This window comes from Brassica napus, chromosome C5 (genome assembly GCF_020379485.1).
Source record: "Brassica napus cultivar Da-Ae chromosome C5, Da-Ae, whole genome shotgun sequence".
Classification (NCBI taxonomy): domain Eukaryota; kingdom Viridiplantae; phylum Streptophyta; class Magnoliopsida; order Brassicales; family Brassicaceae; genus Brassica; species Brassica napus.
Genome location: NC_063448.1, coordinates 20,250,392 through 20,394,220, shown reverse-complemented (window position 1 = coordinate 20,394,220; position 143,829 = coordinate 20,250,392). Strand labels below are relative to the sequence as shown.

At 35.4% G+C, this 143,829-nt stretch overlaps 15 protein-coding genes, 1 long non-coding RNA gene and 2 pseudogenes across 29 annotated transcripts; 14 read left to right on the top strand and 4 right to left on the bottom strand.

Annotated features, from left to right (window-relative positions):
- The first annotated feature begins 25,550 nt into the window (after positions 1-25,550).
- On the top strand, positions 25,551-27,051 carry LOC106397604 (protein BPS1, chloroplastic). Its single transcript, XM_013838219.3, has 2 exons — positions 25,551-25,752; positions 25,884-27,051. The coding sequence occupies exon 2, from the start codon at positions 25,889-25,891 to the stop codon at positions 26,969-26,971; it is 1,083 nt and encodes a 360-aa protein (XP_013693673.1). The 5' UTR covers positions 25,551-25,752; positions 25,884-25,888; the 3' UTR covers positions 26,972-27,051.
- A 22,751-nt stretch (positions 27,052-49,802) lies between these two features.
- LOC125587980 (inverted formin-2-like) lies at positions 49,803-51,534 on the top strand. Its single transcript, XM_048759482.1, has 2 exons — positions 49,803-50,589; positions 50,665-51,534. Exons 1-2 carry the CDS (start codon positions 50,246-50,248, stop codon positions 50,813-50,815), a joined length of 495 nt encoding a protein of 164 aa, XP_048615439.1. The 5' UTR covers positions 49,803-50,245; the 3' UTR covers positions 50,816-51,534.
- Positions 51,535-57,989: 6,455 nt separating this feature from the next.
- LOC106399445 (dof zinc finger protein DOF1.5) lies at positions 57,990-59,188 on the top strand. The gene has a single exon (XM_013839928.3). The coding sequence runs from the start codon at positions 58,366-58,368 to the stop codon at positions 58,885-58,887; it is 522 nt and encodes a 173-aa protein (XP_013695382.1). The 5' UTR covers positions 57,990-58,365; the 3' UTR covers positions 58,888-59,188.
- A 1,111-nt stretch (positions 59,189-60,299) lies between these two features.
- On the bottom strand, positions 60,300-62,341 carry LOC106401706 (26S proteasome non-ATPase regulatory subunit 11 homolog). 2 transcript variants are annotated; one of them, XM_013842266.3, is made up of 2 exons: positions 62,155-62,341; positions 60,300-61,772 (listed from the first exon to the last, which is right to left on the bottom strand). In XM_013842266.3, exon 2 carries the CDS (start codon positions 61,738-61,740, stop codon positions 60,481-60,483), a length of 1,260 nt encoding a protein of 419 aa, XP_013697720.1. In that variant the 5' UTR covers positions 61,741-61,772; positions 62,155-62,341; the 3' UTR covers positions 60,300-60,480. The 2 variants fall into 2 exon arrangements, with proteins under 2 accessions (XP_013697720.1, XP_022558028.1); XM_022702307.2 differs by lacking the exon at positions 62,155-62,341 and adding an exon at positions 61,896-62,141.
- A 1,040-nt stretch (positions 62,342-63,381) lies between these two features.
- LOC106400084 (pollen-specific protein-like At4g18596) lies at positions 63,382-64,744 on the bottom strand. Its single transcript, XM_013840493.3, has 2 exons — positions 64,433-64,744; positions 63,382-63,816 (listed from the first exon to the last, which is right to left on the bottom strand). Exons 1-2 carry the CDS (start codon positions 64,599-64,601, stop codon positions 63,470-63,472), a joined length of 516 nt encoding a protein of 171 aa, XP_013695947.1. The 5' UTR covers positions 64,602-64,744; the 3' UTR covers positions 63,382-63,469.
- A 7,816-nt stretch (positions 64,745-72,560) lies between these two features.
- On the top strand, positions 72,561-74,015 carry LOC106399956 (ervatamin-B-like). Its single transcript, XM_013840391.3, has 2 exons — positions 72,561-73,112; positions 73,352-74,015. The coding sequence occupies exons 1-2, from the start codon at positions 72,668-72,670 to the stop codon at positions 73,936-73,938; spliced, it is 1,032 nt and encodes a 343-aa protein (XP_013695845.1). The 5' UTR covers positions 72,561-72,667; the 3' UTR covers positions 73,939-74,015.
- A 10,196-nt stretch (positions 74,016-84,211) lies between these two features.
- LOC106400010 (ervatamin-B) lies at positions 84,212-85,831 on the top strand. The gene is made up of 2 exons (XM_013840431.3): positions 84,212-84,924; positions 85,094-85,831. Exons 1-2 carry the CDS (start codon positions 84,468-84,470, stop codon positions 85,678-85,680), a joined length of 1,044 nt encoding a protein of 347 aa, XP_013695885.1. The 5' UTR covers positions 84,212-84,467; the 3' UTR covers positions 85,681-85,831.
- A 1,146-nt stretch (positions 85,832-86,977) lies between these two features.
- Positions 86,978-94,954, top strand: LOC111205397 (putative nuclease HARBI1). Of its 2 annotated transcripts, XM_048759483.1 has the most exons (5): positions 86,978-89,032; positions 89,410-89,604; positions 89,718-89,831; positions 89,928-90,039; positions 91,332-94,954. In XM_048759483.1, the coding sequence occupies exon 5, from the start codon at positions 92,247-92,249 to the stop codon at positions 93,516-93,518; it is 1,272 nt and encodes a 423-aa protein (XP_048615440.1). In that variant the 5' UTR covers positions 86,978-89,032; positions 89,410-89,604; positions 89,718-89,831; positions 89,928-90,039; positions 91,332-92,246; the 3' UTR covers positions 93,519-94,954. The 2 variants fall into 2 exon arrangements, with proteins under 2 accessions (XP_048615440.1, XP_048615441.1); XM_048759484.1 differs by lacking the exons at positions 89,410-89,604; positions 89,718-89,831; positions 89,928-90,039.
- LOC106398891 lies at positions 88,240-90,029 on the top strand. Its single transcript, XM_022701695.2, has 4 exons — positions 88,240-88,671; positions 88,938-89,032; positions 89,675-89,831; positions 89,928-90,029. Exons 1-4 carry the CDS (start codon positions 88,240-88,242, stop codon positions 90,027-90,029), a joined length of 786 nt encoding a protein of 261 aa, XP_022557416.2.
- On the top strand, positions 90,444-91,115 carry LOC125587144 (glutathione S-transferase T3-like). Its single transcript, XM_048757308.1, has 2 exons — positions 90,444-90,723; positions 90,784-91,115. Exons 1-2 carry the CDS (start codon positions 90,444-90,446, stop codon positions 91,113-91,115), a joined length of 612 nt encoding a protein of 203 aa, XP_048613265.1.
- On the top strand, positions 94,114-94,560 carry LOC111205597 (thiol protease SEN102-like). The gene has a single exon (XM_022701696.2). The coding sequence runs from the start codon at positions 94,114-94,116 to the stop codon at positions 94,558-94,560; it is 447 nt and encodes a 148-aa protein (XP_022557417.2).
- A 4,529-nt stretch (positions 94,955-99,483) lies between the features above and the next one.
- LOC125587983 lies at positions 99,484-103,528 on the top strand (annotated as a pseudogene).
- A 14,336-nt stretch (positions 103,529-117,864) lies between these two features.
- On the top strand, positions 117,865-119,841 carry LOC106397058 (heme oxygenase 1, chloroplastic). Its single transcript, XM_013837598.3, has 3 exons — positions 117,865-118,906; positions 119,173-119,396; positions 119,474-119,841. Exons 1-3 carry the CDS (start codon positions 118,486-118,488, stop codon positions 119,672-119,674), a joined length of 846 nt encoding a protein of 281 aa, XP_013693052.1. The 5' UTR covers positions 117,865-118,485; the 3' UTR covers positions 119,675-119,841.
- A 2,767-nt stretch (positions 119,842-122,608) lies between these two features.
- Positions 122,609-124,336, top strand: LOC106400357 (ervatamin-B-like). The gene is made up of 2 exons (XM_013840729.3): positions 122,609-123,161; positions 123,338-124,336. Exons 1-2 carry the CDS (start codon positions 122,708-122,710, stop codon positions 123,922-123,924), a joined length of 1,041 nt encoding a protein of 346 aa, XP_013696183.3. The 5' UTR covers positions 122,609-122,707; the 3' UTR covers positions 123,925-124,336.
- Positions 124,337-125,470: 1,134 nt separating this feature from the next.
- Positions 125,471-125,569, top strand: LOC125588193 (annotated as a pseudogene).
- Positions 125,570-125,976: 407 nt separating this feature from the next.
- Positions 125,977-126,976, bottom strand: LOC106402165 (50S ribosomal protein L34, chloroplastic). Its single transcript, XM_013842844.3, has 2 exons — positions 126,700-126,976; positions 125,977-126,386 (listed from the first exon to the last, which is right to left on the bottom strand). Exons 1-2 carry the CDS (start codon positions 126,908-126,910, stop codon positions 126,127-126,129), a joined length of 471 nt encoding a protein of 156 aa, XP_013698298.1. The 5' UTR covers positions 126,911-126,976; the 3' UTR covers positions 125,977-126,126.
- A 93-nt stretch (positions 126,977-127,069) lies between these two features.
- Positions 127,070-132,338, bottom strand: LOC106402166 (bet1-like protein At4g14600). Its single transcript, XM_013842846.3, has 4 exons — positions 132,083-132,338; positions 131,846-131,969; positions 131,477-131,533; positions 127,070-127,364 (listed from the first exon to the last, which is right to left on the bottom strand). The coding sequence occupies exons 1-4, from the start codon at positions 132,151-132,153 to the stop codon at positions 127,203-127,205; spliced, it is 414 nt and encodes a 137-aa protein (XP_013698300.1). The 5' UTR covers positions 132,154-132,338; the 3' UTR covers positions 127,070-127,202.
- Positions 132,339-137,270: 4,932 nt separating this feature from the next.
- On the top strand, positions 137,271-140,494 carry LOC106402275. 12 transcript variants are annotated; one of them, XR_007323588.1, is made up of 10 exons: positions 137,278-137,608; positions 137,723-137,785; positions 137,863-137,929; positions 138,427-138,566; positions 138,733-138,809; positions 138,919-139,068; positions 139,250-139,287; positions 139,377-139,777; positions 139,874-139,950; positions 140,053-140,494. It is a non-coding gene; the product is annotated as an uncharacterized LOC106402275 (long non-coding RNA). The 12 variants fall into 12 exon arrangements; XR_007323591.1 differs by lacking the exon at positions 137,863-137,929 and having other exon boundaries at positions 137,287-137,608; positions 139,377-139,583; positions 139,689-139,777; XR_007323592.1 differs by having other exon boundaries at positions 137,271-137,608; positions 137,851-137,929; positions 138,667-138,809; positions 139,250-139,777.
- The last annotated feature ends 3,335 nt before the right edge of the window (positions 140,495-143,829 follow it).

Below are 143,829 nucleotides of genomic sequence, written 5' to 3'. Positions count from 1 at the left end.
GTTTTCAACGTAGATGAGTGTAGGTAGTGAATCATAGTATTCTTTGGTCTAGGGTTTGACAACATATGTTGTAGTATTGTATGTATTCTTAGGGTTAGATTTTGGAAAACTTGAATGTTTTTTTAAAAAATTTATAAATTATTTTTAAGATCAGCTACACTAGAAAACTTACTTGAAAGTCGTCTAGAAGACTTCTAGCATCTAAGACGATGTTTTATAGGGGTGATGTTTCTATTCAGAGTAATCGTTTAATAGGGTTGGACGGCATATGGGAAATTTTTCTATTCAGAGAAAAGCTTTCTTCTTCTTCCATTTGGGGTGATGTTTCTATTCAGAGTAATCGTTTAATCGGGTTGGAAGGTACATGGGTAGTTAATTTTTCAAATGAGAGGGAAAATGTATTGAAGATCAACCAACAACGTCGCCTATATATATAACACAAATCAGTGTTGTTAAGATTAAAAAGAGAAGGAAAAGAAAAGAAATGCCTCCTAAAAGTACTCAAAACATCTTAAAGATGGTGCAAAAGATTTTCGTGGAGATAACCAGCGATAAGACATACCCTTATGTGGAAGACGCGTCCCTCGTAAAGCAGGTCGGGTGCGCCATAGCGAATCGTTTTGGAGTGGAGTCAAAGAAGGTCCGAGTGAATACGCACAATGTTGCTTATCACATCGCACAAGTCAAAATTCAAGACATATCGATTGCCGTCACAAGAAAAGTGCCAAGTTGAACCTCTACGAGGAAAAAGATGGAAACATGCCTCTGCTTTGTGAAGCTCAACTCCCAGAGATAAAAAAGAAGACTGGAGGTGCCAGCTCAGGAGGTGCCAGCTCTACCAGTACCTGATGATTTAACGGTATGAAGATTATAAATAAATAATTGTGTGATATATTAACGTGTGAGTGGTATGAAGTTTATAAACAAACTTTCTACAAGTTTGTATAAATAAATAATTGTGTGGCGTGGTTATATCTATCAAATGTTAAATGGTGTGGTTAATATATCAATATTAAATGATGTCAGTACAAGAAAACATAAATTTTACGAGGGCGGTTTTCCTCGTGAGTTCGTCGTAAAAGAGGCTTTACGAGGAATTAGCGAGGAAACACGTTTTGTCGTTACTCGTTCGTCGTAACACATATTTCTTCGCCAATTCGTCGTAAATTAGCGAGGAAAATATTTCGTCGTAAAAACGAAGAAAACAAATCGTCGTAAAGACCACGTAGACAGTCGACGTAAGAATGTCGCTACCGTTCCTCGTAAATACCACGAAAGCATTTCCTCGTAAACGACACGTACATATCTCGAAAGTATTTCCTCGTAAAATTCACGTAATTACCTTGAAATGTTTTCCTCGTAATTTTCACGTAAATACCTTGAAAGTATTTCCTCGTAAAATACTCGTTTAACATTTCTCGTGATTTCCTCGTAAATGTTTAAGGTAAATAAGTCGTAGATTAGCTACGAATCTACTTCGTTTTATTATTTAACAAATTTAAAAATGTAATTAAAAAATATTTAAAATTATTCAATTTATTAATAAAATTAAAATTTTAAAAATAAATAAATACGCAAATATTTTAAATATAAATAAATTTTGAATTTATAATACATCCATGGAAAAAAAAACTAAGAGTCGTGCATCGCCCGGAGGAATTCATCACTCCTCCTGTCTACATCCTCCTCGGCATGTGTGTCGTCGGATGGTCTCTCGCCTGGAATGGGATTTTATCGTCGCATGTTCCTCAACATGGTCTCCCATTCCGGATTTGTGGCCGCTATAAAGTCCAAGAAGAGATCGAGTCCACCCACACGAGCTGTGAACGCAGATTTTGTCGCGGTCAACTCGTTACGCAGCTCAGTGACTTCATCATCCCGTCGCTGACCATAAGACGATGTCGCTCTCGGAACATCGTTGACGAAACCAATCCCCAACGTCCGTCCCTTTTTTTTTTGGATAACCTTAAAAACAAAAAATAAATATTGTTAGTAAAAATTTAAAGTTAAATTAAATGAATAATAAAAAATTAAAATTTTAGAAAATTTACATCCTCGTAAATCTTATCCACTTCAAGTATAGATATATAAGGTGACGGGTAATCCGTCGGTAGACTGCTGGGTCAGCTGGGTCTGGCGGTTTTCAACCCGAGCAACCACGTCGTTGTAGATTTGCTCGGACTTGCCATCTACAAATACGCCTGCCTTGTTCTTGTGGGTCCTCTCGTAAAGTTCCATAAAAGACGGGAGATGTCCCGTCTCTTTGGCCTAAAAAAAATTTAAGAAAGTTAGAATAAAAATATATATATTAAAAAATTTATTTAATAAAATATTTAATTACCATTTCTAAACGGACACCGGCGTGGGGTTTTTGGCCTGTAGTGTGAAGCATCGGCCCGTTTCCGTGCTCATCGACCGTGTTACGGGAGTTAGAGCAAGACTGGGTTATTCTAATGGAATCAGGAAGACACCAATAACGGATGAGGTCATCCCACACATCCGTTGTGAGCTCAGCGGGTTTGCCATGCTCATACCCCTTCACGATCCAGTCACCCTTCCAGTTGGAGACCGTGTCCAACAAGCGAACTTTCGCCTTCGCGTTAAACTTCTTCCTCACCCTCTCAGTGATCCCCAAGGTCCAATTATATTTTTGTTGTTGGAAAAAATAAATTAACAATTAGTTTCTTAGAAAGTATATATATAAATCTTGAAAAAATTAAAGTATATATAATTAATTAATAGAAAGTTACAGATTAAATTTTGAACCACGTCTTTCTGACGTAGTGAGGCGTCTTACTCCAGTTCGAATGTGCCATGGAGAAGTAACCTTTGATCGTGTCGGTTACGTCTGATGCAAGACATTCGTCAACCCCCCACCTGGAAAATAGAAATTTAAAATATAAATTATTTTTTAATGTTATAAAAGAATTTTAAATGAATTAAAAAAAAATTAATGCAACATACCAAAAAGTTCCGTCCGGTCGGTCGGGGTCGATGACTGGTAAACCTTCTCTGCCTGGCAGACGAAGAATGTCCTCTACAGTATACTGCGAGTAAGGAGCACTCGGAGGCACCATCAAATCGGGATGAATATCGGCGGCCATCGGAGGTGCCATCGGAGGAGGCATCGTCGGATGAGCCATCGGGGAAGGCACATGAGGAGCCGATGGTGCACTAGAAGAAGTAGACCCAGAGACTCTCTGAGTGTACTGAGTCTCGGGGACAGTCTCCTGACCCGAAGAACCGGGAGCTGAAGAAGAGGGTCTAAACGACTACCCGGCTCACCGAACATCTCTCTGTAATGGGCTGTAAGTCTTTCTTTTCAAACTTGAGAAAAAAAATTAATTTTTAAAATTAACATCAACAGTATATTTCCCAACATTATCCACCTAATCAACACTAAATAACATAAAATCCGTAAACCTATCTAAATTCCCTATACTAACCACCTAATATATCCTAAACTAACCAAATTAGAGAGGAATTAGAGAGGCTTATCATTGCTAGGAAGTGGAGAGGAAGTAGAGAGGAAAGAAAGAGTGAGCGCTCGGGGTATATATAAGATTACATATCGTCGCAAATTCCTCGTAAGGTTACAACGAAACAGCGAGCAGTTACAAAGGCCCATGTTTTACTGTACGAGGAAATAGCGAGGAATTACAAAGACCCGTGTTTTTATATACGAGGTATTAACGATGATTTTGCTTACGTGGAATTGACGAGCCGCGCTTTCCTATAAATATACCCACAACTCTCATTCTCAAACCACACACAAACTCCCAAATCACACCCTATCTCAAATTACACTCCTAAGCAAAATCCTATTCAAACTATAAATATTTGAAAAAAAAGGAAAAGAAGAAGATATTAGAATTCATGTGGGCGAGACTTACGTATTATAATTGCTGGAAGTCTTGCCACATGTGAATCTGGTATCTTTCTCCTTTTTCTTTTTTTTCTTCTAGTTTTTACACTACGAGGTATTTACGACGATTTCTTCCTACGTGGTGTTTACGACGATTCCTCTTACGTGGTGTTTACGACGATTTGCGCTTACGTGGAATTAACGAGCCTTGTTTTTATATTTCGTCGTTATTTCCTCGTTGACTTACGTGTCCTTTACGACGATTTTTACTTACGTGGATTTAACGAGTGTTATGTTTAAATCCCTAAAATCCGAAACCCCAAACCCCAAACCCCATATTCCTTATTTTCTACTTCATATATTCCAAACCCCATCTTTATTTCCATTCCAAACCACAATTCCCACATTTGCTTATTCATAAAAAAAACTCTCACATTACCTTATTCATAAAACAAACCCCACATTACCTTATTCATAAAACAAACTCCCACATCTTATTCATAAAACACACTACACAAAATCAAATACATCAATAGGATACATCGACATTCTCGTCATCACTAGAAACATCATCATTTTCATTAAACTCGTCTTCAACAGCTTCGTCTGTGGCATCATCGGTAAGATCTTCGTACTCGTGATTATGCGGATCAATGAGAAGGATGTCATCAATTTCTTGTTCAGGTTCCTCGACTTCATTTATCTGTTCTTCTTGCAATGGTGGTTCTTCTCCACCGATGATTCGTCCTCGAGGTGTAACTTTGATCACTGCTAACCAATTTATACCTGAATCTCTCATCCGAGGGTATGGAAGGAAGCTAACTTGGTCTCCTTGTGAAGCTAAGATGAAAAGCTCGAATTTGTTGTACCTTCGTCCACCGTTGACATCAACTACACCGAATTTGTTAGACAGAACACCTCTGTTGACGACGGGGTCGAACCATTCACATTTGAAGAGGACGCCCGCTGTCTACCATACTCATATGTGTGAAAAGTATAGCCTCGTGTGAAATACATCTGTGATGTGGTGACCTTTACAAGTGGAGATTGAATTACTTCGTGTAACCACTTAGGATAATCTGCATCGTCGTCATAATCAACCTGCAAAAATAAAGAGAATGTTAATGAAATACAGATCATGTATGAAAAAAAATTTTGAGTTAATACCTGATTCCGCAACCACTTAATGAAGTGTTGATCTTTCTTTTTGTCTACGTCAGTTGTGGATATACCAGAAAATGTTTCTTCGACTTGAGAAACAAATAGGCTGTAAAATCACATTTTATAGGAATGAATCTCTCGCAATTATATAATTAATTATACTTATATGTGTTTCGAAGTGTCCATATATGTTACCTTTCAAAATAACGAATCAATGAATCCTCGCAATTGAGTAGAATATAGGTGTGTGCACTATGAGCGTCTTGTTCACTCGACCACCAAACCTCTTTAGAATTTCCACCGAGTCGTCCAATCTGGCTAAAGATGTCTGGAACACCAGCAACTGCATATGTTGGCGCAACACCACCATCATCATATCTTCTTGGAGCTCTTCTCCGGGTACGTACTTTTGACGCAAAGTAGTACGATGTGAAGTGAGAAACTTCTTCCGTCAAACTTCCAGCAATTATAGAACCTTCAACTTTGGCGAGGTTCTTTGTTTTTCCCTTCAAATATTTCATGGCTCGCTCATACTGATACATCTATCCGTAATGTACAGGTCCACGAAGCAATGCCTCATATGGGAAGTGGACAGCTTGATGCTCCATGACGTCAAAAAATCCGGGAGGAAATATCTTCTCCAAGTTGCACAATAAGATGAGAATGTTCTCCTGAAGCTGTTCCACAACTTCTTCTTTAAGAGTGCTTGTGCTCAGATCCCTGAAAAATGCTCCAATGCCTTTTATATTCCAAAAAAAATTAAACACATTGTTAGTCATATATTATTTTGCAAATTAGACAGTTATAAAATTATTGTGATATAATACACTACGTACCTGCAAGTGCTTCATGTACGTTTGTTGGAAGTAGCTCCGCAAATGCAAAGGGCAGTAGTCGTTGCATAAAGACATGACAATCATGACTCTTCATCCCAGAGAACTTTTGACCCTTTTCAACACATCTAAAGAGATTCGAAACATACCCATCGGGGAACTTCACTTCTGATGCCACCCAGTTGAACAACACCGACTTTTTTTCTGAAGATAATCTGAATATCGGAACGGGAACTTGTCCATTGCTTTTAATATGTAACTCGCTTCTTGAGCAAATATCCGGCAAGTCCAACCTCAATTTTATGTTGTCTTTTGTCTTCCCTGGGACATTCAATATTGTATTCATGATGTTCTCAAAGAAATTCTTCTCTATATGCATCACATCGAGGTTGTGGCGCAGAAGAAGATTCTTCCAATATGACAACTCCCAAAATATACTCTTCTTGTGCCAGTTGTGATGAACACCGTAAGAATCAAGCATATTATGAGGGACATGCCAATTACCACCCCAACGAACTGTTTCGTTAGCTCCGTAGTAGTCTATTTGCGCTTCAATTTGTTCTCCAGTAAGATATGGAGGAGGAGTGTCTCTCACAACCCTTTTGTGCCTAAACAAATTCTTGTTTCTTCGGTAAGGATGGCCAATGGAAAGAAATCAACGGTGAAAATCAAACCAACTTGTCTTCCTACCATTCTTCAGTTGAAACGCATCTGTCGTTCCATTACAATATCGACAAGCTAATCTCCCATGTGTAATCCATCCAGACAACATCCCATAGGCAGGAAAATCACTTATGGTCCAAAAAAGCATCGCTCGCATCGTAAAATTCGTCTTCGTTGAACAGTCATACGTCCTCACCGTTGTTGACCACAAATCCTTCAACTCTTTTATCAGTGGTTGTAGGAAAACATCCAGGGACCTTTTTGGATGGTTCGGACCAGGTATTAATATGGTCAAGAATAGCAACTCCCGTTGCATGCACATCTCCGGTGGCAGGTTGTATGGTGTAAGAAAGACTGACCACAATGAATATTGTCTCCCTGACATTCCGAACGGACTAAATCCATCTGTGCATAGTCCAAGATACACATTCCGGCTATTGCTAGCGAAATCCGGATGTACTTTGTTGAAATGTTTCCAGGCTCTTGCATCTGATGGATGAGTCATCTCACCATCCGTCTGAGTATGCTCGGCATGCCATCTCATCTTTCCAGCAGTCTGCTCTGATTGATACAATCTTTTCAATCTGTCTGTAATTGGTAGGTACCACATCCTTTGGTACGGTACCCTATTACGTCCCCGTCCTTGCGGCTTGAATCATGGCTTCTTGCAGAATCGACATTCTTCTAGCTTCTCATCATCTCCCCAATAGATCATGCAGTTGTCGATGCAAACATCTATCATCTCCGAAGGCAACCCAAGACTATAAACCAGTTTCTGAATCTCATAATAAGAATCAGCAGACACATTGTCTTCCGGCAAATACTCTTTAAATAAGTCCGCCCATTCGTTCATGCAAATTTCAGGTAGATTGTGATCAGTTTTAATATTCATCATTCTAGCAGCTAACGACAATTTAGAGAGACCTTCTTTACAACCACTGTAAAGTGGTTGATTCGCCGTGTTTAACATTTCGTAAAACTTTTTTTGCATCTATGTTAAGTTATTCATCTTCATCATGAGCTACGAATGCATCAGCTACCATATCATGAACCCTATCATAATCTACCATCTCCTCCTAATGGTAACTATGTTCATTATGCAAATGATGATCAACCGGTTCTTTTTCCTGAAAATTGCTATTACTACTACTAGCTTCATTCTGATCATAATTAAAACCTTCTCCATGTTGAAACCAGATATAGTAATTTGGCGTGAAACCTCTATTTATTAAATACTTCCAAACATTTTCACGGTTTGCCAGTTTCGAATTGTTGCATTTCCGACAATGACAGAACATCTTACCACTTTCTAGGGCGAGCGGTATTGAATCTGCTTGATGCATAAATGTCTCCAGGCCCGCAAGGTATTCTTTCATCACTCTCCCGTTAGCATCTCTATGCATATACATCCACTTCCGCAACTCGTAAATAGTCTCGGACCCAGCCATTTTTTTTTCTTTCACATTTTTTGTTGTTGGTGTGTTTAAAATGATGTTCAAACATCCATATTTATAGGAAATTTTGAATCTGGTAGTTGTAATTTTCCTATGAATTTACGACGAAAATTAATTAGGTGGCAAAAAAAAACGTGTAACACCTACAAAGTTGGTGAATTCAAAATTTCCTCGCTAAATACACGTAAATTATTTCCTCGTAAATAACACGCGAAGTTTACGTCGTATTTACGAGGAAATACTATTTCCTCGTAAAAGACACGTCAAATTACATCGACTTTACGACAAAACGCTTTTGTCGTTACTTTACGAGGAAATAACGATGACATTAGTTTTCCACGTAAGTTTCTCGTAAAATCGACGTAATTTACGAAGATTATTTTTCCTCGTTAACTTTCCTCGTTAAGCATGTGTTTTCTTGTAGTGTGTGCTTATATCTATCAACTCAGTTTTTTCATTCTTGATGTGTTGCAGTTAGTGTTTTCTATGCGAAATATTTATTTCGATTAAGAATTAAAAAGAAAAACAAATGAGAGAGAAAGACTGATGAGAAAATGTTTCATTTTAAAATTTTAACATACAATGATCAAGTTATGAATGGAGTAGGGATATCTCAGTTTATTTCTGTTACCACATTAGACCATCTTGCATGCCACTTTTATTATGCCCTCCTCCAAAAAACAAAACAAAAGAAGAATCGAAACACTGAGCAAGATAGAGAGATATTGACAAATTAGGTTTCAATCTTCTTATCTCTTATCTCTTATCTCTTAGGCATTAACCATCCCCTCATATATAATGATACAACCTCGAGTTTATAGGAAAGTTTACATAAACAAAGATATGCCCAAATCATATTATATGGGATCTTAACATATCCCAATACCCCCCTCAAGTTGGAGCATACAAATTTCGAATGCCCAACTTGAAAAGAAAAGCTTCAAACTCCTTTCGTCCCAATGCCTTTGTTAATATATCAGCCAATTGCTCCTTCGTAGAAACATGAAATGGTTTAACAATGCCACGAACGATATCATCACGAACAAAATGACAATCAGTCTCCACATGCTTGGTTCTCTCATGAAAAACTGGATTGTTGCTAATGTAGATAGCCGGTTTACTATCACACATGATCGTCATTGGTTCATCATGCCGAATTCCAAAATCAAGTAACAAAGTTTTGAGTCCTCGAAGTTCTGCTGTCACCTCCGCCATTGCTCTGTATTCTGCTTCCGCAGAAGACCGAGAGACTGAATCTTGTTTCTGTGATCTCCATGATATTGGTGACTCTCCAAACTGCACAAAATATCCCGTAAGTGATCTTCGAGATAATGAACATCCTCCCCAGTCTGAGTCACACCATCCTTTAATATGTTGTGGTGAATCAGCACGCAACAAGATTCCTTGCCCCAACGTCCCTTTTAGATATCGAACCACCTTGAGTGCCGCTAACCAATGTTCCTCCCGTGGTGCATTCATAAATTGTGCCAAAACATGTATAGCGTACGTAAGATCAGGCCTTGTCGCAGCGAGATAGATGAGACATCCCACCAGTCTCCTATAGGTCCCCGGATCAGCCAATAATGCTCCATCAGCTTTGGCAAGCTGATGATTTTGATCTATGGGAAACCCAGACTGTTTACAGCCAAGTAGGCCAACTTCATTCACAATGTCCGTCGCATACTTTCTCTGACAAAGATAAAATCCTGCCTTGCTTCGTGCCACCTCTATACCCAAAAAATACTTAACTGCTCCAAGGTCTTTCATCTTAAAACAAGTAGCTAAGTAATCTTTGAACATCTTGATCGCTTGAGGCAACGTTCCAGATATGATCAAATCATCAACATAAACCAATATGCGCAGTCGAACCCCTTTCTTAAAGTATACGAAGAAGGTGTGATCAGATTGTGACTGCGTAAACCCATATGCTAGAAGAGCCTGAGACAATTTAGCAAACCAACAACGAGGAGCTTGCTTTAAGCCATATAATGATTTTTGTAGTCTACACACACGAGTCTCTCCTTTATCTCTGAACTTTGGTGGCAATTTCATATACACTTCCTCATGTAAATCTCCATGAAGAAACGCATTGTGAACATCCATCTGATGAACTTCTTGATTCTCTTTAGCCGCAATATCAAGGAACAATCGCACTGTTGTCGTGCGTGCAACTGGCGCAAATGTTTCTGCGTAATCAATCCCTTCTTCTTGGTGATTTCCTAGCACCACCAGACGCGCTTTGTATCTTTCTATCGTACCATCAGATTTATACTTGATTGTAAAAATCCATTTACACCCAAGTGCCTTCTTTCCTGGAGGCAGGTGCTCTAGTCGCCATGTATTTGCTGCTTCCAAAGATTCAATTTCACAATCAACTGCAACTCCCCATCTCTCATCTTTCATAGCTTCCGCGAAAGATCTTGGCTCCATATTAGCCGACATAGCCACAACAAAGTCCAAGTGTTTCTGTGTAAAACGATCACACGAAACAAAATTACAGAGTGGATATTTCGTACCTGAGGATGGCTGAGGGGCGGGTGTCGTCGTAGAGAGAGAAGAGGGTTGTAAAGTGACAGCCGTTTGAACGACATAGTCCTTGAGTCTAGTAGAAGTTTGTTTCTGTCGATGTCCTCTACCAAGAGGTACAAGAGAGTCTGTCACCGGAGCCTGCGATGTATCAGCACTCGTAGATGTATCTAACACTGGTTCAGTATTAATTTGAATCTGTGTCTCATCCTCATCATCACTGTCCAAGTTTTCTCCTGTAGGTGGAACACCTAAACCTCCGTTGGAGACAGGAGCTACATCACTGATCGCATACGGGAATATGGTTTCTTGAAACGCCACATCTCGTGAAACAAAGACAACATGACGCTCTAGATCATACAATTTCCATCCCTTTTCCCATAAGGATAGCCTAAGAAGACACACCGTCGACTTCGAGTCTCAAACTTATCTCCTTTATGATGCGAATTATGCGCATATGCTAAACATCCCAAGACTTTTAAGTGCTTATATCCTGGAGCATGTCCGAACAACACCTCAAACGGAGTTTTATTCTTCAGCAGTACTGACGGAGTGCGGTTTATCAAATAGGCTGCTGTGAGAACGCATTCACCCCAGTATTCTATCGGAAGACTAGCCTGAAACCTTAAGGCCCTCGCAATATTCAAAATATGTCTATGCTTGCGTTCCACTCGTCCATTCTGTTGTGGAGTATTAACACAAGAAGTCTCATGTATTATACCTTGCTCCTGAAAATACCGTGTAAGACATGTAAACTCAGTTCCATTATCACTTCTAATCCTCTTAACCCTCTGAGAAAACTGTCTTTCTATCATTGTGATAAAATTTCGAATTTGCATAGGCGCCATTTCTTTATCAGCCAGGAGATACAACCATACGGCTCGAGAATGATCATCTACGATTGTCAGAAAATATTTGGATCCACAGAATGCTGTAGTTCGATATGGACCCCATAAATCACAATGAATCAAATCAAAATTATCTTTTGCATTATTCAAACTGTTTGGAAAACACTGCCGAGTTTGCTTAGCTCGAAAAAAGACATCACAATTCTTAATAGAAAGCTCATTATTACTACTACTAGATCTCCGAACCCCAGGTATGCATTCTGTTACTTGGAGAGACGGATGACCCATCCTATTATGCCATAAAACCAAATCCTTGCAAGCTTCAGTATGTAGGGAAGTCACAATCTCCACTCCTTGAAACCGGTACAACCCCTCTCCCTCTCTTTTACCCGCTCCAATCAGCATCCTCGTGACTCGGTCCTGCAAAACCATGAGTTTATCAGTCACTTGTCCCACCAAATAATTGTCTGTCACAAGCTGTCCAAGCGAAATCAAGTTCGTATGAAATCCATCAACATAATAAATATTCTGTAACGAGAGTCGAGATGTCACTCGAACAGTTCCCTGTTTGAGGGTCAGGACATCAGCGCCTGCAGGTAACATAACCGATACTGGCGTAATGTCACGAACGTCCTCGAGCAAGTCCAACCGCCCAGTCATGTGGTGGGTTGCTCCAGTATCAAGTATCCAAAATATATCAGTACTCTTACCACTCAAGGTCGTTGTTGATCTCCCCGCATTGATAAGTTTTTGAACCGCAGTCCACTGGTCGTCTGAGAGTCCAATCAATCCCTGACGGTCATGTTCTGTTATCTCACTCGACGATCCAGCAGTAGCTGTGTATACTTGTGCCGCATTAGCTCTGGAAGGGGCGCCACGACCTCGGCCAGCTAACGAAGATCGGTTTTTATTTCTTTCTCCCCACCATTCAGGAAACCCAATTACTTTAAAACACTCAGAAGCTTCATGTCCCTTCATACCACACACCGAGCACTGTTTGGACCCGTCCCGACTTCTTTGTCCTCCACGATTCGCAGAGAAATCATTGGAGCTCTGTTTCAAGAGCTCTTTTGTGTGAATTGTCCCGGGCCTCCGATTGGAAGAACTCTGAGCTACGAAGCTCATCACCGGATTATCAGCAGTAGTGTTCGAACGCAAAGTCTCATTCTGAGACACTGTCTGATACACACTATCAAGATCGGGAAGAGGAGTAATTGCACATATTTGTGAGCGAATCACTCCATGAACCGAGTCATCTAAACCAGACAGAAAATCATGTACGCGCAAGACCTCTCTCTCCTTCTCATGCGCCGAATTTAGGTCACATTCACACTTATTACATGTACAAATATTAGAATTCATACACTCCGCAATACCATCCCACAACTTTGTCAGACGGCCAAAGTAATCATCCACAGTTGATCTGTTTTGCTTACATGTAGCAAGCGAGTTTCGGAGTTGCTGCAGTCGTGCTCCACTCTTGAGCGAGAATCTCTTCTTGATTATGTCCCAAAGGTCTTTAGCTATCTCACGTGTAGATATGGAAAATCTCAGCTTTGGATCAATGGTTTGTTTGATCCACCCTACCAAGAGGTGGTTATTTGCAGTCCAATCCTCAAGATACGGTGAATCAGACGCTGGTTTCGGTAGACTTCCATCAAGGAAGCCAAACTTCTTTCTGGAACTAAGTGCCATACGCAGGTTCACGGCCCATTCATCGTAGTTGTGACCGTTGAGTAGAGGGTGAGAGATGACTGCACCCGGGTTGTCATTAGCACTTAGGTCGTATGGAGTTATAGTCTTGTACTTCTGTTCTTTGTTCGTTGAGAGCACCATGACTCTGTTTTGTTGATTTAAAACAGAGCACCAAAGGTTTCAGTCGTAGATTATGTCTCTCTTGCGATTGCAAGAAGAGTTTGGTCAAGCTCAGAATCGAAAAAAAAATCTAAAGAAATTTTGTGTTTCTAAGTTCTTGCTCTGGTACCATAACAAATTAGGTTTCAATCTTCTTATCTCTTATCTCTAAGGCATTAACCAGCCCCTCATATATAATGATACAACCTCGAAAAGTTTACATAAACAAAGATATGCCCAAATCATATTATATGGGATCTTAACATATCCCAATAGATATACATTCCCCTAACTAATTACAAATGATGTATCATCATCCGAACGTAAATTAAATACAAATGCCATTACTCATGAACCATGATGATTGAAACCCTTAGCAAATTTCCTCATAAGGCCAATCTGTTCAGCTTCTTCTCATTCTCAGGCCAGTGGAACGATGGAATGTGTTTTGGGACGTACCACCATGCAAAATTTACAATAGCATTAACTTTTTATACGTTAAACATGGGACAAGACAAAAGCAAATTGAAAACATGACAAAAAAAAAGATTACATCAAACACAAAAAGAAGCAGAGGAAGACAAACAGAGTACCTACTTGTTCGGCAATGATATTACCCCTCTGTGTTAGAACATACACACAACTCTAGCCGATTGAGGCCAAAATTGGCATAACCTTGTGTGGTTGAAAGAGCCAAGTTACAAGTCCCACAAATTCGCAAGTCCATCCAGTGTGGCTGATACTCCATGACCAGATACTGTGCCGGCTACATCACACTTACAGATCGTCAGGATCTCACACCACCACGCACTGCACAGGGTCAATTCTTCTTTTTGCTCACAACTTGTATATATTATCAACCGTTACTGGAGCAGAGATGCTTCTGGGGTTATCTGGACGGAAAGGAAGCTAAGAAGATATGCAGCCACAATCTTCTTACAGCTAGAAGAAGAAAATGTACAACTGTGAGGAAGGTAGTTAGTTTCTAGGTTAGGGACGACTATTACTTTCACTTTTGGAGGATTTTCTATTGGTAGAGAGATAAATTTTCGTTAGTAGCATGACTACATTCTGGTAAGGCCAGCTATCTCCACTTCTCCTTTTTTTTTCTCAACATACTGACGACACTGGTGCAGTGGTGCTTAATTTAAAATCTCTCCATCAGAAAATTTGTCTTGGAATCTTGTCTTTTTTAACTTCTGTACTTTTTTCTTTCTTTCTAGCCACTGGCCTGTCCAGATAACATAATAAATCTGGATTTGAGAAACCCTATTGCTGGAGAGTTAGATTCTACCATCCCGTGGGAGTTGGGTCACAACTTCTCGTAGCAATCTCTCGCTTAACTGACGGATTTCTGAAGCACAGCAAAATAATAATCACAGTCTATCTTGGACAACAAGTAATTAACTATCCCGATCATAGCACTGGTAGGATCAGAATAAGTACAAGCTAAGTGATAGTACTAGTGACCAACAACACTCAAAGAATGCTTGAAGAACAAAACATTTGAAGAAATCTTAGCTATGCTCGAGTTATCTGGCTGGTATATCCCAAGTAAAAAAACGGCTTTAATGACAAAAGGACATGTTATTTTTGATCATAATACAATGGTGGTGTTTCACCGACCAAGAAACTTGATCTCCAGAGTCGTATTCAGTTGACTAAGAAAGGCAACAAGTCTATGGTTCAATACCTTTAAAAAATCAGGTCTTTTCTGAAAGGCAACAATACTATGGCCAAACAAGTCCTATTCTCTAACGGTTAGAACTTAAGGTGTTGCATATCCCCTATATTTTAAACCCGGAACATTACAACATGTTTTCGTAGCCACGTGTTATTACGAGAATGATTCTTAGAATTGTTAGAAAAATAAGTTGGTCATATAAACATATATTATGTTTTTTATTAAATTAACTATCAAATTAATTAATAGTGTACAAAATAATATTTGTTCTTTCTTTAAATAAAAGCAACGAAATTACCTAATATGGTTAACATATATATGACAATTAATAAAAAAAGTTTATAACCTCTCTCTTTTTTGATTAATTTTATAATATTAAAATAAATTAAGCAATCACATTAAGCATATAATAAAAACAATTAGATTTTTTCCTTATATGTTATATTTTGAACTTTAAAAACGACTATAAATTACTAAAAATGGTAAGAGTCCCACATTAAAAATTTGTGATCAATGGTTTAACTTTTTTTTGTTCAAGCAAGATACAATGATCATATATCATAGGGGTGTGCGTTCGGATACATGTTCGGGTTTGTATCGGATATTTCAGTATAAAGGTATAGAACCCGTTAGGGTATTTCTACACTTCGAGTCAAGTTCGGGTATTTTATGTTAGGGTTCGGATATTTTGGGTCGGGTTCGGATATTTAAATTTTGAAGGAAATATAAATAAATTATTCATTGTTTAAGTTTTTTGTATTTAAAATATATTTTAACTTAACTATTTTTTTTTATTTTTAAAAGATTAAACTATTAATAGGTTTGAAGATAAAACTTTAAAAATAGAAAGACACTAATTTAGTTGTTTTTTTTTATATTTTAGATGCAACTTTTGTTAATCCAAGAAACAAGAACTTGATATGTATTTTAAGTGAGTAGCAAAGGATTTTGTCCATAACTATATGTATATTATCTAATTTTGAGAAATAAAAATCATTAGTATAAATATTTTGAATAAAATGAGAGAAATACACTAGAAATATAGAGTTAAGTATAGTTATGTTTGGTTATCTTCGAATATTCATTCGGGTTCGGATATTATCCGTTCGGATTCAGATATTACCTGAACTGGTGGAATAAGTAATTTGTTTTGTTGTTCTAGTTAGATGATTTTTAGACCGAGCTGGTGAATATATACTAGACAAACATTTATATTTTGAGTCTGCACTTATATTCTATAACAGCTTGATATATTAGATTTGAACACTAACCTGTTAATATAGTTTGCCGGTGATTTTTTTCAAAATTTTGATTCTTAGATATGTATATGGAGTGAAACTAATTTTTACATATGTCCATTTTTTTAATTGACACTTGTGTAATTCACTGAATTCATAAAAGAATATAAAAAAAGAAACTTAACTCATATCAATGAAACAAAGACGAGAACGAAAGCACAATTCTATAGAGGTAGAAAATGAAATCACTTATGGAGAGTCAATAGTAAACAAATCGAGAGCAGAAAACCTAATCTCATTTCGTCATTATACAATTGATGTTGCCTATTTGGTTTTGGTGATTTGTGTCAGCAGCAAAACTTAATTTCCTTTTGTGCATATGAAGTCTTAAAAATAATTAAAATGAGATGTAATACGTTAACTCTTCAACAACGATGATATATTTAAGAGACCAACATTTGTATTCATCATTTTATAATCGATAAAGATTGTAGTGTTGCAAAATGTTAAAATCATTTCATAAACAAAAATTATTATAAAAACTCACTTCGCGCATGCGCGCGTTATTATCATCTAGTATTACTATATAATTTTAAAACACACTAATAAATAGTGTTTTGCTTCAAGCCCATGGACTTATAAGCAATTGTTTACAATTTGTCTAAAACAATAATGAGTCTTCTTTCAGAAAAAAAAACAATAATGGAATCTTAGAATGAAACATTTCAAATTTATGAAACCAGTTGCTTATTATCTCACATTATAAGAAAAAATAATTTACTTAAATAGTAGGAGTTTTCAACTTATAGGATGATTATTTGTTTTTCATCTCTGGCGGTCACTGAGATTAATTTTAGAGTAAGAGATGAATTGATAAGGGGAGAAAGGTTGAGGTTTACCCACAAAAAAGGATCCAACTCAATACTTTTTTTTCGGAATAATCTGTTACAATAAATTAATTATGGGCTAAATCTATGTTCCACTATTATCTTGGCCCATTTATGATCAAATTCCATCCTTTAATATTGTACAACAAAATATTGTTATGGAATTGCAAGACATTATTCATTATAAATTACTAATAACCAAAACGATAAATCACATGTAAATATTTTTTTTTAAAAGATATATTAAATATAACACTCATCTTAAATATTATATTGCATACATTTAATATAAATATTAGTCCGGCTAATGTCAAACTCAATAAAAATATATAAACATACGACGTATGCAATTCATGACTAGAAAACAAATGAATAAATGTGTTATAATCCAGAAATTATATTAATAGTCAACTGTTAAACAAATATTTTGCCAAAGAGATAGAAGTAATATTGATTCTAAAGAACAAACAAACATCCGCGCGAACGCGCTAGTCCAACTCTGGTTACTATTAAAACAAGAACACTAAGATATCTACTTACAAAAATTCATTCTTTTCCAAATCTTTCAAAAAAAATTTCAGAGCCATTGAAGTTGATTCGTTGGATTAAAAATTGCTTACCACATATGTGCGAGAACCAAAATTCGCAAAATAAACATTGTAAAAGAAACATAACTTTTGGGAACCTGAGTTTCTACTATAATCACAACAAACATACAAAACGAAAAAGACAAAAAAGGTGTAAGATATTTATATTTTTTACATGCTGGACCTTATGAAAGGCTTTCTATATACCTCTTTCGAGGATCAAGCCAAACGTATTTCAGTGTACAAAGAGTTATATACTGCTCATTAGATCGGTTATGTTACCAATTTTGTGTAGATTCATATTTATGATCTTCCAATGTTTCCGATCTTTTTTATCTCAAAAATTCAAGCTTATCCTTTTCGAAAATTTTATTTTTCTCATTCTCTTCCTTATGCATCTCCTAGTATGTAATCTTCACCGATTTGGGATTTCTTACGGTTTAAATCGTCTTAGGTCATTTGGGATTGACTCGTTTTGGATCTGTTGAACTACGATCCTACATTTCTTACAATCTTTCTCTCTAATCGATCATTCGTGTGTAAGGAAGAAAGTAAAGACACAAGAGATGTTTACCTGATGTTTACCACACTCCTCCAAAGTGGCGAAGTTGCTATACTCACCGGGACCGACTGCTGCGGCAATACACTAAACTCCGGTGACTCGGAAACTTGAGCCACCGTTTGGATACAAGATTGTCTCTCTTTACCTCTCTCAGCTCAACTACAATCAACAAGAGACTGAGACTTTATAACTACACGTGATATAAGACACATGTCTTCATCCAGAGAAACTCCAATTGAACCGGAAATAACCCGAGCCTTTAGTCAAACCAACTGTAGACCCGAACACTCTGAATCTTGTAGAGACTCTTGTATCCCTTAGTATTAGTGTATACATCTTGACTATAACCTTGAGGATCATTTTGTGAAACTCTTGTCATTTCACTCCAATTCACGGTTTTTGTTCCGTTAGTTTACGAAATGATTAAAATAATTTTATTACATCAAAAACATATTTGATGTATACATTTAATTTTTTGATTCGCCGTTTAGCTAATTCTACAAAATAAAGGATTTCTTACTTATTATGTAATATTGCAATGGTAAGTTCGTTAAGACGAAAAACATTGCGTTGTAGGTGACATACGAATGAGGACATGATGACAAGAGCTGTGGGTCACGACTCTCATCTTGAGATGAGAGTGGGCGATGACTCTCGAGCGAGGAAAGGAGTGGGCAAAGACTCTACGTGCAAGGAGGAGAGTCGACGGCGACTCTTGCCTGGGGAAAAGAGTGTAAGATGAATTCATTCCCTAGGAGAATTAGTGATGATTTTTAAAGGAGAGGAGTGGGCCATGAATCAATTCTAGAGGAGAAGTGGGCGATGACTTCTTAAGAAGATGAGTGGGCGATGGATCCAATCTAGAGGAGAAGTGGGCGATGACTCCATTCCCAAAGAGAAGCGGGTGACAACTCTTGCTCGGGGAGAAGAGGAGAGAGGAAAGAGAAAGTAGTGGATGAGCACAAAAAGAGAAGGGTCCCTCGTTGGATCCTCTCATCTTCTTTCGTTCTCTGGTTATGGTTTTGTGTGATTTAGCTTAGTTTCCTGGTCGTAAATCGTCAAGTTTATTTGATTCTACGAAAGTTGTCTTTGTAAAAGAATGTTTTATTTTGTTTTAAGAAATATGCAATCAATTTTTTCTTATTTTGCTTGTCATACTTCGAGTGTTGATGAGATTCATGATATGCACCCACTGCTTTTGCGGTTACGAGGCTCTTCATCTCGTTATCCTTAGCGACGTAAGCGCTTTTGTCTTCCTCCAAGGTGATGAAGCAACTGACACGATGGAGAACTCCTTCATACATGATACTGGTGTTGGTTTATATATATCCCCTTTAAAGGGTGAATGTATCCAAAGCATGTTGCTCAATGCCTCCAATGCAGTGGCATCTGGAACATGAATTTTAGACGCTAGACCCTTGATCTTTTCCATGAAGAACCTCAATCCTTCTTTTCACCTTGCAACATCTTCCATAGATATGTTGCTGATGCTTTTTGCTTACGGGGGATAGTTCACAAAAACTATCGATGAACTCTTCCTTGAATCTTGAGAACCATGTTATCATGAGTAATATTGTTAATTTATTGGTCATTGGTTAGTTTCCTTTAGCTAACCATTGGTATAGACTGGTTTACTATAAACCGCTTATGTATAAATAGGAAACAAGGTACACTTTACAGAATGAATAATAAAATTCAGTTTCATATCAAACTTTTCCTCACCTCATCTCTCTCTCGTTTGAGTATTCTTGAGCTTGATATGGTATCAGAGCATATCACGATCTTGGATCATGAGTGCTTCGCGTGTTGATCTCTTTCTCATTCATCTCGTATCGGCGATTCATCTCATTCTTTGGTTTGCTGGTGCTTTGATTCTTCATTTTCTTCTGTTCATTCTGATTTGACCTAGCATCATCTTTGGTGTTACGGATTCTTCACTTTCTTTAATCATTTCTTCTTCTCCGATCTTCGATTTGTTATTTTGGAGCTTCGATTTCTATTTTTCTGAGCTCAAATCGACTTGATTTCCATGGCGAATCATGCGACTCTTCCCCCGTTCTCGTCTTTGGGTGATGCGAATCAGAATCATTGCTTTGCGCAAGATCAGTATGATAATCCTTTCTTCTTGCATATCACCGATCATGTTGGATTGCAACTTGTCTCGGATCGTCTTACTTCCGGAGCTGACTTTCATTCTTGGAAACGTTCAGTAAGGATGGCACTCAATGTGCGTAACAAGCTTGGATTCATTTATGGTATGATTCGTAAACCTTCTGATAATGCTCATGATTTTGGTTCTTGGGCAATATGCAATGACTTGGTGATTACTTGGTTGATGAACTCTGTTTCGAAGCAAATTGGTCAAAGGCTATTGTATATGTCTACGGCATAAGGAATTTGGAATAGTCTCATGTCAAGATTCAAACAAGATGATGCACCTCGTGTCTATGAGATTGAACAACATCTTATTACGATTCAGCAGGGATCTAAGGATGTTGGTGCATACTATACTGAGTCGATCACATTTTGGGAGAATATAAAAACTATGTTGAGATGCTTGTGTGTATGTATGGCAAGTGTGAGTGTAGTGCTACAGTGTTGTTGAACAAGCTTCAACAGAGAAGTCGAGTTACAAAGTTTTTGATGGGTCTCAATGAAGGTTATGAGCAAACTCGTAGGCATATTGTAATGCTCAAACCGATTCCTACTATTGAAGACATCTTTAAAATGGTGGCCCAAGATGAAAGACAGAAGTTGGTTAAACATGTTCTAAAGGTTGAGAATGCAGTTTTTCAGACTACTGGAGCTTCTACACTTCCTGTGTCAGATGGTAACGAGTATGCCACAGCTTACAACACTTATCAACCTCGTTCAAGTATACCTTTGTGTACACACTGTGCGCAGCTTGTTCATGTCATTCAAAAGTGCTTTCGTCTTCATGAATATCCTCTTGGATACAAGCATTACAATTCAGGGCAATCGTTTAACAAGTCTGGTATTGTTGGTCGTGGGCTAATCAATCTCTTCGCCCACAACAACAACAACAAAGACCTATTGCTAATATGATTGCTGCAGCTTCAGGAGAGTCAATGCCTTACTTACCATCTCCGGATTTGACTGCAACAAATCTTCAGATTAATCAATTCACTCCTGATCAGCTACAATCCCTACTTCAACAACACAATACTCATATTCAGTCTTCAGCGCCAACAGCTCAATGTTCCACTGCTACCATTATTGAAGGAGGTCATATGGATAGTCAATCTTCTTCTGGTAATTATTTTCCGCTTTCTTCTAACCTTCGTTTTGAAAATCATATTCTCACCTTTCATCATCAATGTCTTTCCACTTTATCATCATCTATTCCACATGGTTCTTGGATAATTGATACAAGAGCCACAAGTCATGTGTGTTCTGATCTTTCTCGTTTTAAAGAAACTTCACTTGTTTCTGATATAATGGTTTCTTTACTGAATGGAATCAAAGTCCATGTCAGGCATATAAGAACAATTCATTTGTCTGATTCTTTGACTTTAATGAATGTTCTTTATGTTCCAACATTTTATTTCAATTTGGTAAGTGTTAGTAGCTTACTTCGTGATAACAAATGTTCTGCACATTTTTATCATGATACATGTTTTATTCAGGCGTGTTCTCAGGACTTGATGATTGGGAAGGGTGAATTGCATCATAATATGTACATTCTGAATTCACAATCGCTCATACCAACTGTGTCTATACTTCCTTTCTGTGGATCCTTGTCAGTGGATGGTAGTCTCTGGCATCAACGCCTTGGGGATCCATCTCTTGTCAAGTTACGGCTTTTATCTGGTACTCTTTCTTTATTTCCTAAAGATTTGTCTCTTGATTCACATTGTACGGTTTGTCCTATAGTAAACAAAAGCGTCTGTCATTTCCTTTTCAAAAAAATATGTCTGTAAATGCATTTGATCTATTACATCTTGATGTTTGGGGTCCATTTGCAACTGAATCTGTTGATGGTTACCGTAATTTTCTTACCATTGTGGATGATAGTACTAGAGTAACTTGGATTCATATGTTAAGAAAAAAAAGTGAAGTAAAACAAGTGTTTCCTGAGTTTTTCACATACATTTCAACTCAATATAAAGTATCTGTTAAAGAAATAAGAACTGATAATTCTCCAGAACTTGCTTTTCCTGAATTGATTAAATGATTAGGTATCAAACATTACTTCTCTTGTGCATACACGCCATTACAAAACTCTGTTGTTGAGCGTAAACATCAACATTTACTAAATCTTGCTAGGGCTCTGTTATATCAATCTAATATTCCTTTAGCTTACTGGCGTGATTGTGTGTTGACAGCTTCTTTCTTGATAAATAGGACGCCATCACCTCTCTTGAATAATCTTAGTCCTTATGAAGTCATGTTGCGTAAAACTCCTGATTACAATGCTCTTCGTTCCTTTGGTTGCTTGGGCTATGTGTCAACTTTACCAAAGGATAGAAACAAGTTTTCTCCTTGTGCTAGATCATGTGTATTTCTTGGTTATTCGTCTGGGTATAAAGAATACAAAGTCTTAGATTTGGATACACAATCTATTTCTATTTCTCGGCATGTTGTGTTTCATGAAACAGTTTTTCCATATAAATCGGTTTTTCCAGATTTCTTTGGCCATACTATATTGCTATTGTCTACTCCTTATATTCATGATGCCTCGTCTTTGTCTCGTTATTTTATTGGTTTATCTGATCATGCATCATCATCTACTCCACTTGAGACTTAGATTCCTTCGTCTAGAGAAACTGTTGTGTCGAATGCACCTTCGGTTTCTTTAAACCCTGAAAGACCTAAATGCAAGACTAAGGTTCCAGATTACTTATCTGAGTACCATTTTTCTCTCCTTCAATCCTCCAATTCTAAATCTCTTCCTTCACCTCATCATACAACACTTTATCCTCTTTCCTCTGTTCTTTCCTATCAAAAATTTTCTCCTTCCTATTACATGTGTCTTCTTGCCCATTCTCTTGAAACCGAACCCAAAACTTTCAAAGAAGCTATGGCCTCTGATGTATGGAAAGCAACTGTTAATGATGAGCTTCAGGAAATGGAGGCGAATAGGACTTGGGATGTTGTTTCACTGCCAAAGGATAAATTGTGGTGGGTTGTCGATGGATTCATACCATCAAGTATAAGGCTGATTGTACGATTGAACGTCCTAAATCTCGTTTAGTGGCTAAAGGCTACACTCAATAAGAGGGAGTGGATTATACTAAGACTTTTTTTCCCTGTTGCCAAACTTGCTAATGTGAAATTGTTGATAGCATTGGATGCTTCACATGGATGGGAGCTTACTCAGATGGATGTTTCAAATGCCTTTTCACATAGTGAACTTGATGAGGAGATCTATATGAGTCTTCCTCAGGGATATACTCCCCCAGCTGGTTCTTCTCCACCGTCAAATCTTGTTTGCAAACTGTGTAAAGCATTTACGGACTCAAGCAGGCTTCACGGAGTTGGAACCAGACATTTACCAATGTCTTATTCAAGGCTGGCTTTATAGAATCTCAGTCTGATACGACATTGTTCATCAAACCTACAAATACAAGCTTTCTTGCCCTCTTGGTGTATGTAGATGATATTGATATTGCTAGCAATAATGCCGTTGATCTTGCTGACTTGAAGAAAGTATTGGCTTCGGTTTTTAAGATCAAGGATCTCGGTCCTTTATGTTTCTTTTTGGGACTTGAGATAGCTCGATAATCGTCTGGGATATCAGTGTGTCAGAGAAAATATGCACTGGATCTTCTTCAAAATGCAGGGTTGTTAGCATGCAAACCGTCATCTACATCGATGGATCCTTATGTCAAATTGAGCCAGGAAGGAGGCAAAATTTTGCCATCTGCCACACTATATCCGGAACTCATTGGACGTTTATTATATCTGACTATTACTCGTCCAGATATAACCTTTACTGTTCACAGACTGAATAAGTTTCTCCAAGCTCCTACTGGTGTTCATTATGCTGCAGGATTGCGTATACCTCGATACCTTAAAGGGGATCCATGCATTGGTCTGTTTTATTCAGCTAATACAAAGCTATGCTTGAATGCGTTTGCTGATGCTGACTGGTCTTCTTGTCCGGATACTTGTCGCTCTACATCAGGATTTTGTATATACTTGTGTACATCCCTCGTTACATGGAAGTCGCGAAAGCAGCAAGTGGTTAGTAGGAGTAGTACGGAAGAAGAATATAGAAGCATGGCAGATGTTACATGTGATGTTATCTGGCTTCTGAAGCTTCTTAAAGACTTCAGGGTGAAGGAAGTTCAGCCTGCTAAGCTGTTTTGTGACAACAGATCAGCTATATACATCGCAAATAATCTGATCTTCCACGAGAGGACTAAACATATTGAGAATGATTGTCACATTGTTCGTGATTAGTTGAAGCTTGGTACTTTGAAGGCGCTTCATGTTTCTAGTGGCAATCAACTTGCAGATATCCTCACTAAACCGCTCCATCCTGGTCCTTTCCGAGCTCTGCTTATTAGATTGTCCATGGCAAGCCTTACCAATCCTTATGTGGCTCCGGATTGAAGGCTTGAGGGAGCGTATTGGTCATTGGTTAGTTTTCTTTCGCTAACCATTGTTATAGACTAGTTCACTATAAACCGCTTATGTGTAAATATGAAACAATGTACACTTTACAGAATTAATGAGAAAATTCTGTTTCATAACAAACTTTTCTCTCTCGTTTGAGTATTCTTGAGCTTGATACACGTCAAAGTTGGTCCACCAAGGCTCTCGACGAACGAGTGACAATATCTCATATTTATTTTCAGAAGTAAAATATACTCCTCTCAAAATAATGTTGAACACAGTTATATGATTTTAGGATCAGTTTCGTCTTAGAAGGACATGAGTTTGTTTAGATAATGCATGTGCCATGTAACATAGCATAACTCAATGTTTCAAGAGAGTTTATTGGTTGGTTCCATTGACAAATAGCTAGTAGATATCAGTTGACAAAAAAAGTTAAAATATTATATGAAATAAAATTTCTCTTAGATCAAATTTTATATATAATATGTTGAGAGAATTACTAAAGTACACCCCGAAATTAACCATTGTTTTCGTGAAGGAAAAGAACTTTCCAGCCGTTGGATTGAGTCTTATTTATTTTCGCGCATAGTAGTCAACTAACTGAGTCAGAAAATCGATCTGTATTAAACGAGTCACTACGCGTGTACATCACGCTATATTATTCTTCGTCACTGCCGCGTAGCTGAAACTAACCACACTGCTTTACAACTTGCAAAGGCAAAACCAACGTGAGAGTAACTTTGCTTCCCGTGTTGCGTTGATCTGTAGAACACGGCAAGAATTGTTTGATTCCTCTCTTATAAGAACGCGTGTTTCAACACTTGCGTTTCCTGGAACACACATCTCATGTCTCCTCCTATTTATACACTTTCTCTCCTAGAGGGTTTACTAATTAAACTGTAATTTATTCTTTCTTTCTTCCCTCTCATTTTCTTCTGATTTCGAAGTTCTTTGAGGCCAACATTGAAGTAAGCGCTAACATTTCCCAAGAATCTCTCTCTCCAGGTGAGTAATAGTTTAGACTCACAACAATGATGTCTGGATAAAAGCATTTTAGTTCCCAATAAAAACAATAATGTTTGGATTTTCTTTCTTATTTTTGATATGTAACTTTTTTTTCTTTATGTGTGTAACAGTTAATATGAGCCACCGTATAAAAGATCATCCACCAAGAGTGTTCTTCCGCTGTGGAAACCCATTCAAGAATCTATTTCCCAAGACCAACAATGCACGCATATCCCCAAATCTTCTCTCACTGTTGAACAGTTTCGAGACAAACTTGATGTTATCAATTAGAGAACTTATACCAAAGGGTGATGGGAATGCTATTCTCACAGTTTCTTGGATGAAGGAAGCAATGGCATCTCTGTGTGAGACACACAAGAGTATCAGGACACTCGTGACCGATCTAGAGCTTCATGTCTCGGACTTGGAAGAAAACTTTATTTATATCTACTCTAGCATTAGCTCGAACCTGCTTGAACTCTGCAACTCCTTCACCTCAGAGCTCGACCGTCTCAACCACGGAAGCCTATTACTCAAGTTTACTTTGAGCAAGCTGGAGACTAGCAGTTGTTCTGAGGAAATTTATTTGTTGCATCTTGAGAGCTGGAGGCAGCACATGGCTTCCAAGAACCCGAGGTTCGAAAACTGGGGCGCGATTTTGAGCAGTCTTGTTGAATCGTTGAAACAACATCATCATAGTCTCCCCAAGAAGAAACTATCTGGAAAAGGAAAAGTCCTCCTACGAGCTCTATACGGTGTACAGGTCAAGACTCTGTACATAACCAGCGTGTTTGCTGCAGTGTTTTCTCGTTCTTCGAATAATCTCTTGTATCTAACCATTCCAAATATGGAGGAGGTTCCATGGACGCAAGCTTTCATGGAACTGCAGAACATGGTTAACCCGGAGATCAAAAACGCATTCTTATCAGACAGGTTCACGGTTATTAAAGATCTAGAGGCAGTTGAATTAGGTGTGAAGAAGCTTCACACAGCAGTCCAAGAAGGGTCGGATACTAATGTATTGGTGGAGGTATTGAAGAAATCAGTGATTAAACTCTCGGAGAGGTTTGATCTTGTCTCCAAGGAAACAGGTTGCTTGCTGAAGACAGTGATCTCTGCTCGAGACGCATTGGTGGAGAGGCTGTGGACCAAATATGAAGAGGAGTTAGGAGTTAAATTGCCCATGATGATAAGTGTTAAGAGACTTGTTTGTGAATAGTGTGAGTGTTTTGTTTCATGTTCAGTAACAATAACAATGTAATTAAATAAAATGAAAAATAATAGCAAAATCTATAATCAGAGCAAGTGTGTACAAAAGATCATGTTGCAGATACTCTCTTCTCACAAATTTGGATTGGCAAATAGGGTGAACGAATTGATTAACTTGAGAATAGAGTTATGCCTCACCGAGTAAACAATAATTTGTCTCTAACTTATTTCCACTAGTTTTATGTAACTACAAACTAATTCTTAGAATTTGAAAATTAAGAACCGAGCTCGGTAATATTAAGATTGTCCGAATCATACATTTAAAATGTTACTTTAGTGTCCGAGTAAACAAATTTGTTTTTCATAAACATTGATATATTGTAAAAGTTCATATAATCACAATTCTTTGATTATTTAAAAGTCTATATGATGTTGTGTTAGACAATTTTTGTCTCCTCTCCAAGTCCATGACCAACCATGCATGTCGATAGCAATGGTGAACCTTCTTCTCTAGAGGTTGAAGCAGAGTGTGGTTTGTTTGATCGGAAAACGGTAATAAATAAGATGTGGGTTTAAACAAAGACGTTTTATTAATGGTCGGAGAAAAATATTCAGTCGGTTACAAGGGAAACGAAGAGAGTGCGACAGAAAGAAAGCCGGTGCCTCGATGAGCTACCGGAAAAGTACAACTAACGGCGAGATGAAGCAAAGGTGAAAACCCTAATCTAGCCGCCAAGCGTTAGTCAGTGATTTTGGATCCTTCTCTCGTTATCTCCCCTTTCCCTTATATAGACGTCCTGATGCCTCGTCCTTGACCTAATTTACGCCATCTTGGTGGGCCTCCTCTGCTGGGCCGAGAAGTCCGTAGGCGTCCGAGCAGCCGCTGAGCCGGATGTACTTCAGTCGATGATGATCGACTAAAAGTACTCAAGAGTCAAGCCGAGAGACCTGACTCTTGAGCCGACCGATCGAGCCGTCGCTCTACCTAATCCGGGCCAGGCCTTTCTATTCCTCGGGCCTTGTGGGATGGTCAAATCCATCCTCTACAGTAAGTCTCCCCCCCCAGTCCATTAGCGAGCAAAGTGCTTTCTGGCTCGTGATGCATTCTAAGGTTTGAAGGTTTGAGGGAATAGAAGGCCTGTCGGAAAGTTGGAGCGGTTGGTCGATGAGTCGCATGGCGTCGTTCTCTCGGAAGCGAGCAGTAGAGACTTTATCGCTCCTTTTGATCGTTGTGTCACATGGAGGGTTCTAGAATATTTCCGCTTGAGGCCGATTAGTCGCGGATAATCAAATCCCGATTGACATATCTAGATTAACCGTTGGTTTATTCTGATTTTAAGATGACCGACGTCCGATTTAGACGAGAAGCTGAACCGTCGCGAGGGTCCGCTGGACATCTGGGAGAGTTTCGAGGCCCATTTAGGCCCGTTTAGGCTTAATGACGACACCTCGAATTCCCCCCCCCCTTTTTCTCTTTTAAATGCACCGAGAAGTTGAAACGTCGCGAGGGTCCGCTGGATTTCTGGGGAGAGTTTCGAGGCCCATCTAGGCCCGAATAAACCTAATGATGATGCCTCGAGTTCCCCCCTCTCTTTTCCTTATAAATACGCAGATCCCCTCTCATTTCTTCAAGTTTCCTCCGCGATCAAAGGTACTTTCTCTCTCTTCTTCTTTTATCTCTCTAAGTGTTATAGCCTTCATTCGACGCGTTTTTCGCCGCCTTGTTCTACCATGTCGTCGGCTCAGGGGTCATCGAGGCAGCAAAAGGGGAACTCAGTTGTGGCGGCATCAGCTCCGGCAAGGGGTCCAGACGGAGGTTGTATCGGGGATCTCGAATCGACTCATCACGAGGCGATGATGGACACAGTTGATTTGTCTCGTTCCCAGAGGCTTTTGGTCGCAGATGCTACACGGCTTGCGAGGGAAGGGAGCGAGAACGTCATCGTGGGGGATGCGACGGAGTGTGCGAGAGACGGACAGAGTGGGGCGGTGCCGGTTGACTCGATTACCTTGAGGGTTCGCGCAGTGGAAGACGATCCTTCGGAAGATGAAGATTCCGAAGCCGAGTTGTTTCCGACGACCTTCTATCCCGAAGGGATTTTCGAGGAGCTTCCACGACTACATCCTGACTTATTGCGCCATGCTTTCGTGGCTGCTCAAGATTGGGACGGTGTGGAGGAGACTAAGTCGACCCCGAGGAGCGTGAAGAGGGTTCTTCGGGCCAAGAACGCTACAGGCGTGACCTTCCTCATTCCTACGAAGGAGCAAAGGCCTTGGTCTCCTCCGATCGGGTACCAAACAGTATACGAGTCTTATTTCCAGGATGACACTCGCTGTTGGTTCCCCATCCCGCGACTGATCACCGCGTACGCTAGGCGGCGGGATATCGCGATTAGTCAGTTACTGAACGGCTCGCTGCGACTAGCCGTCACTCTATCAGTTCTAGCAGAGGAGATTGACATGCCGATGAGCGTCAGGTCATTCGAGGAGATGACCTCGATAACCGATATGAAGGACGGAACCTACTCGGTGAAGATGCGACCAAACTGCAATGTGTGCGCCGGTCATCCAAACAAAACGCAGAATTGGCAGCGTTCCTACTTCTTCATCAAGTCCGACGACTCGGCTTTCGAGGAGCCTCCACGAGAGGACTATCGGGTCCTATGGAACCGTTTTTGTGGTAGAATATCTAGTCGCGAGCTACGTCTGATTTTGTTGATCTTAACGGGACTTTCTTTTTGTTGTGCTCGCAGTTGGCCATCCCACGTCTCCAGTCTATCATGAGGATTTCCTGAAGAGCGTTCGAGCCGTCGCTTTGCTTCGGATCTACCGTTGGTCCGAGATTACCGTCGAGAAAATTTGCGAGCTTAAGGACCGGATCGCTCGAAGTGCGTTCTCTCGCTGTTTCTGATTATTTTGTTTTATCGCAAAGTTTATTTGTCGCGTCCTGATCTTTCCGCCTTGTGTTTTCAGGAGAGTGGAGATCTGATCTTCCGACCGTTCTTCCTATTCGCACCAAGCGACTAGACATATTTCCAAAGGACATCCAGAAGCAAGTCTCTGAAGCAAAGAGGATGGGAACTCTTCCCGATTTGAGCGCGATGTTAGCCGCCCAGCTGGGATTGGCCAGCGAGGAAGGACCCTCGACGACGGTTCCTCGCACTGGTGAGGTTTCCCCTTCTGGCGCTAGAAACGCGGGGAAGGGTAAAAAAAGGAAGAGGGGCGGCTCGGGAGTCGAGAGGAGCGCCGAGGAGGCGAGCGACGTTCCTCCTTCTGGCGAAACCCAGAAGAAGAAGAAGAAGAAGAAGAAGAAGAAGAAGAGGACAGAGAAGCCCGCTGACGATCAGTCGGAGAATCCCGAAGAACCGACTGAGAATGAGGAGGGTGATGTTCAAGAAGAAGAACTTCAACCCGAAGAGGAGGCTTCTGAGGCTGAAATCTCGGGAGAACGGGACGATGCGGTGGAAGTTGGTGAAAGGGAGGAATCTGAAATTCCTCTTAACGCCGCCCGTCCAGACGGTTCTGAAGAAGACAGCGGAGAGTCGCCGCTTTTGATTAGGAGACGTAACGACGAGGTTGGCGATGAGGCGCGATCTCCTATTCTGGCGTCTTCTCGCGAGGGAACTCCGGTTCCCATTGGGGAAGGGGTCGCTCAGATCGGCACTTCTTCTCGCGGCTCTGCTATCTTGAGGAGGGTGCCCGGAGTCAACTTTCCAGACAAGGTTTCGTTTCACTACGAGGGACCGGCCCCTCTAGTGTACATTCCCGAGAAGTGTGGAGAGCTCCTTCGCCAATTAAGGGGGAGGGCGAAACCTTTGCCCGCTGTGAAGGACCTCATCTTTGGGGGTGAATACGAGGAAGCCGCAAGGGCCAAGCTGCTGGTAAATGGCTCGGTCCCTTTTTTTTTGTTTCGTTCTTTGACTTTTTCTTACAATTTTCATCTCCTCGTTTGTTTAGGGGGATAGCGCAACGAACGTCGTGATCGATAAGTACGACACTGCCCTGAAGGGAGCTTTAGGCGAACTCGAGCTGGCTAAGAAGGAGTACGCGGAGAAAGAGGAAGCTTCTGCTCGCCAGCTGAATGCGTCGAGGGCTGACGTCGAGAGGCTTAATGGGATGGTTGCTCGCATCATTGCTCGAAGAGACGAGCTCAAAGCCGAGTTGGAGGTATCCCGAGGAGTCGTTCGTGAGCTCGAGCGGAAGAACGCCGAACTTGAGAGTGAGAAGGTTTCGCTCGCTGCGTCTCATGAAAGAGAGATGAGGCGCCTTAGAGACTCCAGGATCCTGGAAGTGACAAGGGAAAGAGGAAGAGTTGAGGCTGAGATGGCCGCAAAAGCTAATCGTCGCTTCGCTAGGATTCGCTCCCGAGAAGAGCGACGAGGTCCCTATGAGGAGGCCCGGTTGCTTCATAGCCAAGCCTTCGGAACCAGGAAATGCCTAGAGGCTTTGAAGAGGGCTGGGACCGACATCTCGCAAGCTACTATCGAGATATTCGCCGAGCAAGAGAAGAAATACGAGGAGGAAGCCGAGAAGCTTAGGGTGGGCGAGATACCCGAGGAAGATCTCACGCTTTCTCCTCTCGTATTGGACTCTCAGTTTGTGGATGCTCGAATCTTGGCGAGTCTCGATCCGTATGGGTCCAACGCCGGCTTGATCGATCCGGAGACTGCAGCGAGTCTTCACGTTCCGCTTACTCATCCGACTGAAGAGCGGTGCGAAGACCCGACGCTTCGTCTTGAAGGTCCTTTGGCCGATCCAGAGATCGTCCCGAGATCAGACGAAGTGCATGCTTCTCCGGCTGCTCGTGAGTCAAGCGTCAGGGCTTCGGAGCTCTCCGTCCTCAACGATCGCGAGAGCGATCGGGAAGCTTAGTTTTTTCTGTTTGTTGTTTCTTTTGAGTCCCCGAGGACTCGTGTTGTTGCTTCTTAGACTTTTGCCTTTCAAGACTTCTACTTTGTTGTTTCTCTTTTGTTATTTCCAATTCTTCGAATCGTAGTAACTGTTTGTCTTTTATCGTACTTGTCTATCAAATGCATGATTTCTCAAGATTCGAAGTGACTGTTTGTTTAGTGTAAACGTTATTCGAGATATCGAATCGTTGTAGTGTTAAGCTCGTCATGACTTTGTCTCGGTCGATTTCTTTGACTCGCGATCGTTCGTCATTTGAGTTTCGTTGTTAATTATGAGTTCTCGACGTTGACGGTTCCAAATCGACCCTAACGTAATTTTCAAGCGTTCGGTAGGTCAAACCTTACTTAGTAAATTACAGGGTGAGTTGGAGTCAATGTCTCGGCCGTGCTGGTTTAAATTGCAACACGGTCGACTCCCGTGAATACGTGCCTGATCAAGACATATCCAAAGTGGGATGCGAGTACCGATACGCTTGTTTGAGAAGCCGGGGAATGCTCCTGTCGGCATCGCTTAAGTGATCGTCTGCTAGACCCTTTTTTCTTTTGGGTTGCCTACGTATCCCTTTGTGGGAATCAAGCCATTCGTAGTTCTTAGATTGCGAGTAAAAGTGGCTTTTGAGGCGCATTTACTCGATTTTTTTTTTTGAGCGAGAGAACATGACCATTGGTCGTTCTTTCGCGCTTTTTTTTTTTTTTTTTAAGCGAGAGGCGAGTAAAAGTGGCCTTAGTGGCGCATTTACTCGGTAAGGCGTTCGTCTTGACTAAAGATGGAAGAGGCGGAGATGTTTGGAGTTCCAAGCTCTCGGTATTGCTTCGCCTGTTGAAGTCTCGAGGCGGTATACTCCTGGTTTGATGATTTCGACTATCTTGTATGGTCCTTCCCAGTTGGCTCCAAGCTTGCCGGCTTTCCATTCCTTAGTGTTTTCGAAGACCTTTCTTAAGACAAGATTGCCCATTTCGAGGGGACGCGATTTGACCTTTTTGTTGTAGTAGCTCTCGATTTGATGCTGGTAATTCTGGATACGGAGTAGTGCTTGGTCGCGCTTTTCCTCGATGTCGTCGAGTGTGTCGAGCAGCACGTCGCGGTTGAGTTCGACGTTTTGTGGCATTCGCGATCGGCGCAAGCTCGTCACATTCACTTCTGCCGGAGCCATTGCCTCGACGCCGTAGGCCATCGAGAAAGGGGTAGCCTTCGTCGCTCCGCGAGGAGTTGTTCTGTGGGACCACAGGACACAGTCTAGTTTATCTGCCCAGCAACCTTTCTTTAAGTCGAGTCGTTTCTTCAGACCGTCGATGATGGTCTTGTTTGTCGACTCGTCTTGGCCGTTACTTTGCGGGTTTCTCGGGGTCGACATGTTGAGTCGAATTCGCCATCTGTCGCAGAATCCCTTGAAATGATGCGAGATGAATTGTGAATCGTTGTCTGTAATGATCTCGTATGGGAGCCCATGTTGGCAGATTATGTTCTTCCAGGCGAAGTTTTGCACCTCCTTGTCGGTGATGCTGGCGTAGCCTTCGGCTTCAACCCATTTGGTGAAGTAATCTGTGAGGACCAGGATGAACTTCTTTTGGCGAGATGCCGGCATCGGACCGATGATGTCCATTCCCCATCGCATGAATGGGTATGGAGCAGTGTAAGGTGGAAGCATGACGCTGGCATTTGTCGCACTTGCGCACGTATGTCTCGCAGTCGGCGTTCATGGTTGGCCAGTAGAATCCGAGATTCTTTACTTTTAGTGCGAGAGCTCGTCCGCCCGAGTGATTGCATGCTGCACCTTCATGTGTTTCAGCCATGACTAGTCTCGTTTCTTCGCCGGAGATACATTTGAGTAGCACCTTCGTCGCGGTCCATCGGTGTAGTTCCCCGTCCATGACAACGTAGTGTGCGATACGTCGCTTTAGTCGTCGCGCGTCCCATTTCTCGGTGGGCAATAAACCTTCAGCGAGGTAATCGATGAGTTCCTTGCGCCAATCTGTTGGCTGATCATCCTGCGAAGGAGGTTCTGCTTCGTCGATGTCCATCGCTTCGCTAATCGCTGCTGCGATCGCAGTCTGTTCCGTCTTCGTATCGATGCTCGGTTTCTCGATTTTATGGATTGAGATTGTCCTCTTGACTTGATCGTGGAGCTTGCTTCCTAGAGCAGCGAGGGCGTCGGCACAGACATTTTCTCCGCGAGGAACCTTCGTGAGTTCGAAGAACTCGAAGTCTTGCGTGAGGTCTTGGACGAGTTTGAGGTAGGCGTCCATCCTTTCGTTGCGGACGTCGTAATCGCCGAGATACTGGCTTACGACAAGCTGAGAGTCGCAGTAAGCGCTGATTCTTTTGGGTTTTACCGCCTTGGCGAGACGGAGCCCCGCGGTGAGGGATTCGTACTCAGCTTCGTTATTTGACGCCGCAAAACCAAAGCTGAATGACTGCCGGATGAGTTCTCCTGTTGGTGATTGCAGTTGCACTCCCGCCCCCGACCCTTTACTCGTGGATGAACCGTCGACGTGTAGGATCCAGTTTAAACTTGGTAGGATGAGGTCTTGCTCCAGCTCTGGTGTTAACTCGATCAAGAAGTCGGCAAGGACCTGTGACTTTGCTGCTGTGCGATTCTTGTACACGATGTCATGTTCACTCAGCTCCATCGCCCATTTAGTCAACCGTCCTGACTGGTTAGTATTCTGCATAACCGTTCAGAGTGGTTGGTTGGACAGTACTTCAATCGTGTGCGACTGAAAGTAGGGTCGCAGTTTCCTGGCCGAGGTGACGACAGCTAAGGCCATCTTTTCGAGTGTTGGGTATCTCGTCTCCCGCTCGGTCATTCTTTTACTTGTGTAAAAGATTGGTTTCTGTTCTCCCCGATCTTCTCGAATGAGCACGCTGCTGACGGCGGAGGATGTGACGGCTATGTAGAGAGACAATGTGTCGCCGGCTTCTGGCTTTGATAGTACTGGGGGGGGGGTGTTGTGAGGTAATGCTTGAGTTGATTGAACGCCTCCTCGCACTTTTTGTCCCAGACGAACCTCTTATTTCCCCTTAGTAACTCGTAGAAGGGAAGACACTTATCGGTTGATCGCGAGATGAACCTGTTGAGAGCTGCTATGCATCCGGTTAGTCGTTGTACTTTGCGGCTGTTCTTTGGGCTTGGAAGGTCGAGGATCGCCGAGATCTTCTTGGGGTTAGCCTCAATTCCTCGTTGAGTGACAATGTAGCCGAGGAATTCTCCCGAAGTGACACCGAAGGTACACTTGGCCGGGTTGAGCTTCATCCCGTAGTCTTTCAAGATCTTGAAGCAGTCGCGTAAGTTTTTTAGGTGATCGTCGGCCTTGAGCGATTTGAATAACATGTCGTCGATGTACACTTCCATGGTGTTACCAAGCTGATCAGCGAACATTCGGTTGACGAGTCGCTGATAAGTCGCGCCGGCATTCTTTAGCCCGAAAGGCATCACCTTGTAGCAGTAGGTCCCTCTGTCGGTGATGAATGCCGTCTTCTCGCGATCGTCGGGATGCATCAAGATCTGGTTGTATCCCGAGAAAGCGTCCATGAAGGTTAGGAGTTCGTTACCAGCAGTTGATTCGACGAGACGATCGATATGAGGGAGTGGGTAACTGTCCTTTGGGCACGCCTTGTTGAGGTCCATGAAGTCGGCGCATATGCGCCATTTGCCGTTTTTCTTTTTGACGACAACCGGGTTAGCCAACCATTCGGGGTATCGGACTTCGGTTATGAAACCCGCGTCGAGGAGCCTGTCGACTTCTTCGTTTACGGCTTTAGATCGTTCTGGACCGAGTTTTCGTCGCTTCTGTCGGATGGGTTTGAACGTCGGGTCGACGTGCAGTTCATTGGAGGTAACTGCGGGGTCGATCCCCTTCATGTCGGAAGTCTTCCAGGCGAACGTCGAGGCGTTGTCTTTAATGAAAAAGATGATCCTTGAACATATGTCGTCGGACAGGTAGACGCCAACTCGGATGATTTTCGTCGGGTCGGATTCATCAATTGCGACTTCGCGAACTTCCTCCTTCTGGGGGTATATCTTGTTGAGTGGTTTACTGACGGAGTTGACAAGGGAAGCTTGTTGCTGCATCTTTACAGTTGCGATCAGTAGTTCTCTCGCGGCTTGTTGATCTCCCCGAATCGTCTGAGTTTTGTCGTCTTTTCCGGGAAATTTGACGCATTGATGATAAGTCGAAGGGACGGCTTTCATGGAATGCATCCATGGTGTTCCGAGTATGGCATTATAGGGTGCTTTGGCGCGGATGACGGAGAACTTGACGGTGCAGGTTATACCACCTGCGTAAACTGGAAGGCGAATTGTCCCGATCATTTGCTCTGAGGCTCCGTTGAAGCTGGTGAGCGTGCGAGAAGAAGGCTTCATATCCCGTAAATCAACTCCCATTTTGTCGAGTGTGTCGCAAAAGATGAGATCGACTGAGCTGCCGGTATCAATAAGGACTTTGGCGACCAGACATTCGCCGATGTCAAGGTCGACGAGGAGAGGATCGTTATGTGGCATGTGGACGCCCTTGGTGTCTAGTGCCGAAAAAGTGATCTGGTGATCATTTTCGACTGGAGAAGGCCACTTCTGAGAGGTGGTTGCCTGACGTTTGTAATCTTTGACGGCTCGAACCGAGTCACCGCAAGGTGGTGATCCGCCCATTATGACATTAATGTGTGGGGCTCGGGTAGCTCGCATTGATTCGAGTTACTTCCTCAAATCGTCAGTTGTGTTCTCGAATATAGGAGTTTCTGCGGGCTGTTTCTTTTTTGATTCGAGACGTCGTCGCAGATCGGACCCTTTCGAACGGTTGAGTTGGATTCGCAGGTGGTCAGCCTTCGAATTGAGCTGGTCGCGAAGGTCGCCAGTTTGTCCGACTCTCCGAGTGTTGCATTTGGAGATGATCGCACGGAGGTCGGCGGTTCCTGTGTTTTCGTTCGTGGCGCTTTTTCGCTTCAATAGAATGCGCAGGTCTTTATCTGTTTTCGAGGGAGCGAGAGACTGCTTATCCTTGCTGTCCAATTTATCGCGCAGATCTGGTTGCACTGTCGGGACGTCGTCATCAGAGGAGTCGCAAGGGCGAGAGAGTTTGACTTCCACTCGTCGCCGGCGACGCGGGTGTTCGTCTTCTGACGAATCGTTGGCGGGGCCGACGTTGTTGACGGGAGTGCGCTCAGGGCTTGCTCTTTCCTCGCTCGAGGCCGTGTTCTTTTGAGACTTCTGTGCCTTCTTCTCCTTGTTCTTACTCCAGCGTTTAGTGTTTTTCGGTGTCGTAGGAGAAGTGGGCATTTGGATTGTCCCATTAGTGATCCCGTCGAAAAACTGCCCGATGAGGACCTTGCATTCCTTCGTGTCATGGGAATCCCTTTTGTGGTAGAGGCACCATTTTTTCGGCTCCTCGGAGTTTGAACTCGCTGGTTCGGATGAGGTTGATTGCTTCGGAGCGGAGTCTCGATCCTAGGGGTTCCAGCCTTTCTCTCGCGTGATGGCTGCTGATTTTGGAGATTCCTCATCATCGACCGAGCTAACGTAGCCTCGCTTCTGAGTGGTATTTCCACCGGAGGAGTGCTGGCGGGGCTCGGGGCGGGTGTCGTTTGTTCGGGAGGATCGCTGTCTCGCTGCTGCTTCTTTTGCGAACTTTGCTCTGGTCTCTTCTTCCATGCGGATAAAGTTGTGCGAGCGAGCGATGGCGTCGGAGACAGATTTTGTCGGATATCGGTAGAGATCCTGGCGGAATGTGGAGTTGACGTGCAAGGTGTTCATCAAAGATTCGACGGCGATATGGTCGGGAATATCAATCTTCGAGACAATAGCTTTGAATTTCTCCATGAAGTCGCGGAGACTTTGGTCGCTGGCGTGAGTGAGGTTCCACAAATCTGACACGGTCGCTTTCTGGTTGGTGAACATGATATAGTTCTTAAGGAAAGCCGTCGAGAGGTCGTGGAAACAGTCGACGGAGTTCTCTCTGAGGCCGGTGAACCAAGTAAGGGCCGGTCCTTCTAGGGTTTCGACGAAGAGTTGGCAAAAGCCGGCGTCTTTGTCTTTGTCGGTCAAGTTTGCGCGTCGCATCGCTATGTTGAAAGACGTGACGTGAGTAGAAGGGTCAGAGAGACCTTTGAAGGTTGGAAGACGGAGTTTCTCCATCTTCTGTAGCCGCACGCTGGTAACCTTTTGCGTGAAGGGTGCACGAAGAGATTCCGCGAGTACATGCTCGAATTGGGGCGCGGACGTCGTCACCTGGTGGATCTTCGAATTGATATCGAGGACCGACTGTTTCAACGCGGCTAGTTCGCTTGCGGTGTGCGCGTTGGTGTCGTTACCGGCGCTTTGGTTATCATTATCCCGCGTAGGTGCTAAGTCGGTGGTTCGTTCTGTGGCGAACAGGTGTCGACAATACTGCACCGTTGAAGCTTCGGCATTTGCAGCGAGAGGAGCAAGGATCTTTGCTATCGCCGTGATTTGGTCAACTGCCGCCTTCTGCGCCGCTTCTTGTAGGGCGAGGCGTGCCAAGATAGTTTCCATAGACGCAGGATGGGGAAGTGGAGTTACTGGTGTAGGCGTACGTGTCACCTCTGGAGCCGGCGTCACCTCGAGAGCTTCGCGCTCCTCGCCTGACGAAGAACTGTCGTTGCTAACGACCATAGTTCTGACGTTACTTTGCTAGTTGCCCCACGGTGGGCGCCAACTGTTTGATCGGAAAACGGTAATAAATAAGATGTGGGTTTAAACAAAGACGTCTTATTAATGGTCGGAAAAAAACGTTCAGTCGGTTACAAGGGAAACGAAGAGAGTGCGACAGAAAGGAAGCCAGTGGCTCGATGAGCTACCGGAAAAGTAAAACTAACGGCGAGATGAAGCAAAGGTGAAAACCCTAATCTAGCCGCCAAGCGTTAGTCAGTGATTTCGGATCCTTCTCTCGTTGTCTCCCCTTTCCCTTATATAGACGTATTGATGCCTCGTCCTTGACCTAATTTACGCCATCTTGGTGGGCCTCCTCTGCTGGGCCGAGAAGCCCGTAGGCGTCCGAGCAGCCGCTGAGCCGGATGTACTTCAGTCGATGATGATCGACTAAAAGTACTCAAGAGTCAAGCCGAGAGACCTGACTCTTGAGCCGACCGATCGAGCCGTCGCTTTACCTAATCCGGGCCAGGCCTTTCTATTCCTCGGGCCTTGTGGGATGGTCAAATCCATCCTCTACATGGTTGTGTGGCCGTAAACCTTTTATACCTCCAGAATCCTGTTGAGCCTTTACCACGGCCATGTCCACCTGTGCAATGGATTGTTTCTAAGACAGCCTAAAAAGCATCTGACAACACAAGAATGCAGTCCCTACAACTACAAGACTCTCAGGTTCTCTTTTAAGAAGCATTTTTTTTTATCAACTAAGAAGCATATTTCATTGTCTATAATCAACAAAGAAGAGCCTAAGACTGTGACATCTGTGCTCCTAAGCCAGAAATTAGGGTACACAGAAGTATTCTACTCTTTTCGTCACACTTACGACTGTGTGGGTCAGTTCCATATTCCAGCAATTGTTTTCGATATATATTTCATATTACGAAATATTAACAAGCATATGTTCTCATAGGTCCATGTGAAGAATGATGTCAGTGAGCACAAACAAAATGCCAACGAAAAAGAGACTGGAGCTGTAGACTTGCAACAAATCAGAACACAAGTGAGTGCAGTGGATTCTTTTTGTTTATTGTTCTAATCACAAGAATATGAACTCAAAAGATCAATAAGAATCACTCTTATTAGCTTATAAGAAAATTCCTCAAAACTTAAGCTCTCACACAAGATCTCTCAAGCTCATAAGTTATGTCACAAGTTGACATCTCCTACATAGATCTATTTATTTCCTAAACACATTAAACAAAGCTTATCTAGATAACTCCTAGATAGTATGTGTTTCCTATTTCAATTAGAATTAGGTTAGCTTGGGAATCAAGCTAACTTCAAGATTATCTTCAACAAGTGAGCACAAACAAAATGCCAATGAAAAAGAGACTGGAGCTGTAGACTTGCAACAAATCAGAACACAAGTGAGTGCAGTGGATTCTTTTTGTTAAAAAGTTATGTTCCACTTCTTGATACATTTTAACAATCTTTGTGTACATACTTGATTTCGTATATATTGTAACCATCAATTTAATCTGAGACACGCGGTTACCACACCGACGTTATCTGCAGCTGCTGCAACAACTGACGCTATGATAAACACTAAGATCAGCACGATTTTGAAGAAAGCAAACCCAATTCGCCAGGTTTTTATCCTCTATACATACAACATATGTCCAATCTTTGGTTCAGAATCTTATTTATTTTGTTCTAATTCCAACACGTGATTTATCTAACATTCACTCACTTTCTCTCTTTCTATTTTCCTTTTCTGGATGTAGCTAGCAACGATGGAGATGAAAGTGATACATGGAGTGATACGTAAATACCCTTTTCAATAAAGATTCCAATTCACCTTTGTTATTTACTTTCTGCAAGCATTTTTATTGTACCATAACTAATGTGTGGTTTCTGTAGTTGATACGTAAATTTGTGTCGTATAGCATATACATTATACGTTTTGATTGTATCTTGAAATAAAAAAAAATGGTTCAAGAAAGAAATATACATAAAGTATACGGAGCAGTAAACATATCAATCACAAATCACAATGACTAGGCTTGAAAACGTATGCTTTTTTCAACAAGTTTAGGTGCTATGAAGAGCCTTGGGGCCTGTTCGTTTCCCATCCGGATGATCCATTTGGATGGAGATGAGAGTTTTGTTCATTTAGGCACTAAAAGTGCAACTCATCTAGATGAATCATCCAGATGACTTTCAAAAATTTAGGCTTAATTTTGAAAATCAGCTGGCTGATCCAAATTGAACCATCTGGATGGAGATGGATCTGTCAAAATGATATAATTTCTATTATACCCCTAATATAATTCACAAATTACCAACCAAAACATAATATCATTTTTATCACACACAAAAAATGACAAAACCACAAAACACATTTCCATTTAGATGATTCATCTAGATGATCCATTTGGATGGACAAACAAACAGTCCCAAAAAGAATGGATCATCTGAATAGATCATATAAATAGATCATCTGGATGGAGATGACAGATGGTGAAACGAACATCCCCTTAAATGTTTCGTTGAATTGTGGATAAGTTCCATATCACAAGAATCGTTTTTGATATTATTCCCAATAACGAATAAGAGGCATGTGTTCTCAGAGGTGCACTCAAAGAATTTTTGTGAGGGAGGATAAACAAAATGCCAATGAAAAGAAGACTAAAGGTGGAGACTTATAGCATCAAATCCGAACATCAGTCAGTGTAATCGATTCTCTTACTGGAAAAAGTATGCTCGATGCTTGATGTGTTATATCATCTTTAACGACATTCTTGATATCTTTCGATCCATATTATGAACATGAATTCAACTAGATACACGTGGTGTCACAACGATGACCCTACTAGGCTACTACCATAAACACGAAGATCATCTTGGTTTTCAAGAATCGAAAACTCTGTAAGTTATGTCCTTTAATCCTCTTAGGCTGTTCGTTTGTACATCTAAAGATGCATTTCCACATGGTCCATCTAGATGCTTTATTCAGATGCTCCGTCTTGGCGTTGTTTGTTTCTATATTTCGTCTAAGCATCGAGATGAATCATCTCAATACAACTATGTTCGTTTGTTTTATATTTTTAATTTTTATCTGCATCCAGGTGGATTTGTTAATAAAATGACTAAAACATATTTGTTTTTACATTTTTAGCGGAAAATAGCGTTTTTACGGTTTTGGTGGCAAAGTGTGTTTTTGTAGTTTTGATGAAAAAGAACTCTTTATGGTTTTGACAAAAAATGGGTTTTTACAATTTTGGCAGAAAAGTGTGTTTTCACGGTTTTGGCGGAAAATGCATTTGTGTGTTTTAACGGGAAATACTTTTTGCGGTTTTGGTGGAAAAATGTGTTTTCGACGAAAAAGTGTGTTTTGCGTTTTCGCTGGAAATTATTTTTTTGCGGTTTTGGCGAAAAAATACGTTTTTGCGGTTTTGACGGAAAATACGTTTTTGCAGTTTTGACGGAAAATACGTTTTTGCAGTTTTGACGGAAAATACGTTTTTCGCGGTTAAAGCGGGAAAATGCGTTTTTACGGTTTTGGCGGGAAAATATGTTTTGTTTGTGGTTAAAGCAGGAAAGTGTGTTTCTTGGTTTTGACGAAAAATTTATATGCAAAAAATTAAGATTTTTGGTTTGAAAAACAATATTTGATTTTAAAAGATTATTTTTGTCATTTATCATTTTGGACTAGAGTAGATGCATCTGCTTCATTGATTTGCATCTTCACACTCACCCAGCTGCACATTGATTTGCATCTTTTGGTAGACGCTACAGACTTAATTGGATTGAGCTTTGGTATGGAAACCACCTTCATTTATGTGAAAATTTGAGATGAGTTTTTAAAAATTCAGCTGGATAATCCATCTGGATGTAACATTTTAATGTACAAACGAATATTGATTTGCATCTTCACCCAAATAGATCACTTGGGTAAGCAAACCAACGAACAACACCTTCCTTTGGTACTTTAGCCCAAAGTAAATCTGATATTTTATGAAGGCTGTTCCACTTTTGTGTCCAAATTACTCTATGCACGACAGCCATAGCTTGCGGAGAGACAACCTATTTAGGTTTAATCTTGTGTTGCAAACAATTTTTATTGTATCGAATCTTATACATGTGAGTATTGTGTAGTAGATTTTGTCGTACGTTATATATATATGTTCAAGAAATGAAATATAAAAATACAATCTGTTATGCTCAATTCTTCTTGAAGGTTGACGTTAATCACACGTAGTGGACATTAATTATTATTTTTTTGAAATGCATTTTTATAAATTATGTTTTTATTCTGTCTTTATACTATACCAAAGAACCTCAGGTTTGTGTCAGCTGTGCTATTGATTCCGTAAGCAATCGCAATCAAAAAGGCCGAAGGAGAAAATAGTGTAGTGTATATATATTTCTAAGAGATTTTTTTTTTGAACAAACATATTTCTAAGAGATTAATAAATTGGTTTTGCTGAGAAAACTTCAAAAGAAAAATCAAAAAGTGAGTTGGCAAGTAGAGAGGCTTCAAAGAAGACAACGTCTTCGAAAGCATTAGGCCATGAAGTCACTTATAATCTATAGACGGAAGTGATCAAGACACTGAGACATTGAGAGTCTTCTCATCGCAGTGGGCCAGAAACAGAGAAGCTGTTGAAGCCCAATGCCCAAGCCCATTCGCATCTCTCCTTCCTGCTCTACAAGACTACAACGGTGTTCAACGTTCAACGCTCATGTAAAGCTGGTGCATCGAGTACGAGAATTCCAGCTCACTCCCCTGCCGCTCGGATCAAAAGATTACATAATAGAGATTATCTCCTTGTGTGTACAGTACTATTTTCTTTCTAGTTAAACATGTTATCTACATTATCTTAAATGTCTGTCTCGCATTTAGTTAACATCGAGTATTAAATCTTATAAATTTGATTGTGGCTTATAGACATGTGACGGGAAAATGAACTTTTTCGGAAACAATATTATGCATTCATCTGGTGTTGCTTCTTGGACTATACAAGTATGGGTGACAGAATTATAATCTCAACTAGATGATAGAAATATATATACAACATGATGGTGTCTACACACCTTTCTGCTTGATGATTGATTAAGAAATCAGTATCTTACATTAGGTTTTAGGTGCAAAGTCCTATGACAAAGCAACACATTATAAGGTCTTTAAAAGAATATTATCATTTTTGTCAACAGAACATATAAAAGGAATAATTTAACGAAATACCCTATTTTGAATCATATGTCTGTTCTTTTCTAACTAATCTCATCTAAAATGATTTTTTTCTACAGAGAAACTCTCACCATTATAATTGAAAATATTTATCACCAGAAAAATGAATTGCATTAGGAACTAATTATCACGGACATTTGAGTTTTTTAACAACTATTTTATTTATATAAAATGTAACATTACACATAAAATAATAAATATACAACCAAATACAATTTTAAGATAAAAGATAATATTACAATACTTAGAATTAAAATCCGAAGAAGCTTTCTTCTGAACCTTCTTAATGCAATTTTCATGTCTGAATATCGACCATGCGATGAAACTCCAAACTTGTTACGGATATTTGATATTTTGAATTAGTTCACTTTTTGTTAAGGAACCCTGTTAAGTAAATACAAAAAAAACACTATTCTCGAAAAAAATTATAAGAAAGATAATCAAGCTTATTTTGTATAGATCATATTCATATATTATTTATTAATGTAATTGTTTTTGATTATTTTATCTTGTGCAATTTTGAATGTGCAATCGGTATTGTACGAATTTATGTCATCAACATAAATAACAGAGGAATGATTGAAAAATTCTGTTTTCAGTGTGGCTATTATCAAATGTAGTTGTATGTTTAAGTGTTAATTATATAACACGATATATGATAGATGAAGAATTGCAAATAAAAGTTTACATTGAGAGATTCATTGTAAATAATCTAAGACTTTTGAGTAGAAAAATCTAAATCACCAATAAAAAACATAAGCAACCTCAAAAAACATAGATAATAAAGAGAAAATTCAGGTTTTAAAAGACAAAAACAAACACATTGCATTACAATTTCCAGTTTAATAATTTAAATGAATCGGATTTTTTTATAAATTACACTTAATACAGGTTATTCAGTCAAAAATTTAATTCATACAAATAATTCGATTAACATATATGTATGACCTAAACTTAAAATACAAGTATAATCGTAAGGAAATTAATATCTAAATTAATATTAAATTGAACAGAATTTGTCGTAAATATCACATAATGTAAGGTTTTAGTTAATGCTCATGTTTCAATAGGAAAATATCACTAATAATTTGAAATAATAAATTAAATTACTGCATGTAAACTATAAAATTATTGTGTTTGAAAATATTATATTAAACTATTAATTATACGATAAACGTTAAAATTATATACCAGTAATCACGTAAATCAAATATTTATATGTATAAAAATGAAAATAATCACCCGCATGCGGATCAAGATCTAATTCATTTTTAAATACAGCTCGATTCAATATATATGAGCATATATCCGATAAGTTGAGATACAAATGGATAATTTGTCATTTTATTCCGTAAAAGCTCAATAAAGTACAAGTCATATCTATAATAGTCATTAAAGAGAGAAAGTAATAGTTTCCGTTATTTATTCGTCTAATTAATTTTAAATCACTTTATTAAAGATATGATTAAAGTACAAAACCCATACAAAAGATTTGCTTTTTTTAAAAAAGAGAGCCTTTGTTATAAAGTGAATTTTCGGATCCTAAAAGAAGCACATACTGAAAAGATTAAGATTTGAAAGGAAAAATATAAAAAAAGGGGCAACCAACAAAAGTTAGTCACCAAATCCATTGAAACCCCAAAGAAAGAAGAAAAAAAAAGGCCTAAGAAAAGATAATCCACCTTTACAACTTACAACTAATTATATGTGTCCATATACACGCATATATAGTTTTTATCAATGCGGACTAAACTTCCTTTGTTTATATATATATTTTGAAAGCTCCTTTGTTTTTATATTGCATATTGTATCAGAAATATAGCATGCAACGCAATAGGTATTATTATTTCTTTGAGAGAATGTATTATTACGTACTTCATATTCGTCGAACACGTAATCACAATTCTAGAATGAAGAACCGTAAAAAAGTTATAGTTATATATAGATATGTGTATAATTTAAGTTTTATATTACAAACCTATAATTAACATATTAAACTAATGTAGCTTAATTGCTTTAAATTCGATTTGGCTATAATATATAAACTTAAATCCAATCACCTTGAGAGGATTATGAATCCAACTGTTAGTAATCAGAATACGTTTGTTATATTATTATCTTTTTTTTGTTAAAGGGTTGTATATTATAGATATATGCATAAAAGCGAAATGGATGAAATTATTCATATATACACGTATATTTACACACATTTATATTCCCTTTTTGAATAAGTCTATTAAAATTTTCTTTAATTCATATTCACCGGAAAAGTCGATCTCTTTTAAAAGTACTTGTAGTGTAACCGGAAAAGTCGATCTCTTTTAAAAGTACTCGTAGTGTAAAGGTTCCAGTGAGAAAACATATAGTATAAAAGTTGGAATCTGAGAACACAAGAGAAACATGAACATCGATTAGTGCCATCCTTTTCTTTTTCGTCTTCTCTTCTTTTTCCCTTACTCTCATCTTTAACACTTTCTTTTTCGTTTTATAACGTACGTGAATATGTTCATTAAAATGAAATACTTCTAAAATATGCTTTGCTCAACTTTATTTTCTTTTCATTAATGGTAAACAAGTACTTTTTTCCAAGGCAATATCTCCTCGACCATTCTATTAATCGATCAAATAAAATTGTTGACACTATTCACTACCGATAAGAAGGGATATTAATGGTCCATTTTGGGTTGCTAAAATTGAACCGAACTAAACAAACATCTAAATACAAATTATATATTCCGTTTGGTTTAAACTCATTAAGATCAGAATCAGATGTTTGATACCAACATACATGAACCCTTGTGGCTTACATAATCTTAATACACCTCGGGAATGAATCATTTTAATGTTAACATAATTTGGAAATTCTGCTTTCAAAAACAAAACAAAAAAATTTGGAAATTATTTAGTTGTTCTGCAATTTCATTATTTAAGAGAAAAACAGATCATTTACATCAATTTATACGACAAAACCATTGCATCGATTGAAATAATCTACGTTGCACATCCTTAGAACGTAATTGAGTTTTTTTTTACTTTTCATAACGTTAATAACAACAATTCTTTTATTCTTCGTCGGATGAAATTTAAATCTCTCAACAAAGAATAAATAAAACGAATGAAGAAAATGGAAGGATGACCAGGAACACCTGGAAATAGAGGGCCACAAGATGATGTGTGCCTTTGAATTGAAAGCTGATTCCATATTACTATCTAGGCTATTTTCATCACTTCTCCTTTTCTACGCAACACACTCTACTCTCTTTCTCTTAGGCGACTTTTCCCAACTCCAAATCCTTCTCACTTAAATAAGATTCAATGAAATATTAATGTAAGGTTCGCATCGCATGTAACCATAATACTTCAAATTAGATCATATTAACACTTCTAAAACCCGTCTCTAAAATGGGATGATAAAGAAATATAAAAATACAAGATATAGGTTAATAGTCGTACTAGCGATTGATATATATATATATATATATATATATATATATATATATATATATAACTAGGGTCGGCCATTAGTTAATTTGATATTCACTAAATGTTCGATTTGAAATTTGTTTTAAGATTCAAAAATTTGGTTATCTGTTATGTGTTACTTATTAGTATGCGGTGGTATAGTTGTTTTCCGATTATTCTTGCTTTGGTATTGTATCAAATTAACTAATTGTCCAACTCATAATTATAGATGTACAAATATAGATTTGTGATAAAGTTTGATGACAATACTGTTTTTTCTTTTTAATTCTTATTCATAGTGGAGTGTGCATGTGTTAGAAAGAGACCTATAACAATTTTTATGTTTTTGCGTATGGATTTTAAATATATATTATTTTGTATAATGCATACTTGCTCTACAACAACTGCTTGTAAACTAAAAAAGCTGTTTTCTGTATTTTTAAAAGAGAAAATATTTAGTCTATAATATAACATGGACATATGTATTGACTATATATAGAAGTTGGGTATTATTTTAAAATGACATATGTATAGAGGTTTTTCAACCATTACTTCACTGGCACAAAACATTTATAACTGTAAATATCTTCTTTTAAAAGCAAAACTAATAAAAACGTGTACAACAAATGTATTTTGATATATATTATATGCATCAAGTTATAAAGGTTGGAAACATTGCAAAACTGTTTGGAGCAAAGTTTTTAACTTCACGATCTTCATCTTGACGTCAGTTCAGTGTCGGCCTTGGCCACAAGCAGAAGAAGCATGGGCTTCCAGCCGACACGATAATAAGTATTTTCGCGGCCACATATTTATAAAAAGTGACTTCAGCCTAGTGGTTCTAAGAGAAATTACCAGTGCTAGAGGTGCTGGGTTCGATTACCCCTGACTGCATTCATTTATTTTGGCTCCAAATATAAAATGGGACACGTGTCACTCCCATTACGCACGACTTGATGACATGGCTTCACGGGAGAGAGGCGAACATTTCTTTATATATATAGATATAACATTAATAACTTTAACAAATATATGGTGGCCTAGTGATAATTCAAAGTGGGGCTGCACTACAAGAAAACGTAGCAGTAACAACGGCGGTTTACGACGAAATTATTTCCTCGTAACTTTACATGGGCTTTACAACGCAATTACGACGAGACATTATTTCGTCGTAAACTCCATGGTAATTTACGACGAAAGGATTTCGTCGTAAAGTCAATGTAAGTTTACGACGAAAGTACGTGGAATGCGAAATAGTTGTAAACGTTACATCGACATTACAACGAATCATGTTACCGTTATATAAAGGTGAAAACGTGCATTCAATGTGCTTTAACTTACCTAAATTCGTTGTAAAGTCGTTGTAAATGTTCCATGTAAAATCCATGTAAAACTTTTCTTGTAAAATCATTGTTATATTTCTCTATATATATATGTCATTTCCCACAACTCTCTTCTTCACAACACACAACTCTCTTCCTCTCGAACCTGATGGCGTTTAGACTATGTTCCTCATTCAGCCACCAATTACTATTTCGAAGATGACGATAAGGAACATGAGTCATTCGTCTGTCTGCCAATTCAGTGGAGCGACAAGGAGAAGTGGACGGAAGTGCAGTTGGTTTATACTTGAAAGGAACCTCCAACCATCGTCAAAGGTTCCTCTCAAGTACAAACCAGCTGCACTTCCGTCCACTTTCTCCTTGTCATTCCACTGAATTGGCAGACAGACGAACGACACAGGTTCCTTATCGTCATCTCAGAAATAGTAACTGGTGGCTTAACAACGCAATTACGACGAAACCAACGAAACCAAATTTCGTCGTAAACGTCATGTAATATTACGACGCAAGTACGTCGAAAAGTAAACTTTACATCGACAATACAACGAATCATGTTACCGTTATATTTAGGTGAAAACGTGTATTCAATGTGCTTTAACTTACCTAATTTCGTCGTAAATTCGTTGTAAATAATATGTTAAAACCATGTAAAATCCATGTAAACTGGTTAGCTGCTATCAAAATTACACCTCGTGGACGCATTGTCGCTGGAGAAGAACCGCCCTTGCAAGAAGAAGACGCTATCAATGAAGTTGAGGTACCAGAACAACCAACTGATGAAATCCTTTTGATCGACCCGCAAAACTTTCAATATGAAGATATTCTCGAAGATGCGACAGATGAAGCACGTGAAGACGAGTTCGAGAGAAGCGATGATGATGATTGTAATGATAGTGATGAGAACGAAAACGATTTAGAGTGATGTAATATTGATGAGAACGAAAACGATTTAGAGTGATGTAATATATGTCTCTGATGTTGTATTTCTCTATTGTAACGTATGTTTAAAGAAATATTGTTTTTTTACCATCCTAATGTATGTGTAACAAATGTTGTTTTATATAATATGTATTTGTGTTAATTTTAAAAAAATTATTTGGAGTTTTAGGGTTTTAGAGTTTAAGTTGGAGAAAGAGCACAAAGTAGTAGAGAAGAAGAGATATGATGTTAGATGATATGTGACTTTGGGGTTTAGGGATTTCATTCTCGGTGTTTAGGGTTAAGCGTTGTAAAATCGTCGTAAACCGATTTTTCGACGTAATTTCGTCGTAAATGGAAAAACGCGGGCCTGGTAACTTCGTCGTAAACGTGGGCCTTGTAAATTCGTCGTAAACCAATGTTTCGACGTAATTTCGTCGTAAATCGAAAAACACGGGCCTGGTAACTTCGTCGTAAATGGAAAAACACGGGCCTGGTAACTTCGTCGTAATGTTACGAGGAAGTTACGAGGAAACCGTTTTTATATATATGGGAGAAGTCGAAGATACGAGCACTGCTCGTATCTTCCTCCCTAACTCCTCTCCCCCTCTAAGGTAACTTTCTCTCTCTATCTTTTTTTTTTTTTTATAGTTTAGGTTGTTAGTTTAGGTGATTAGTTTAGGGAATTAGTTTAGGTGATTAGTTAACGGAATTAGTTTAGATGATTAGTTTAGAAAATTATTTTAAACAATTCGTTTAGGATATATATTAATTTAATTTTTTTAAATTTTCTAGATGGCTCCTAGACCGAGACCAGCAGCTCCTGCACCTACGTATGCGGATTTGTTTGGCGATGGATCTTCCTCTAGCGGTCCATCGTCTTCTTCCGGGACAGTTCCAGACTCTCACACATCTCGGAGAGTTCCTTCGACCCCTCCTCCTCTTCCATCTCAGATGCCTCCCCCACGAGCTCCACCTGTCGCCCCGGATCAGCCTGCCCCACCGGCTGCAGTTCATCCCGATTTGCGGGTGCCAGCTCATGCACCATTCGCAAGATACACCGTCGAGGATTTGCTTGCCCAGCCCGGACGAGAGGGTTTACACGTTCTGGACCCCGATAGACCCCCGGGTACTTATTGGTAAGTACATAAAATTATTAATTTTAAATTTAAAATCTTTGATCAATTTTTTTAACAAATTTGTTATATTTGCAGGTTTGGGGCTAACAACCGTGTTAGCCGGAGCGTTTCAGAGACGATGAAGGGATATTATGACGGCCCTTATCCCAACTGGACCATGACTCCCGATCACGTCAAGACGACGTGGTTTAAATGTTTTGCGGTAATTATATTTACATATTATTAATATTTATATTGTTAATTAAATAATTATTATTATTTTTTTTCTAATCTTTTAAAATGTTTGTTTTTTCAGCAAAGGTGGAACTGGTCCGTAGGAATCACCGAGAGGGTGAAGAGCGAATTTATTGCAAAGGCGAAAACTCGTCTTTGCAACACCGTCTCTGATTGGAAGGACAAGTAGGAGATTTACGGCTATGAGGGGAAGCCGAGCGGGGTCACAAAGGAAGCATGGGATGGCCTCATCACCTATTGGAACGAACCCAGCTCCATCCGCAAAGCCAACTCCTGCTCCGCTTCCCGAAGAACGAGGGATAAAGATGGCCATTTGCCCATGGTTCATAGATCCGGCCAAAAACCCCATGCCGGAATTCGTCTCGAAGCTGTAAGTTTTATTTAAATTTATAATTTTCATTATTTTAAACTTGTATTTATTAATTCTATTTAATTTATTTATTATTGTTTTTTATTAGTTGGAGAAGACGGGAGTTTTGCCATCTCTCTCGGACTTATTCAAGATGACTCACGCCTCACCAGATGGGGTTTTTGTGGATCCTGCATCCGAGAAACTCTTCAACGCTGTGGCGTCTCGGGTTGAAGAGCAAGAGACGCAACTTACCCAACAGTCTGCAGATGGATTACCCGTCAAGTTGTCAACCGTAGAGGTCGACCGGATCTTCGAGGAGGTAAAATTTAATAATTTTAATTTTTTTTCTTTATTTTATTATTAACTCTAAATACGGTTTTATATATATACATATAGGTGGCTCCTAGAAAGAAGGGAAGGACGGTTGGAATAGGTTCCGTTAACGAAGTTGCAAGGGCGACTTCGTCATACTATTCGAGACGGGACCAGGACAACGACCGGATGCAGGCTCGCATGGATACCCAGCAGCAGCGTTTGGACTCTCTCGAGGGTTTGCTGGATGTGATGGCGGTGGGAAATCCAACTTTGCAGAGAGCTTTGGCGGAGAGACGAGCAGCTCTCGGGATGAGCCAGCCGGATCCCGAAGCAGGAACGTCTACAGACCCGAACCCCTCAGCCAACTACTTCGATGACCATGATGTTGGCCTTTAGTTTCCTTTTTTAATTTTTTTTGTTTTGTATAAAAAATTTAAATTCTATTTAATTAATGAATTTATAGTTTTAAAAAAAAATTATTTGGTTTCATATTTAATTTTATTTCAAATATTTTAAATTTTAAAATTATTGTTTTATAAAATTTATATAATTATTATAATTAATTAATATTTTAAATATGGAGATGTAAATTCGTTGTAAAATTCCACGTTAAGTCCTTGTAACGTTTACGAGGAATTTACATGAAGTCGTTGTAAAGTCCTCGTAAAATTTACATCGACTTTACGTGGAAGCCTTACGTGGCTTTTACAACGAACTATTACGAGGTATTTACATCGTCGTTTACGAGGGCATTACGACGAATAGTTTCCTTCCGCTTTACGAGGAATTGACTTCCTCGTAAACGTAACTAGGACTTTACGACGAAACCTCCGTTACGACGAGCGTTTAACAACGAAACGCGTATCGATGTTAATTCGTCGTAAAGCCCCTATTACGACGAATTTACAACGAATACCGCCCTCGTAAAAAATATATTTTCTTGTAGTGCTGGTTTTTTCTTTGCTGTAGATTCAAATCTTTTTTGGTATATGAATTTTTTTCCTTTATCAAACTATTTAAAGATTGATTTCTAGCATTAGAGATTATGGATCGCGAGTCTAGAACTTCCATAGTTCTTAAAATGCAAGTTATTATGTTTTGTATTTTCTTGATTTGTTACTCATTATTTCTGAATTTCAAAGAAATTATCTTATATAATCATAAAAATTTGCATTTTTTTTTTTTTTTGTGCAAAACGATTTCATTAAACTTAAAAGTGCATAAAAATTGTTGCCCCTCTCTTTCTAATTTTTATTGTTGTCCCTTAACTATATTTTTTATATAATCACAATAATGAAAATATTATTAAAACTTAAGTTTAGAGAACATAAACATCAGTATATTATTTATAAAAAATTATTACTTTTTCTAAAAGTCATTCATTAATTTATAATATTCAAATATTTCAGTCTATTTGTGTTCTATTATCATCGTTGACAATCCGTTTAATCACTCACGAGACATATAATTTTTATGAGTTGCAATTTTGGTATAAAAAAATTACACAATAAGCAATTCTGTGTTTGGGTAAAAATCATTCATTATTTTGAAAATTCTAATAAACCTTTTTGTATTTTTCTTTGACAAAATTCCTTTAAGGTAATGAAATTCCATACAATAAATATTCTTCATAGGACTAAAATAAATTCAAAAGTATTTTCATTTATAAAATTTTATAGAATTTTATACAATTCCAGAAAACATATCTTACTTCTAATAATGTTATATTTATTCAGATTTCAAGAAATTCTTAAAATAAATTATAAAAATATGAAAATAAATAAGATGAAATAGAGAAGAAGTAGGCATACATCGAAGATGTGAAACAGTCATCAACAACAAATGAGGACATAGCTATTTTAGAATAAAAACAGTTGAGAAGAATTAAAACCTAATACATAAACTGCCGTCAAAATAATAATGAATTATTAATTAGATTTTCTTTTATATCATTTATACATCATACTGCCTCTGTTCCTAAAAGATCCATGTTTTAATTTTTTTTTTTTTTTTAAAAGATGTATATTCTCAGTTTTCAATGCATATTTGGTCTGAGTTTGTCTGTTTTGTCCTCACTTATTATTATTTTTGTTTATAATCACTATAACTAAAAAAAAAAAAAAAAAAAAGGAATCGAACCTCCTGCATGAAAGGAAAAAATCAAATCTTTAAACCACTACACTAAACAGATCTTATTAAATTTTGGCGCCCCTAAAATACTTATCTTTTCAGGTGCCTAAAGCCCTTGTTTTATAGGCTTTAGCCCAGGACCGGCCATGCATATAACATCAACTTGAATTTTAATTTCATATTGAAGAATTGGCATCAAACAACTGTGGTCGAATCCTACTCAATTTTCTGTCGACTCATGTTTCCAAAGATTGAATCATCTTAAAATGTTAGTCAACTACTATAAAAATAAGAATAAATAGATGATTGATTCTTTCTGCTAATTTTAAATAACTCTAATATATATGGAGAATAATAAGGTTTTAGTTAGCAAACAAAGGGACAATTAGGTTTTGAATGTTGACATTACATATTTTATTTTTTTGGTGACACAGTCTCAATTCAGAAATACATATTAAAAAATAATGCCCTTGCACGCACACAAACATCTTTTAAAAACTTTTCTGGATAAAATCAAAACAATATTGAATGAGTTAGTTATCAATAAAAACCATTTTTATCCAAGAAAATGAAACCAGTTCTAATTATTCTAACTGATTGCACTTGTCACAGAGCATCTCAAACTCCGCTTCATAATTTACTGCAAAATGAAGTAATGAAAAAACAAAAAGTGATTACTCCCTTTTATCTTTTGTTCATATTCTATTTTTCATTCCATTTTTAGAGTATATTATGGAGCGGAGATAGAGATGCCCTTATATTTCTATACCGCTTTGTTTGGCGCTAGTGTTCCAAGCTTTATAAAAAAACTTATTTAATGTCACTATTCTAGAAATTTTGATAAAAAAGTCATGAAAAGTTAAACGGGAAAATGACTTATTCCCCTATGAACTAGTTTTTCCCGACTTTTCACACATGAACTTTTAAGTCATGCCAAAAATCACATGAACAATGGAAAAATAACTTATTCCCCTATGAACTAGTTATTCCCGGCTATTTCACACACAAACTCTTAACCAATGCCAAAAACCACATGAACAACTCTATTTTTTGAATTACATGCACAAACTATCGATTTTGAAGTAATTCTCTGATAGAGAGCGGAAGTTGTGAAGTTCAAAGATCAAAGGTTTGATCTCGAAACTGGTTTCTTGTAGTCGAAGGTAATTCGAAAACAAGATGGATAGGGCGCGAATACTCTTCGCAGTTCCTTTTGCAAAGCTCTTTTAAAATCTAAAACTTATAACTTCTTATTAATCAATCCTGTGTTACAAAGCTTGATCACGATTTTATTTATAATAACTATAAAAGCCAAAACCTAAAGGAATCGGGAAACCCGTAATTATTAAGAAAACATACTAAAAGGAAATAAAACCGTCAATAGATAATAAGGAAAGAATCCTAATTTGTTGTGGAGGTGGAATCGTCGAGAATCCTAGTTGACGGAGGCGTAGGAACGACTGGTGTAGTAGGGATTGGTAGCATTGGTTCTTTCGATGGAAGAAGTAGTATCTTATGTGTGTCCCATGTGAACTGATAGGTATTATCGGTACCATAATGAATGATATTCCGATCGTATTCCCATGGAATATCACAATAGATCCGATCTTTGTAATAAGGACCGATCGAAAAAGAGACTAGGGCACGCTGGGTGATCCACACCGTGGTATCTTCATGAAGCCATCCTAGAGAATAGGGTGCCGGGTGTGTTTCCCGTGCGATACCTAGTTTGTCGACTGCATATTCAGAAATGACGTTTTTGCTACTTCCAAAATCAATCACAAAGCTGCAAACACGATCCTTTATGGTGCAAGTTGAGCGAAAGATGTTCGTACGAAGCCACTTTTCATCATGTTTATGTGGTGTGAGGCATGTCTAACGGAGCACAAGTACGTGTCCAGTATCACCGGTGGTGGGATGGATGATATCATCGTCTTGGTCGCCTTCTTCTTGGGAGTCATACACTTCTCGTTCGTCGAGTGTCTCGTCAAGAAGGAGTCCACGGCGGTTAGCATGCGGGCAAGCCGTCTGTCGGTGGCCTTGTTCACCGCAGGAATAACAACGGAGGGCGTTGGGTCGCGTTGACCAACGTACTGTCTGCTCGTCCTGGACGACTGGTTTGGTTGCAGAAGATGCGGCTTCAACGTTTTCTTTTGATGATGATGTATTGCTCGCTGGTTGCTCTTGTGTCCGTGATCAGGTTTCTGATTGAGACCAAGAAGACGAACGTGATTGTTGTTCAAACGACGCTGCACGCCTAAGAGCTTCCCCAATTGTCGAAGGATCAAATTGTGCCATGGCTGTCTGTAGTTGCGACCGGAGACCACCAATGAAGCGAGACACCAGTTGAACTTGACTATCATTAATTTTGTTACGCGTTAGTAACAAAGAGAATTCTTCAGCGTACTCATCGACACTGCGATTGCCATGTCAAAGGTTTTGTAAACGCGTATACATGGTTCTCTCGTAGTTGTGTGGTAGGAAGGTCTGTCGTAGATGTTTCGTAAGCTTCTCCCACGACTGGATAGGTGCTTTCCCGGTGCGAGAGCGCGTTGATTTCAGTTGCTTCCACCATGTAGCGGCATGACTACGGAACCGCGTTGCGACGAGTGGTACACGCCGAGCTGAAGGTACTTGTTTAAATTCAAGTATTTCTTCGACTGATATCAACCAGTCAATGAGATCATCACCCCGTAGGCTGCCGTGAAACTCCGGTATATCCACGCGGAAACTTTTTTCCCAGTGGTTGCCATAGTTATCCCGTTGTCGCAGATCCTCAAGGAAGACTTTTTTATGTTGATCATCTTCATCGTCCTCGATGGGGTATTGATGCTGGTTTCTCTGGCGCCGGTCTTGTGGTGGTGGAGGGAGAAATTGCTGGTGCAGATGGAGTTGGTGTTGAGGTGGAGCTCGTTGATGGTGTCCTGGTCGTGGTGGTGGAAGCTGTTGTTGTTGCTGGGGGTGTTGAGGCGGAGGAAGGTGTTTCTGAACCGGCGGCAATGGAGCTTAAACCCCGTGCTGGCCTTGATATTCCATGCACGGTGTTAGAGCTACCGTTAAAGCGTCTAGACGAGCTGCTAACATCTCGCCTAGTTGCTGGATGGAAGTTTGAGTCGCTGTCTGCGCCTCCATGAATAGTGTACGTAACTCAGTAAGTTCTGATGTGGATCCCTCCGGGAGCTGTTCCCGATTGTCCCCACCTGCGCCTCTTATTTTCTTTGTCATCGAAAACCTGAAGTTCTTCCCGGAACATTCTGATTCTAATACCAACTGATAGAGAGCGTAAGCTGTGAAGTTCAAAGATCAAAGGTTTGATCTCGAAATTGGTTTCTTGTAGTCGAAGGTAATTCGAAAACAAGATGGATAGGGCGCGAATACTCTTCGCAGTGCCTTTTGCAAAGCTCTTTTAAAATCTAAAAATTATAACTTCTTATTAATCAATCGTGTCTTACAAAGTTTGATCACGATCTCTATTTATAATAACTATAAAAGCTAAAACCTAAAGGAATCGGGAAACCCGTAATTATTAGGAAAACATACTAAAAGGAAATAAAACCGTCAATAGATAATAAGGAAAGAATCCTAATTAGTTGTGGAGGTGGAATCGTCGAGAATCCTAGGTGTTGTTGCATCATTCCCTAAAACCATAACGGTGTTATTTAAACGTTAACTTGGTTTATGATAGGTGGAGAGACGGTTTAAAGAAAGAAGAGCAGCAAATACTAACTTACCAATCTCCATGTATTGCCACAGGGAACTATAAAATTGGCGTAGTCTAGGACGCTTGATTGGTTCCGTAAGTGGATGTTACTCTCAGGTTCCGGTCCTGCAGGGATTTATATATTCTCCTCAATCCGAAAATTAATGTCATATGATCTCTTTATATGCTTTATGTAATATAACTCGAAAATATCTACCCAACCAGTTACTATGTCATATAACTCGAAAATGCTGAATATAATTTTTTATCCTTAATTGATGATGAAGAGTAAAACGATTTCTGAAGAATAAGAGCAGTTGACAAAAAGAAGAAGAACAAAACGACATAGTATTTTATTTTTATCAACCTAAATGAAACCGACTATCTACCTGTCATAAACCAAGTTAACGTTTAAACAACACCATTTACGGTTTTAGGAGAATTAGTTTAAAATCGATAGTTTGTGTATGTAATTCAAAAAATAGAATTGTTCATGTGGTTTTTGGCATGACTTAAAAGTTGTGTGTGAAATAGCCGGAAACAACTAGTTCGTAGGGGAATAAATTATTTTTCCGTTGTTCATGTAGGTTTTGGCATGACTTAAAAGTTCGTGTATGAAAAAAGCGGGAACAACTAGTTCACAGGGGAATTGAACCATTTTCTCAAAGTTAAACAGCATTATTCCAGAAACCTTTTTGATAAAATATACGGAGACTGTACTGAATAGTGTATACACATTTTTGAAGAAAAAAGGAAAAAGAATACGCACAATTTGTAAGCTGATATGGATCGATGTATGACATATCTTTGAATGCAGTAAGCAATAAATGTGCCTAACATATTCTTTCATATATGTATTCTCCCTACTAACAAGACTATTGCTTTTCTCTTCTTTCCCACGAAAACGATATAATAATAACGTTTTCATAAATCTTTTTAGAAAGTGAAAGAAAAAAAATCTTCTTCCTATAAGCGTCTCTTCTCTCTTTCATTACTGCAAGAAACTTATTCACAACTCTCCTTCTCTATCTCTCTTCTCGTTTTAATGGCCTCCCAAAATTCCCAAGGGATTAAACTCTTCGGCAAAACCATAACATTCAACGCTAATAATCTCACAAATACGATTAAAAAAGAAGAGCAGCAACAACAGCCAGAGATACAAACAAAATCAGCCGTTGGATCACCATCATCAGATCTAACGGCCGAGAAGCGTCCAGACAAGATCATAGCATGTCCGAGATGCAAGAGCATGGAGACAAAGTTCTGTTACTTCAATAACTACAACGTTAATCAACCAAGACACTTCTGCAAAGGTTGTCAGCGTTACTGGACCGCCGGTGGAGCTCTCAGGAATGTTCCCGTCGGCGCCGGTCGTCGGAAAGCCAAGCCTCCGGGTCGTGTCGGTGGGTTCGAAGAGTTGCTTGGTGCTGCGACTGCAACCGTTGATCAGGTCGAGCTTGACGCTTTGCTAGTGGAAGAGTGGCGAGCAGCGGCTTCTCACGGTGGTTTCCGGCATGATTTTCCGGCGAAGAGACTACGTTGCTATACCGATGGTCAATCTTGTTAATTTTCTTTTCGTATCATTGGTTCTTGTTTCAGGTTTGGGTTTGGGTTTGGGTTTGGGTTTTGGATATAACCCGGTAGAAAGAACGTGGTTATGTTTGCTTTTGATTTGCTTACTGGATACGTACAGGCTAGCAACAAAAATTAACTAGTTAATTAATTAATTAGGATGTTTAAGTACTTGCTTCTCTACTTAACAGCTGTCGCTTTTCTTTTTTAATTTTTCTTGTTGAAAACTTTAGTTGTAAATTCAAGCTCGTGGGATTTTTCTGCTATAAAAGAAAGACGGTGTTGTTGACCATTAATTAACCCTTTAAACTGCTTATTTCAAGATCTGAATAGTATAATTAATTAACGTCGATCAGATTTGCTTTAAGGATAGTATTATTGCTCATCAATCTCTTTTTGTCAACTTTTACTCATCTCATTAACCAATAAAAAGTATAGTTTTCTGATCTATGTACATTTCAGTTAGTTTAAGTGTACATAAAGTTAATCGAAGATTTTGGACATTAGTCTAGTAGTATAATTTTAAACCAAGAAACCTCATTCAATTGGGCATTTAACTTTTCACTTATTCAACAACAAACAAACAATCACTGACCTACAAAAATAGCAGTATATAGTTTGTTTTTTTAACTGTGAATGAAGATATAATGAACTAAAGTGGGACATTCTAAATGTTGTATTTCCATCAAGACCACTGATGACTAGAAAAAAAAAAAGAGAAAAATGCAAAAATAGCAAAAAGTAGTACATAACTTTTTGAATAGTGAAAAACATTAACTTTAAAATACCACTAGTCTTATATCTTACAGAAAACTCTAATCCGCAAAATATATACCAAGATCAAACATTAAGATGGTAATAATATGTCATACATTTTAGTGCTGGAATCGAATGAATGGCAAAGAGGATCATTTTGGTACAAGCCTAGACTAGTAAGTTGGAAAGAAAAAATAGAGTTTTATATTAGATATGTTCTGAGCCAAGGCTCCATAGACATAACTAGGCATGTTCAATCCGGATTTTGATCCGGTTTTTGTTTTGGTTATCAAAATTAATTACCATATTATAACCATATCTAATTTTGTTTGGTTTGGTTTATATACTAATTCTAAACCACTTTTTTCGGTTTGGTTTAGTTTAAATTGATTCGGTTTTACCAGATTGAACACAGCATAACCAAAACTAGTCAACAAAAGGTAAGGCAATTCACAGATATTCAAAGCACATTAAAGAATGAGACAGAAGAGACAACAAAACGAAGACTTGTGTGCAAGTCATGTCCTGCTTTGGTAAAAGAACTGGTGGGATCCTGTGAATTTACTTCTTGGTTGGTCAGAAACATATAAATGCAGAGCAGTAAATAAACCATTCAAAGTTGAAAGAGAAGGAAACTGCAACATCCATACGTAAAGCAAATCCTAAAAATTTTAAGCAGTAAAGACAAATACATGCATCTGTAATGGGAACGATCCAAACAGTTTCACTTTCTCCATTGAGAAGCATCAGTTTCTTTCGAGTCCAAACGATTAACTAAGAAACCGAAAAAGGGAGTAAAGAAATAGATAGAACGACGAACTCAATCACTCATTCAAGCCATGATTTTGGCAGACCGGACATAAAGGCTGTCAACGACCTTCTCCATGTTTGCAATGGTGTCAAGAGTAGCCGAGTAGATCGCATCCGCCTTTGGATCTTCGAATATGATGAGACACCCAGCTCCTTGATCCAAAGTACCCGCAAATTTCTTGTCAAGAATCATCTGAGACAGCTTCTTCTCCACATGGTCAACAGGCAACCCAATCAACTCCGCAATGTGAGCTATCTCAACTCGTGAGAAGGGCTCGATCAAACGGCAGAGGTTCTGCTCCAAAAGCGTATCATAAAGAGAAGAGAGATGCCTGTGGACAATCGGGTCATCCTCCAGCTGCGCCTTGTAGTCACGTAGCGCGTTCTCAAACAGCTTCAACGACCTCTTCGAGTGAGCATCAGCCACCGCCTTCATGGCATCAAGATCAGGGCCAACGTACTGGAGTCCCGCCTTTGAGGAGATGATTCCCGCAACGTCATCAGCTTGGCTGACCATGATCTTGCACAACAACATGTACTTCAAACTGAAAACAGCTCTCGAATCTCCAAGAGCGTTGAAAGACTCAAAGGCTTCAAAGAAGTAGCTGTATCCGGTTTTGTAATCCTTCTCCTCAGCGTGAAGAATCCCACTCTGCAGATCAATAGTACCTTGCTGCGCCGGCGGAACATAGATAGCGTTAGCAGCAGTCCTAGCTGCGGTGAGCGCAGCTTTCGCCTTGGGTAAGTTCCTCAACGAGAAGTGAAGTTTGCTCTCAAGCAAGTCAATGTCAACGAGAAGAAGCTTATCATCCAACCTCCTAACCTCTTTCACCAGAGTACTCAGCAACGCCAAAGCCTCAACATACTCCTTGTTCTCCATCAAAAGAGCAGCGAGCCTCGCCTCCACACGCTGCCTGAGGAAAGTACGCTTCTCGGCGCGGGTCCACTGCACCATCTCCTTGCAGAGAGTGATCTGGAGATCAGTCGTTCCGGGTATCTTGGCCACGGCGTCGATGATTCCTCTGACGATTTTGGCCGTCTTGGCCTTGGGGATTAGGGAAAAGAAAGGTCTCAGCTTGGTCAAGAGCGTGCGGAGATCCTCGCCTCGCTTCTCTTCGGTGAGACGGTCGCAGAGGTTAGTAATGGCTTGCTCCTTGACACGGAGAGCCTCTGGAGATGAAGAAGGGTCTTCCAAGACCTGGTAGAGTATCTGGATAGCCTCTGAGCTGTTGGCTTCTAGAGCTAGAGAGATAGTCTCGGTGGTAGCGGGATACGAAACCATTGTGTTTGTTTATGCAAAGAACTCAAAACCCCCTGCAACATATAAAAAAACCATAGATTTGTCCTCATGTCGACAACACTAAATAAACCTAACAAGTTAACGATACAATAACAAGATTGTCTGATAAAATCAACGAGAAAAGTAGAAAGAGATACATCAAAAGACGAGCTTAGTGAGCAGCAGGGAGAGGAGAACACGAAGGATACCCTAACTTTACGTAATCACTGAGGACATATACTATTCAGATCAATGTCGTGGCGTTATCTACTTCCTACAAAGATCTATTTTTTCATTCTCCTCGGTAATCAGATATAAACCCTAGAATCTACCGAACCAGATTTGATTTCAAAGGAGAACGATCGAATGCTAAAACCCACAAGTAAACTAGATCTGATAATCGGGCAAGAAACTCACTTTTGTGAATCGTCGTCTATGGAATTCAATTCGACGATTGGTGGAGTAAGACAAGTGTCCAAGATTATTCTGTCTTGGTTGGGAAGACAAAGGTATTGGTTTAGGGTACAATTGTCATTTTATTTAAACCTGGGGATTGAGCGTTTTAAAAGTATTTAGCGTTTAAAGAGAGGAAACGCATGTTGTGTAAACTCCCGACGTCGAAACGAAGGTAATGAGATTCAAGCCCACTAGCCAAGACTGAAGGCCCAATATAAAAACTTTTATATTTGATATTGCCTGCTTTAGGCTTTGTCTTTGTGCATGGCTCTATAGACAATCTGCTATGATTTTGGGTCGAACTAGTTTCATTTTGCCATGTATCTTTTTTTTTTCTTATTAACCTCGGATATCCCGGATTTTTTGAAGGGTCCAGACTAATCTCTAAATGGAAGTGCAGTCCACAAATGAACCATTTCTTCGGATATTCAAATGGGCCGTAACCAATTGATTCATATCGGCCATTTATCTTTCTGTTAAAAATATATAAATCCGTTCATCGGGGAAGTTTTCATGATCCTTCTTTTCTGAGAAGATATCACCACCAGCTTCTTTCTATAAAAAGATGTTTCTCGGATTGATTGTTTAAACTTGCTGAAAGTTTTGTCGTCATGAACGGTCTACGGGATAAAATATGCACTCGAGAAAGGGTTTCTTATAGGTGAGGGTTGACTAGTTTCTACATAGCACTCTTGTTGTGACTAAATTTCAGATGTCCAATTTTGTCGCGAAAGCTCCATCTATTGGCACATTCAAATTTTGTTTCAAATTTGCTGCTATTTCTTATGAAGACTTTATTGTTCTTAATTTTGTCTACTATTGCAGTTCATATTTCGTATCGAAAAAGATAGATGATTTTTTCTTGCGTTTGTATTCGAAAAGTTTAATTTTTTAATGAAAGTAAGTTGTGTTTAAAAAAAAAAGTGCGCAATGCTTTACTTTTGTGCCTTTAGCTTTTATTCCGTATGATTCGATTCTTTCACGTTAAGCGACATGAAAATGAAGTTTTGTTTTTTTTTTTCTCAAAATCATGCTTGTGTTCAAGTCATTCTAAAATAAGAACTCCCGAAAACTAAAAATTTAAAAGGTAATCAAATCATTTTTGAAAAGGTTGTTGGAACACAAACACAAGATATGAAAAGAAGAAAACAGCGTTAGTTAAGTATCTTTTACCGACAACAAGTGAAATCAAATATAAATGTTGTTATATACGAAATGTAAAGAGTTACAACAAAAATTAAAATTGTTCAGAGATCGATGTATATCGGTATTAAGCTTAGAAGATGACGTCAGGGACGATTCCAAGCTCCTTGAAAACTTGAGGACAATCGGCGAGAGGAGTCTTCCTCATGAACCCAAGTGGGTTAATGGTTCGAATCTCATTAGAGACAATGCCATCGTTAGCCGTGAGACTGATCCTTGCTGCGTTTCTTAGGAACTCTTCGTTGTTCACTTCGCCACACTCTGCGTCCGGTGATTGGACGAGGATGATCTCGCACAGTTCCTCTTCGTGGTCTCCCATAACTTCCATCTGGTATTTTCCGTCTTTGTCAGTCACAGCTTCTTTGGTCAGTGTCACTGTCTGGTTCACACGACTCTTGCACTCAAGCTTTACCTTTGCCCCTGTGAATACACAACGAAGTAAGGTTTTGTATAATCTTTTTTTTTTGGTTAAAGGTTTTGTATAATCTTATTGAACTAAAATAAGACATGTGAATAGCCAGCATGTCATGTCTAGAAGTTTGAGAACGCTTATTTAAAACAATATGTTGGTATTTTCTTGCAACGACTAACGAGTACTAAATGATTTTTTTATAAGTAATCTGTAAACCTAAAGGAATTAAATGGAAAATAAAAATAAATGTAGAATGATTTAAGAGATGAAAAATACAGACACAAAATTTAAAATTGCAAACCCTTGACTAAACAGTGAGTAGATGCATATCATATACGCATGTTGGTATATATTTCAATCACGCAAAATCACAATAATACTTGTTTTAATTAAAGATTAAAAATGTGAAACCACGAGTATATTTGTTCGAAGAATATTAAAAAAAATTAGAAGAAAAAAAATTAGATTTTCTTTTTCTAAGCAAAACTCTAATGTATCTTTCTTCATAATTCAAACCACTAAAAACCAAAAAAAAGGGATCTACTATATAAAAAAGTAAATGTTCCTAGTGATTGTACTATATCGATCCATAAATGAATTTGATAAGAGAACGTCCTTAATTACCTTCGAGGAATTTACTGAGGCGGGTAACGAATTGGACGCGGCATGTGTCGCAGTAGACGGAGCCCGTGATGTTGAAACGGTCAAAGTCGTCGGCATCAGCGGCCACCAAGTGAAGGAGAGTGGTGAAACATAGGGCAGAGGCAAGGAACACGATGAAGAATTTGGCCATTATGATGCCTTTTATCTTGTAAGTCTTTGTCTTCTCCTCTCTTAGATTTTGGGAGCTTTATTTATAAACTAAAGTATTTAGGGTGAATTTTTTGTAAGTTTTCGTTGAGAGGAGACGGTATGATAGATCTACTCAAAGATCTCCTGTTATAGAGAATAAATAGACAAAACAACACAAACATGTCATCTTATATCTATTTTTAGAAAGTGGTTATGGTTCTTGAGTTTTGTACGGATGTTGTATTCTTGGAACCCGATTTTTTCTCATTGCCATCTATTTTTTTTCTCAGTGGATTCAGTTAGACCATTTTCTGTTGTGGAAAAGAGGACTTGTATTCAAATGTCAAACTGATACTCTTATGTTTATGTATGTTCATTAAAAGAATTTGGTGGGATTCTAGACCCAAATGGAAATGTAGCTAAGTATTAAATGGCTATTTGAACCACGCATGTAAGTTCTTGTACAACGATTTTGAAAAAAAGAATAAAACAAAATGAATAGAATCTTTCTATAAAGCTCGAAATGAATCTGTAATTTTGAAATGGGAAACAAAAATCTATAGAGCCCTTTATCTATAACATCTATAAAGAGTGGTATCAACACCAAGCTAATACAAGAAAATAATGTACATAATTGGATTGTACTTCCTTCCTTTGATTGGCCAAAAAGAAAGAATTAAGAATGTGAACGTGCTTGATCTGCATCAATCTCTCAGACTGTAAAGTTTAAAAAAAGAAAGAAAGACATGAATGGTTTAACTCTTGCGGCAGGCAGCAACTAGACACACAACATTAACCGGTTAAACATCCAAAGACTTACAGAGTTTTTTTTTTTGAATTGAAAAGACTTACAGAGTTTACAAGCTGCCCGTGATGAACGTCGATGACTCTTGCTGTTATATGCTATCTGCAACAACTCCAGCTCCTGCTTTATAAAGTCTTTCACTTTTCACCTGAGGACAAGACCCAAATTTCTTTTAGTTCATATCAGAAACGATAAAACAGCTCCAACGTGTATATGATGAACGTTTACTTGAGCATTGTTACGAGCTAAGAGCATCTCCAACCCCACTGCAAAAAAACTGCAAAATAGAGTGGAAAATATGGGGTTGGAGATGCTCTAAGGCATGCCAAAAGGTGGAGTGGAAGCTGACATCAACTTTCTTCCACCATAAAGTCTGCAGACCGCGTGTACCTCCTCAAAATATTTAAACTGTTAATTTAGAGCAGTATTATTAACTAAGAATTTCTAAAAGTTTCTCACAACTATAATGTTAATATTTTCATATAAATTAATTATGCAACTGATAAAAATCTATAAAATAAAATTACATCACAATTTAGTTTATGATCTTAGGTTATTAAGCGCATGAAAAGTGTTTGATTAAATACATGAAAAACATATACGAGGAAGTTGTCTTAAACAAAGAATAACACGTCGATGGGGACAAACCGAACGGTTATGAAAGTGAATTTAATCGCTAGCACAGTTGAAGAGACAGAAAAATGAGAGGCTGTTGATCGCTGATATTTTTTGGCTTCAAATTTTGTTATCGCCGTTTGTCGGAGCGACTGAAAAAGTAATTTGGTGTTGTCTTACCGGCGATGCATTTCCGATGGTAAAAGGTGTAGTTTTTGATCGCTGCCGCTGCCGCCAGCGTTCGAGAAAAGAACATGGCTATGGTAGTTAGTTCCACCATAGTAGATTAACTATAAATAAAAAACTTTGCTTAACTATTTATTTTATATATAATTTTCTATTTCTACATGCTTCTATGTTCGTGGGGCTGTGATCCGTGTGAATCCTCTAGTGTGTAATGCTTCTTACTATACATTGAATTCTCGTGTGATTATATATAATTATGCTTAGTTTCAGAAATCCAACCAAACATTAATTTTCTTTGTTCTGAATTATTTCACAAATTTGTTGTAGAACACTGATCTGAGTGGATTCAACCCGAATACTATTTTTATTGTGCATTTGTAGTAAATCTTTAGAGTTCAAATCTGATCTATCACCGGTGTGGCTTCATGTGTTCTTCGACTTAATTTTCTCTCTTGTGTGTTTATTTTAGTGTGTTGTGATGATCCACTATGGTTGAGGATTTTTACACATTTAGTAGCAATGTATCAACAATGTTTCAAATGATCTAATATAATTTCTAGATGAAAAGACATCTATTTAGAATACAAAAGGTTTAATCTATTCCTAGATACAATGGACCAGGTAAAATGACCAAATGTACAAAAGTTATTAATGTAGTTCTCTATGATTTCCTAGAGGTTTGGAATGAGCACACAATATAGCATCTCCAATAGTTCTTCTAGAAAAATATGGTTTCCATCAAATATTTGTTCCCTAAAACACAAAAGGTTTGTTTTTCGCCTGTCAAATGTTGATGGAAGAATTGTCGAGAAAATGCCTACTAGAGATGAAATCTAAAAATATCCACCAAAATCATAAAACTTCTGCAAATAAATAGAATTTTTAATTATCATCAGTCAGTCGTAGTCCTTAATTATTTAATCAAAAACATTTATATTTATCTGGGACTTCTTTAAAACTCATATAAATCACATGGCATGTGCGTCTTGTAAAATTACCGAGATCCGAATCAAATCTGATCCAAAAATGTTACCAAATCCAAAACCAACAAAATATCTGAATGGATCCTACTCCTATATCCAAAGAATCAAAAACTGAATGAACAACCCAAATATTGTAAATACAATTATATTTACAAACATAAATTATTTTTAGATTTAAAATAACTCAAATTCACAAATTTACAATTATAGAACCGAAGTTATCAATTATTTTTAGAAAAACAAATAGAAATACCAAAAAAGAACTGAAATTTTACTTAACTATACTTGTCAAATTTTACCAAACTTTATACAAACTAACCAAAACTTTTGTTTTTGGAGATTTTGGGTATCCAAACCCGACCCAAACTTAAATGAACCGAACCAAATTTAAATCAAAATTCTGAAGTACCCGAATAGATCCTAGATCTACAATATTGAAATATCTAAAATATCAAATAATCGATCTAATAGCGGATATTCAAATGCCTAGATTTAGTGCCGTTTTTCATATTTTCTCATAATGCTGCAACAGTGCTACGAGTACAAACAATTAGTGTTTTAGTTAGTCAATATTAATATCCTTGTATATCACGATTTACTTTGTGAAAAAACATATATTTACTAAGCTAGATCCATGGCGGCTAGTGGTTCACTGGGTCCTCCACATCTTCGGAATACCACACTTCAAATCTGATATTCATGCTAATGATAATGTAGTGTAGTCTCAACGAGTGCGTATGTTGCGGCGCGCATGAAAGACGTCCCAACTTGTAGATGGGAAAAGGTTCGCCGCCAATTACAGATTCAACGTTTATTAATTAGAGTTTCCATTATTAATAGAGAAGTAAGTAGACTCGTGCTAGTAACCTAGTTTCAACGTAGCTCTAGCAGATAATATTCATATTTATGGGATCAACTCATAAATACATTTAATTTTCAAATTATCTTAACTTTGACGTTTGCGGGAAACCAACATATTTTGTAAGATTCGAGTTTTTTTACCAAATTAATCATCCAAGATGAAGTTACTGAACAAAGAGTATAGTATATGCTAGTGATTATTTTGGAAATTGAAACGATTCATGTTTACGGGGACAATTCAGAGTTGGGTGAAGGCAAATGACAAATATTTCATATACTTCATGATATATAATTCAGTTAAAAGATAAGAATTAAAAATCAACTTCATTTTAAAATATTACTAAATATATAAATTTAAAATAATCAATATAATAATTAAAATTTTAAATACAATTGATTAATCACTTTGTAATAAAGTTAAATGCATCTTAAATATTAAAAAAAATTATATTTTAAATTCGACTCTTGCACATAGTTGCTCGGACACAATCGTCTTTTGTCGTTCACATGAATTTGTTTACAAAGTCCAAGTGTAGTCTGTTATGTTGATAACAAAAAAAATATTTTTAAATATCTTATATTTTACAACATAAGATTTATTTCAGGTGAATTATTATTCTCATTTTTTAAGAACTAGTTATTATTCTCTTTTTACCGATATTTTTTTGGCTTTGTCGTTTCAAATACGTAAAGATGTTCGACTCTTGCAAGTCAAGATCAGAGGCATGGATAATTTAAAATAAAACTAGTGGAATAAATATGAATTAACACCATTAGGAGCCCATGCATCATTGCTCATCCATTTCGATAATGGTTAATTTTGTCGCTTTAAAAAATTGTTGCTTTGTGACTCATTGCAAATACTATAAGCTTTTTTTTTCTAGAACGAGGTACATAAATTGACAATTTTTTATCCGTATAACATAAAGTATTATTCTGCGGCTAAATTTGTATTGTATCTAAAATCTAACAATAATATAAAGAGAAACAATAAACCGGATAAAGCAAAGGAAACAGAGATGAAGTTAACTGCCAGAATACCATGATACAGACATCAGCTATTCCGTCCAAAATCATTTGCGCGAGCTCTTTTTCTTTCTAACTCACAAGTTGACAGTTTTGTTTAATAATTTGTTTTTTTCTTCCAACACAAAGTCCATTAATTTGGGCCCTTGCTTTATGTATAACTGTTTTGAAAAAAAAAACAATTTATTTGTGTAAATTAATAACTTAGTGGGAGATACGTCCACATGGTGACATGAACAAAACTAATGATTTAAGATTGTGGAAACTTATTTTGGGGATTGATGTTAGAGTTCGAATATTTTTACCGTGGTTCACCTATACATGGTTAATCAATGTATCTCGAACAGCAATAATACTCGGTTTTTTAAATTTTATCGGTTTTCTACATATTTCATTAATCGGTTTTAGATATCATAGTTTAGATTCCGCAGATACTAAAAAATGCAATGTTACAAATCTTAATGTTAGATCATTGAGAATTATCATTTTGTTCAACTCAATTTTTTAGTATTTAGGATTTATTACGCCATTGAGTTAAAAGTTATGGCAAAGAAAAGGTCAATACTATTGTTGAATACAATGTTGATTGCTTTTCTCAACATCCAATTAGAATCTGGACATAATATCACACCAGAATTTCCATTTGATCTTTGTTCATACTTGTATCATCTGTCCAAACACTTGACGAAAACAAAAAAAAACTTCCGCGATAGAATCGCATGTAGGACGTAAAGATTTCTCATCAGTTCAGTTAGAAAATGGGATTATGGGAAACATCGATCATTTCTAAAGAATTTCCGCGATAGAATCGCAAGGAGGATGTAAAGGAATTATTAGATTTTCCATAACTTTTAATTATTACACAAAAGAATTTCCGTTTGATCTTTGTTCATTCTTGTATCAGCTGTCCAAACATTTGACAAAAGAATATTACACAAAAGTATTATTAGATCGCAAGTAGGATATGAAGGTTTCTCAGTTCAGTTAGAAAATGGAAACATCGATCATCTCTATAGTGGAGCATTTAATTATTACACAAAATTATTATTAGATTTTTTCCTTATGTTGTTGCAAGAAAAACTCGAGAGTCGTTGAACTTTATCCGTCTTAAGCTATATTTGTATCGTATTGCCTTACGTTTTATTATCATTTCGTTATGCGATTTAAGTTTGGAATTTACAAGTACTAATATATAGTAGTGATCCACCCTTTTTGGTTGCAAGATTATTTATCCATCTAAATGATTTTACTTCCAAAGAAAAACATTAGAGATGTAAAAGTAACGTGAAAAAAATTTGCATCTTATCTCATCAAGTAATGTCTGCACTTTCTTTCTTTTGAAGAAATCATTCATATACGTATAGAAAGGTTGTGTTCTATATATACATATAGGCGTCAAGGGTCATGGAGTATGGACCAAGGATTTCCATTAATGGGGTAGCTTTTTCGTTCAAGGAGGTTTTGATCTTTAAATTAAAGGCAAACAAAATTTGACCTATGAATTAGGCCTTTGTTGGTTTGTTTAAGAGATAAGATAAATAAATTAGAATTTTGTTATAACTTATGAAATTAATTAAATAAATTATTAGGATTTGTTTAAAATTATAGTCTTATAAACACATATATTGAGGAAAATTATGTCAAATCGTCAAGAAAATAATTATTTCTGTAATCGGTTCAGTATTGCATATTTAGATATCAACTAAACTATAGTTGTGAATAGCATAACATAGGTTATTGACTCATTAAAGAATTTTTTTATATAATATATGACCAACTATTAAATAGAACCGTTGGTCAACCGTAATAGATGTGATAATGATTCCAATTTTTTTTTTGAAAAATTACCACAAATACCACATACCATTTTTCATGTTTACACTAATCATTTTTACCCTCAATTTTAATGAAAGATAAAAAACATTTATACCGCTAGGGTTAACTAATCTAAAATTAGGGTTTAGAGTTGAGGGATAGGATAGGATTTTTGGAATATGAAATTTAGAATTCTAATAATATATAAATAAATGCTTAAAAATATAAAACAATTTTTTAAAAATAGTTTCAAACGTAATTTTTGATTTTCAAAAAGAAAATTTGAAAGAAAATAAAAACAAATTTCGAAATTTTTTTTATAAAAAGTTCAAATTTGAAAAAGGATAATTCAAAAACATAAAAAAATTATTTTTCTTATTTCTATTTTTTTATTTTATTTTTTATTTATTTAAATAATGATTTATTATATATATATATATAAAACAAAGGTATAAGAGTCTTTTGTCACTTAATGAAGAAGATATTTTTGAAAATACTCATTTAGTGGTGGTAAAAATGAAAAATGATACCATGAAAATGGTAAACATAAAATTTCTCTTTTTTTGATAATGATTCCAAATACCTTACATAAAATCGTAGCACCTTAATAAACATGAATAATTTTAAATAATTAATGTATTAACCATAAATATAGGAGTGGCATATTATCGTAATTATATGAAAGAAAAGAAATAGTAATATTAGGAGAAATTCTGATTTAATAATATTGATTACGATCGCAAATTAAATTTTGTTTCACTTGGCATCAAGTATTTTGATTTTCAAAATTTAAGTATTTGTGATGGATTGTAAGCAATCTATTATTTAGTTTGATCAAGAACTGAAAAAAAAAATTAGTTCACATTAAATTTTAAAATTGAAGTTGCATGTTTTTAAGTTTAACTATTCATTCATAAAAAACTCCAATACGTAGTTTTCCACTATTTTGGAGATAATTTATCAGTTCTTCTTCTTTATTTTTGTTTTTTTAGAGGCCCCCCATGCAAGCGAAGCTAGTGACATGGCTGGCAGGCTTAAGCGATAAACCACTATACTATTTACCTTTATTCGTCGCCTTAAACCACATGGCTGGCAGGCTTAAGCGATAAACCACTTCATCGCCTTAGTTATCGTCACATATTTACCACTATTTTCATTGAACTGAGGTAAATCCAAATGAGACCCCAAATAAAAAGGAATTATCTTTGTTTTCAGTCAGAACTTAATACTTTTTGACTTTCAGAACTCAGTTGTTCCCAAAAGCTAATAATGTTGTCACGACAGTTTTGAGTTCGAAGTAATCTATATTTTAAAACTCACCATGACCGAGAACTTCAAAATACATTTGATTGGACCATGATTGCATTCAAACGCAAATGTATCTACCTAAACCCTAAGGTTATTAGTAAATATAGCTAGCTCTTATCTCAATATTTAAAATGATATGGTAATATATATATAAAAAAAATATATATATATATATATATATATATTAGTTGTAATATATGTGCATATAGAAATGGGAAAGTTGTTCCTCCAAAGATCACGGCGCAAGTTAATGCAAACAACACCATAACCATTATAGAGTCAACTTGCAATTTGCTCTCATTTTTCAGTTAGACCATAACCAACTTCGAATCTTTTCTTTATAAATACCATTTCTCCCCATCCTTACTTCTTCACTACAACACAACAGAAACACTTCACATACAAGAAAAAAACTACAATTTCATTCTTTCATCTATTTTAATTTTTATCATATTCATCAACAACAAAATGACATCGATAGTATTCCTTGTGTTTCTAACGATTATTTCCATGGGAAGCGTCTCCCAAGCCACATCTCGTGTCACCTTCAACAAGCCCTTAATTGCTGACCACCATCAACAATGGATGACACGATTCTCCCGAGTTTATACCAATGAGCTTGAGGAAAAGATGAGGTTCGACGTGTTCAGGAAAAACCTGAAATTCATTGAGGAATTTAATAAGAAGGGAGATAAATCCTACAGGCTTGGTGTCAACGAGTTTTCGGATTGGACCGAAGAAGAGTTCATTGCCACACACACCGGTCTCAAGGGCATCAACAAAATTTCACCATCTGAATTTTACGATGAAATGATACCTTCTTGGAATTGGAACGTCAGTGATGTTGCCCGTGAGACCAAAGATTGGAGATCCGAAGGAGCTGTAACACCTGTTAGATACCAAGGCCAATGCGGTAAGCTTTCCAAAATTATATAAATTCAAAACAGTGGTCTCTACATATGTATGATATTCAAGATTTGAAGTTCAATACGCTCAATAAATTTTAGTAAACCCCTGGATTAGTATTGAATTCCATGATTTAATAATGCCATTGTAAAAACTTAGACCCCAAGTTAGAGTTACCTAAATAGGTTTACGTTATTACGGAGAAAAAAAACTATACTCAATATATTTGGATGTATATTTGGACAGGAGGTTGTTGGGCGTTCTCAGCAGTCGCAGCGGTGGAAGGTGTGACAAAAATTGCCCGAGGCAACCTCGTATCTTTGTCTGAACAACAGCTTCTAGATTGCGACAGAGAGAATAATAACGGTTGTAGTGGCGGGATAATGTCAGATGCTTTCAGCTACATAATCAAAAACCGTGGCATTGCTTCTGAGCAAGCGTACCCTTTCCAAATGACCGAGGGGATGTGCCGTTACAATGGGAGACCCGCCGCATCAATCAGAGGGTTCCAGACCGTTCCAAGTAACAACGAGCGTGCCTTGCTCGAGGCAGTTTCGAGACAGCCTGTCTCGGTTTCCATTGACGCAGATGGACCCGGTTTCATGCATTACTCAGGTGGAGTGTACGATGAGCCGTACTGCGGGACCAGGGTGAATCATGCAGTGACGTTCGTTGGGTACGGGACGAGCCCTGAAGGGATAAAGTATTGGCTGGCTAAAAATTCGTGGGGTGAGACTTGGGGAGAGAATGGTTACATCAGGATTCGTAGAGATGTAGAGTGGCCTCAGGGCATGTGTGGTGTGGCTCAGTATGCTTTTTATCCGGTTGCGTAACTAAGTGGCAGATGACTTATTATTAAAGTGTGATAACTATACGACAACATTATAATAACAAAAAAAATGTAACATTATCATACGTCTGGCTTATCAATTGTTTAGGTGTGGTCTAAATCTGCATCGCAATGACCTATATGTTTAGCGACAACCAAAATGCATCACCTACATGGTATCCCCTATATATTATTTGTGAAACATTACAACTTCTTTTTGTAGTCACATGTCATCACTAGAATGATTCTTAGAATAATTAGAGAAATATGTTGGTTCATCTAATTATATAATAAGCTTTTTATTAAACTAACCATAAATTGATTATTAATGTCATTTATTATTTTTTTAAATAAAGATTACGAATTGCCTAATGTGGCTAAAGTATATATGAAAATTAATAATTTTGAATAATAAAGATCTGATAAAAAAATAATGTATCTTCTATCAAATTTATTTAATTTTAAACTATTAAAATAATTTAAAAAAATCACAATAACTATATTATAAAAATTTAGATTTTTCTGTATATGTTATATTTTGAATTTTAAAAAACGACTATAAATTACTAAAACTGTTAAAAGTCTCACATTCAAATTTTGCGATCCATTGTTTAAAATTTTTGTTATGACAAAATACAAATGATTACAAAATCATATAAATAAAAGTCTAATTTAATTAATCATTAACATTTAAAATATATATGTAAATATATCATTCTAAATTAAACTATAAATCATATTGAATAAATAAATATTTTAATTTCAAAATTTACTTTGAATAATTTTTTTTGATAAAAGTTTTGAACTAACATTGATAATTGTTTTTAAATTATAAATTACTAAAATTATTAATCTAACAATGACATTTTTTTATCAGTAATTTAAAGTTTTTCATATTAAAGATGCACATGATCAAAAAAAACATATGAGTAGAAAGCATCATTTAATAGACATTAATATTAAAAATATACTATGTATGTTAATATCATTTAAATTTAATTACATATCCTATCAAAAATTTTAATTTTTTGGATTAATAAAATTGATTTATACGTTTGCACCAATTTAATTATATATGTAATAGTTACTGACTTTTAATTATTCAATATAGATTTATTATTTCATAATATGTAAGAACATATAATACATAAAATAATTTTTATATATAATGTTTATTCCGCGCAAGGCGCGGATCTTAATCTAGTGTACTTATAAAATCTATATATAATAGCAAACCATTTTTTTTATCAATGACATCATCATTTTTTTATAGAAAAATAAAAATTTAATCTATCTGTCAGATTTGTTTGTTATTTTTGATCTAAGGGATAAAAAGTTTTCTTCCTTTGAGTCGCTTTCGTCATCAAAAAATTGTTGTGTTATCCATCTTCCTCAATCGTCTCCTCTTCAGAAACAACACAACCCTTCGTATATGGCATCTTTCCTGAATAGTTTCATTCCCAATCAACACAACCCTTTAATCACACCTCTCTGAACAATATATGTATATTTATGTTCCCTGTTCTTATACATACGATGCACGAATCATGATAATAACACATCAGCCGTTTCTTGTAAGAGACATTTCAGAGACGTCCCTAGAAGATGTTCCCTGTAGTGAGGGGGCAATAAAAAGTTTATGGGTAGACCGAGTTTACAATATGACGCCAGAGGACCTAGAATTTTTATTCGATCTATACCAAAAATTTGCAAGATGATATCAGCTAAGGTCTAAGGAAGCAAGGAATATAATGTGAATCAACAGGAATTCGATTGGAAGGTTGGGGGGATCTGGAGACTGAAGATCACAGAGGTATGGGGATAAAGGTATGTCGTTTTCATGATCTAAAAATCGACCATTTCATAAATTACGCGGACGAGAATACGTTGATCGGAGTTAGACGTGGCGAGTTAGGGGTGATCGGCAATATTTGGCGGTGGTCCAAGTTTAGTCCGCCTGAGCCGTGTAAATACAAAACGCGGCGAGTAACAAGTGACAGTTCGGATCATTTCCGTTAAATGAAGAAGACGACCACGTGCTTTTAAGCACTTATTTGACATTTTTTTTCTCACAGGCCCAATTATAAATTATTCCAAAGGCCCACTTAATCAAATAAACTATCCCCTATATATTATTTTGAAAAGCATTACACTTCTTTTTGTAGTCACATGTCATCACTAGAATGATTCTTAGAATCATTAGAGAAATATGTTGGTCCATCTAATTATATAATAAGCTTTTTATTAAAATAACAATAAATTCATCATTAATGTACTTTATTATTTCCTTAAATAAAATTTACGGAATTGCCTAATGTGGCTAAAGTATATATGAGAATTAATGATTTTGAATAATAAAGAATTGATAAAAAATAGTGTAGTTTCTATCATATTTGTTTAATTTTAAACTATTAAATAAATTAAACAACCACAATAACCATATAATAAAAATTTAGATTTTTATGTATATGTTATATTTTGAATTTTTACAAACGGCTATAAATTACTAAAACTGTTAAAAGTCTTACATTCAAATTTTATAATCCATGGTTTAAAATTTTTGTTATGACAAAATACAAATGATTACAAAAATTATATAAGTAAAAAGTCTAATTTAATTAATTATTAAGATTAATATATATATCATTTTAAATTAAACTATAAACCATATAAAATACAATATTTTAGTTTCAAATTTTACTTTGAACAATTTTTTTGATAAAAGTTTTGAACGATCATTGACAACTTATTTTTTTTTTTAAAATTATAAATTACTAAAACTATTAATCCCACAATGAAAATTTTGTTATCAGTAATTAAAATCTTTTCTTTAAAAGATACAAATGATCAAAAAACTATATGAGTAGAAATCATCATTTAATAGACATTAATATTAAAAATATACTAAAATATATTATCTATGCCAGTATCATTTAAATTTAATAACATATCCTATCAAATATAAAAAAAATATTTTTTGGATTAATAAAATTGATTTATATGTTTGCACCAATTTAATTATATATTTAATAGTTACTGACTTTTAATTATTTAATATATATTTATTATTTCATAATATGTAAAAATATTTAATACATAAAATAATTTATATATATAATGTTGATCCCGCGCAAGGCGCAGATCTTAACCTAATAATTATTTTTCTTCATGCATTTACGCATCATGCATGTAAGATGTTTATAACAAAAATTTATAAGTAAATTTTGTTGAATATTTTGTATTTTTAATTTTTGTAGATAAAAATATACTCAAAATACATTAAAACATTCATAAAATTGCTCCATGGGTGTAAGATCTTTATAAAAAATTCTCATATTTAGAGGTGTTCAATCTGGTAAAATCGAACCAACTAAAAATGAACCGAAATAGAAAATGGTTTTGGTTTGGTAATACAGAATATACCAAATGTATGTTATTTTTAATAGAATGTGGTATATGGATATGATTTGGTATATAAACCGATTAAACAAAGTATAGTAGTATAACTATATGTAAAGTATATAATATAAGTGATAATATATACATAACTTATCTCATTTATAGGATCTTCATATTTAAAATGTTGACTTTAGCAATTTAAAAATTTAATTTTGAGTTAAAAGTTATATTTTCAATTTTATCAAATCAAATAAAACACAACTTTTAAATATGCATGCTAATTTTCTTATTTAATAATATTATACTTTTTTAAAGTTTAAAAAAATTATTATTATTAACTTAATATGTTTGATAATTATTTTAAATAATAAATAAAATAAATATTCTATTTAAAAACTTATATATCTTTATTTTTTTAATAAAAACGATATCTAATTATATAAAGTAAATTTTACAAAATGGTATAAAAATAAATATATTTATGGTTTTTGATATAAACCCGAATAAACTGAGAACCGATGGTATATATGCCGAACCAACTAAAGTAGATTTGGTTTTAATATGATAGCTATTTTTTTATAAACCAAAATACCAAAAAATCGAACCAAAACCGAATCAAAATCCAGGTTGAACACCCCTAGAAAGCAAAAACTAACACTTCTCATGGTTTGAAAAAGATAGTAAAAAGTCAATAGTCTTAGAGAGAAACCATCATCCTTATCATAAATTTTACAGATATTCTTTTGTTTATTCAATAAGCAAAACAAAAGTTAAAATCTTTATGAATCTTAGAATTGAAAAAGGAATAGGAAAGAAACAATTATTATTGAGGCTTGCATTTTATTTTGCTATATGTTTTCTGGTTATAACCTTTATTTATATGGAAAGTTGTCTCTTTTTAGTTTTAACACTTATGTTTTTTCAACTCTATTTCTCATAAATTTTATTTCATACATCTTTTCATTTGTAGATTTTATTTACATAATCTCAAATCATAATTTGGAAGAACTATTTTATACTATTAAAATAATGTAAAATTGAATACCAATTTAGATCCACCGAAAAAACTCATTTGTTCACATATATACTATTTAATAAACAGTTTTGGAAATGTGCTCCAACATATTTTGTGAACCAAATCAATACGGAATTCTATTTATCTTGTTTCACATTTGAATTAGTATCTAAAATTTAATATTTTATTAAAAAATATTTACGTTGTAAAATAATTTTTATTTGGTAGTGAAATATATGTTTTATATTTGGTTCTCAAGATTATCATGTGTTTTATTTTTTAGAGATAACCATCATTTGCTTCCCTAAACCTATATTTTATCATTAGCTAATACTTTTGAAGGATTGCATCACTTTGGCATTATTTTTATATCTTTTATTTATAATAAATTTCTAGTAATTTTTTTATCCTCAATCCTTTTTAACTATATCAGTTATATTTTTTGAAAAAAATCATTTAAATATCATCCTTTTGTGTTAAGCATTTAGTATATAATCATTTTAAAATAATATTGAAAATTTAATATTAATTAGTAAACCTAATAGTTCTTAAGGATTGCATCACTTTGGCATTTTTGTTTTTAATATCTTTTATTTATAATACAATTCTAATAATTTTATTTTTCATCTTCACCTTTTCATTTTAAATATATCAGTTATATATATTAAAACATTTTATTGTCATTTTGGTTTTAAATATTTAATATTAAATAATTTTAAAATAATATTAAAAATTTAATAGTGATTATAAAACCTAATACTTTTGAAGGGTTGCATCACTTTGGTATTAGTGTTTTCAGTAAATTTATTTAGTGTTTTCATATTTAATGTTTTTATTTTAGCTATATCAGTTATATATATATTTTTTAAAATAGTTATATGTAATTATTTTAAATTAATATTGAAAACTTAATATTAACTTTCTCCGCGATTTCGCGGGGGTCCACATCCTAGTAATGTATAACGTAGATTATATTATATTTTCCTGGGTAAAGGTAAATGCTTGACTAACGGAACAAAACAATGACAGCGTTTGTAACAATGAAGTTAAAGAAGAAATAAATCATTAACGAGACCCAAAAATAAAAAATAAACCAGGACGTTGTTACTTGTAAGACGGAAAAAGTAAACTCATCTGTTGCTAAAATGGTACCATCAAAATTTATCCTATGGGTCATCTACACAACTAATAAGTTAGTGATTACAAATGTAAGAAACTTTTTGGGGTTCGGCCTTTATTTTTTCCAAAGGCTGTTTAGAGACAATACAATTTTAAAGAGACAGAGGAACACGAGTAATGGAGAAGGTTCTCTGTATATGTGTAAAAAATGTATCCATTGTCCTAAATACAAACGATTATGGAATATTTACATTGTGGATCTTTAGCTACTAATAGATTGTTTGAGTCCTGAAGCCTGAACATATAGAGGATACAAATTAATATGATACGATATAAATTTAATAGATTTTTTGTATTTATATATTCAAAAATGAAATATCAATGCGTTAACATGCTAAGAACTCAAAAAGATTATATCATTTAATTTCTCTATTATTTTTGATTCTGAAGTTCGTACAAATATATATATATATATATATATATATGCAAGATAAATAAACTACTTTCCTAAATAAGAGATTTCTACGAGATGGCAAACTAAATACATGATATTTCATAGTAAACACTAATAACTAGGTGACTGGCCCGCACTCTGTGCGGACATAAAAATATTCAAAATGTGGAATAAATATTATACAGTTGTTGAAGTTGCAGATTTTATATTATCACTAAGTAGAATTGTATTGTATATATGTTGTAACTGTGTATTTTAGGTGACGAATATATTTATGTTTATATTTTTCGTTTTAAATAGTGACATATTTAAAGAAAATATAAAAGTCGAAATATAATCTATAAGTAATATAAATTAAGAAGTACAATTCTCAATAAAGAAAACAAACCTGCAAAAAATTATTAAATTTTGTAAGCAGTTGTACGAAATAAAATAATTTCATAGATTTATAAATTTCTAAATTTTATTGAATAGAAAATAATATTAAATTTACATACTATCATCGAAATAGTGTGAAAACTGGATTGTAGTCAACTAAAATGGAGAGTTTTCAGTTTATATACCAGAGTACTATCAATGATCTCTCTTATGGTTCTCTTCTCATTAATAACAAAAAACTTGGCACGAACAAATGTAGCAGTACCAATAGACCATTGGGTACTATCGTCGTTTGTAAGAGCAAGTGAATCATTAGGAAGACTGCAAAATCAAGATAAATCAAGCTTATAAAAACATTGTATCATGTTGCCAAGGTAATGTATATAAATTCAAAATTAGCTAACAAAAGAGTAGGAGTACCTTGTTTTGAACTGGTCAACCAAATCCATGTTGGGTTGAGTAAAATTTGGATTGAATTTCACCCGCTAGATATGGAGTAAGCACCTACAATATATAGATTTTATTAACATGTTGTACATATAATTATTTTAGAAAGATAGATGTATTATATACATTTCCACTCTTTAATAGAAGAGAACTAACACAAATAATCATTGTGGGCATGTTACTCATACTATAATCGTATACTTGTTTAGCATAACGACCCTACATAGTACACATCATCTTCTCATTACTGTATAATACAAACTTAAGTTAATAAATCTAATATAGATATTTAGGTAGCAAATAAGAAAAAAGTAAGTACTTAAACTTACTTTTGGTCACGTAACTCAATCAAGAGCCTCATGTTATCTTTTCCTTTTATCATTTTTTTTCAAGAGAACCGAAGTTAACTATTTGACCAATAACATCTACATTCCAAAATAAAAATAATTAAATTAACACAAATAATACAAAACAAAAAGAATATCTAAACATTAAAAATTCAATTAAGTAGGTATAATATTAAAGTTATTTAATAAACAGATTAATAGCCTTAAAATCATATATAAATTATTAGTGCATGAACAATTCCCAGTTGAAAATTACTTACCAACCAAACAGTTGTTATCAGCTTTTCCACCAGTAATTTCAGTGTAATCAGCCAAATACTTCTCGGAAACTTCACTTGAAAAATCATTTGGTTTTGCAACAAAAGTCGCGTGGAAGAACCCAATTTTTTACGGATGAGATTTTGTCCGATAATCACCAATAGCATCGTACACTTTGAATAACTGGACAACCTTCAAATTTTTTGATGAGCTGTTCACAAACTAAAGAATGAATTTTTGTCCCTGATCGAATATATGAAAGTTATGAGTTAGACAAATAAATTATAATAGTTGACGGAAAGCAGAATAAGTAGTTATGAAACACTATAAAAAAAAATATTGTTCATTGTAAAGTAAATATAATATATGACGATTCTGAGTTTTGAAAAATGTAGTAATCAAAACAAATACCATTTCGATGGTGTTGCCGGATTCTTTGTTTTAATTTCTCCACAAGTGAAGAATCCGTACTTCAATACGCCATGTATCTTTAGACGGATTCTTAAAAATTGTTAGGAAAAGAGAATAGTTGTATTGTAAGACGTTAGACGTTTGGGGTCTCAGTTATATATATAGTTAGGGTTGTTCAATATGGTAAAACCGAACCATACCGAACCGAACCGAACCGAAATAGACAATATGGTTTGGTTTTGGTATATACCATATAAACCGAATGGATATAATTTTATAAAAACCGTAGGATTTGGATATGGTTTGGTATATAACCGATTAAACCGAATAAACCGAATAAAACCGACTAAAAGTAGAAACATGTAAATATGTATCTATTTTATAACAATACATGAAAATCTATTTGTTATATAAGTTGAATTTGTGTTAATAACTATTACCATAATGTTATAGTAATAAAGAACCTTATATAATTTGTAAAACACTTGAAATATAATTAAATAACAATAAATCGCAATTCAGACATCTTATTTTCTAAGTTTTTTTTTTATCTTTTTGCTTTATTTTAGTATTCACTAAATTAATATGAAGATGATAAATTTGATGGAAAATAATTAATGGAAAATTTTCACAACTTTTTTCTTATCTATAAACAAACAGAGTTTCGTGTTCAATCGAAAAAGCAAGACTTTCATGAACACTAAATATGGAAGAGTAAAAAAACTTTTCTTTCATGTTTCTGTTTTGTTTCATATTTTTATTTTCAAAATTTCAGGCTCTGATTTTAATTATAGATTTGATGATTTTATTTGATGGTAGAAGCATTTTTACGTTTTTGTTCATTTATTTGACCATGTAATATATTTTTAATAAATGACTGTGTTGACAATATGACTCTAAAATTCATTTTATATGATCTCAAACTAAATAATTTTGTTTTTTTGGTATAAAACCGAATAGACCGAAAACCGACGGTATATAAACCGAACCGAACCGAAGTAAATATGGATTTAGAATGGTAGTTATATTTTACTAACCGAAATACCGAAAACCGAAAAAATCCGAACCTAAACCGAACCGATATCCGGATTGAACACCCCCATATATAGTCTACCTTCCACGTTAGACATTTATTAGGGGATATTTTACATAGTAAATGACGTTTTCGAAATAATTTTTATCAAGTAAGAAATTAAAATTATATTGTCATAAGGTGAAATGCAATAAACACAATGCCAACTTGTGCAAGTAATCCATATTCAAAAAAGGTAAATTATTAAAAGCGAGCTAACAAATTAGAATGCATTAACTATTATCAACTTGCGCAAGTAATAGGGGAATTCAAAAAATGGTAAAGTTATAAATAAACGGGCAAAAAATTATAAAGGTTACTTAGGTAAGTTATTAAAAACAATAAGGTAAATTACATTTAAACAATGCAATAAATATTAGCAACTTGCGCAAGTAATAGAAAATTAAGGTAAGTTATTATAAACATTACAATTAATTAAAACATCAATATAAATTACATTTTAAAGATCCATGTCTACAATATAATTAATTTTATAAATTTATTTATAATTTAATAAATGATTTATAAAGCATACATGTAATTTATTAGACATTAATAGTTATTATGATACTTTATATACAAATATAAGGCTTTCTATACGAATATAAAATCATTATATCAATTCAAATAAACATTTTTGTTTCTTATTTTATGTAATTTATAAATATATAAAAAATTGATCACATTATTACTCTTTCATAGTCTCAACAATTAGTTACCATAAATAATTATTTCTAAAATTATGTAGGTTATTTTAGAAAGTGGTAATTGAATTATCCTTTCCTTTTATATATAATTATAATAAATAAAATTAAAAATCATCGGCCAATCAAATTATAACAATTTGAAGAGTTCATTTATGATCGACACGTAATAAAAAATCACTTATGTGACTTCTCAATCAATATATAGTAGGTTTATATTTTTATAAATAATTTATAACATTTTATAAATTATTTTAAAATTTTGAAAAATTTATTCTTTAAACAACGATAAATAATTTAAAAATAATATTAATAAACATGTTTGGATTTTGTAATATTTAAAATAGTTATTATATAATTATATTCGAATACAGTTCATCAAGTAGAGTATAAAACTATTATAATTATCTTATATAAATTTTCGTTCATTATATTTTATAGTTTATAAATATTAAAAGTAATAAATAAAACATTATTAATCTTTCTATAATTTCGAGAATTAGTTTCCATAAATTGTTATTTGTAATATTCTTTAGATTATATGGCAAGTGATGCTAAATGATTTTAGACTTACCTTAAATTTTTAGATATAAATTAAATAAATAAAAATTAAGAACAATCGACCAATCAAATTATAACAATTTCTTGAAACTTCACCTATGAGCGACACATCACTAAAATTCACTAAAGTGACTTCCCAATTGATTCACAGGGGGATGTTAATCATATCAATCAACGCGATTGATATCTCAACACGTAAACATTAATAATGTTAATCATGCTAAAAAGGAGTGGAAATTAATTAATTCCGTCAAAGATATAAAAAGAAACAAGGTAATTTATAACATCACCACATCATAACAATATAGTCATTTTGAATACATATACCGTTCTCTCAATTTTAACATCTTCACCACACCACATCAAAAATGGTCTTGCGAATGTCATATGTTTTGGTGGTTCTAACCATTCTTTCCATGGATCATAGAATCTCTCAAGCCACATCCCGTGTTGCGTTTCAGAAGCCATCCATTGCTCATCACTTCCAACAATGGATGATCAAGTTCTCTCGAGTTTATAGCAATGAACCCCAGAAACAGATGAGGCTGGAAGTGTTCAAGAAAAACTTTGAGTTCATTGAGAATTTCAATAGTAAGGCGAATCAAAGCTACAAACTTGGTGTCAACGAGTTCACCGATCGGACTAAGGAGGAGTTCCCAGCCACCCACACCGGTCTAACTAGGCGCATTAATGTAACTTCATCATCCCAAGCGGTTGATAACACTATGTCATCTTGGAATTGGAACGTCAGTAATATCGTCGGCCAGAGCAAAGACTGGAGAATGGAAGGTGCTGTAACACCGGTCAAACAGCAAGGACAATGTTGTAAGTTTTCTGGAACTGTATATTATAAACAGTCTCTACAGATTAGAAAACAATGTAGTAATTAAACTCCACATACGAAACTTTTTTTTTTCACATACTAAACTTAATACCCAAGTCAGGGTGATCATTCTAGGTTTTAACAATGAAAGTAATCAATATATACATGCAGCTAGTTGCTGGGCGTTCTCGGCGATTGCAGCGGTGGAAGGTCTGACAAAGATTGCCGGAGGAAACCTCATATCACTGTCCGAACAACAACTTATAGATTGTGACGGAGAGCCTAACGAAGGTTGCAGGGGAGGAACAATGGAAGAAGCTTTCACCTACATAGCAAAAAACGGAGGCATTTCTTCAGAAGACGCATACCCTTACCAAGAGAGAGATGGGACTTGCCAGTCCCAGGCCGAACCCGCCATGCAGATCAGAGGTTTCCAATACGTTCCACGCAACAACGAGCGTGCATTGCTCGAGGCTGTATCGATGCAGCCCGTCTCGGTAAGCATTGCCGGGTTGGCTGAAAGTTTCAGCCATTACTCAAGCGGAGTGTACAGTGATCCGGCCTGTGGGATCGCCACGACTCATGCAGTGACGTTGGTTGGGTACGGGACGAGCCCGGAAGGGATTAAGTATTGGCTGGCTAAGAACTCTTGGGGTGAGACTTGGGGAGAAAATGGTTACATTAGACTCCGTAGAGATGTGGAGTGGCCTCAAGGCATGTGTGGTATAGCTCAGTATGGTTGTTATCCGGTTGCTTGACTAGCTTATCCGGTGATATGATAAACTGAAATGATCAAACATTATGTAGTTTGGTCTATTTTATGATTTCTTTAAAAAACTATATCGCAACTTACGCTTGACCATAAGCATTATTATAATGTTCATTTTGTTGCTCCATATAATAAATGCAACATTTAGTTTTCACTCCATCCCTTCGAAATGTATTTTGAAAATTTTCTACACATACTAAGAAAGTTTATTAAAATTTCCTACTACACCTTAATACACAATATAATTTTATATTTCTATTAATAGATTAAATAAGTAAGATTGAACCTGACGTTTTGTTTAAAACCCTTGCGTTGAAAATCCAAGAGAATAATATGAAAAACAAAGACAATCCTCAAAAAATATTTATTTTCCCCAAGTCAGGGTGATATAAGGTGGGCGTTTGGGTACCCGTTCGGGTTCGGATCGGGTATTTCAGATTTTCGGGTATTTCAGTATAGAGATATAGAATCCGTTCGGGTATTTCTGTATTTCGGGTCGTGTTCGGGTATTTTTAGTTCGGGTTAAGTTATTTTGGATCGGGTTCGGATATTTAGATTTTGAAAAAAAAAATTAAAATTTTTCATTTCTCAAAAATCTTGTATTTAAAAATATAACTTTCACTTAACTAATTTTTTTTATTTTTAATAGATTGAAACTTTCACTTAACTAATTTTTTATTTTTAATAGATTGAATGATTAATAGATATGGAGGTAACATTTTTAAACTAAAAAGACATTAATTTGGTTATTGTTTTTAAATTTTGGATGTAACTTTTTGTTAATTCTTGAAATAAAAAGTTTGACATGCATTTTAATTGAGTTACAAATCATTTTCTCCGTAATTCTATGTATATTATATGAACTTGAAGTATGTGTAGTATCAATATAAATATTTTATATAAAATGAGAGATGTAAACTAGAAATATATGGTTAAGTATACATATGTTCGGTTATCTTCGGATATCCATTCGGGTTCGGATATTACCCGTTCGGGTTCGGATATCCAATCTCTCCTAATTCAATACCCGTTCGGATATTTTGCTATTTCGGTTCGGATTTCGGTTCGGATTTTTCGGATCGCGTTCGGGCGCGGCTTCGGATATCGGGTAAAGTGCCCACCCCTAACCACACTCACCTACGAGGCCGAATAAATAAACTAATAGTATACATTTATTTTATAAGTTTAATTGACTTTTATATTAAGTTTTAAAAAACTATATTGAATAGTTTTGGTTTAAAGCTTTATAAAGTAAAAATTATACTGTTAGTTAAATATAACTATATTTTAATATTCATTTATTCACCCTAACCGCAAACGCTAGTGGAAACCAGATATGATGAAGTTTAGAGCGGTTCGAGACGATTTATAGCGTTTTGTGTGATTGTTGTAGAACACCAAAATTCCTACAAACCGCAAAAGTTACGTTTGTGGATGGAAGCAGAAAACTAGTCATACCCTTAACAAAGTGAAATGAGCTGTCTTTATAGTTATATTTTAAGTTTTTATAATTTAAATTAAGATAATTTAATTGTTAATATATTTAAATTAGACCAAGTTATCTACAATTAAAATTTTCTTATAAGATTTATTTGTTTGCTGGGAAATAGATACTAGATTGTTCTAGGATTAGTTTTCACTTATATACATATATATGTATAATTTTTGGAATTAAACTTTCAGATCTTAACAGAATAAATTAAAATATCAGCAACCAATCAAATTAAAACAATTTATGAAACTTCACATATAAATGACATATAGGCAAAAATAATTTAAGTAATATTTTTAGTAGGATAGATACTAATATATTAAGGGATTTATTGTTACACATCTTTCTATTTATTTTTATTTTTTATCTTTCTATATATTGTGATTTCTTATCCTTCTATATATGGGGTCAAAAAAAATCCTTCTATATATTGTTATTTTTTTTATCTATTTATATTAAGAATGAAATCATGATGATATACAGTTCCTCTATTTACAAAGAGTGTTATTTTATCACATTTCACACTATTAAAAAATTGCAAAAAACACTAATCTCCATTTTTAATGTATAATTAATAAAATAAAATTGATGTAAAGTAGAATTTTGTTGGTTATTTAAAAGGACAAAAATATGTAAATCCATATTTGAAATGTAAAATGAAATTTAAAAAAACAAAAAAAAAGAATATAATGTCATAGAGTGACATTTTTTATGAAACATAATGAGTATAATAGCAATACGAGGAAAGTAGACTTGCTAAAAAACAAATTAAGGAAAATTGTTCTCCAAAGATTTCGAAGCAAGCAGTGCAAACTACCATCACCACCTAGAGTCAACTTCCATTGCTTTCCAAATAACAACACTTATCCGTCACTCTATAAATACTCTTTCTTCCTGTTATCACTTCCTCACCACAGCAGAACAAGCCATATACATACATATACATAATTTTTTTTTTTGTAAAAATACATATACATAATTCAAGACAAGGAAAACACATTCATACGTTTTTGTGTAAACTTGGAATTTTTATTTATCGGATCCATAATAGTCAAAATGGTCTTGCGAGTGTCGTATGTTTTGGTGGTTCTAACCATTCTTTCCATGGATCATAGGATCTCTCAAGCCACATCCCGTGTTGCCTTTCAGAAGCTATCCATTGCTGATTACTTCGAACAATGGATGATCCAGTTCTCTCGAGTTTACATCAATTCACTCGAGAAACAGATGAGGCTGGAAGTGTTCAAGAAAAACTTGGAATACATTGAGAACTTCAATACTAAGGAGAATAAAAGCTACAAACTTGGTGTCGACGAGTTCACGGATCGAACTGACGAGGAGTTCCTAGCCACCCACACCGGTCTCAGTGGCATTAATGTAATTTCATCATCCGAAGTGGTTGATGAATCGATGTCATCTTCGAACTGGAACGTCAGTAATATCATTGGATTCTATGCCAAGAGCAAAGACTGGAGATTGGAAGGAGCTGTAACACCTGTCAAAAACCAAGGAAGTTAGACCACCCGCATCGGGGGTTTATGAGAGAGTCATGGGCTCGGTATCATAGGCCTTTTCGATTAAAAGAAATGAATAAATGGGTTTCAACCCGTGAACCGGGTCTTCCAAGTGAGTCCGTATGATACGGGGTCATGCCACGCGGCGCAGAGGGAGTGGCTACGCGATCTCGCGTGTTGAGTGAGAAAAAAGGGTTTCGCGTGAAAGATCCCATTTTCCCTTCTCTCTTCGAAATCTAGGGTTTCTCCGTCTCTGAGGCGATTTCGTGTCCGAGTCCAGAGCCGGAGATTTTCTCGATCAATTCGTCGTCGGAGTCACTCGTAAACGCTCTCAGGTGAGTCTCAATCACTCCGAGGACGAGATAGCTTCGATTTGATCTCGAGAGGTTTCTAGGTTAAGGAAGTCGATTTGGGGGTTTCGTCTTAGGGTTGAAAATCGAGAAGGGGGTTTCGATTTCTTGGTTAAAATCGACATACGGTTTCCTTTTAGGGTTCGTTTATCGTGGATTTCATTTCGATTTGGAGGTTTCGTGTAAGGGTTCGAAATCTAAAAGGGGGTTTTAATTTCTTCGTTTAAATCAACATACGGATTTCTTTTACTGTTCGTTCATCGTGGATTTGAATTGGATTTGGGGGTTTTTAGTTAGTCTTTCAAATTTTTTTTTTTGTTTCTCGGTTGCTTCTGTTCTAATTATTTGTTTTCCTGATACAGATGGATCCCGAAGCAGAGATAAGAGACACAAAGAGAAGAAAGGAGCACATCGATATGCTTTCATACGTGTGTGATTCATAACACGGGATTCCGACGAGGTGTCCCTGTGGTGGGAGTATAATTCACGAGGTTTGTGGGAAGGAGGAATACGACACTCTCCCCGGCAAGCGTTTCTTCACCTGCATAAACTACGAGGTAAAAAACGGGTTCTTGTCTTTTAAATTATGTCTTCTGTTTTTGTCTGTTAATTAACAATCTGATATAGTTTATGTGTTGTTACCACGGCTGATGGTTTTCATTATCGTCAGCCTTGGGTCATTGGTGTGCAGGAGCATAACGAACGGCTCACAAGTCGTGTGGAGGAGGTGGAGGCGATGATCAAGTGGGTGCCGGAGGTGAATAATAAGATTAAGAGTCTGGAGGTAATCTGACTTCCCACTTTTGAATTTTGTTTTGTAATTTTTTTCTTATATTTTATACAGTGACTAACACCATCTCATTGTCATTTCCTTGTACAGGCAGAGGTAAAAGCCCTCACTGTGGAGGTTGATAGGCTCACTGGGAAGGTTTATAACCTGACCGTGCAGGTGGATCACTTGGAGAAATGCTGCTTCGACTGAAAACACAAAGGTAACCACACTATAACTAGAGTTGTTGCGTAATGAATTTGAACTTGAACTAGAGTAGGTTAGAGTAGTAGTAGAATTAAAACTTGAACTGAACCAGAACTGAAGTAGTTGTGTAGTTAAGTTAAGTGTAATCAATTTTTGAATGGTCTGTGTGAACTTGAATTTAAACTTGAACTGAACCAGAACTGAATTTAAACTTGAAATAATTAATTTGAAAACCTGATTTGATGTTTATTGAATGGTCTGTGTGAAGTAGTTGTGTAGTTAAGTTAAGTGTAATCAATTTTTGGTGGTTAGAAGGTGTTTACTTCCTTGTACTTTCAAACCCAAAAGTAGTTTAAAAACCTAGCTAATCGACATCTTAAAACACAAACGAAAACTTAAAAACTTCAATACTCAACCAAAATGGATCTTTTTCCCCTAAACTCTCCCGGCTTTGTTAACCTGCTTACTTCCCAGACCACTCAGCCAATAGAAATAGGATCTTCTGAGGTTCCCAAACCTCCGGAAAGGAGGAAGTGGACAATCAAAGAAGATTTGGTGTTGATCAGTGCTTGGTTGAACACCAGCAAGGATCCAATAACCAGTAATGAGCAGAAGCTAGGAGCATTTTGGAAGAGAATAGAGGAGTACGTGAATGCTAGCCCTCTGCTCGTTGGCTCCATTCCTAGGGAGTGGAGTCAATGTAAGCAGAGGTGGTGAAGGGTTAATGAGCAGGTGTGTAAGTTCGTGGGATGTCATGAAGCTGCTCTGAAGGAGCAGGCGAGTGGACAGAATGAGAATGATGTCATGAAGGTGGCTCATGACATCTTCTTAAATGACTACAAAGCCAAGTTCAGTCTTGAACATTGTTGGAGGGAGCTTCGGTTTGATCAAAAATGGAGATCACACAGTCTGACATCAAATGGTGCAAAGGAGAAAAGGAAGAAAACTGCGGATGAGGTGGGTCGCGAGGAAGATGTTAGACCTCCCGGAGTCAAGGCTAGCAAAGCAGCAAAACGCAAGAAGCATGGCAATGAAGCAGCGTTTGATCAGATCGAAACCATTCTAGCAGCCAAGAATATGTTATCTAAATAGAAAATACTTGATAGGTTGCTAGGAAAAAACGCTGATACACTTACAGATCAAGAGCTTGCTCTAAAAAACAAACTCATATCTGAATTGCTTTAAGTTGGTGAGTGGTTATTTATTTTTTGAAATTTATAGTAGGTTGCTAGGAAATGCAGTGTATGATGTTTGTGTTTAAATCTTTTCCTTGATGTATATTGATATTGTAACTGTTGTGCTTTGTAGGTCACCAGTTCAAGGAGGAGGATGCGTGGATGGTTGCAGGTCTCTGTTTCTTTATGTATCAAATCAAGTCACGGGTGGTAATGTAGTAGTAGGTGGTTGTAGTGGTAGGTTATGTAAGATGGAATCACGGGAGAGTGTAGTGTTTTCCAACTTTCTACACTCGTTTTATCTATGTATCAAATCAAGGGTATGTCCCCACGGCTTTGCTTTTGTACTCACAGGTGTATGTACCCACATGCTACTTGCTTCAATGTTTTTCTATATAAATGACTATGTGTTTCATTCTGTTTATCTCATTCATGCATTTTATCAAAACTATCTTATCAACTATGTGATACATCAGTTTGATTCTTCTTACCATCAGCCATACTTTTATCAAAACTATCTCACCATCTCGGAATCTAACCAACCAACACCACTACGAGAATCACCAACCAACACCACGAGAATCACAACAACAATCAAACAAGAATCACCAATCAACACAAGGAATCAACTCTACTACTCCTCAACCCCACAGATCATCTCTACCATTCAACAGAGGTAAGTTGAAAACCAAAAATTCTAAGTAATGAACATATCCTTAAATAATGAAATTCTAAATTCTATATTATCATATTTAAAACCAAAAAAAGGTTTATAATTTACTAAAGTTAAAACCCAAAAAAAAAAGATTCAAGAGAAATAAACAGATTTATAATTTTAATGAAAAACTTTACTAAGGTTAAAACCAAAATAATATAAAAAAAAAACTAAGGTTAAAACCCAAAAAAAAATGAACAGAAATAGAGAAATAAACTTTAAAAGAGGAAAAACATACCATATATAAGAAATAAAAATTTGTTTTAAAAGTTTATTAAAAATTCCTCCCTATTGCCTTTTGTAGGAAAAATATTACAATAAATATCATCAACAATGTCTTCCTCATCAAGTGATGAAGCGGATGAAGTTTTTGATGAATTGGTCGATGAAGTAGTTGATAATTTCATCGATACAGTAATTGATGGTCAAACCAACAAATCAAAGAGGCAAGCTTATATTGAAAGAGATCGAGAACAAGGACACATTCGACTATGCAACGACTATTTCAGTAATAATCCAACTTACACACAAGATATGTTTAGGCGGCGGTTTCGAATGAACAAGCCATTGTTCCTTCGCATTGTCGACCGTCTAAGTACTGAAGTTCCGTACTTTCAGCAAAGAAGAGATGCTACCGGAAGGAACGGGCTATCTCCACTTCAAAAGTGTACGGCAGCGATACGTATGCTCGCATATGGTCAGTCAGGAGATACATATGACGAATATCTCCGGATGGCTGACAGTACATCACGTTTATGTTTGGCAAAATTCACTGATGCAATAATACAATTGTTTGGGGATGAGTATCTACGAACACCTACAGCCGAGGATCTTCAGCGATTACTCGATATTGGAGAGGTACGGGGATTTCCGGGGATGATAGGCAGCATCGACTGTATGCACTGGGAGTGGAAAAACTGCCCAACAGCTTGGAAAGGTCAGTTCACACGTGGTTCGGGAAAGCCAACAATTGTCTTAGAAGCCGTGGCATCACAAGATCTTTGGATTTGGCACGCTTTTTTCGGCTTACCAGGTACCCTAAACGATATCAATGTTCTTGATCGGTCTCCAGTTTTTGATGACATCTTACATGGTCGAGCCCCTAAAGTGAAGTTCAAGGTCAACAACCACACTTATCGTATGGCCTACTATTTTACCGACAGCATTTATCCTCCATGGGCAACATTTATCCAATCCATCCCACTTCCTCAAGGTCGTAAAGCACATAAATTTGCAGAAATGCAAGAATCCGCCAGAAAAGATGTCGAACGGGCTTTTGGAGTATTGCAATCGAGGTTTGCAATTGTTAGGAACCCAGCTCTACAATGGGACAAGGAAAGGATAGGAAAAGTAATGATAGCTTGTGTCATATTGCACAATATGATAGTAGAGGACGAACGAGACGGATACGCTCCAATTGATACATTTGAGTTTGAGACAGGACAGTCTAGCAGAAGTTCGCAGGCGAGAAGCAGAGATAGTGTTAATGTCACCCCTGATATGTTAGCCATGCGGAGAGAAGTTCGAGATAGCGACAAGCATCATCGTTTGAAAGCTGATTTAGTGGAAAATATTTGGCAAATGTTTGGTGATGAAGATGAATAAATAAGTTATGTATGTTAGAAAAAATTCTCAATTTATGTAATGTACTTTTAATGTATTGAATAAAATGTTTTCATAATTTTAATAATATGTTTTAATATTTTATTCATCTTTTTTGAATATTTTAAATTTTTTTTTTTTAAATTAATATTATTATTTTATTCCTATGAACTCCTTCTTCGGGTTCACTAATGCAGAAAACAGCATATCCGAGTTCATAACTGTTCATGGACCCACGAAAAAATATTAAAAAATATTGGTGAACCCTAAAGGGGGTTCACCAATGCTCATGCTCTTATTGTTGTAAGCTCGCTTGACTTATATATATTATAAACAGTCTCTAGTCTCTCTACAGATTAGAAAAAACAATGTAGTAATTAAACTCCACATAAAAGCTTAATACCCAAGTCAGGGTGATCATTCTAGGTTTCTAACAATGAAGTAATCATTATATGCGCATGCAGGTGGTTGTTGGGCGTTCTCGGCGATTGCAGCGGTGGAAGGTCTGACAAAGATTTCCCGAGGAAAGCTCGTATCACTGTCCGAACAGCAACTTCTAGATTGTGACAAAGCTAACCATGGTTGCAAGGGAGGATTAATGGACAAAGCTTTCAACTACATAGCACAAAAAGGAATTACTGGAGATGACGATTACCCTTTCCTAGAGGAAGATGGGATTTGCCAGTTCGAGGATGAACCCGTCATTAAGATCAGAGGTTACCAATGCGTTCCACGCAACAACGAGCTTGCTTTGCGCGAGGCAGTATCGAGACAGCCCGTCTCCGTTGGAGTGGCTTGGCATTTGGACAGTATCATCCATTACTCAAGCGGAGTGTACGATGAGCCTTACTGTGGTATCAACATGAACCATGCGGTGACTATTGTAGGGTACGGGACGAGCCCTGAAGGGAAAGATTATTGGCTGGCTAAGAACTCTTGGGGTGCGAGTTGGGGAGAGAATGGTTACGTTAGACTCCGTAGAGATGTGGAGTGGCGTGAAGGCATGTGTGGTCTGGCTCAGTATGCTTGTTATCCGGTTGTTTGACTAGCTTGTTCGATGATATGATAAACTGAAATGATCAAACATTATGTAGTTTGGTCTATTTTATGATTTATTTAAATGTGGTCTTAAACTATATCGCAAATTACGGTTGACCATAAGCTTTATAATGCTCATATTATTGCTCAATATAATAAAAGCAACAATTAGTTGTCACTCCATCCCTTCGAAATGTATTTTGAAAATTTTCTATACATACTTTTTTTTTTTGTCAACATCCATTATATATGAGTTATTCTTGGGTTCACCTCTAGGTTAACCAACCAATATAATTTCTTTATTTCAAATTTGATATTTTTTAAAAAAGAAATAAAATATTGGCAAGTTATATTATGTTTTTAAAATAAAAAAGTAAAAAAATAGTAGTTACAGAAAAAAGAATTTAAAAAAATATTTTTAACGTCGTCAGCAAAACACTAAACCCTAAATCCTAATCCATAATCCCAAAACCCTAAACGCTAAACCCTAAACCCTTGGGTAGACCCTAAACCCTTGGGTAAACTCTAAACCCTTGGATAAACCATAAACCCTTGGATAAATCCTAAACTCTAAATAAAAACACTAAACCCTAAAACTCTAAACCCTAAACCCTTGAGTGTTTTAGTGTTTAGTGATTTTGATTTAAAGTTTAAGATTTATCCTAGAGTTTAGGGTTTACCCAAGGGTTTCAGATTTAAGATTTAGGGATTAGGATTCAGGGTTTAATGTTTTGCTGATGACGTTAAATTTTTTTTTTTTTTGTAATTACTACTATTTTTTATTTATTTATTTTTACATTTCAATTTTAAAAAGATAATATAATTTGACAATATTTTGTTTCTTTTTTTAAAAGATATCGAATTTGAAATAATGAAATTCTAGTGGTTGTTGAACTTAGAAGTTCACCATAGGAGATGAACCCAAGAATAAGTCATTATATATTAAAAGAGAAACATGGACATTTAATATGTTCTCATTATATTCGCCACGTAGCAGCTTCACAGCGATTAGAGAATAAATACGCTGATGTGTCACATGCAAAGAGCTTTTCACCCAAATTCTGCATAAATGTATTCACACTATAAACTATTTTATGTTTTTTCAATTTGCATGATTCTAGGGGTTATACAAATGTTTTACGTAAAAAGACAATTTGCAAAAAATTCTCTAATTTATAGGCCTATTCTATTGTTACTTAATTTTAGTTTAAAAATTTTATGTTTCATGTGTTATTTTGAACAAAAATATATTTTTAATGTTAATTAACGGTATCTTTATATATTAATCAACCATTTTTATATATTTTTTATATACACATTCATGTAGGTGTGGACACGAATCTGATATTTGGAGTTTTGGAGGTATTGTGTTCCGATCTGTTTCGTCCGAATAATCAATTATCAGATCCGATTCGGTTCGTAGCCATATGGATACTCGGTGTCCCGGATATCCAGAAAAAATTAGATTTTTAACCGGCATCCGTTTTGATCCGTATAAATAAATTAAAATCTAAATAATATTAAATAATAAAAATTTATTACAAAAAAAAATATTTACATTTTAGAATACTAATAACTTATTTAATAAATTTAGTAAATAAAAGTATTGTAAGACATATAAAATTTAATATTTATATAACTTATATATTTAATTCATTAAATATATGTATATATATGCATTGGATCGGATATCCGTTTCAGAAAATATTAATATTTGTGATTTGCTTCATTTTTACGGATATTGCATATTCTTCGCTTCGTAGAGCTACATATATCCGTATTTTTCTATTCGAATCAAAAAGGATAACAAATCGAATCAAGATTTACGGATATTTTTCTCAGCCCTACATACATGTGCACATTGACTTGAACACCTATATAAATAAATATTCACTACAAGTGAAGATTCTAATTCTCTTGGAAGTTGGAATATTTTTTTTTAATGTTTCCTTTCACCATCGACCAAATTGTAATGAAATGATTTATCTTAGTAATTTTTTTTTCTTTTTTTCAATTATTATCTAAATTTGATTTGATTTTTCATGCATTTAGAAATTATAATATGAAACCATTGGTTCGACATCAGGACTGTCTAAAATTCATATAACATGAAACCAAACATATAATAATATTTTTTGGTTATCATCGAAAAAATCAAAAATCTCAAGTATTTTAACAGAATAAACAAAATAAATATTGATTTAGAATGGTTGTTATATTTTAGTAGATTAAACACCAAAAACTTAATCTAAAACCGGACCGATATCCAGATTAAACAGACCTAATGTCTTCTTATTTTAAAAAATAACAAAATTAATAATTTTATTCCGTGCAAGACGCGGGTTATTACCTAGTCTTATATATTAAAACATAAATCACAACTTTGATTCATGTTTTTGATTCATGTTTGATTTTTTAAAAGATGGAACTAATGGACGTATTCCCAGATTCGGGAAAGACAAAAATCAATCCATTCCAATGGCTGGCTTTTCTGTATTTGCACTTTAGGTCCCTCACATTTCTGATAATTTTCAAATCGACCAAAGGCTTTGTAAACTGAGAAACATCCTACCAAATCAACCCCGAATCTTTTAATTATGTTATCTAGACCCATCGAAAATTCCAATTTTGTAACCTTGGTACCTGAATTTTCTGTTGTTTTCACATTTGCCCCAAGACTTCTAAGTTCACAGGAATAACCACACAATTTTGCCTCAATCTTCTCAAGTGTGCACTTTAATCCTTTTATATGCAATTATGCATGCAAATGCAATATATACACTAATATACAATCTAAATGATTAAAATGAGATAATTAAATGTTAAATTAATCAAAATAATATGTTATATAATATATTCGTCAATTAGTAATTTTTAATTACATTAAATATTTTTGACGTGTTTATTTATAAACTTAAAAAAAAATTAGTATGTTTATTTATATTAAAAAATCTCTCTTTTCAAAATAAAATATTTTATGTTAAATAATCACTCCTGTTTTAATAAAATAGATTTTTTAAATATACACATATGGGCTTGAATTATTGGAAAAGATTCATTACGATGTACCAAAATTTTCACAAAAAATGGCTCAATTTAGTAATATTAATTAGGTTTTCTAAATACAATTTTTAAAAATCTATTCTTTTTTTTTTACATTCTTCTTATTTTTGAATGTTTTATGTATTGGTTTTATTATTTATTGGTTTGTCTAAATACTGTATTTGTTTTAAAAAATCTCAATAAAAATTTGAACTTTATTTTCAACTTAAAAAATATTTTACAATATAATTTAATAAAACCCACAAGTATACTTAAACCTCTAATACGTTGCTGTTTAATTTACCAAATAAACTAAATAAAAGCACAATAAAAGAAAAATACAATCTCATAGTTTATAAATGATGACTAATCTTATTGAAAAAGATACACCAATGTCAAATCTGAAAAGATATGGATCTAATTAATAATGTGTATAAACAATTAAATTTATCGAATTTTTAAAGGTTAAAAACATATGATATGAAAAACAAACACCCCGCGCGGACGCGGGTCAAAAGCTAATTGAAAATTAAAAACAATAATCTGAAAAACAAAACAATCCTCAAGAAATATTTATTCGGAAGAAGATAGATATATTTTAGGTTTTAACCCCCTCCCAAAAAAAATCATTACATGTGGTGCTAAAATAACTTAAACTACATAAATAATATTTATTTATGGGTATGTTAATATCCTTGCTAAACTATATGGCATTACCATAAAGTTGATATATCTGTTTGTCTGAAAATAAATAAAACAACATCTTTACCCAACTAATGTTGAAATAAACTATTTAATTTATTACACATTTCACATAGGAGATAAGAATGATGACAATTTTGATACTTAATATGGGATGATATCTACTTTTTAAACTATATTTCCGATGATAAATCTACTAACATAAGAGTAGAGAATGGAAAATGTTAATAAGATCAGAAAAAGTTACTTTCTGATCAAAAATAGTAATGGAAACTAAAATCTAAATTTAGTCATTAAATAAAAATATACTAGGTGATTTTCCTGTGTACATGCACATATATAAATATTAAACTTTAAAAATCATAATAATTGATCAACATTTTTGGCACTTTTGTTTATAAGTTATAAGTGTTTTATAACTTTTATTAAAGGTGTCAAAATGGATAATCCAACTCAAACCATCCTATATCCATATGAACCCATTCTCATATGAACCATGAATAAACCCAATCTATTTAGGTAATGGTTTGGATCAATCCATAACTCATTTAAATTAATAGGTTGATAGTTTCAATGAGTTGACTCACTATTATTTATTATCAATATTAAAAATCAATCAAAATAAGTTAATAATTATGTAAATTTTAAATAAAAGTATTACTAACACTGTCTAAAATTTGATTATGCAAATTTAAATGTAAAAAAAAAAAGCTAACAAAATTATTGAACATAAAAAATAAAACAGAATATTTTCATTAGACTATTGCTTTAAAGTCTTTGTAGAACATTCCAACACTTTACAAACAGATGAAAACGAAACCATACGAAAGGGATCAAGCACAGCAACTCTGTCACGGTACTTATCCGCAGATGATCTCCATATATCAGGAACAGCCTTTCCATTCATTGATTTAATTTCTCTATTATTTTGTTGATTCAGAAGTTCGTATAAATATATATATATAATATACTTTCCTAAATAAGAGAGATTCCTGTGAGATGGCAAAATAACATGATAAACACAAATAATGTTAATCATATCAACGGCATTATAAAAAAAGGAAAGGTGGACTTGCTAAAAAACGGGTGGAAAGTAATTCAGTCAAAGATATATGGTGTGGACTATTTTTTGAACACCATATAAAGAAGTTAACCAAACTATAACATCACCACATATAACAACTCTCATCATTTTAACTTCTTCACCACACCACATCAAAAATGGTCTTGGGAGTGTCATATGTTTTGGTGGTTCTAACCGTTCTTTCAATGAATGTTAGGATCTCTCAAGCCACATCCCGTGTTGATTTTCAGGAACTATCCATTGCTGATTACTTCCAACAATGGATGATCCAGTTCTCTCGAGTTTATAGCAATGAACACGAGAAACAGATGAGACTGGAAGTGTTCAAGAAAAACTTGGAATACATTGAGGACTTCAACGCTAAGGCGAATCAAAGCTACAAACTTGGTGTCAACGAGTTCACGGATCGGACTAAGGAGGAGTTCCTAGCCACCCACACCGGTCTCATTAGGAGGAGTTCCTAGCTTATTCCTACTATGCCTTAATACAAAATTATATATTTCTACAAATACATTAAATAAGGTTAAGAGTGAAGTTTTGTTAACTCTGCATTGAAAATCCAAGACAATAATCTGAAAAACAAAGACAATCTTCAAGAAATATGTATTCCGAAAAAGATATATATTTTAAGTTTTAACCACCCCCCCCCCCCCCCCCCACCCAACAAATTATTACATGTGGTGCTAAAATAAACTTAAACTAAGAAATGATAGGTATTTAACGTAATTATACAAAACTTATACAAATAATATTTATTTATGGGTATGTTAGCAATATCCTTGCTAAACTATATGCCATTACCATAAAGTTGATATATCTGTTTGTCTGAAAATAAATATAATAAAATCTTTACCCAACTATATTGAAATAAACTATTTTATTTACTACAAATTTCACATAGGAAATAAGAATGATGACAATTTTGATAATTAATATGGGATGATATCTACTTTCTCAAACAACTATATATCCGATGATAATATACTGACATAAAAGTAGAGAATGGAAAATGTTAATAAGATCAGAAAAACGTTAATTCTTATCAAGAATAGCAATGTAAACTAAAATCTAAATTTAGTCATTAAATAGAAATATACTAAGTGACTCTCACGTGCACATGCACATATATACATATAACTTCAAAAATCATAATAATTGGTCAACATTTTCCTTACTTTTTTTATAAGTTATAAGTGGTTTATACCTTTTATGCATGAAAAATAAATAAATATTTATATAGACATGTGATTTTGTTTATAAGAAATCTGACTGGTTCGATTATTTTTGGGTATTAGATTGCATATCCTCTTTTAAATTGAACTGTGATTTTTTTTATTCTAAGTAGGTTAAATCATATTAGTTGATTTTTGTTTGCTTTATTATCTTGTATAATAGTATATTTTTAAACATTATGTGAAATTAATTATATGTTAATTTAGAAAAAAGGTTATTATCATTTCAGAGTTGCATAAATGAACATAACCAGTAATTTTTTGAAAGCTTATGAACATATATCAATATTTCTATTGATAAATAATACAAACTATTAATATTTCATTTTAAATTGTTCTTTAGTTTTGAGACAAAATAAAGACTTTTCTAACTAATATTATATTTTCTTAATTAGATCTCTTATTTTATTGTATGAATTTGGATTGTTTATGTATATTGAGTTGCATATATTTCTCTGAAATAAACCACCTATATTTTTGTAATTAGCCTAAATGTAAATTATTTCAATATATTTAGTGTGGTTTTTATTTTTAAATTTTAACTTTATTTTTTTTAAATGTATAATAGTATGTTTATATTATTTCAAAAGAAAATATAAAAGCTAAAATGGTGATCGATATAAACTTGCATAATGAAACATGAGTATTAATATTATAAAAGCTTAGAGGATATAAATATGGGAAATTTGGAAAAAAATGAACAAGTAATCTGAGCTATTGTCCCCTTGGTACAAAATCAAATTTTGTCACGTTTGGACTTTTACTATCTTTTTGTAACTAAAAATTCATATCAATATATTTCTAATGTAAAAAAATAAGAAATATATAAAACATGAAATAGTTAAGCATGTGCATATATGAAAAATATTTTTTAATTTTCAGAAACTATCCATATTGCTGATCACTTCCAACAATGGATGATCCAATTCTCTCGAGTTTATAGCAATGAACCCGAGGAACAGACGAGGCTGGAAGTGTTCAAGAAAAACTTGGCATTCATTCAGAACCTCAATGCTAAGGCGAATCAAAGCTACAAACTTGGTGTCAACAGGTTCACGGATCGGACTAACGAGGAGTTCCTAGCCACCAGGGGCGGACCCACAGAGGGAGTGGGTGTGGCACGTGCCACATGCTACCTTATATATACTAGTTATGAAACTAAAATGTACAAAAAATAAAAGGGATAAATTTTTATAATAAAATTACTAAAAACATATATAACTTTATGGTATTATTGACAATGAATATTTAAAATTGCTATAGTAGTATGTTGTGATTAAGTTCCAAACAATTAGCTCCAAAGTTTCGCTCATTGTAAAAATGTTATTTTTGTTTGAATTAATTTAACATTCTTTCAAAAAAAGTAAAAAATATTTATTTTATATTTTATTCATTGTGAGAAAGTTTTTTTTTGTTTTTTGTTTGAATAAATTTAATATTTTTTTCAAAAAAAAAGAGTAAAGATTAATGATTATTTTTTTGTAAAAACTATAGTTTAATTTAATTTATTAAGTTATATTTACTACAATATACATTTATATGTTGTGTCCCACATTAAGTTATTTTCTAGATCCTCCTGCTAGCCACCCACTCTACTCTCATAAGAGGCATTAATATAATTCCACCATCTGAAGTGGTTGATGAAACGATGTCATTTTGGAAATGGAACGTAGTAATAACGTCGGCGAGAGAAAAGACTGGAGAAAGGAGGGAGCTGTAATACCTGTCAAAATGCAAGGAGAATGCTGTAAGCTAGCTGAAATTATATACTCTCTTTGTCTTATATTAAGTATCATTTTAGTTTTTTTTTTTCTTATTTCACAAAAAGTGTCATTTTACGATACCAATACAATTTATACTTATTTTTAGCTCAAAATTAATTGTAAAATATATTGATCTTATAAATAAATTTATTTATCTAAAATACTATTGGTTAAATATGTGATATTAATAACAACATAAATGCATTTTAATCAGTTTCTTAGGTGAAAAGTATCTAAGTGACACTTTTGTGAAGCAGGTCGAAATAGTCTCTGCATATTAGAAATAATGTAGTAATTAAACTCCACATAAAAGCTTAATACCCAAGTCAGGGTGATCATTCTAGGCTTCTAACAATGAAGTAATCAATATATGCGCATGCAGCTAGTTGTTGGGCGTTCTCGACGATTGCAGCGGTGGAAGGTCTGACAAAGATTACCCAAGGAAAGCTCATATCACTGTCCGAACAACAACTTATAGATTGTGACGGAGAGCCTTAACGAAGGTTGCAGGGGAGGAACAATGGAAGAAGCTTTCAATTACATAGCACAAAACGGAGGCATTTCTTTAGAAGACGCATAACCTTACCAAGAGGAAGATGGGACTGGCCAGTCCAAGGCCGAAGCCGCCATGCAGATCAAAGGTTTCCAATACGTTCAACGCAACAACAAGCGTGCATTGCTTGAGGCTGTATCGATCCAGCCCGTCTCGGTGTGCATTGCCAGGTTGGCTGACAGTTTCATCCATTACTCAAGCGGAGTGTACAATGCGTCTGACTGTGGTATCACTGTGACACATGCGGTGACTATTGTTGGGTACGGGAGAGCCATGAAGGGATCAAGTATTGACTGGCTAAGAACTCTTGGGGCGAGACTTGGGGAGAGGTATACATATTAGACTCCGTAGAGATGTAGAGTGGCCTGAAGGCATGTGTGGTCTAGCTCAGTATGGTCGTTATCCGGTTGCTTGACTAGCTTATCCGGTGATATGATAAACTGAAATGATCAAACATTATGTAGTATGGTCTATTTTACCACTACAAGAAAACAGCGGTATTCTGACGGATATTCCAACGGAAAATGAAATCCTCGGAATTTCCCGAGGAATTTCCTCGGAATATACCGACGGAATTCCGAGGAAACATCAATCCGTCGGAATATTCCGAGGAAATTCCGAGGAAAAATGTGTTCCTCGGAAAAAACCGATGAATTCCGAGGAAATATTATAGGGATTTTACAAAATTCCGAGGAAATTCCGACGAACTAGTGATCGATCGATGCGTTTTTGGACATATACCCATCGATCGATCACATTGTTACGCTTTGGTCCATATTAGTGATCGATCGATGCGTTTTTGTACATAAATCCATCGATCGATCCGTTTATAAAAAAACATTCGAGATTTTGAAACCCCAAACACTAGTTCCTCCGAATTTCCTCGGAATATTCCGAGGAAATTCCGAGGAACACTTGATATCCTCGATCGATCGATGGGATAATCTAATCGATCGATCACATTGTTACGCTTTGGTCCATCTTAGTGATCGATCGATGCGTTTTTGGACATATATCCATCGATCGATCCGTTTAAAAAGAAAATTGACGTTTTGAAACCCCAAACACTAGTTCTTCGGAATTTCCTCGGAATATTTCGACGGAATTCCGAGGAAGAAAAGGGTTTCCTCGGAATTCCCTCGGAATATTCCGAGGAAATAGGGTTTTTAAACCGAAAACAACGTTTTGCGGTTTGAATAACACCTATATAACCCTTATTAAGTGTCTTACGTTCATTATGAAGTCAAAAATTTGTTCCTTACCCTATAATTAACACTTTTCCGATTGTATGAATGAAATCCCACAGCATAAGAGAAACACTTATACACTTTAATGAACGGTAAAAGGAATACTTTCAATTCGTTTTGAAATTTGTTATTTCATGGTTTATACTCATCTATACAAAGAATCCTCAATGGTATGCATTACAATTGTATAAGAAATGAAATACGGCAAAAACAATTGATGTTTTGAAACCCCAAACACTAGTTCCTCGGTATTTTTATTCCGAGGAAATTCCAAGGAACAATATAAATTAATAGAAATACATTCACAGGATATTTTTTTCCTCGAATTAATGAAAATATTCCGAGGAAATTCTGACGGATATTTAAGTGGCCGTCGGAATTTCCTCGGAATATTTTCATTTAACCAGGCAAACAAGCCGCCAAATATTTCGTAAAAATTGAAATTGAAATTACTGAGGGAATTCCGACGGAAAATATCCGTCGGACCCAAGGTTTTATAAACTCGAAATGCATCTTCTTCCCCATTTCTCTATTCTTCCTCTCCGGCGATCTCTCTCTCCTTCCGGCGTTCTCCACCTTCTCTCGCGACGATCTCTCCGGCGAATCCTTTCCATTCCCTTACAAATCATGTAAGGACCCTATCCCACTCTCTTAGGTCCTATTTGTTAGATTTTTAAGTAGATTTGATGATTTTAGAAGTTTTTTGATAGATTTTTGTTAGGGTGATTGGGTAGGATTGTGATTTGTTGTGTAATAGGTTTAGAATTGTGATTTGGTTGTGTTGAATTGATTTAGAATTTTTTTTTATAAATTATTTAGTATTTTTGTATTTACAAAACGTTTTTTCTATATAAATTCGATTTTACAAAAACGTTTTTTGTATATAAATTCGATTTTTGGATTTATAAAAGATGATTTCATATTTATAAAAATATTTATATTTATTAAAACTAATTTTGTATTTTATAAAACATTTTTTTGATTTATAAACACTATTTTTTTATTTTTGTATTTATAAAAACTATTTTTAAATATACAAAACGTTCTTTGTATATAAATTCGATTTTTGGATTTATAAAAGATGATTTCATATTTTAAAATTAATTTTGTATTTATAAAACATTTTTTTGATTTATAAACACTATTTTATTATTTTTGGTATTTATAAAAACTATTTTGTATTTATTAAAAGATGATTTCATATTTATAAAAATATTTATATTTATTAAAACTAATTTTTGTATTTATAAAACATTTTTTTTATTTATAAAAACTATTTTATTATTTTTTGTATTTTAAATATGTTTTCTATTTCAATTTTAAACACTATTTATAAACACTATTTTATTAGTTTTTGTATTTATAAAAACTATTTTGTATTTATAAAAAGATGATTTCTTATTTATAAAAATATTTATATTTATTAAAACTAATTTTGTATTTATAAAACATTTTTTTTATTTATAAAAACTATTTTATTATATTTTGTATTTTAAATATGTTTTCTATTTTAATTTTAATTTTATATTTTCGAATTTCAATTTAAAAAAATAAATTTATAATTTTTTTTTAATTTTGGAAATATTCCGAGGAAGTTTATCCCTCGAAATATTCCGAGGAATTTCCGACGAACTTGTGGTCCTCGGAATTTCTTCGGAAATTCATTTCCTCGGAATTCCGTCGGAAATTTCCGAGGGATTTCCGAGGAAAGATGAATTTCCGAAGAGTTATTTCCGAGGACTTTTTTTCGTCGGTATGTCGTCGGAATAGCGTTATTACGACGACATACCGACGATTTTTTCCCTCAGTATGCCGCTGTTTTCTTGTAGCGTATGTTTTCCTTAAAAAACTTTATCGCAAACTTAAGCTTGACCATAAGCATAATTTTTTTTTAACGTCTGAATCGGTTAATAATCGGAAATGGTGGAAGCACCCAACAAAGAACAAACCTTGACAGTTAAGGTAATGAAAATAAAGAAGAAAACAGCGACAACATTCTAAATAAGAATCAAACGTCGCTTCTGATTGTTTCTCTAGCGATTCGATCATGAAGCCGGGAAGGACACCCCAAAGCCAAATATGATTGAAAACGTCCATCTCGAAGCACACTCTTTGCAATGTCTCTAGCGATTCCATTGGTCGAAATCTTTTCCTCATCAAAGTCCAGACTTTCAAACTCTTCCTTGAGATTTCTGATTTTTTCCAACAAAATTCTGTATCTAGGCCACTGTTGAGGCTTCTTCAGAGCTTCTACTACCTCATGATAATCCACAGCAACTGTCACTCTCGATACTCCTAGATCCCGCAAGCTAGAAAGAGCCCATATCACGCTTCGGAGCTCTGCCGCAAAGCGATTAGGTGTGTGAGTTATCGCATCACCTGCAACATACAATAATCAAATCAATTCATATCAGTTCATATGTGTTCATCATTCATCATACTAAACATTCAAACAATATCTAGACTTATGTTTTGTTTGAATTTCAAACTGAACCTATAGTAAACAGACCTCTTTTTTAACGCTGAGCTTTATAGTAAACAGACCTTATACAAACAAAACTGCAGTAGGCGTTTTTTGTATGTGCTTACAGGATCGCTTGAAAACTTACTTCAAGTGGACATCAAACCAATTCATATCAATTATGTTGTCCTTGGTACGTAACATATAATACAGTTCTCCATGTTTCGTTCCTATATATTCAATAGAGCATATACGGAAATATCCTAACCAAATATTTAGATACAATCAGCTTTGGTAGAATATTCTAACCAAATATTTATTGATTTGATCAAATCTACACGACCTAATCTTTCAAAAGTAAACTGGTTCTTTTCAAGTTTTTCCCCCTTAAATTCCAATTTTGTCATCTACCAACTTTCCATCAATATTCTTTAGTTTTGATATAAACTGTTATCTATGGATAATAAATTAGTTAATTTTAAGATTTTTCCCCTTATATGTCGAGTTCGTTATGTAACAACTTCCCATCAATATTATTTAGATTTGATATCTTAACTATCTTAAAACTGACAAAAGAATATTTCTAGTGATCCTCTACGAAAATATTATACCTAATTGTTAGTATCTAAACACTACATATAATCTTCCAACCCCTAATACATTCTTCACGACACGATTCAAAAGTTAAAGTCTAATGGAAATGGTTACTACTTCAGTGAAAGATGTCACCCCCTACAAAACTGGATGGAAGGTTTAAGTCAAAGTTATGCATTTATTGTAAAAGCCGGAAAACCGGACCGATGTAAACGATATAATAAAAGCGAAGTTAAGGAAATAGACGAATAAAGAAAAACGAATACGAGGACGATAAGAAACCGTATTCGCAAATAGACATGGAGGCGAGATATGATCTCTTTCCTTAATTCAAAATATTCGCTCCGCTAGTGAGACGGGACTGTACGAATATAGAGTCCCAGGATACAACCATGGCAGACGAATCACGCCTCACTCGTGATCGCCCTATCGAACTATAAACTCTACAAAACACTCTCGCAATATAGACTTACGCAGAGGGATTTTTTGCTGTTGGATTTCGAGCAGGAAAAAAAAATTAAGAAATGAAGGAAGAGGAGAGACGATACTTAAAGAGCCGGAGAAGAGAAGACCCACTTCCCGCAACAGCTGCTGCACGTGGGCGAGAATCTCGCGGAGATCGAGGGAAGTTGAGTTCCGAAACTTCTTCCTCAAGACTCTCTCTTATCTCGTTTTAAATTTTCGAGAGGATAACATGCATGACGTTTTTTAATTTTTAGACAAACTACTTGTCGTTTTAAATAAAATTGTATGCTGTTTTTTCCCGAAATAACTGGCAAAACGTTGAGCTTAACTTGGTCCAAAACGAATAGTTCTTATCGGGCCAAAGGCCCTCCACCCAAGCCCAAGCCCAAGCCCAAGCCCAAGCCCACGCCCACGCCGAGCCGAGCCGAGCCGGCCGGACGGCGGCGGCGGCGCACGCGTGGGGAGCTCTCTCTTCCTCTGAGCTGTTTAACCTCTCATGTCATGAAGACATATATATACTCCTCAAAATCAACTCTCCCAACCAATGTGGGATGTTGTTAACTTCATTTCATTAAAGTCAACAAGGCTTTTTATAAGAACCCATAGGCTCATTTCGTTTTCACATTTTTTCATATATTATTTGAGCCATAAGGCTTAATAATTAGGCCCAACAATCCCCCACATGAATAGAAATAACTCTTCTAAAACATATGCAGACTAAATGCAGACTCGATAGACTCTAAAGAAAAACTATACTTATTCTTAATCCTGATTAGACTAGACAGACTTATCGAGAGTGTTTGCGAAAAATTCACTGTGTTTGAGTTGGTGGCATTTTTAAGCCTTGAACCACTCATAGTTAATATCTGTCGGGTTTACTTTACCAGAAGGTGAACATGATGTCTTGAACCAACTGGTGTTTTATGTAAACCGAGACAACAGGCATAACGCAGCTTCATTTTCTCGTAGAACTTAGTTCTCTATTGTGTTCATTGTGGCCCTGAACTATTCCTGGTTTTCATGAGTGAACTTAGAGAATATAGCCTTGCATTCATTCTCCTAGAAACGGCCCCATTTCACACTCATTAGGTGATTGACCATGAAAAGTATTGAGTAATACCCCGCTTAGAAGCTATGGAATCATTAAAAGCTTATGCTTATCCTTCACACATTTGTTAGCACTTTTATCATCTTAGGAGCTGGGAATAGACTACTTTGTCTCAAGTGCTTTGGTTAGATTCTGTTTGATTTTGTTTTCCCTTTGAACCTACGTCTTGGGATCTCCAGTCATGATAGGTAGGGTTGCCATCAAGCATCCTCATTCGTTATAGGCTTTAAACCCATTCCTTTTGATGATTTAGCAACAACATCTCGTGGCAAACCTTTAGTAAATGGATCCGCTAGGTTGTCAGCCGATTTGATGTAGTCTATTGTGACTACACCAGTTGAGATAAGTTGTCTAATGGTTTTATGTCGTCTTCTGATGTGACGAGATTTTCCATTGTAGAGATTATTCTGAGCCCGAGATATTGCTGATTGACTATCACAATGTATACGTATAGCTGGCACAGGTTTCTCCCACATAGGAATATCTTCCAAAAAATTTCTAAGCCATTCAGCTTCTTCTGCTGCTTTGTCTAAGGCTATGAACTCAGATTCCATGGTAGATCTGGCTAACACTGTTTGTTTGGTAGATTTCCATGATATTGCTGCTCCTCCTAGTGTAAAGACATATCCACTTGTGGATTTTGAGTTTTTAGAATCTGATATCCAGTTAGCATCACTGTATCCTTCTAAAACTGCTGGTTCTTTACCATAGTGAAGCCCAAAATATTTGGTGTAACGCAAGTAATTGAGTACCCTCGTTATAGCTTTCCAGTGTGTATGACCTGGATTACTTGTATATCGACTAAGTACGTTTACTGCATGCGCCAGATCCGGTCTAGTACAATTGGTCAAGTACATGAGACTTCCGATCACACGTGCATACTCGTTTTGTGAAACCGCTTCACCTGAATTCTTTGTCAAGTGCATTTGGGGATCTAACGGAGTTTTCGCCGTACTATTAGAGTAATTTTTAAATCTCTCTAATATTGTTTGAGCATAATGAGATTGGGTTAAGATAATTCCGTTTGAATTTCTTGTGACTTTAACCCCGAGAATTACATCTACTAATCCCAAGTCTTTCATCTCAAATGTCCCTTTGAGCATGTTCTTTGTTTGATTGATAATGTCTTTATTGCTTCCAATAATGAGCATATCATCTACATATAGACATAGCAAAACATACGCATTTTTGGTAGTTTTGTAGTATATGCATTTGTCACATTCATTTATTTTGAAACCATTTGACATCATTGTATTGTCAAATTTTTCGTGCCATTGTTTAGGAGCTTGTTTAAGCCCATAAAGTGACTTTACAAGTCGACATACTTTGTCTTCCTGTCCGGGAATGACAAAACCTTCAGGTTGTTTCATGTAAATTTCCTCTTCTAAATCCCCATTTAGAAAAGCAGTTTTTACATCCATTTGATGGATTTCTAAGTCTCTTAAGGCTGCGATTGCTATCATCAGTCTTATTGATGTTATTCTCGTCACTGGAGAATATGTATCAAAATAGTCAAGGCCTTCTTTTTGTCGGAATCCTTGAACTACAAGCCTAGACTTGTATTTTCCACCAGGTTTTCGTGTCATTATCCATTTATTCCCTAATGCTTTGCAGCCAGGTGGTAAATCCGTTATGTAATAAGTATAATTTTGCATGATCGAATCAAATTCACTCCTGACAGCTTCGTTCCAGAATGGAGCTTCTGGTGAAGCCATGGCTTCTGCCAAAGTTTTTGGAACATTTTCTACTAAAAATGCCATTAGGAAATCTTCTCCAAAAGATTTTTCTTTTCGAGCTCTTTTGCTCCTTCGAGGTTCATCTTTTTCTTCATTTTCTGAAATATCATTTATAGAAATCTCGACGTTTGTCTCAGTTTCTGAGTTTTTGTCATTGTCTCTTTCTTCTCGAGTTCGTTTTGAACCTTGTTTTTCCTTATATGGAAAAATATTTTCGAAGAAAGATGCATTTCTTGATTCCATGACTGTATTTTCATGAATGTCTGATATTTCAGATTTATGTACCAGAAATCGATAAGCATTACTGTTATGTGCATATCCGATGAAGATGCAATCCACTGTTTTAGGTCCAATAGATGACCTTCTTTGGTGGTGGTACATCAACTTTTGCTAGGCACCCCCACACTTTGAGGTATTTATACGAAGGTAAATTACCTTTCCATAATTCATATGGAGTTTTGCCAGTTACCTTGTGTGGAATTTTGTTGAGGATATAATTAGTGGTAAGCAACGCTTCCCCCCACATGTTCTGGGGTAACCCAGATTCCTGCAACATTGCATTCATCATCTCTTTTAGAGTTCGATTTTTGCGTTCAGCAACTCCATTAGATTCTGGTGAGTAAGGAGCTGTAGTTTGATGGATTATTCCATGTTCTTTACAGAATGCATTGAATGGACCATCATACTCGCCTCCTCTGTCGCTTCTAACTACTTTAATAGTTGTTTTAAGCTGATTTTCGACCTCGAGTTTAAATTCTTTAAATTTTTCTAAGGTTTCGTCTTTGCTATGTAATAAAAATACATAACAATATTTTGTGCAGTCATCTATGAAGGTCACAAAGTACTTTTTCCCACCTCTAGTTTGTAAGTATTTTAAATCACATAAATCTGTGTGAATTAAATCTAGAGGTTTATTAGTTCTTTCAACACGAGGTGATGGCGTTTTCGTGAGCTTAGCCTGTACGCATACTTCACATTTTTGTTTACTTGTTTTGCATTTAGGAATTAGATTTAAATTCATTAATCTTTGTATAGATTTGTAGTTTACATGGCCTAATCTTTCATGCCATATATTAAAAGACTCAACCAAATAAGCAACTGGCTCTTTCTTATTCATTGAAACTTTTGAAGCTACAACTTTCGGAGGGACTGTCATTACATTCAACTTGACAAGTCCACCCTTAACATACCCTCTTCCCAAATACATCCCATTTTTCCTAATCACGAGCTTGTCCGCCTCAAAATTTGTGGCGAATCCATTCTTGCTGAGCAAGGTTCCCGAGACCAGGTTCTTCCTCATGTCAGGCACATGCTTCACATTCGTCAGAGTGACCTCATGTCCAGATGTCATCTTCAAAATCACATTGCCGCGTCCTTCAATCTTGGAGACTGCAGTGTTTCCCATCTTGAGCTTCTCCTCAGTCATGCTTTTCTGATAGGTGCTGAACATCGCCCTATCGGTGCAAATGTGGGTGGTTGCACCAGTGTCATACCACCATTCCTTGGGGTTGTTGCTTTCAACCATGTTGGCTTCAGTCACCACAGCAACGAGATCCTCCTCTGTGAGATTTGCCTGAGCCTTCTCATCCTTGATCTTTTTGCGACACTCAACAGTCTTGTGCCCCACTTTGTGGCAGTAGTGACATTTCCCCCTGAACTTCTCCACATTCGCATTCGCATTGATTTCAATGCCTTTGTTCTTGAAGTTTTTTCCAGAAGCCTTCAGGGCTGCAGCAGTTTTGGAAGGCTTGGCAGGAGAATGGGCGTGTGCCTTTCCTTTGCCTTTGTGCTCAGCCATGTTGACACTGTGCTCCTTAGCAGTGACCTTGTCAGCAATTCGGTTTCTGGATTCCATCTGAAGCCTCATGATGAGCTCCTCGAGCCCCATCTTCTTCTTCTTGTGCTTCAAGTAGTTCTTGAAATCCGCATAGCTTGGAGGAAGCTTTTCAATGAAGCTGAGAGTTGTGAATGTCTCGCAGATGGACATTCCTTCAGCAGCGATTTCATGGCAAATGAGCTGAAGCGCTTCCACCTGATCCATGATGGGTTTTGAATCCACCATTTTGAAGTCGTGGAACTTTGAGACCACATACTTCTGGCAGCCAGCGTCCTCACCTCTGTACTTCTTGTCCAGTGATCTCCATAGCTCTTTCGCCGTGGGGATCTCACAGTAGACACGGTACAATGGGTCAATGAGACGACCCAAAATGTAACCTTTGCAGATGAAGTCGGAATGCACCCATATGTCAACAGTTGCAAGACTGTGAACATCATCTATTCCGTACGGAATCAGGGGCTTGTCCTCCTGGATGAACTTGTCCAGTTTAATCGTTGTCAGAAAGAACATCATCTTCTTCTGCCACGTTTTGAAGCCTTTGCCATCAAACTTGTCTGGCATCAGTCCTTGAGTGAACAAGCTAGGTACAGCCGGAGGAGTTTGAACTGCCACCGGAGCACTTGCAGATGCTGATACTGAACCCGTCTGATAAAGACCAGCACCAAATAGGCTACGGCGAGTGGTTTCATCAGCAGCATTTCCCGCAGGGAGGATAGTGCTTGTTGTTGCTGCAGCGGTAGATGCTGTGATGTTTGTCGTAGCGGTTGTCACGCCAGTTGCATCAGTTGCTGCAGCGTTGAGTGGAGTCTGAATGACATCTGTGGTGTCAATGGGGGTGTTGTTATCGTTTGTCATTTTTCTGTAGAGAAAACATGAAAAAACGGATTAGTACTCCATTCAACAAATAACATATTATTTTAAAGAAAATAATAGTCTAAAATCGATGTTCATTTTTGGTATTTGAACCAAATCATATCGATATAAGTCTGGAAAAAACGTTTTGCAAACTCGCTTAAAAGCGTTCGCGGAAACCATTTTCATAGACTTAGAATGTTTCACAAACTCGCTTAAGAAAACGGTTACTGAAACGATTCATGTATATAACGTTTGAAGAATGTATCAACGTTTTGCGAAAATGCTAGAAAGCAATCCGCAAAGCGTAATGAAATAAACCAGAAACGTTTCGCGGAAGTGTTCTAAGGCAAATCGCAAACACATTTAGGCAGAAACGTTTCGCGGATAAGCGTATAGCAAATCGCAAACATCGTTGTGAGATAAGAACAAAACGTTTCGCGGAAATGCTAGAAAGCAAATCGCAAACACGGTTCCAAAACCCGTTTCTATTAATCGTTTATCAACCCGATTAAAGCTTTAAACATAAAGCTATTTTGAGTTAAGATTGTAAAAGCCGGAAAACCGGACCGATGTAAACGATATAATAAAAGCGAAGTTAAGGAAATAGACGAATATAGAAAAACGAATACGAGGACGATAAGAAACCGTATTCGCAAATAGACATGGATGCGAGATATGATCTCTTTACTTAACTCAAAATATTTGCTCCGTTAGTGAGACGGGACTGTACGAATATAGAGTCCCAGGATACAACCATGGCAGACGAATCACGCTTCACTCGTGATCGCCCTATCGAACTATAAACTCTACGAAACACTCTCGCAATATAGACTTACGCAGAGGGATTTTTTGCTGTTGGATTTCGAGCAGGAAAAAAAAATTAAGAAATGAAGGAAGAGGAGAGACGATATTTAAAGAGCCGGAGAAGACCCACTTCCCGCAACAGCTGCTGCACGTGGGCGAGAATCTCGCGGAGATCGAGGGAAGTTGAGTTCCGAAACTTCTTCCTCAAGACTCTCTCTTATCTCGTTTTAAATTTTCGAGAGGATTAACATGCATGACGTTTTTTAATTTTTAGACAAACTACTTGTCGTTTTAAATAAAATTGTATGCTGTTTTTTCCCGAAATAACTGGCAAAACGTTGAGCTTAACTTGGTCCAAAAAGAATAGTTCTTATCGGGCCAAAGGCCCGACACCCAAGCCAAAGGCCCTCCACCCAAGCCCAAGCCCAAGCCCAAGCCGGCCGGACGGCGGCGGCGGCGCGCACGTGGGGAGCTCTCTCTTCCTCTGAGCTGTTTAACCTCTCATGTCATGAAGACATATATATACTCCTCAAAATCAACTTTCCCAACCAATGTGGGATGTTGTTAACTTCATTTCATTAAAGCCAACAAGGCTTTTTATAAGAACCCATAGGCCCATTTCGTTTTCACATTTTTCCATATATTATTTGAGCCATTAGACTTAATAATTAGGCCCAACATTTATGGTCTCAAAATTCATCTTTTGCTGGAGACTCTCTTGAATTCATACTCGCAGAGAAGACTGGAAGGGTAACTAATGTTTTGAATCATGTTGTTTTACTAAAAGTTTGAGGGTAAACATCTAATTATGTGGCTATATGTGATTTTGTAGGGTGTTAAAGATAACCTGTACCTGCAACAGAACCTCTTTGCTCAGGTTAAGAAACATTTGCTTCCGATAGTGTTTTTAAGTATCCACTGTTGTTGTTTTCATTTTCTTTTAAAATAATTAGATTTGTATTAGCTGTCAAGAACAACAGCATATTTTTTGTACGTACCATATTTTTTTACCTGCTTTCACTTTCACGTAGAGAGCTTTTTTATTGTTCCTTTTAATCCAGAGTCATAAAAAGAAGATAAAGAACATATAGACTGTTAGTTATGAACTTATGATTAGTATCAGAAAAGGAGCACACATGTAACATCTTCAAAAACTGTAAATAATTTTGGGGTTTGGCATTTTCATATATAAATTACTTCTAATCAGTGAGATCAATTTTCACTTCTGGGTATAACATGACTCATTTCTCAAATCACCATGTGATCTACAAGGTTTGTATATCTTATATCAACGAACAGATGAACGAAACATATTTTTGTAAGATCTACAAACGTTTATGAGCAATCAGCGTATAAGAAGTAAGGTTAAACATTTAACCTTTCCGCCCATTGACATAGCCACCCTTATGCATGTCTTAAGAAACAAAAGTTAGATCAAAGATTAATTGATTTAAATAATCTTATTTTTGGGAACCACAGTTTCGATCGGCACCACTGGAGAATTGAGAGAGAGATAGAAACGATGAACTTGACTTGTGTTTTACTTTTTTCACCGACAGAGACAAAAGTAATGTAACAGTTTACCAAAACAAAAGGTAGTTGACCTTACACAGGTTTTTTTTGTTTCTTCCCGGAAATTTTTTTTGGTAACTTTTTTTTTAACTAATTTTTTTTTGTTATACTTATGGACTTAATTTGTTTGTTGGACAAATTATAATGTGCTTAATTAATGGGCCTAATCCATAAACGAAAATGTTATTTATTTTCCAAATTTATATTTTCTGGGCCAAATGTGTTTAATATTTTTATAAACAAAAAGTAACATAATAAATCCTTAAGTATTTGTGATATATTTAATAAAATATACATATTAATTTTTTAAACTATTAATCATAATGTTTAAGATTAGATTTCTAGAGCACAATTAAGCATGTAGTTTTCAATAATACTTGATAATTAACATGTAATTAAACTTTAAATTAATAATTTGTTTTTTTATAAATTATAAAATATTTAAATTATTTGTAAAACACGTATTTTGTTTAATGTTATTTAAAAAAATATAAAATTAAAACAAAATCACCTTCTTAATTGGATGAATACAATATCAGAATTAATGGCTAAATCAAACCACGAAATTAAGATATATAAAATATTATACATTATAAACTATCACTATTTACAAAATATATTATAATACAAAATAAATTCTATACATATAACAAAAATATTCTATATATAGGTCAAATAAATATATACTTGGCATAAAATATCCGCGCATAGTGGGGATCCGTATCTAGTTTTGATAATTAAAATGGGATGATATACTTTTTCAAACAACTATATTTCCAATGATATATCTATTGACATAAAAAGTAGATAATGGAAACTAAATAACAATGTAAACTAAAATCTAAATTTAGTCAATAAATAGAAATATATTAATTTATTAAAATGATTTTTATTGTTACAACTCCTTCTTTATTGATCCACGTTTTAAAAATGCGATTTTAATATAATTTCTTACTAAAGTGAAATAAATGTTTATCAAATTTAATATTATATTTTTTTAAATATTTGTAACATAATGATATGTTTAATCGTGGTATTTTTTTATGTTTGTAAAATAGACATGAACTTTTGAAACAAAATTAAAAAACACGGGATATTTCTATTCATAAAAAACTAATTTAGAAATGTTATTAATAATTTTGTTTCTATCAATTAAAGCTGTATGATTTTAAAAATATTCAATTTAAAATTATATTAGTCGTATTTTCATAAAACAAACTATTATTTAATATATATTAGAAATTATATTTATGTTTTCCTAATAATTTGGTGCTTTGATTTCATTTATAAGTGGATCTAATATTTAATTAGTGGGCCTAATTCAACTAAAATCTAAATTTCGTAAATAAATCAGCTGAAATTTCAAGGATCAAAGTCGCATTTATCTAATTAACCAAACCAGATAGAGGCTTGAACCATGACGATTTTACTAAATAGTTTTGATGGCTCTACAGAGCTCGGTTGATAACTTGATATCGATTTATGGATATTATAATAAATATTCAATGGCTATATATATAATGTTAGATTTTATCTATCTAAATTGAGAATGAAATTGTGATGATTCATATATATGACGATTTTACTAAATAGCAATTTACCAATGTGGAAAGTAGACTTGGTAAAAACCACATTAAGGAGAGTTTAGGATAGTTGTAGCACATTTTGAAACATATTACACTATTATTTTGAATATTTAGAATAGATATTTGTGTTCCTTAACATCGATATATTCATGATGAGACTATTTTCATTGTATATTAAAGCAAAATCATTATCCTTTACTTGTATCATAAATTTTTCTCTAAAAATTATCTTGAGTTTGATATGTTTGTCTTTATGCTTGGAATGTAATAAGCTTTAAAAATAAATTAATGATCTCCACTCTTTAATTAATGGATTAGTATATTTCATTTACCTTTCATTTCTGTCTTTGATTTATCTTTCAAATTTTAACCAATTGATCAATCTCATTTGACTTATTCTTTTTGTAAACCATCAATAACATATCTCTTATACATAGTTAAGATAATATTTATATAGAAAATTACAACATAAGCTTCGAAATAAGTCTAATATGTATTTTTTTTAGGAAATCTACACTTTGTAGACTTTTTTCTGTCAAAAGCAAACTTTCAAATGATAGAATCGTAAAATAAGTTCTTGTTTTTTTTTTTTTTTAGCATAAGAAATAAATATTAAGTTTACAAATTTTTAAGTTATTTTGCATTTGATTAAATATAGATTTTACTTTTGTATTCGGATTAATTTTTTTATCATGTTTGTCAAAATAATTTTTAAATTCTAACAGTCGCACTGCTTTGATCATATAAACTTATGTTCTTCTTATAATTGTATTATGCTCGAGATGATTCCCTTGATATTTTTTTTTTTTAAAGTAGCTACCATAAGCGAATGTACTTTTTTCTTATTGAGGCACCACATATTCGTACCGGCGGATGGTGAAGTGGAGAACTTCCGGCACCGCTTGTGCCATTCCCAACTTGTCAACACGTGACGTTGTCTAGCCAAACCTTATCTTTACTTTTTTTTTTTTTTTTGTTCAACTCCTTATCTTTACTTCAATCGGGTGTATCTTTGGGCCTTTTAGCTTTAATTTTAAATGCAATCGTTGTTGGGTTTCGTTGGGTTTAAGGCATCACCACATTTGTACTGTCCTCATTGGACTTTTTCTATTAATGGAAAATTGGCCGACAAGAAAGAAAAATAACTTGCTTAGTTCTTGCTGCTGAATTATTAACCTATTTTAAAAATTCAATTGGGTGAGTGATTGTGTATCCCTCTCTCTTACTCTATTTCTTAAACGCAACACATTGCGTGCCTCCTTCTGAAACCAAATACTTTATTCGATCAACTATGGCTTATCTAGCTCCGATCTCTCCATCCCTAAGCATCCTCAAGAACCCACAACTCACCAGCTTCCACTTCGCTTTTTCCCCACCAAAGCCACTTCTCGCTCTCCCTGGGAATCAGAATCTAAGGATGTCCACGAACAAGACGTCGGTGGTGATTGCAGCTACGACGGCGCCGGCAGCATCAGAGAAGCAGAAAAAGAGATATCCAGGAGAATCAAAAGGGTTTGTGGAGGAGATGAGGTTTGTGGCAATGAAACTCCACACGAAAGAGCAAGCCAAGGAAGGAGAGAAAGAGACCAAATCTCCTGAGGAGCGTCCTGTCGCTAAATGGGAACCCACTGTTGATGGTTACTTGAGGTTTTTGGTGGATAGTAAATTGGTCTATGACACTCTTGAAGAACTTCAAGCCACTTCCCCAACTTGTAAGTTTTCTTATGTTACTTTGATGATTGTTTGAAGTGATTAGCTCAACTGGTAAGGATCTGGTCTATTGTGTTAGAGGTTCTTAGTTAGAGTGATAGCTGGGACAAAATTAATATTACATGATATGGTGATCAAGTGAGACGAAATTAATATTACACGAACTAGTTTTGGGTTTGGAGTTTTACTGCTTCGACTCCTGAATTTCCTAGTATTAAAAAAACTTTATATTATGCAAAAGTAAGTCCTTTTCTTTTCTTTCTTGTAGATACTGAATTCAAGAACACAGGATTGGAAAGATCAGAGAAATTGGCCATTGATTTGGAGTGGTTCAAGGAACAAGGTTACGAGATTCCAGAACCAACTGCTCCTGGTAAAACATACTCTCAGTATCTGAAGGATTTAGCAGAAAAGGATCCTCAAGCATTCATTTGTCACTTCTACAACATCTACTTTGCCCACAGTGCCGGTGGCCGTATGATTGGGAGAAAGGTAAAAACCTTTATTTTATGCGCTTGGAAAGATAACGATATGAGAAATTCTTCTGAAGCTTTTACAAATTTTTACAGGTAGCGGAGAGAATACTCGACGGTAGAGAACTTGAGTTCTACAAATGGGACGGCGAGCTTTCCCAGTTGTTGCAGAACGTGAGGGAAAAGCTGAACAAAGTTGCCGAGGAGTGGACGAGAGAAGAAAAGAATCATTGTCTGGAAGAGACTGATAAATCTTTCAAGTATTCTGGTGAGATACTTCGTCTCATATTGTCCTGATATGATTCTCACTCTCTCTTGAAAATCCTACTCAAGTGTATATTCATTTGTTATATATTGTATCTCTTTTTATTGTAATTAAACTCTTTGTTTCTTTGATCAAAAAAAAAAAAATTGTTGTTTCAAACCTATTACTATGTTAAAGAAAACTGAAGTATCTTGTGTTATTTATGGCTCAAATAGGCTTGGGGTACTGAGCATCAACAGCACCTAGTTCGAACTGATCATAGATATGCATCACTGAGATGTATCATAAAAATTGAATACATACTACAAGGCGAAACAAAATTGACAAACGAAAATGAGCAACTTCTAGGATAAGTGTTTCTGAAAGGACCCGACCCAACTTTTCGTACCGCCAGTATGAGTCTAAACCGGCTTCTTCGAACAGATTTAGGCCATTTCCAAATTTTCTAAAATTAGAACTATTTACGTAGTTGAAAACTCGACCTCAAGTTGACTGTCCAAAACGACAAGTTTAACTGTTTTGTCTGAATCATATTGACCTTGTTCAAATCAGCTTGTCCTAGTTCGGCCGATAATATCAACCACTTTGTCTAATTTTTGACAATCGATGTCTAGCCGACCAGCTCAACTGTTTTGTCCGAATCCAACAACAGTTGTCTAAAAATTCCGCATTGTCTGAATAGCTGTCCGAACTCAGTCAAAATTCACGATCCTAATCTGAACGTAAGACCCACTGACCGAGCTTAAATGGCTCAAAAAACAGATCAGATCCTAGCTTTGTTCAGACCATGAGTTCATACAATCTGATCCTAACGGACATCGATCAACTCCTCTTCCAATTGTAGCCAATCCTTTCAACCTTGCCAGTTTTTCTCTAGCATCATCCAACCTAAAAACTCGACTGAATGGTCTAAACAAGACGAATCATCATATTTTCGATCCGTGGAACATGGGCCCTTCAGTATCTCTCTACAACTTGTTGGCATATTATTACCACTTGTTGTTAAGTCCAACCTCTTTTACTCCTTTGAGCATTGTGCATTTGTTCCAGTGTGACTAGATTTATACTACAACTAAAATGTCTATAAGATTTATTTGTTTGTTGGGCAATAGATATTAGATGGTTCTACGATTAGTTTTCACACAACACAACACATCTATACTATTAAAAGGGATAGAATCCTAAAAAATCTACTTACGTAAGGTTGTTGTTGGACATTTTCCTTTTAACCTACAAATTAAATTAAATATATCTAAACTATTAATATGTCGTATTTTCTATTTTTCTTTTATATCCTATTGTTTATTATCCCTTTTTTTTGGACACCATTATTAATAATTATTCAAAATGTCATATAAGAAAATTTTGATGATGGGGAACAAAATTAAACAATACTTTTAGTATACACAAATCAGTAGAAAAACGTTTTAGCCACATATGTTATTATTTAAAAATAATTGCTCAAAATTATAGTGTAACAATGTACTACAATATATAATATGACTATAACCCATCAGGATCATATATATTGAATTTGACCACGTGGTATATCATTTTTAAGAAATTAAATTTATTTATTTGAGACCACGTACGGGTTTTTTTTTTTTTAATTTTGTTAGATGTAAATTTTTTTTTTATAAAGACTACCTCAAATAATAGTGGGTTCTTCGGAATTTTACCGGATTATATCAGATTTTTAATTAACAATTTTTTTTAAATCCGAACCAGAATATATACAGGGTACCAGGTCTACTGTTTGATCACGGCTCCGGGTCGGATAGGAAAACGCTTCTTAAAATTCAAACATCATAATAGAAAACTCTTAAATTATTTTTTCTAATAAAATTTTATAAATTCATGCAAATTTTACCGAAATTGTCAACAAAAAGATATTCGCGCTTTGAAAAAGGGGCAAAAAAGTATTACCTTCTAAATTGAATATAGATAAAAATAGTATATATTGATGGTTAGAACTATGATACAAATATGTAACAATAGAAACTCATTTTCAATTTAAAATCAACAACTCATATCGGTACTACATTTCAATAATGAAAACACACTGTTCTTCAGTATAGAGTATATATCTATACTATTAAATCATACATATAATCTTTAAATCTACTTCAAATAAATAACACACTTTGATTTTTTTTTTGAAAAAAAATAAATTTTTAAGAATCGAAACAAAAGATAAATGTCGTTTTTCAATCAATATTGGATCAATAGCTATAAAAAAACCCGCACTTTTAAGTGCAGGTCAAAATCTAGTATATATATATTGGATATATATATATATATTGGAACAGCACTTTTATATTTTAAATGAATAAATTAAAATTAAAATACGAACAACCAATTAGACAATTCTATGATATTTCATATATGAATGATATCTATATAAAAATAACTTAAGTGACTTTTAAATATTTTTAGTAGGATATACTTATAAATTTAAGGGATTTTTATTGTGACAACTCCTTCTATATATTTTAAGTTTTTATCTATTAATATTGAGAATGAAATCGTGGTGATATATATTTTCTATGTTCTACAAATAATGTTATTTTGATACATAATTTGACACATTAATAATTGCAAAAAAAATACTAGTATATGTTTATTTAATGTATAATTAATAAAATAAAAAAGTTTTTAAGTAGAAATATTTTGGTTATTTAGAAGGACAAAAATATGTAAAATCACGTTTGACATGTAGAATGACATTCTTTTTGAAAAAAAAAATATTATAGAATGATATTTTTGTGAAAAGAAGGAGCAAATATTAGTAGGCTAGTGGCAATTTACCAATGCAAATTAGGGAAAGTTGTTTCGCCAAAGATCTCGAAGCAAGGAATGCAACTACCATTACCACAATAGAGCCAACTTGCATTTGCTTAACAACACTTTTCCGTCACTCTATAAATACCCTTTCTTCCTATTATCACTTCCTCACCACAGCAAAACAAGCCATATACTTACATATTTTATAAGTCAAGACAAGAAAAATAAATTCATACGTTTTTGTGTAAACTGAGAATTCTTACTTATCGTACGTATGCATAATGATCAAAATGGTATTGGTATTGCCGTATGTGTTCGTGGTTCTAACTATTATTTCAGTGGATCTTAGGATCACTCAAGCCACATCTCGTGTCACTTTTCACGAGTCGTCCATTGCTGATTACCACCAACAATGGATGATCCAGTTCTCTCGAGTTTATAGCAGCGAATCCGAGAAACAGACGAGGCTTAAAGTGTTCAAGAAAAACTTGGAGTTCATTGAGAACTTCAATGCTAAGGCGGATCAAAGCTACAAACTTGGTGTCAACGAGTTCACTGATTGGACAGAAGAGGAGTTCCTAGCCACCCACACCGGTCTCAGTGGCATTAACGTAACTTCACCATCCAAAGGGGTTAACGAAACAATGTCTTGGAACGTTAGTAATCTTGTCAGCGATAGCAAAGACTGGAGAATGGAAGGAGCTGTAACACCTGTCAAAGTGCAAGGAGAATGTGGTAAGCTTGATGGAATTATATAATTATAAATAGTCTCTACAGATTGGAAAACAATGTAGTAAATGGCTGGATTAGTACATAACTTAGTACCCAAGTAAGGGTGATCATTCTAGGTTTATAGACTTTACCAATACGATATTCATTTTATAACAATCAAATAACCCATATATGGACAGGTGGTTGTTGGGCGTTCTCAGCGGTTGCAGCGGTAGAAGGTCTGACAAAGATTGCCCGAGGAAATCTCGTATCACTGTCCGAACAGCAACTTTTAGATTGTGCCAGACCGGATAACAATGGCTGTAATGGCGGAACAATGCAAAACGCTTTCAATTATATAGTATCAAACCGAGGCATTTCTTCAGAAGACGCATACCCTTACAAAGTGAAAGACGGGAGTTGCGGGTCTAACGCCAAACCCGCCATGCAGATCACAGGGTTCAAAGACGTTCCACAAAACAATGAGCGTGCGTTGCTCGAGGCAGTATCAAGACAGCCCGTCTCTGTGGGAATTGCTGGGAGGGGGGACAGTTTCATCCATTACTCAAGCGGAGTGTACAATGCGCCTGACTGTGGTACCACCGTGACACATGCGGTGACTATTGTTGGGTACGGGGCGAGCCCTGAAGGGATCAAGTATTGGCTGGCTAAGAACTCTTGGGGTGAGACTTGGGGAGAGAAAGGTTACATTAGACTCCGTAGAGATGTGGAGTGGCCTCAAGGCATGTGTGGTGTAGCTCAGTATGCTTCTTATCCGGTTGCTTGACTAATTCGGTTACATGATTTAATATTGAAATGATCATACATTATGTAGTTTGGTTAATGAATTGTTTGGTTGTGGTCTGAATCTACATCAAACCTTAGCTTGACCTTGATGTTCATTTTATTGTTTCATGTAAATGTATCAATTAATAAGACAGTGTTTTGTGTTACAAAATAGTGTCACCTTTTTATTATAAAAGAGTACAATATATGAAAACATACGACCAATCGTAGCTTGTGGAGTTGGGTATTATATTCTCCAAGTATAGAAATGTATACTAGTTCATTATGTTTTGGTAGTTAACTGTTTCATATAGTATTCAGAACAGTAATATCTTTATTGTAGTAACATGACAAGAAGTAACCGTTTCCCTGTGCCGTAAAGCCTCTAAAAAGGTGACGGGTTCTTGAGCTTATATGATGATATGGTCATCACCATCGTCAGATTAGAAGACGAGTAATAGAAGCGCACCTGAGCTCTCTCCTTTTATTTCATTCACTTAATTTATTTTCTCAACAACATTACGTATAACGGCTTTTATAACGGAAAAAGGTCTTGCAGTAATCTATGCAAGTGTCGGTTTGCTTTTATGTCATCAAAATAAGATATGAAATATAACATAATCACATTGTGAAAAGTATTATTTTCAAGCAAAAAGATGCGGTTATGAGAAACTGTTAATCTCTAAAAATGGGATTCCCAATGAAAAGTTTGTTAGCCTGTCGGAATCCCATCAATCTGTTAGATTTAAATATAACTTGTTGATATTGGAATGTGTGTCAGAAAACTGATTGCCCTTTTTCATCAGTTGGAGATAAGTTTGGACAACTTATAAGGTTTGTCTATCTATATGGTTAATTTGGTTATCCCACCGTTTTCGATATTGTTATCATGACATTTATTGATGAAATTTGGTAGGTCAGCATGTTTGGGTTGAAACCGTTTTCGGTTTGGTTTATTCAGATATGGAAATCTGTTGAACTGAACAGAATAAAATCATAACTCGGTTGGTTTTGATATTTCGGTTTTGACAATTTGTTACTGGACACCCATATATAATTCCTCTATAACTGCATGCCAATAGTTTGGTGTTGAGGGATGACATGATCAAATATGTTACCTATGATCAATAAAAAATTACGAGTCAATATGAGATCTTGTAGATAATTGTTAATACTTATTTATTTTAGGGTTGAAAATTTAGTTTACAAGATAATTTTTCTATATTTTGTGTATATCTTACATTAAGCTACTACTTCAATGCCTATATAAGATGTATTGATCATGTACTTTGTTTTTATGAATATCTAATACAACTATTCCTCGTGACCAATTTATCATTTTGGATCTTAGACCCGAACATATGTCTTTGTGTTCTCATGTCTTCTGTAGTTGCCAGTGAAATACGAAATTTATAAATGTTTACCACTATTTCAGATGTGAGCATGAAAATTTGAAAAGGGTAACAATATAGGAGGACGTGAGGAAGGTAGTGAGAGGGAAGGATTTGTGAGCAGTTTCAAGCATGATCCTTCCGGCAAGTTAAAGGAGGACGTGAGGAACGGTTAAAACTTGCTTATGCGAGAAGATCGTTCTGCCCAAAGCCTGTTACGACAACTGGACGCTCTCTTTTGTTACATCTGATCCCTCTCTTTATTAAATCTAAATTTATCGTTAAATAAAAATTCCTGAGCTTTTTTTAAAACAGTTTTAAGTTGGTACTTGATAGTAACCTCAGGTTGGTGGAAGCAAGCTAAGAAATAGCTCTCACCAACCTCTGACACTACTTTGCTTGGGACAATCACAGTGGATCTTAAAATGAAATAGATAACAAAACAAACTGGCAAAACTTGCAAGACATAACAAAGTGGCAAATCCTATGCATACTTTGTTGTCTCTTGTATCTGGAACTTTTTACTACACAGGACAGGAGGTTAAGGTAAGTATGGAACTGTAATAGGAAGCTAGCTTCTATCATGAATTCATGATTCCATAGTGGTTTTTGGTTTTGAAGTTCAAATTCAATAAAGTACTATTGGTGTGGATATAATGGAGGATCCCAAGAACATTGATTTTAAAACGAATCAATAATACATAAAAGAGCTCATCGAAATCATGCTTGTCATTGTATCATCTGGAGGAAAAAAAACATATCAAACAAGATTACAGAGAGAGAGAATGAGGAGAGAAACAAAACGAGAGCCTTCAAGCACGTTTGCCGCTGCTAGGGTTGGACTTAGGACAGAGATTCCAACGTCCCTTGGCACGTCTGCGCTTGATGGTGGCTCGACCACTAGTGGTTCTCATCCTCAAACGGAAACCATGAGTCCTAGCCAGAGATTTTCTAGACCTGCTTCTCTTTGTTTGACACAGAGCAGCTTTTCCAGCTCTCACCACAAGCCCTCTTCGTTTCTGGCCGGTCAGTCCACCGGTTCCACTGCTGAGATCAAACGCAATGGACAAACCTGAAACACACATGGAAACAAAATATCAATCATTGTAGTACCGAGATAGATTATTTTTTAGTTCCAATCGTCAAGGCTTGAGCATACAAGAATCATATCTCTACCACATTAGCTAGAGCTATTTTTTTTTCTCCATTATTTGATTCATTTATTCATTCAAACTTTCAAAATAAGGATACACAAGTTGTAACCATGGTTTTTTTTTTGCTTGAATAAATTTTAACATTTCATTCAACAAAAAAAAACTAACAACCAGAAAATAATAGGACCAGCTAAAAAAAAGCAGTTCTACAGATGTATTGACGATACTAACCAGAAAATGTAGAAGACAGGGAGAGAGATGAAGAGAGAAACGAGCAGTGGAGAAGGTGGTAAGAAGCGGGAGCGGAAGTGGCAGAAGAGCCCAGAGAAAACGGTGTCCGTCTAGAACCAGAGCGGAGAGAAAGCGAAGCGGAAGCAGCGTGCCATAAACGCGACGAAGCCGAAGCTACAACGGAGGTGGATAAGCCCAGTGAAGCAGCCATTGAATTTTTTTTTTAATTTTCTTATCTCCTTCCTAATTTTTTTTTATAGTGTAAGAGGTATACTTAAGCCCATGAGCCCAATAATCGTCTCATATGTCGTATAAGCCCAACAATTGCTCATTCTCATATCATCACAACTTGCCGAAAATTGTGCAACTGTTAAATGTAAAAGCACTCTATATAACAGAGAACGAGAAGAACCACAAAAAGCCAGTGACTAAAAGATATTTGTACAACCTTCCAACATTAGTCATCAAGCGTATCATAGACAGGCAATGCCATCATGAGTCGCTCATCTTTTGAACATCTTGGACCACATGTAGAGAATAAAGAAGCAGAGGAGCGCGAAAAGAACCACGTTCATGACGTGGTTGTTTCCACTGCGTATGATGCTCAAGTTCAGCTTCCTTATGTTGTTCTTTACCCCTGCTTGCGCTCTCATCAACGTCACTTGCTGTTAAAAATGAGAACACCATTAAACCTCTTTTATGTTTCAGCCAAGAACAACATTTGCCCCACTTGTTTTTTTTTTTTTTGTGTGCATCCTATAGTATCTTTATAACAGCACTTAATGTGTGTTTCTGCAACCAAATCTAGTTATCTTCCATAATCTTCAGAAAAGAATGAACTAAAAGCAATGCATTTTAGTTCAACACCATACTCTCATTCATAAGGAGACTAATGGTCAACAATAAGATGGAACCATTTCCTGATGCATTGACCTAACCTAGCCGAGCGTGGAGATATCTATTCCTACCAACCAGAGTTCCGACTTCAAACCAGACCCTGAGTACTATATGTGTAGAATTGATCTAACCTACTTTGGGAAGTAGCTATAGCACTACAAGAAAACAGCGGTATTCTGACGGACATTCCGACGGAAAATGAAATCTTCGGAATTTCCCGAGGAATTTCCGAGGATATTCCGAGGAAACCCAAAATTTGGTTTCCTCGGAATTTCTTCGGAATATACCGACGGAATTCCGAGGAAATATCAATCCGTCGGAATATTCTTATGAAATACCGAGGAAAAATGTTTTCCTCGGAAAAAACCGATGAATTCCGAGGAAATATTATAGCCGTTGGAGAGCGGTTGGGGGATTTTACAAAATTCCGACGATGATGACTCGGAAACAGACTACAATTGATTTTTTTTTTTTTAAAGAAATACCGAGGAAATTCCGAGGAACACTTGATATACTCGATCGATCGATGTGTTTTTGAACATATATCCATCGATCGATCCGTCTATAAAAAAACGTTCGAGATTTTGTTCATTCGATCTATTGGATATCCACATCGATCGATCGGATAATCTAATCGATCGATCACATTGTTACGCTTTGGTCCATCGTAGTGATCGATCGATGCGTTTTTGGACATATATCCATCGATCGATCCGTTTATAAAAAAACGTTCGAGATTTTTTTCATTCGATCTATTGGATATCCACATCGATCGATGGGATAATCTAATCGATCGATCACATTGTTACGCTTTGGTCCATCTTAGTGATCGATCGATCCATTTTGGGATCGATCGATCACTTTGTTACCCCAAACCCTGTTTACTCGGAAAAGCCTCGGAATATTCCGAGGAAATTCCGAGGAACATTTGATATACTTGATCGATCGATGCATTTTTGAACATATATCCATCGATCGATCCGTTTATAAAAAAAATGATGTTTTGAAACCCCAAACACTAGTTCCTTGGTATTTCCTCGGAATATTCCGACGGAATTCCGGGGAAGAAAAGGGTTTCCTCGGAATTTCCTCGGAATATTCCGAGGAAATTCCGAGGAAATAGGGTTTTTAAACCGAAAACAACGTTTTGCGGTTTGAATAACACATATATAACCCTTATTAAGTGTCTTACGTTCATTATGAAGTCAAAAATTTGTTCCTTACCCTATAATAAACACTTTTCCGATTGTATGAACGAAATCCCACAACATAAGAGAAACACTTATACACTTTAATGAACGGTAAAGGGAATACTTTCAATTCGTTTTGAAATTTGTTATTTCATGGTTTATGCTCATTTATACAAAGAATCCTCAATGGTATGCATTACAATTGTATAAGAAATGAAATACGGCAAAAAAATTGATGTTTTGAAACCCCAAACACTAGTTCCTCGGTATTTCCTCGGAATATTCCGAGGAAATAGGGTTTTTAAACCGAAAACAACGTTTTGCGGTTTGAATAACACCTATATAACCCTTATTAAGTGTCTTACGTTCATTATAAAGTCAAAAATTTGTTCCTTACCCTATAATAAACATTTTTCCGATTGTATGAACGAAATCCCACAACATAAGAGAAACACTTATACACTCTAATGAACGGTAAAGGGAATACTTTCAATTCGTTTTGAAATTTGTTATTTCATGGTTTATGCTCATCTATACAAAGAATCCTCAATGGTATGCATTACAATTGTATAAGAAATGAAATACGGCAAAAAATTGATGTTTTGAAACCCCAAACACTAGTTCCTCGGTATTTCCTCGGAATATTCCGAGGAAATAGGGTTTTTAAACCGAAAACAACGTTTTGCGGTTTGAATAACACCTATATAACCCTTATTAAGTGTCTTACGTTCATTATAAAGTCAAAAATTTGTTCCTTACCCTATAATAAACATTTTTCCGATTGTATGAACGAAATCCCACAACATAAGAGAAACACTTATACACTCTAATGAACGGTAAAGGGAATACTTTCAATTCGTTTTGAAATTTGTTATTTCATGGTTTATGCTCATCTATACAAAGAATCCTCAATGGTATGCATTACAATTGTATAAGAAATGAAATACGGCAAAAAAAAATTGATGTTTTGAAACCCCAAACACTAGTTCCTCGGTATTTCCTCGGAATATTTTCATTTTACCGGGCAAATATTTCGCGAAAATTGAAATTAGAATTCCGACGGAATTCCGACGGATAGTATCCGTCGAACCCTAGGTTTTATAACCACGAGCCGCTTCTTCTTCCTCATTTCTCTCTTCTTCCTCTGCGCAACTCCTCTCTCCTCTCCGGTGATTTCCCCCTGAATTCCGACGATATCTCCGGCGATCTCCCCCTTCTCTTACACAAATCATGTAAGGACCCTATCCCACTCTCTTAGGTTCTATTTGTTAGGTTTTTGTGTAGTTTTGATAGATTTTTGTTAGGGTGATTGGTTAGGATTGTGATTTGGTTGTATAATAGGTTTAGAATTGTGATTTGGTTGAACAATTTGTTTTGTTGAATTGATTTAGAATTTTTTTATAATTTTTTTATTTTTTTGTATTTATAAAATCGATTTTTGTATTTTACAAAATGTTTTTTGTATATAAATTCGATTTTTTGGATTTTACAAAATGTTTTTTGTATATAAATTTGATTTTTTGGATTTTACAAAACATTTTTAATATCTATAAAACTTTTTTTGTGATTAAAAACTATTATTTGGGATTTAAAAAAAAATATATATATATATATATTTATATTATATAAATTTTTTATTTATTAAAACTATTTTTTGTTTATTAGAACTATTTTTATATATTTATTGAACATTTTTAATATCTATAAATCTTTTTAGAATGATTAAAAACTATTATTTGGGATTTTTTTATATAAAAAAAAAATTTACATATTTCTATATTTATTAAATATATTTTTTTTAATTTACAGGTCTCATGATGATCAGACCCGGCCTCGACAGCGTCGTGGTCGTGGTGGTACGGGGTCAAACATGGTAAGGATGACGCATATCTTTGTTGGAGACCCAGATGGCGGCTCAACAGGCGGGCTATGAGGCACAGAGGAGGGCTGAACCAGCAAATGATGGAGATGATGCAGAGGATGTACCCGAACGAGGTGTTCCCGGACGTGCAGACCCGTAGTTTTTTTTTTCCAAAAACTCGAAATGTTTTATTTTTATTTGTGAAACTTTGAATATTAATTAATATGATTTCAATTTTAATTTTAATTTTATATTTTCGAATTTAAATTTCAAAAATTTTATTTTTTTAAAAAAATTAATATTTTTTACATTCTGAGGAAATGAAATACCGAGGAAATTCCGAGGAACACTTGATATACTCGATCGATCGATGCGTTTTTGGACATATATCCATCGATCGATCCGTTTATACCGAGGGACATGTTCCTCGGAATATTCCGAACGTTTTTTTATAAACGGATCGATCGATGGATATATGTCCAAAAACGCATCGATCGACGAAGTTCCGAGGAAATATCCTGACGACGTTCTCCATCGGTATATTCCGAGGAGCTTTCCGACGAACTAGTGGTCCTCGGAATGTCCTCGGAAATTTGTTTCCTCGGAATTCCGTCGGAAAATTCCGAGGGATTTCCGAAGAAAGAAGAAATTCCGAGGAGTTATTTCCGAGGACTTGTTTCGTCGGTATGTCGTCGGAATAACGTTATTCCGACGACATACCGACGATTTTTTTCCTCAGTATGTCGCTGTTTTCTTGTAGTGTAGATTCCAAATGAAACCCATACTAAGTGGTGAGTAAGCAGATATACATTTGAATCAAGAAACATACCAGCTCATCTAAGAAGTTCTTCTGAAACTGTGCCTCTGACCCAATTTCTTTAGCAATCTGCATCCGAAAAAATATAAAGCAATCAACAGAAAAATCATTGAAACATGAAAACTATGAGGGATCAGTTATCTGCAAATAAAAACACACACACACACACACAAGAAACTGTAGAGAGTTTCGACTGATTCCTTCAACCATGTACAAAAGGTATACCCTGACTACTTTGATTTTAAAAGCAACAACAAAATTTCAATCACTCTGACACACACTTTCACATTTGTCCATTTATCAACTAGCCATAACAATAACTAAGATATAACTTGTTTGCAATCTATAAGATCAACTTAATGCTCCATAGAAGGTAATTACATTTTTCAATTGTCTGACTTGGCCATGGAGGCCAGTGATCTCATCATCCAGGTCAGATTGCATCGGATCAATCCTTAGCTGGATTTCCTCTGAACCTACACCCGTTCTAGTGCTAAGCCCATCTCTGCAACCATAAAATCTCTATCAAGATGATCCGAGGAACAAAATCAGAATTGATAATAGAATTATACCTTGATCAGTTACAAAAAAAAAAAAAAAAAAAAAAAAAAATTATACCTTGATCTGTACGGAGCGGCGCCGCCGTAGACAGAACCACCCGCACCGCCTCTGTGAGGATTCGATGCCATCGACGCAATGTCAAAGGATAATTTTTGACAAGAGAAATTCAAACCAACAGTTTCGTTGCGAATTGCGATGACGATGAACCGAGCCCGCGGGTTTTGTTCGATTCAGTGACCGTCAGGATACACGTGGCGTTTTGTTATTGGTTTGATAATCACATACTTTTTGAATTAAGAATACGAAGGCTTCGTTACCAGTTTATGCGCTTTTTGTAATGGGCTAATTCCAAACCTACCTGATCTGAAGTTACTAAGGAATCTGATGGGCTTTGCGGTGGAAGGCATGGACCACATCAAAGATATTTTGCTTTTGTAGTTCAATCATGTTTCTTTCCTAGTTGATTCATTCATATAACATAATCTTTAGCGGTTAAATGACATTGAAAATTTTATCAAAGAAATGGTTTCAAACGAATGAAAAGTTATCTAGGAAATGGTTGGTGTTCTAAAAAAATGGTTTTAAGTCTTGTTCCAATATAACTTTCTCTTATATGTTTCAGATTTCGTCTGACAACGAGTATATTATATGTTCCATGTTGCATTCAGCGGGCCTATACATTGTTCAGAGGTTTGACCTTCCTATTTTACGTGTGTTGTCTTTCTTTGTTTTCTGAATTCAGTGAATTATTGTACCTGTACAATCATTTTTGTATTTATGTTTAAATATATTTTGGTAGAAGATGGTTCACACAGTGTGATGGTGGTTACATGAATTTTGAAAAATATGAGGGTAAATGGATTTGCTAATATTTCAAACCACATGTATATGGTTTTTAAAAATCATTGATGCAAAGGTTGTTGACAGAATGTCTATCGGTTTGTTATATATAACTATATAAGAGCAATCACATCGGTTTGAATATATTTTGGTAGAAGATGGCTCACATTGTGATGGTGGATACATGAATTTTGAAACCACATATATATATATGGTTTTTTAAAATCATTGATGCAAAGGTTGTCGACAGAATGTCTATCGGTTTGTTATATCCCCTTGTTATATCCGAGGATAACTTTTATAAATAAACTTCGACTTTTCATGTGTGATTCATAAGTTTGCCATTATTTATGTGTCAACACCACAATCTACCTCACATCTTTTTTAAATAACCATCTTTTGCCTAGACTAATTACATGTCATGTCATTTTTTTTAATGAAATGTTAAATTTATAGATCATCGCAGAAATAATATATGTACAACTTTAAGGAGTTTAGAATCCCGAAAATTTTAAAACAGAGCTATAAAACTATATTAGTAACTATGAGTTTCAAACCATCTGCTCATTAGCCCACGCAATCTCGGATGAAGAGCATAATTTGTAGATGTGATAAGGTTTCTCACAGTTTTATCGATCAGCTTTGCAACCTGCTCCACTGACTTGGCTCCATTGTTATGATTCCTATCATTCTGTTCCCTCCACACATAATAAATTGTAGCCTGAAAAGCCAGCCTCAATAGAATGTAGGTGAGACGATCATATGTTGTTGTCTGCAAATAACATAGGGTGTATGTTTCATTTTATTTATTTTTATTCTAAACATCTTGCCTAATATCCTAACCGCAGATCTTAACTAAACAATGTGTCTACTATAATTTTAAAGGAATGTATATTGACGCTATTATGGAAATGAAACATGTGATTATACAACATATCATAAATCTTATTTTTTCCTTGGTATAATTTTTCGTAATTTATATTATATAATATAGTATAAACGCACTAACATATACTATGCTGAATAAATTTTTGTATAAATTTATGATTTGTTGTATAATCGCACAAACATATACTATAGTCGCACAAATATATATGATTTGTTGTATAAGCGCACAAATCGTATATGATTTGTTGTATAATCGCCAAACATATACTATAGTATAACCGCACAAACATATAGTATAATTTTTTCAATTTATATTATATAATATACTATGCAAATATTTCCAGACACTCATTGATTAAGCTATATTTCCTTAAAGTTGGTTATGTAAGTTGTGTCAATCATATATATTTGGGGTTATTGCATTTCAAGTTATTTTGGTATGTAACAAAATCAATAAGTGTCACTCGCAAATGGCAAAGTTAATTTGTGTTATTTTGATAATGGGAAGTTGCATGTTTTATTTCCAATTTTGTAAAAAACAATTCGGCCTGATTGATCGTTTAACTATATGAACGTAACCTAATATGTTAAATCTTAAACCAATCATCATATAGGTCCCTAAGCCCCATTGCTGGAAAGGCTCGGCTTCTTATGGTCAAATATCTGATGCCATATTTGATCCAAATTTTTGAATAATTATGGATGTTGACCAATTAAGGATTTATTTTGACTTCATTTTAAATAAACCGAAGGGGGTTTCTTTTATAGGGAATCAACCCAAGAATTTAAAAAAATTGCGGATTTGATGGCGTTTTTGAATATCAAATCCAATAGATCTTGATTTCTATATTTAATTGATTCATTTTGCTAATTTAAGTTTGACCGTAATTTATGCAATAGCAAAAAAATAGGAAACTGATATATGTAATCCTCATAACACATTTTGGTTTCAGTTAGTATAGGAAAATTACTATAAATTTATTTGAATTCTCATGGCTAATTTAAAATCACACACTAAATTTTAGGAATTTACTTGATAAACATTATTAAACAAGTTTAAAAAAAAAAATCGAAACTTATCTTCTATAAACATGCACAATGTCCTTCAATCTTTCATTATATAACATAAAATATTCGTGACTATAACTTTTATCTTTCTAATATTTATAAATTAAAAGTTCTAATTTCTATTTAGTTCATTAATTCCGCGCCTAGTATAAGTATATAAAAGCAACCACATCTGTTTGATACAGTAAAAAAGTCTAAAAGAAAAAATATGTATTATAATTTCATCATTTTTTTTATTTTTTAATAGATAAAATGTTAGTTGAATGACAGTGTGTTACTTAAAGTTTTTAATGGGTTTTAAAATTTTGTTTTAAGAAATTTTTATTTTTTATTTTTTTATTTTTTTATTTTTATCTTTTAATTTTAATTTTTTTTTTTACTTGTGAGGACTCTAATCTATGGATGGAGTCGATTTAATAGCATTTTATACTCAACTTTATGTTTCACTCTTAAATAGAATTCAGAGTAAAAATGTTTCAAATATTTTTTATTTTTCACTCTATAATAAAATAAAATAAAATAGATTTATTCTATAAAAATAGTTTATTTATTTTTTGTTCATTACTCTAGTTTCACTCTAAAACAAAGTACCGTTTGAATAAGATCTAACTCAATTATAAAATTATTTTATTTTAAAAATTAAAATAAAGTGATTCATTAGAGATAGTATGACTAAAGATGTTCTTGACGGAAGTTTGACTAATCTCTTTTTTTTTTGCCTCCTAGTAATAATATTATTAAAGAGACAAAAGCCCAAACACAAAACAAAAGCCGAGAAAAAGGGTTCCAAACATAAACTAAAATCTAAAGGCCCACACACTGGCCCAACTTACAAACAAGCCCAAGAATGGCCCAAACCATAACACGTGACACCACTTTTGTCACGCCGAAAAAGATGTGTTGAAGCCTAACAACGAGACACGACACGCGTCACGAAAGCCCACATCGCCACCGCCAAAGAGAATCACGCCGGAAACTAAACGGTGTTTCACCGGACCTCGTCGGAAACAAGCGCTTACCCAACATACTGCTTCATCACCTTTGCTTCTTTCACCGGAGAGCGTCAATCGAGAAGTCGAGAACTCATCCAGAAACAAAGCCACCACACAGACGACTAGAAATCCCTCACTCACCCTTCATACAGTATCATCGCTTAATTTCATATCATCGGAGAGCATCAATCGATCAATATCTAGATCTCATCTGTCACATCAAGCCATCAACTACGAAATCAACCGAGTCACCACTCGGGTAAACCAGAGGAGCCAAAAACAGAGCCGCCATCGAACGAGAGTACCGTACGACGCGAGATGGAGCCGACGAGAAAGAAGCTAAGGGAGTCACCTTCTCCCGGATACAACAGTCGGCGAAGCCTGCTTAAGCAGCAACGGCTTCCCAGAGGCAAAAGCCCAACATAACGGGATTCAAAAAACCGATAGAGCACCGGAGAAAGCTACGTCTCATCTCATCTCTGTGAAGGATACGGAGCGAGAGGATAGAGAGAAGTCCCGGTCTCCATCGAGCTAGATAACTTCAAACATAAGTTTGACTAATCTCATAAATCATTCCCTATGTTTGCTATTTTCTATAAAATAGAAAATTTATATAACAGTGTGTTCAAAAAAAAATTATATAACAGAAGTATAGTTAGTTGAGCAATTCTCTCAAATAGACTTTTTAATTTTTTTGTCACAAAAATTAAAACGACCAAAATAACATTTTTATTTTGAAATTTTTTTTTTTTTTTAATTTTGTTAAATTTGAAATCCTATCCCCCAAAATCTCACTCCTCAACTCTAAACCCTAAACCTTAAACTCTAAACCCTAAATCCTAAACCTTAAACCTTAAACCCTAAACCCCATCCCTTAACTCTAAACCCTAATGTCTAGATTAATTAACCCTAGGGGTATAAATGTATATTTACTTTTTTTGATAGAACATTTAAGTCTATTTTGGTCATTTTTAGTTTTAAGGTCTATATTTGTGACAAAAACTTTTTTAGGTCTATCCTAGGAAATTTCTTTAGTTTGTTTTAGTGTATTCTTCCATAATATCACTATTTTAAATATAGTGTGAAAATAAAAATTACTACTTATTTTCATAAATATCATATTAATCTCTATTTTAAGAACAAAAATAAAGATGGATACAAGTAGATATATTTATAAATGATGTTAAAAATAAATATACAGATGAGTTAGAGATGTTGATATATTTATAAATGATGCTAAAAATAAATATAGAAGAGTTAGAGATGTTCTTATAATCACCAAAATCATTTACTTTGTTGTAAAACAAAATAGAATATCTAAATGAGAATGGACTTTTTAGATATAAATTAAATTCAGAAAGTAGAAAATTATGTCATATCTAATTATATAAAAGAGAGTTTTGTTCTCTCTTCCTTAGGACACATAGGAATCCACGTCGGAAATTCGAGCTATCTAGCGATGACACGTGTCCAAAAAAGTTAAACTCTTCGTTTCATTTATTCCCAAACGTGAAGGGCTTTGGTCGTTTAATGTGTTTGGGCTGGATAGACTTTAGCATTGGCCCTTCTCTTGATCGAAAGTCCTCCTCTATGTAACTCCGCTGACCTGATCGCAGCTTCTCACCGTAGAAGAAACAGAGCCTGTTCAACTTACCCTCATGATAACTGGAGACGTTACAGAATGAGGCTCAATCGAAGGGTCGGCTTTAACGCAATCATTAACAGTAGCTTGGAAAACCTCTCATGAGTTGTCGTTTGCATTACTTCCTTTCGGTGAATCTTCGACTATAAAACGGTATGTTCTATCATCTCAAAATTATCAGTACAATCTTCTTCAACCACTGGCCGTGCTGCCGGCGTTTGAGACATGATTTCTGTTATGTTTCTTTATTTTGTTAATATATTGCAGCCCGCCACTCATGCCATCGTCCGAGGTTCACCGTCTGGAAACCTTCAAACATCTCTGATGAAGGTATGTTCTGTCCCGTTAAAATCATTAGTTAAATCTTCTCACTAGCTTATAAAAAGCTCAAAAAGTGTTCTTGAAAGATTCGACAATAATCTTGACAACCTGGACATCATTGACCTGCTACAATCCTTGGATCCCTAGCTGAAGGTCTGATTCCTTAAAATTTCTGATTTTGTTTCTTACCCTCTGTCTAATGATCAACACCGTTTTAATACAATCTGATCAACTGATTCTACTTCCAACATCTTTTTTATATGTGTTTTGATGATTTTAGCATTTAGTTGTTTATTTTTTTTTTGTAAACTTGGTCAATAGCATTTTATTCTGTGTTCATAAGCTAAAGCTATGACCTCTTATGTGATTTATTTTTGTTTTGGCGTTTCTACGGTACTCTCTCTATTATTGTCTTTTGTATTTAATCCGTTATAAATCCGAAGTATTGATGATTCTTGATCATATACCAAACCTGAATCTGTTAGCGTAGTATGGTCTCCACAGTGAGATCACATTTACTGATTAAGATAACTGGTGCTGTTGTTATTGTATCGTTGTTTGTGGCGTATCGATCAGTTTGATTGAATTGTTTTTTTTTGTTGATAATATATCAAACTGACATCTGTTTGAATGGTCCTGGTGGTGTGTAGTTGTCTCCAATGGAGTTGGGAGATGAGACGGTTGTGATGTTGAGACTGAGAATAGCTGTAAATGAATTAGGATTCAACCAAATATGAGAGCAGTTCTTAGATTCAAGTCAAGTCTGAAGCTGAAACTTCTGTTAACCCAAGTAAATGCATTGGTATCTCTTAATGAAATCACATAAAGTGCAAGCTGAAGATATGTTACAACTGAATTCACTCACTTTAAAATGCTCACTGCATTTCCAGATCTTAATGACAGATCCGATGATGAATATGTGTCCATGTATGAAGCTGATAGAGGTCTAATTGTAGGTTTTCCATTTTATGAAGGCGACTCAATTCATGGACAAGAGGAAGTATACAAATAGACTCACACCAGAAAGAGCGAAGTATGTCCGTACACACAAACACTTACGAATGTATTCTATTGGGCATAGAGAAAACTTCAATATGTTTCCCGACTTAATTAAGAAAATTTCGCCATGGTTGGATTTACAGGTGAAGCGATCAAGAATTTCAGGTGACCATGGTTGGAAAAAATAGTTAATTATCGTTTTCTCCATGCTCTTTTTTCATGGAAGAAAAGAACTTGGAGAAGGTCAAATTTGTGTCCTCTTCCACAACAATCACTTCTACACCATGATGAACGTTAGTCAGTTTTTTCTGTCCCTTGTTTTTAAATATGATTTCATTATCTAAATTTATACACAACCATCAAAAAAGGTAAAATCTTTTTATGTATTAGTTATATCATTTGTAATGAGAAGTTTTGAATCCTATAACATTTTGAAGTTTTGATCATGTGGCTAAGTGGTGATGCTCACTGCAGGATTTTACTGAATCACTTTGGTGTACCCCGAAAGTGAGGTAATAACTGGACTTTTTCAATGAGTGTTATTATCATTAAGCCTTACGCACAGCTCAGACTCATCGAATATTCTTCTCTGTCTTATAAGTACTACACTTTGCTTTTGCTATTTGGTGTCTCAAGGAAAGAAATCTGCTCTAAGGTATATATTTAAATATATGGTTTCCGTTGCCATTTAAAATAGAATTCATATTCTCAGTTTCTCTCACAAATGAGTCATTTGTGTTTGGTTCAACTTCATTTGCTTAAACCACCGTTGAGTCATGTGAACATGAATATGCATAAAGGAACATGGGTATGTAATCTTTCCCAATATTGTTATTTTATTTGAGTGTCCTCCATCATTTTTCAATGGCAATGACAATATTAACGGGTTGGTGAAACTCTGTGTGTGATATAGCAAGACTTTCAGATTTGCACCAAAAGTCTATATTTCTGAAGTAAACTGACATGAAAGAAAACCGAGTAATGAACCAATATTTGGAAAAGGTATTTCGATAGACAATGATTGGGTTTTGACTATGATTGTTTTGATATCATATTATAAATTGTAAGCTTTTGATATGTTCATTTGCTAATTTGAAGGTTCATCGCAATTGGAACTCTAAAATGTCTGAGAGACCCTATATAGTTCCATCGTCAGGCTTCCCTTTTTCTTCAAGGTATAAGTATTTTCCCTATTATTGTTTTAAGTTCCACTCTCTTTTTATCATATATATAGTAGCACATGGCAAACCTATGTGATAAGAATCTATCATTCTCAGAATTCAAAAAGTTTCCATATGGCGGAAGGGGTGTAACACTTATGAAGTTATTTGAGTACCCGAACTTATAATCATGTGGTCAGTCGTCACCGTTTCAAGTTTCAACAGCGCGGTAAACCTACTTTGTGTCAGCTTACGTTCCATTACATGCCAGTTAAGTTCAAGCGAGTTACTCGTCATTGACTGGGGAAAGCTGTATCTTTCTTTGAGCAAGAGTGAGCTTGCGTTCCATTCGTCTCTCATGTTATTTATGGAGATTCTGAAATGGAGTGAGGAGAGAACAAACATTTGCGTGAGTTATACTCTGTGTACAGCACTGATTCAAGTTCATCTCAAATCAATTTATTAACATTAAAAAGAAGTCTAATGTACATAGTGACCACTATCTGGAGTAGAGATTCCTACACATTGGTTTTAATTGATTGAGATTCAGTTCAGAGCATTCATCTTTTTTTTTTTAACTTGACCATCGCAGTTCTTTGCATCGAAACCATGACTTGAACTCCTCTAACCACCGGCTGTTCTATAATGAACGCTCATATTAACATATTAACAATTCTGTCTCTGGTGGGATCACGGGACAATATTCACTGCCTCACTTCACCAGAAATCTAATGCTCCTCCAATCTGTGAAACAAAACAACCCATCCTTCGTAAGTACTCCTCTTGAGCAGCATGCATAACTAAGAAAATGTTTATTTTTTCTGCAACATAAATTATCTACTTAATTAACTTCATTTGGTATCTAAATGTCTTTTTAAAACAAATATCTCCCAATTTGACATGTAGATACTGTATGTTCTGAACCCAGTGTTGTCCAAGGTTGAACCTCACAAGAAGAGTAAGAAAATTTGAGGAAGTCATAAGAGGAGATAAACTAATACCACCACATTAAGCAACAACTTGCGAACAAACGTTTTTCATTTCTGTTAAAAAAAGATTTTAAAATCAAAATAATATATGAAGTTTAACAAAAACAATAAATAATTTTTAATGGTAGAAGTTATATAAATTATGAATATCTATTGAGAATATCTTGATTATCGTTTTACACTAAGTTTTAATCTAGAATAATATTTTAAACAAAGTTAGATTGTAAGATATTCTTTTGCTTATAATTAACATATATTAAATTATAATAATCTTTATAATAATATGTAGTGTTTCTCATAATTTGCAATAGCATAATTAACCAGACAAAAAAAAAATTATAATAATCTTTATAGAAGTTGTAGTGTATTTAACGAGAGTATTTAACTCATACAGCATTCTTTTATAAAAGTTGTTTTAAATATTTGTATGAATTGCTTTTTAGATAGGAGATATGATTTAATTTTAATTAAAACAAGCTATACTTATTTTGATTATATCAAATATTTTAAGCACAATAAAATACATTACAAAAATTAAATAATAAAATATATATAAAACATAAAATAAATGATAAAACTAACCAATTGAAATATATAATTCGCGCATAGCGCGGACCGACTCTAGCACGTAAATATATAGATATTTATACAATTCATTGATATATAATACTTTCAAAATCTCATATATATTTTACCAAAAATCATTAAACACAAATTCCTTTTAACGATACTATGGTTTTGTAATTTTCAGATTACATTGCCAAAAGTTAACCGTCTTATTAACATATTATTCATAGCTATATGTTCCTAATCGATGTTTCCAATTATGTTTATTTCATCCCATATTCAGATATAAATAAATATATATTAATATATTACTTTTTAAGGATTCACATGTTTGTGAATTCTATTGCTTATAGATAGCAAATTATATTATTATTCGCTTTTATTTCTGAGTAAACAATTAAAATTATATTATTCTATTCGGGAAAACAAAACAAAAAAAAAAGAGAAAAACCCATAATATTGGTTATTATTTGTGATCAGAGTTCCATAATCGTAAATTTCGTGTATCTACCATATACTTATCAAATTGTAACAAAAATCGAACAATATATCAAACTCGCATACGTGCCTTCCTCTAACAAATATAAAATTATGAAACATAAAAACAACCAATGCTTATTCCATAATCTTAAAACAAGTTATACATATACTTTAGCTTTGAAATTATTTTATAATTTATATTCCGTCCGTAGGGCGGGCCGACCCTAGTATTTATATATTTTATTACTAAACTGTTACTTGCTACTTGGTGAAATCTATTTTTAAATTTTAAGAAGTCTACACTAATAGACATGATATCCTCAGATATGATAGATTTTGATGCTAGGAAGATAAAAAAAAAATCAGCCACCAACATTTCACCTCTAATTTGATTTGTGTTTTGTTTGTAGTAAAGTAGGAAATAAAACCTGCTTTGGTTTATTTGTCATTCAGCCAGAATTCAAAACGGAGATCAACAAAGACAAAGTCTTCCTTTTTTCAAAAATAAAAAGAAAAGAAAAAATCGCTCAAATATGATACAATTGACGAATTCGAGGTTAATTGCGCGAGAGATTTAGTAAACGTAAAAACAAAGAAGAGTTGGTATCTAGTAAAATCGACCGACAGGGTCAGGTCCATGGTGATGTACGTCCTCGAAAAGAGAGGTGTTGTCATATATGGAGTCACAGCTACGTAACAAAGACATGCATTATCATATGTTGATGTATTGTAAGTTGGTTAATAAATCCCACCACATAATTCCACTACTCCAACTTGGTTGACTTTTTGTTTTTCTTTTCATTCGATTTGTCACATTATCTTCCAATTTCTAGTCCACAACTTCGTATATAAATATCCAGAAGATATTGAATGTATAGAAACAAAAGTTTTTAAACTTATGGGTCTCTAGCTACAAAAATAAGAATGCCAAGTTACAAAAAAGAAGTTTTTAAACTTTTCAATTCCTTGCATCTTATTTGATGTGAAAAAATTATTCATGAACTAAATCAGCTTCATATTTCGTACTTTGCCTCAATCAAACAAGACAAGCTAATTATGATAAATTCTTGTTCAAAATATATCTCAGTCATTATAGTTTATAATTTTTATTCGGGATTGCATGATCATACGTTTTTTTACCAAACTTCTGATATCCAAAGCAGAGTTTCTAAGCAATATCGAATTCTCCATACTCTTACTTTCATCAATTCAGTAAACAACTATCATATAAATATATCGTTTTAAAAGTATAATATAATAAAATATATATTATAAATTCAACCTGAAAACAAAAATTACAGTTCTGATTACAAAGAACAAAATAACCAATTCAAAATGTTTTCTAGCTAGCTTTATTCGACCAATCGTCAATGTATGTTCCGCTTGACTGGATCCAAAATTCTAGAGAATCGGCTACCTTTTTCAATCATTGACATGAATCATAAGAATGTGAGATTCACATCGTTTTTTCGAAAACTGGGATTTTTTACGACGTATTGTATCCGGTAAAATCTTCAATGCTCATAATCATCACCAACACTAAAACGCTAGACTGAAAAGAAAATAAGGCAAATAGATACAAACCAAAACACCCTCGGACCCGCATGTACAATACACCTCCACTGCCGACAGCCGTCCAAAGACATAGAAAACGGAAGGACGCCCCAACTCGACCCAGGATATGCTTGAAGACCTGCAAAATAAGCATTAGTGAGACAAACACTACCACGAGCAAACCAAGAGATTGCCTACGACACTAGGATGTGCTGCGACATCGAATAGAGTCACCAATGAAGGTGAGAAAACCCGTAGACCACCCAAAGCCTTAACCATCATTTTCAAAACGCCGCCTCCGAAA

Coding starts and splice junctions, on each gene's coding strand:
- LOC111205597 (XM_022701696.2), top strand. CDS start 94,114: ATGGACAAAGCTTTCAACTACATAGCACAAAAAGGAATTACTGGAGAT.
- LOC106397604 (XM_013838219.3), top strand. CDS start 25,889: ATGAGCCACCGTATAAAAGATCATCCACCAAGAGTGTTCTTCCGCTGT.
- LOC106402166 (XM_013842846.3), bottom strand. CDS start 132,153: ATGGCATCGAATCCTCACAGAGGCGGTGCGGGTGGTTCTGTCTACGGC. Junction 131,970..132,082: donor GCCGCTCCGTACAGATCAAG/GTATAATTTTTT, acceptor TTATGGTTGCAG/AGATGGGCTTAGCACTAGAA. Junction 131,534..131,845: donor AAGTCAGACAATTGAAAAAT/GTAATTACCTTC, acceptor TTTCGGATGCAG/ATTGCTAAAGAAATTGGGTC.
- LOC106400357 (XM_013840729.3), top strand. CDS start 122,708: ATGATCAAAATGGTATTGGTATTGCCGTATGTGTTCGTGGTTCTAACT. Junction 123,162..123,337: donor CAAAGTGCAAGGAGAATGTG/GTAAGCTTGATG, acceptor ATATATGGACAG/GTGGTTGTTGGGCGTTCTCA.
- LOC106401706 (XM_013842266.3), bottom strand. CDS start 61,740: ATGGTTTCGTATCCCGCTACCACCGAGACTATCTCTCTAGCTCTAGAA.
- LOC106397058 (XM_013837598.3), top strand. CDS start 118,486: ATGGCTTATCTAGCTCCGATCTCTCCATCCCTAAGCATCCTCAAGAAC. Junction 118,907..119,172: donor TCAAGCCACTTCCCCAACTT/GTAAGTTTTCTT, acceptor TCTTTCTTGTAG/ATACTGAATTCAAGAACACA. Junction 119,397..119,473: donor GCCGTATGATTGGGAGAAAG/GTAAAAACCTTT, acceptor AAATTTTTACAG/GTAGCGGAGAGAATACTCGA.
- LOC125587980 (XM_048759482.1), top strand. CDS start 50,246: ATGGCTCCTAGACCGAGACCAGCAGCTCCTGCACCTACGTATGCGGAT. Junction 50,590..50,664: donor AGACCCCCGGGTACTTATTG/GTAAGTACATAA, acceptor TTATATTTGCAG/GTTTGGGGCTAACAACCGTG.
- LOC106402165 (XM_013842844.3), bottom strand. CDS start 126,910: ATGGCTGCTTCACTGGGCTTATCCACCTCCGTTGTAGCTTCGGCTTCG. Junction 126,387..126,699: donor CCTGTCTTCTACATTTTCTG/GTTAGTATCGTC, acceptor TGTGTGTTTCAG/GTTTGTCCATTGCGTTTGAT.
- LOC111205397 (XM_048759484.1), top strand. CDS start 92,247: ATGTCTTCCTCATCAAGTGATGAAGCGGATGAAGTTTTTGATGAATTG.
- LOC106398891 (XM_022701695.2), top strand. CDS start 88,240: ATGGTCTTGCGAGTGTCGTATGTTTTGGTGGTTCTAACCATTCTTTCC. Junction 88,672..88,937: donor ACTGGAGATTGGAAGGAGCT/GTAACACCTGTC, acceptor TTCGAAATCTAG/GGTTTCTCCGTCTCTGAGGC. Junction 89,033..89,674: donor TCACTCGTAAACGCTCTCAG/GTGAGTCTCAAT, acceptor AATCTGATATAG/TTTATGTGTTGTTACCACGG.
- LOC125587144 (XM_048757308.1), top strand. CDS start 90,444: ATGGATCTTTTTCCCCTAAACTCTCCCGGCTTTGTTAACCTGCTTACT. Junction 90,724..90,783: donor TCCTAGGGAGTGGAGTCAAT/GTAAGCAGAGGT, acceptor GATGTCATGAAG/CTGCTCTGAAGGAGCAGGCG.
- LOC106399956 (XM_013840391.3), top strand. CDS start 72,668: ATGACATCGATAGTATTCCTTGTGTTTCTAACGATTATTTCCATGGGA. Junction 73,113..73,351: donor TAGATACCAAGGCCAATGCG/GTAAGCTTTCCA, acceptor ATATTTGGACAG/GAGGTTGTTGGGCGTTCTCA.
- LOC106400084 (XM_013840493.3), bottom strand. CDS start 64,601: ATGGCCAAATTCTTCATCGTGTTCCTTGCCTCTGCCCTATGTTTCACC. Junction 63,817..64,432: donor CCTCAGTAAATTCCTCGAAG/GTAATTAAGGAC, acceptor GTGTATTCACAG/GGGCAAAGGTAAAGCTTGAG.
- LOC106400010 (XM_013840431.3), top strand. CDS start 84,468: ATGGTCTTGCGAATGTCATATGTTTTGGTGGTTCTAACCATTCTTTCC. Junction 84,925..85,093: donor CAAACAGCAAGGACAATGTT/GTAAGTTTTCTG, acceptor ATATACATGCAG/CTAGTTGCTGGGCGTTCTCG.
- LOC106399445 (XM_013839928.3), top strand. CDS start 58,366: ATGGCCTCCCAAAATTCCCAAGGGATTAAACTCTTCGGCAAAACCATA.